Source organism: Erythrolamprus reginae, chromosome 1 (genome assembly GCF_031021105.1).
Source record: "Erythrolamprus reginae isolate rEryReg1 chromosome 1, rEryReg1.hap1, whole genome shotgun sequence".
Lineage (NCBI taxonomy): Eukaryota > Metazoa > Chordata > Lepidosauria > Squamata > Dipsadidae > Erythrolamprus > Erythrolamprus reginae.
This window is the reverse complement of record NC_091950.1, coordinates 67,533,057-67,677,235: the sequence shown is the minus strand read 5'-3', so window position 1 is coordinate 67,677,235 and position 144,179 is coordinate 67,533,057. Positions and strand designations below refer to the sequence as shown.

The 144,179-nt window shown below is 41.6% G+C and overlaps 1 protein-coding gene across 21 annotated transcripts; it reads left to right on the top strand.

Moving 5' to 3' along the window:
- Nucleotides 1-49,029: 49,029 nt before the first annotated feature.
- Nucleotides 49,030-109,102, top strand: GPATCH2L (G-patch domain containing 2 like). 21 transcript variants are annotated; one of them, XM_070754557.1, is made up of 10 exons: nucleotides 49,030-49,140; nucleotides 52,524-53,188; nucleotides 63,558-63,622; nucleotides 64,912-65,088; nucleotides 67,250-67,329; nucleotides 74,705-74,772; nucleotides 76,955-77,009; nucleotides 81,664-81,749; nucleotides 97,292-97,389; nucleotides 104,969-105,115. In XM_070754557.1, exons 2-10 carry the CDS (start codon nucleotides 52,533-52,535, stop codon nucleotides 105,028-105,030), a joined length of 1,347 nt encoding a protein of 448 aa, XP_070610658.1. In that variant the 5' UTR covers nucleotides 49,030-49,140; nucleotides 52,524-52,532; the 3' UTR covers nucleotides 105,031-105,115. The 21 variants fall into 21 exon arrangements, 20 of the variants coding, with proteins under 20 accessions (XP_070610658.1, XP_070610651.1, XP_070610606.1 ...); XM_070754452.1 differs by lacking the exons at nucleotides 49,030-49,140; nucleotides 97,292-97,389 and adding exons at nucleotides 49,404-49,481; nucleotides 106,695-106,757 and having other exon boundaries at nucleotides 104,969-105,113; XM_070754418.1 differs by lacking the exon at nucleotides 49,030-49,140 and adding an exon at nucleotides 49,404-49,481 and having other exon boundaries at nucleotides 104,972-105,115.
- Nucleotides 109,103-144,179: the final 35,077 nt, after the last annotated feature.

The following is a 144,179-nucleotide window of genomic DNA, read 5'->3' as shown; positions in this document are numbered from 1 at the left end:
GCATCAGAAAAAACTTAACTTGATGTTTGGCAGCACTACGTCTGAAGAGCTAGAGAGATTCTCTTTCCTCTTTTTATTTTTGTTGTATTTCCTCATTGTTTTGTGTGATATTCCTAATACTAAACATTTAAGCAATTAAACAAAATGCTGGATTGTGAAAAGCACAATCTAGAAATTATATTCATATTTCCTTCTCAAATCGCCACTTCCTTCAAGAACTATAATAGTTGCATAATATTAATAATTTTATTTATTTATTTATTTTATTAGATTTGTATGCCGCCCTTCTCCGAAGACTCGGGGCGGCTCACAACAACAATAAAAAACAGTATAAACAATGGAACAAATCTAATAATAAGAATTATATAAAAACCCCAACTGTTAAAAAACCATACAACACATACATACCAAACATAAAGTATAAGAAAGCCTGGGGGAGATGTCTTAGTTTCCCCATGCCTGGCTATATAGGTGGGTCTTGAGTAACTTGCGAAAGACAAAGAGGGTGGGGGCTGTTCTAATCTCCGGGGGGAGTTGATTCCAGAGGGCCAGGGCCACCACAGAGAAGGCTCTTCCCCTGGGGCCCGCCAAACAACATTGTTTGGTTGACGGGACCCGGAGAAGGCCAACTCTGTGGGACCTTATCGGCCGCTGGGATTCGTGCAGTAGAAGGCTGTTCCGGAGGTATTCTGGTCCAATGCCATGAAGGGCTTTAAAGGTCATTACCAACACTTTGAATTGTGACCGGAAACCGATCGGCAGCCAGTGCAGGCCACGGAGTGTAATAAACAACATTTTCAAAGATTAAATTTATTTTTAACCCCCATACAGTTTAGAAGTTTAGATTTTCTGTGCAATCGTTGAATTAATGTTATTATTAATAGTTTTGTCTTCCCATTTTCTCTGCTTGCACTTGGTGTGCAAAAATATTCATTCTTATTGCTAAAACAAACAAATAGATAAAATGCCTTGTCTATTACTGTCATGCAAATACCAAGTGAGCAAAAAAGAAGCATTTAAATGAAAAAAGGAAACAGGAGGCACAGGTCACGCGAAGGAATTAAATTAAACGCAAACTATGCTTGAAAGATAGTGAATCTGACTTAGATCTACTCCTAAGATCCACGACAGATCAACGGTGCCATTCATAAATAATGGGGACTCGTGCTCCTGCGTTAATCTCCATGTTTGCTTCCTGTTTGTCCTGTTATGTGCCTGTCTTTCAATACAAGGTGCCGACTTGCTTATTCTACCAGTCTGGAGCAATCAATGCCATCACGAACCGCGGTACAGAAGGTGAGCTGCTCTGTTGTGGTAGTAATTATGGCAGATAAACGGCTCTGCTTGAGAGCTGCAGGCCCCCGTAGACTGCAAGACAGGCAGTCCAGGACGGCTGCGGGAGTCTATTCATTTTAATAAGAGGGACACCCTGTGTTATTAAGAAGAGTGTTTATTACTGTCGCTGTGTGGTGACAGCAACTTCCATCATCGTTAAATGGCAGGCGTGGGAGGGAGGCCAGGCTGTTCTGTTCTCTGAAAGGCTGGGCCCCTCTCGTGGGTCAGGGTTGAGAGCTGAGTAAGAGGACCGATGGAGGCGCAGGGGCCTCACCTCGCTGTAAAAGGAATCAAGCTGAAGGAGGATGCAGGGTTACCTTCTGCAGGTCTGAAGGGCTGTCCTACACAGGGTCCAATTTAAAAGAAAGGAGAGCTGGGACATCTGAAATTACCTATGAGTTCTGGTTTATCAGAAAGACAGATAGATTATCTTGTTATGGTCTTCCTCACTAGGGTAAGATAAATGATTTCAGTCAAAACAGTTGTTTCTAAATTTGGATTTATACATATACTGTACATTAGCACACACAAATCTTGAAGCTACTTTCCTTCGTTCCTTCCTTCCTGCTTGCTTGCCTTTCCTCCCTCCCTCCCTTCCCTCCCTCCTTCCTTCCTACCTTTCCTCCCTCCTTCCCCCTTTCATTTGTTTCTTTGTTTCTTCATTCCTTCGTTCCTTCCTGCCTGCCTGCCTTTCCTCCTTCCTTCCCTCCCTCCCTCTTTCCTTCATTCCTTTGTTCCTTCTTGCCTTTCTCTCTACCTCCCTCCCTCTTTCCTTCCTTCCTCCCTTCCTTTTCTCTCTACTTCCCTTCCTCCCTCCCTTGCTGCCTTTTCTCTCTACCTACCACCCTCCCTCCTTCTTTCTTTCCTTCCTTCCTTCCTGCCTTTTCTCTCTACTTCCCTCCCTCCCTCCCTTTCTTTCCTTCCTTCCTGCCTTTTCTCTCTCCCTCCCTCCCTCTTTCCTTCCTTCCCTCTCTCCTTCCCTCCCTCCCTCCCTCCCTCTCCTTCCTTCCTTCCTCCCTCCCTTCCACTTTCTGATAGCTGATGGATGCAAAAAGTGGTCCTTCACCTTAATATTGGGTGTTGAACTCAAATAATCTCTGTGCTGATTAATGTACCTCTATGTATTCACTTGCTGTAATTACCAGCCAGCACAACATCCCTATTATTAGTTTCAGGACCAAATGAACAGCAGGTATTGTCATTTGGGGGTTCAGTTGTTTCTTTTCATTGGTAATTGCGAGAAGAAGAGATTTGAGAAAGATTTAGTGCTGAGGGAAACATCTACATTGCGCTGAATTTGAACCCATGTTCTGGTGACTACCAAATCACCAACCACACCTTTTACATATCTACTTAAATAGATATATAATCGATGGGTATATAGCATCCGTCCCATGTATTCATGTATTAACCCTTCAAAAGGCCTCACAGAGGAGGAAAAGGAAACAATTGAACCAGAAGTCACTTAAATGCTCTGAGTTACCTTAACATTCAATTGCAAAACTAGATTGGTTTGGTATCCATTGCATTTGAGCTGAAGAACTTGCTGATGATATAAGGTCTGATGCCTTGGGCAGTGGGTTATGCTAGGAGACCTCTAAGGTCCCTTCTAACCTTATGATTCTGCTCTGCTCGAGAATAACAGAGTTGGAAGGGACCTGGGAGGGTTTCTAGTCTAACCCCCTGCTCACATAGGAAATACCATTTCAGACAAGTTATTGTCCAAACTTTTCTTAAAAACCTCCAATGTTGGAGTATCCACAACTTCTGGATATAAGATATCCCACTGATCAATTGTCCTCTGTCAGGAAATTTCTTTTAGTTCTAGGTTGGTTCTCTTCTTGATTAGTTTCCATCCATTGCTTCTTGTCCTGCCCTCGGGTGCTTTAGAGCAGTGTTTCCCAACTTTGGCAACTTATTTATTTATTTATTAATCAGATTTGTATGCCGCCCCTCTCCGCAGACTCGGGGCGGCTCACAGCAATAATAGTACAATGTAAACAAATCTAATATTTAAGTTTAAGTTAATTTAAAACCCCAATTTAAAAACCAATCATGCATACTAGCATACCATGCATAATTTTTATAAGCCTAGGGGGAGGGAAAGTATCAATTCCCCCATGCCTGACGACAGAGGTGGGTTTTAAGGAGCTTACGAAAGGCTAGGAGGGTGGGGGCAACTCTGATATCTGGGGGAAGTTGGTTCCAAAGGGTCAGGGCCGCCACAGAGAAGGCTCTTCCCCTGGGTCCCGCCAAACAACATTGTTTAGTTGACGGGACCCGGAGAAGGCCAACTCTGTGGGACCTAACTGGTCGCTGGGATTCGTGCGGCAGAAGGCGGTACCGGAGATATTCTGGTCCGGTGCCATGAAGGGCTTTATAGGTCATAACCAACACTTTGAATTGTGACCGGAAACTGATCGGCAACCAATGCAGACTGCGGAGTGTTGGTGTGACATGGGCGTATTTAGGAAAGCCCATGATAGCTCTCGCAGCGGCATTCTGCACAATCTGAAGTTTCCAAACACTTTTCAAGGGTAGCCCCATGTAGAGAGCATTACAGTAGTCGAGCCTCGAGGTGATGAGGGCATGAGTGACTGTGAGCAGTGACTCCCGGTCCAAATAGGGCCGCAACTGGTGCACCAGGCGAACCTGGGCAAAGGCCTCCCTTGCCACAGCTGAAAGATGTTTCTCTAATGTGAGCTGTGGATCGAGGAGGGCGCCTAAGTTGCGGACCCTCTCTGAGGGGGTTAGTGATCCCCCCCCCAGGGTAATGGACGGACAGATGGAATTGTCCTTGGGAAGCAAAACCCACAGCCACTCCGTCTTATCAGGGTTGAGTTTGAGTCTGTTGACACCCATCCAGACCCCAACAGCCTCCAGGCACCGGCACATCACTTCCACTGGCTGGGGAATTCTGGGAGTTGAAGTCCAAATATCTTCAAGTTGCCAAGATTGGGAAACACTGCTTTAGAGAATATTGTAGTTTGATTTCCTCATCTTTATAGCACATTCCTTAGATATTGGAATACTGCTATCATGCCACCTCTAGTCCTCTTTTCATTAAACTAGACATACTCAGTTCCAAAAACCATTCTTTAGCCTCCAGTCCCCTAATCATCTTTGTTGCTCTTCTTTGTTCTCTTCGTGAAGTATCAACATCTTTCTTTACATTATGGCAAAAAAACCTGTTCTGTTCTGTTCCGTTGCGTTGCATTCCGTTCCGTTCCGTTCTGTTCTGTCCTACCCCACCCACCCACCCCACCCCACTCTACCCTACCCAACCCTACCCTACCCTACTCTACTGTATTCTGTTCTTAACTCGGTTCTGATATTTGCCCTGTCTAAGACACATATTCAACTTTATAAAATGATTCAGAAAATTGAATGAACTAAATCTGGATTTCTGAATTAATTCAGAAATTGCATTTGTACATGCTATGGGGCAATCAACTTGGGCTTGCTGTCAATATTTTGGAAAAGCATCTGCAGCCAGGCAAACAATGTTATCTCTATGTATATTACAAATACATGCTTGACAAAATAAATAAATAAAATAAATAAATAATTAAAAAATAAAAACAATTCCCACCCCATTTCCCTAAAGCTAAGCTCATGCTTTCTTTCAGAGGGCTATAAACGTTTACAGCCCCAGAAACCTGTGAGGAGATAGGCTTATTTGTTCAGTCCTGCATCCATTCATTCCTCCTCTCATAGTTACATGCATCCATGCAGGCTTACAGGTGGTTTGTCTAATTGAAACACAGGGATGTATCAATGTACCAGTGCAGAAATGGCTTCGTGACCAGAGCAAGGAGTGGTACTAACAGGGCATACATGCCCTTGTGTCTCGCTGAAGGAAGGCCATAGAACACGAAGGAGATTACGTGAAAAAATAGGGAGTGTAGAAGAAATATAATTCTTTCTTGTGTGTAAGCTTCATTGTGTTCAATAAATAATTGTTGAAGAAGAAAAATATGGTGCATTACTTTCTGGGCGACCCTCATAGGTACAGTACCTTCACAGATATGCCATAGAGAGCTCCTCTGAGTTTCATTCTGGTGAAATGACCACTCTGCTGCCCAGAAGCAATTCTCCAAAAGCTCCTGGACTTTTATTTCCTGCGTCAATGCTTTTGGTTCTAAAGATCTTCATGCATCATGCCTTGGAAATGGGATTCAAGTTGGCTCAAGGTTTTATGCCTTCCACGGCAACCATGGGGTTGTCTCAAATAATCACACTCTTGAAAGTAGAGAAATGATGAATCTGTTGGTTTTTTATTATTTCAGAGCAGGAGGTTTGGGATTTCACTTGCTACTGTGTGAGACTAGGGGGTGTCTCCACTTCCCGGGGCCCCCATGCCCAAGTTTGGGAAAGAGAATGTGCCGGGGGGGGGGAAGCCATTTGGGAGATCCCAGGCCCTTTGTTGGATGCACTTAGGCACCTGAACTTTCACCTTCGGATCGGGCTGCAATTGCACTTCTTGATGGCCTCCACTCAGGGTTAATTGCCCATGAAGCCCGCATTTGGGCTCAACACTCTTGGTGCAAAGAGAGGCTGCCCCTCCCCGGATCATGGAAGGCCTGCTCCTTGTGGGAAAGGGATTCTGGGGCTGGTTGTTTCCGTCTAGCACCTAGTTGCTCCTCTTCTGTAGCCTCCAATCCAGCCATTGCCTCCAGAGAAGAAGGATCAAGGATTCCAGTGCCTTCCACAGCTGGTTCCTCAGCTTATTCTTTTTTTCTCCATTACACCTGAGTCTCCCCACCGCCTGATACCAAGAATGATGGTTGGGGTTCAGGACCTCGAACAGCACCCCAACTGGATGAAGAAGAAAGTTGGGCAGTATCAGATTAATGTCAGCGTTCCAATTAGCATCCAAGAAATAAATCAGAGTCCAACCATTGCCCTTCTTCCAAATTCCAATTTATTAACAGACCCATGTTGATTCCAAACTGTAGTCAACCTGATACTAATTTTTCCTACAGTTTTCCACCCAGGTCAAGGTTCACCCCTCGTCCCCACATCCACAAGTTCATCATATAGACCACTCTGGTTCTCTCAACGTCCATGATCCTCCCCTGTACTTCTGGCTGGTGCTGAACAAAGGATGACCTTGAATCTTTGGAAAGAATTAATTAATGAATGAATTACTTAATTAACGAATTACTGAATGAATGAATGAATGAATTAATTAATTAATTAATTAGAGTTGAAAGGGACCTTGCAAGTCATCAAGTTCAACCCCCTGCTCAAGCAGTAAATCCTACACTACCCCAGCAGTCCAATTTCCTTTTGAATGTGTCAAGTGATGGGGCATTCACTACCTCCGCTGGCAGGCCGTTCCACTGGCTGATTGCTCTCACCATCAGAAGGTTCTTCCTTATTTCCAGGCTGAATTTCTCCTTGGTCAGTTTCCATCAATTTGTTGTGGCGAGTACTTTTCCCTCTTGTGCAACCACCCTTCCCCAATTCCCCCAGTATTTTTCTACTTGTGGCAGGTCAGAGTCTTCGGCCTAATATCGGCCTGATATCTGGCTTCAGCCTGACCCTTGCCATGTTTATTTTTCAGACCTCTTGATGGAAAACTCTTATATGACCTGCCTTTGGGTTTTTGCTTTTTGTTTTGGTCCTAAAGCCACTGTGGTTCTTTCTACTGGCTCCAACCCTTCCTTCCTGGGGCCCTTGGCAGCCATGCATGATATTAAGCCAAGACTTTGTAGGATGTGCAAGGTTGACGGGGGCCCGTGCACGTCACTCTGGTCCACTTCCTCATCATCATAACTCTAAGGGGAATAACAAGGAGCTGAGAATCTGCTAACGCAGGCCCTGCCACAGCACCCGCTCGCTTTCTTTTATTTGCCCCCGAGATTTATGCTGCCTATCTGCCTTCCCTTTGTCCACTGGCCAAGCCCTATAAGTCATGTCCCCAGCCTGACAGGTCACATGGACTGTGCGGCTGCTCTGTCAGAGTGAGTGATGCCCAGGAGTGATTAAAAGAGAAGGGGGTGAGAGGTCAGCGGCAGACGGCATGATGGGAGTGTGGAATGTAATTATCAGCCCTGTGACATACTGCTGGGCCTTTAATGGATCAGCACACATTGGCCGGGGGTGGGGAAGGAGGTTCGGATGGAGGAAACAGGGCAAGGAAACGGTCCCCCCACTTTCCCACCAGCAAACATGGGGATTAACAGAAGATACAGTGGAAACTCTACTTGAAAACTTAATTTGTTTCGTAACCAGGTTCTTAAGTAGAAAAGTTTGTAAGTAGAAACCATTTTTCCCATACGAATCAATGTAAAAGCAAATAATGCGTGCAAACCCATTAGGAAAGAAATAAAAGCTCGGAATTTGGGTGGGAGGAGGAAGAGGAAGAAGAGGAGGAGGACAGTCACTGCCCAGAGGTTTATTCCCTCTCCAAGTGCCCAGAGAAAGGAAAATGCTTCGTTCACTCTGGACTGCCAAAACCTCCTTAAGCGCCACTGAAAGGCTCTTCTAGCAGCCCAGAAAAGTCCAAGATGGCTGGGATTAAAGGGGGAATGGCAGGAAACTGCCCGGGCCTTCGTGCCGCTCTCAAATTTCCTTGGAAATATTTCCGGGCTCGGGTTCTTAAGTAGAAAATGGTTCTTAAGAAGAGGCAAAAAAAAGTAGAGGTGCCACTGTACTTCCAAGTGTACACTTGTCTCAGGTGTTTTGCATGGGTGCTATAAAATATAAGTTTTTAAGCATTATTAGTATTAGTATTTATTAGATTTGTATGCCGCCCCTCTCCGAAGACTCAAGAGAGTGTTTCTTTAAGTGGCCATCAAGATCAACTGCAACATCCAGGAAGTTTTCTATTACCTTGGATCACTCATGTCTTGGTAGCCCAAAGCTAATTTTTAAACCGATCTAGCTTGAAATCAAGTGATCACTGCAGTTTGTCTAACGATTGCATTTCTCACAATAGCCTTGTGTTCAAAGTTCCATCATCTGTCACCGGAACCTTTTCAACTTGTTCAAAGAAGCCAAAGAAAAGACAGATCCTCCCCCCCCCCTCCTGATCAGGCTGCTAAGAACATGAATGTGGTTCAATGCTGTTAGAAAATGAGACTGAAATGTGAGCGTTGTATGATGTTAATAATGCTTTATACTACAGTGCTATGCCCTTCTATACACTGCACACCAGTGCACAGTTCTGTACCCTATGTCTGCAAGAAGTGACCTCCCTAGGCTAAGCAGGTTTTCTGAATCACAGCTCCTCTGGATGTGTTGGTACCATAACGCAAAATTTTCAACCCATGTATTACTCAGTATATCTCACCTGAAATATACCAAAGTAACAGCCGCTGAGTAATTTGCACTTTGGCTTTAATGAAGTATTGAAACATCCAAATATGTTGTAAGCCGCCCCTAGTCTTCGGAGAGGGGAGGCATAGAAATCCAATCAATCAATCAATCAATCAATCAATCAATCAATCAATCAATCAATGAACAAACTAACAAACAAACAAACAAACAAACAAACAAATAAATGAATTGTTAGACAAAGCAAGCAGTTTAGAAAACAAAAGAGGCACCCAAGCACATAGTGGGATGATATCTAGCCACAATAATATATAGTTCTATTAAAATGATGCATTTGGTACCTTGAAATTTTACATGCTGCAACGTGAGTTTATCCTGGGATGGGAATTCCAAATGCCAAGCTTCATCACTGAAGAATATTATCTCTCTCTCTCTCTCTCTCTTCTCCCCTTCCCTCCCTCCCTCCCTCCCAATATAATTCAGGAAATGGAATATAAACCAAGAAATTCTGTTCAGGAAATAATTTATTGTAATTTCCCCCAAAGATAATATATTTGATGGTTATAAACGGATGTCTAGTGATAAATGCCCTTTGTGAGTTGACATATCATGTAGTGTGCTTGTGACAAACTAAGGATGACAGTGGAGTTGGCCTAATACAGCTGAAGGCTATCAGATCGTAGAAAGAATTTATGGAGAAAAGACGTTAAAGATGCAGAGCAGAGCAATCCTTTGGGAACAGAGAAAGCAACTGAGATAGAACAACAAAATGCAAAGCCTTGCTATGGTCATGCTAATGAGGTAGAAATGAGGGCCTGTTTTGGGGGAAGTGTTTTTCTTGGCTAATATATGTAGTTGCAGCTTCAGTCCAGATCTTCTGTCATGATTTATAACAGGGAAACTTAAATGTGGTGTTCATAAGAATCAATGTATTGCATTTAGGTACGTCCATTGGTACCTGGTGCATAACTACACTGCACATCCTTTTAAAAATGGAATATAAATTAATTGTAAAAAGCTACAATATCATCTATTACTCTATATACTTTACTTAAAAATAAAAGTGCTGTGCAATGTAACCCAATGTTTGATTTACAGTTATGGACATATTCAGACAGCCACCAGGACCCAGCTTAGTAATCGTTTCCTGAACACATATCTATACACCATGACCTATATCTGTTTTCCCTCCACAGTCAGATGATTTGAGGTGCGATGCTCTGGAATTGGAGTTTTCCACTAATCCTGCAGTGGCCTGAAATGACCTGTTCCATGTTGGCAATCTTGTAGCTTTAATTGATCCCCCTGGTTTCCTTTGAGACACCTCCCGCCCCCATTCCAATCTGATGCTTAACCACTTTCATCTTGCATATCTCCTCTTTCGATTGCAAAGGAAACTGTAATGCTGATAAGTAGTGTTGGGTGAACCGAACTTGCAAAGTTCGGGTTTGTGCCGAACTTTGCAGTGTTCAGCATACTGAACCCGAACCCGAACTTTTTAAAAAGTTCGGGTAAAGTTCGGGTTTGGTGTTCACCTGAACACTGCAAAACGCCGCCACCCGCGAGGAAAGTGGGGAATCCCATCATGGGATTCTCCACCTCCTTTTGCTTGCAGCGCCACAAGCAAAAGGAGGTGGGAAATCCCACGATAGGATTCCGGGGGCGGGGCTTTGACATCATGGAGGCTCCTTCCTCCTGTTTCAGCCGGCCAGGAAGGAATCTCTGCGACGTCAAAGCCCCGCCCTCAGAATCCCATCGTGGGATTCCCCACCTACTTCTGCTTGCAGCGCTGCTGCGGCATTCTTTTCTGTAAAAATAAAAGGAAGCGAAAGGAGGTGGGGAATTCCCCACCTCATTTATTTTTACAGAAAAGGACGCCACAGCGGCTTGCTGCCGTTCAGGTTCGGGTTTGGGTTCAGCGAACTCATCCAAACTTCACAGCAAAGTTTGGGTGAGTTCGCCGAACCCGAACTTCGTTGGGTTTGCCCAACACTATTGATAAGAGCTTCAACGAATAATATTCTAAGGCAGAGGTCTTCAAACTTGGCAATTTTAAGACTTGTGGACTTCAACTCCCAGAATTCTCCAGCCAGTATAGCTGGCTAGAGAATTCTGGGAGTTGAAGTCCAGAAGTCTTAAACTTGCCAAGTTTGGGAACCCCTGTTCTAAGGGTTGAGACTTGTGATTCACTTGGCTAAAGATTCAGCCCCAGCCTATTATGTACCTCAACTCTGATACCATGTCCCCTCTCAGTCATCTCTTTTCCATACTGACCCAGCCCAAGTTCCTAATTTTGAAACATTGCTATCTATCTATCTATCTATCTATCTATCTATCTATCTATCTATCTATCTATCTATCTATCTATCTATCTATCTATCTTATTTTCTTTCTTTCTTATTTATTTTGTCAAACAAGTATAGGGTTGTAGTCCGTATAAGCATAACATAAGTAGTAAATAATGATAAAAGAAGGCAATAAGACAGTAGGACAGGGATAGTAGGCACAATAGTGCGCTTATGTACACCCCTTATTACTCCAGGACAGGGCTTTTCTTATCTAGAAGATAAATTATTTTGCAATACTACTTGTTACTCTTTACTTTATTTCTCTTTAACAGTTATTCATATTCAGTATATGCCATGGGGTGTATGGGGTGTTGAGGGAGGGGTAGCACCTCTGGTGTAGGGGCATATAGTGTCCTTTTATGGCAGCTCATTTGAGGGCAGCTTCAAAGGTAGTTTGCTCACCTTCAGTCCCCACCTGTCACTCAGCTCTCATCTATGGCTCCCAGTAGCACAGTGACCACAGCCCGGTCAAAAGCTCTGACAGGCTGGCCAAACCAGGCAGAGAGTAGTCATTGGGTCATTGACCTTTGGTGAGATAGGGACTTGTCTATCCCGAGCATATGAAGAAAGATTCCGTCGCACTGAGCGGATGAAATCTACTAGCATAAGACAACAGTCATGAAGGTGGTCTCTGCAAGCGATGTGGTTCACTAGGAGTACGGCAAGACACAAAAGATGCCTTGGTCAACCTCTGCGCCCAGACTATCTCCAACTGTCTTGACTCTTGTCCTGCTATGGGAGCAAGATGGAATCTGGGAACAGAGAGTGAGGCTGACTATGCGCATCTCTCCCTCACTTTAATCCAATCCACACACAAGTCTACCGCACGAATCCCAGTGGCCGATAAGGTCCCACAGAGTTGGCCTTCTCCCGGTCCCGTCGACCAAACAATGTCGTTTGGTGGGCCCCAGGGGAAAAGCCTTCTCTGTGGCGGCCCCGGCCCTCTGGAATCAACTCCCCCCAGATTAGAACGGCCCTACCCTCCTTGTCTTTCGCAAATTACTCAAGACCCACCTTTGTCGCCAGGCATGGGGGAGTTAGGATATTCCTTCCCCTAGGCCATTACAAATTATGTATGGTATGTTTGTGGGTATGTTTGGTTTTTATAATAAGGGGTTTTAGTTGTTTTATTAAATTGGATTGTTACATGTTGTTTTTTATCATTGTTAGCCGCCCCGAGTCTGCGGAGAGGAGCGGCATACAAATCCAATAAATAAATAAAATAAATAAATAAGTCTTGATGTCCCTCCCAAGATGTCAAGGTCTTCTTGAAAACAATGGACGAATTACAAAGGAAATGGTGGTATTAGTCAAAAGGAATGAGATGGGAGAATTTAGAGAAATAAAAGAAGCAGCGATAGAAAGCGCTCAGGCAGTAATAGTCCTAGGCTGGAAGGATGCGACAAAATGGACTATACAAAATTTGTATCAGTACATGGTGGATCATATTCAGTTTGAGATTTTGGATAAGAAGATGAATTCGGCCAATGAAACCAATCTGCAGGAACTGATGGGACGATGGGACAAGGTGAGAGGATAAGTGGTTAATAGAATTTGAGACCAAGATATAAAGAATAAATTAAAATTATTTTATAATATGTAAATATAGTAGATATATTGCTCTTAAGTTAAAATAGTAACATAGAAACATAGAAGACTGACGGCAGAAAAAGACCTCATGGTCCATCTAGTCTGCCCTTATACTATTTTCTGTATTTTATCTTAGGATGGATATATGTTTATCCCAGGCATGTTTAAATTCAGTTAGTATATAGAAAATATGCCCCCATTTTGGTGGAAGGGTATGAACGTTGTTTGGTGGTGGGCACTTTGAGCATTAAGCACATGGTTATGTATTGTGTGAATGTTTTATGATTATTATAAAAAAATTTAAAAAAGAAAACAATGGACGAGCATCATCAGATATATGCCTCACAAAAAAACTATACAGACATACAGTATATTCTTACTGCTCCTGCTACTATTGGCTATCATTGTGTGTATTTATAATAGTAACATATTAATGCAGCAAAAGTATCAAACCTCCTGTCCAAAGGCCCATATGTGTTGCCATTTTGGCAATAATCACATACAATTATCTTAACTTGGAGAATTGTAGTTCAACTCATGTTGTGGGTAACATACCATAAATGTTGCCCATAATTATGTAATGGTGTCAATCAGATTGACTAATAGGCAGCACTTTTGTTGAAGGTTAACTACAGATATTCTTAAATTAAACTAGAAAATAATTAAAATATCATTGAAACCAAATTTATATGTGTGTTTGTGAGAGGTTCTTTACCTAGAGAAAGTATGGACCTTGTGAATCTGTCCAGGATTTCTCCTGTTTTTACATTTCAAAGCCAGAAAAGGTTTAATTTCTCTTTTGCGCCATGCAAGGCTAACAATGCAAGAGGCATTCAGCTAAAGCATACAAACTGATCTCCTGCTTCTAGCATCAGAACAGAGTGAAATGTGACAAATTGATTTATAGCCTAATTGCTTTACTCTGCTGAGGTTAACTATCTCCCTGCCAGCAATAATAATAATACTTCTGCTACTGTGTCAATGTGTCTGTTTTAACCTATTGCCAAGTATGTAGTTATTAGTAAATTACCAGGTTAAGGGATTTGGTTCAAACTTAAGCTTTTCATGGCAGGCCCCCCGAAACTTGGCATCTTTAAGACTTGTGGAGTCAATTCCCAGAATTCTCCAGCCAGCAATGGACAATTCTAGGAGTTGAAGTTCACAAGTCTTAAAGTTGACAAGTTTGAAGACCTTTGGCTTTGAACCAGTGACGGGCTGCAAAAAATTTTACTACCATACTGTGGACGTGACTTATTGTGTGGGTGTGGCTTGACAATCCGCCCTGAGTCTCCGGACAGGGGCGGCATACAAATCCAATGAATGAATGAATGAATGAATGAATGAATGAATGAATGAATGAATAAATAAATAAATAAATAAAGTGACCAGGTGGGAGTGGCTTGACAATCATGTGATGGCTTAAAGGTCATGTGACTGGGTGGGAGTGGCTTACTGACCAAAATAAGTTTTCAGTTGATTAAGTCACATTATTTGAATAGCCACAAAAAGGACAAATGACAGACAGCATTGTTTGTTGAGAAGCACAGTAACATTTTAAGGTTTTGTACTGAACCCACAAGATTCAGAATGATAACAGGTTAGGCAAGTATCTCAATTTTCTTTAATTGCTATAAAAGTTCAGTTCTAGATAATGATTAAAATGATTAAGGTGTTTATGACATTGCTTGACTGACGGGATCCAGAGAAGGGCGGCTCTGTGCGACATAATCAGTCGCTGGGACACGTGAGGCAGAAGACAATCCCGCAAATAATCTGGTCCTAAGCCATTTCTGGCTTTATAGGTAATAACGAACGCCTAGAATTGTGTTTGGAGACCAAGGGGAAGCCAGTGCAGCTTGCGGAGTGTTGGACTGATGTGGGTGTATCAAGGTACACCCATCACGGCTCATGCGGCTGTATGCTGGACTAGTTGCACTCTCCAAACGTTCTTCAAGGATAGCCCCAAGTAGAGTACGTTGAAGTAATCGAACCTCTTAAGCTTTCCTATCATAACCCTGGCCCTTTGGAACCAGCTCCCCCTGGAGATTAGGATTGCCCCCACCCTCCTTGCCTTTTGTAAACTCCTTAAAACCTACCTCTACTGTCAGGCAAGGGGGAACTGAGATACCTCCCCTTGCCTATGTAGTTTTATGTATGGTACGTTTGTGTGTATGCTTTTTAAATAATGGGTTTTTAGACTTTTAATATTAGAGTCGTTATTTTAGACTTTTAATATTAGATTTGTTACTGTATATTGTTTTATTACTGCTGTGAGCCGCCCTGAGTCTGTGGAGAGGGGCGGCATACAAATCTAATAAATAAATAAATAAATGAATGAATGAATAAACAAACAAACAAACAAACAACACAGCAACAAGTGTTTTTTCACTGACAATATGGTAACACTAAATTTCTGAGCTTGGAAACATTCACCATCGTGATACAGAAAATAGGGTATATTTTTTATACTGTCCTCTACTCTTCAACCATTAGAGGCTGTTTTTCAGTGAGAATTTTTCCACATGTTATCAAATTCATATGACTTCAAACATCTCTTCTGAAATATAGGTCTCGCCTTCCCTCCTCCTGCGACGTCTTCATACAAACATAGTTGCACATGATTAAATCACTTTTAATTAAGAAGAAAAACAATTATGGGAAGTGAAATAGTCCCTTTTTTGCAAGATGACTATTTTCAGGAATAAATACTTATTCATGCTTTTTTGTTTTGTTTTTCTTTAAAAAAAATCAGAAATAAAATAAGTGGTAATCCATGAAATTGTACATGGGAAGTCTTTGCTTCTCTTTTCTAAGGTTTCCAAAGGTAGTCCAAATATTTTAAAAATAATTAATGTTTGTGTATCAGTTCTTTTCTCCTTGCAGTGATATTTATTGATTTATTAATTCTTTATGCTTCCCAAATACTCTGGACAACTAACAGATGGGTTAGTGGGGCTTGCAGAGCTACTGAAAACTTTGCACTTTGACAAATGTCATAATGAATGGATCCAAGAGTTTAAAGTGGATCAGTGGTGGACCAGTGCGGTAGGGTGCGCTGCTCTGGTAGCATCCTGCAGATTGTGCAATTCGTGTACGACAGCTCCGGTGCCGTCTTCATCAGTCCGTTGCATGGCACCATCTTTTTAAAAAAATTTGGGGCTTTTTTAACTTCCTGCACATGTGCAGAAGCAAATTCTCTTGAGGGACGCTTGTGTGCATGGCATTTTGGTGATTGTTTTGCTTCTGTGTATGTGGGCAAGCAAAATCGTGCCCATGTGTGTAGCGAGCGGGCTTGCAGCAAATTGTGATGATGCACACACAGCACTGGTAGGCAGGGAAGAGGAGCCCCCTCCCTGAAGTGAATGGTGTGTTGGTGATGGAGGACCCGAGCAACCTGATGATAGACATATAGGATTGCCATCACATGCAGATGTTGGAATGGTCGGGGTGTTTCATAGGCCATTAAATACAGGGAATCTGCCTATTCTTGCAGGCCCCTTCTCAGTCAGCATCTCATCTTTGCCAGTGCGAAGGCCAAACTGTCATATTTTTTGGCTTCAGGTTGCTTTTGGTCAATTCCAGCTGGGGGTGTGTTTTATCCTGCCATGGATTTTTTTCACTAATTCTGTGTCTGTGGACGTACTGTGCTGTGACAGAAAAGGAACCATCTTCTCACCTTCTATTATTAAATGTTTGGGGTTTTGGGAGCCAACACAATGGGGAGTAGATAAAATATCCATTCATCTCCTCAGAGATATCCAAGCCACTCCCCTTGCATCCTGGACACAAACTGTTTCAACTCCTACCCTCAAAACGTCGCTACAGAGCACTGCACACCAAGACAACTAGACACAAGAACAGTTTTTTCCTGAACGCCATCACTTTACTAAACAAATAATTCCCTCAACACTGTCAGACTTTTTACTAAATCTGCACTTCTATTCTACTAGTTTTTTTCATAATTCCTATCATTCTTTTCCTCCCACTTAGGACTGTATGACTGTAACTTGTTGCTTGTATCCTAAGATTTTTATTAATGTTGATTGTTTCTTCATTGCTTATTTGACCTCTATAACAATCATTAAGTGTTGTACCACATGATTCTTGACAAATGTATCTTTTTCTTTTATGTATGTTGAGAGCATATACACCAAGACAAATTCCTTGTGTGTCCAATCACACTTGGCAATAAAATTCTATTCTATTCTATTATTTATTTTTTATTTGTTTGTTTTGTCTAGTACATCATGTAGGTTTGTGAAGATATAATCATATTAATATACATGAATAAAAGATTAGAGAAATACAGTATTAGAAATGATAGTATTCATATACAGGATGCTAGTAAAACATAAAGAGACAATAGGACAGGGGACGGAAGGCACGCTGGTGTATGTATGCACACCTAATACAGATGTTAGTTAGTCTGGTAACATCTTGTCTGCAAGTAAACAGCTAAGCTTGGAGGGTACCAAGGACTCCACATATTTTCATTTATTGGAACAACTTTTTAAGACCAGATTTCAGGTCAATCCTGTAATCTCAGACTGAGCATCTATTTATTTCCAAGTTTCAGAAATCCAATTAAAATCCCTTCCAATTAAAAACACCATGACAGCCTGGGCAAAAAACGTTGGTTATACGATAGAACCAGCAAAATGGCAGCAATTATGGAATAGAAATTACAAACTAACAATGTCAACTGTGTACAAAGAGAATTTGTTTAATATGTTCAATAGATGGCATTTGCCAGCGGCAAGATTGGCAAAGATATTTACAGATAAATCAGCTAAATGTTGGACATGTCATTAGACACCTGGCTCATATTATCATGTGTGGTGGACATGTGTAGAAGCTAAAAATATTGGGTAAAAGGATGCACATGGTTGGAAAAGATGATACAACAACATATTGACTTGAAAACTAAAATATTTCTGTTGGGGATCTTACCAGAAACTTAACAGTAAAGAAAATGTATATTTGATCATGTTATAACCAAATCCAGTCTTGAATAGCTACCCCTGAACATGTGAACTAAATCCTAAAACAATATCTATAATATTGTCTCTCACCAGTGTGATGATTGAACAGCTGCCTCTTGCAGAATTTGCTTATAGCAGTATATTCCTTCATAACTTCATTATCTCCATTTCAGGTGGTTTAGGATCACCACTTCCATATTTTGCCCTCCAGAACCCCTGCATATGCAGTTCCTCATACCTCAAAGTTCTTGCATGAAAGGCAAGCTGCTCAATGCCTCTTAAAGTAGCAGCTATATTTGACAAGGGCTATGTTAAGTGGGCCACAGATGCACACAGACAAAGGGGGGGGGGGGTCATAATAGAAGAGATAGATTTAGTGTGGCTTTCAATGAAGTTTTTATCTTTTGCCCTTCCCTTCAAAAAGCTGGACTCAACATATTTTGGCTCCTTCCCAGTGGAGCAGCAAATCAATCTGGTGGCCTTTCATCTTCAATTGTCTACAGCAATAATGATTCATTTTGTTTTCATCAATCCCTGCTTGTCCGGAGGCACTCACCTGTAGCTTATGTTCTAGAATAACTTCATTACACACACACACACACACACAGGGAGGGAGGGAGAGAGAGAGAGAGAGAGAGAGACTTTGGGAAGCACAGTATGAAGTAGTGCTATTGCAGAGTCTACATGCTGTATCTAACCATGGTATTTGGAAATACTATTTCTGTAAAATCTGAAGAAGTACAAAAACTCTTCTATGGTATGTATTGTTAAGGAGTGTGCAGGACCTTTGAGTTATCAAGGATATGCACAGAGGAAAATGTGGGATTCCAGCAGATATCCAGGAGATACGAGTAATTGTTCAGTCATACAAGATATTATTTTATACATTAAAGTGTATAAAATAGTGTTTACTCAAGTTAAACAGTCTGGTCATACACATTCAAATCAGTCAATATCTCTCAATACAATAATAATACTACATGTTTGTCTTTGTCTTACATATCAGACATACATTACAGCTTACAAATACATCAAACTACCATCGAACACACAGAGCTTACTACATCAGTCACAGTGAATCAGCAGAAAGAACAGAGAGAGCAGAGAGAGAGAATTATGCTTTCTGGCTCCCTCTTATGTCAATTTGCAACACTACCTCTTAAAGCAATAGTATTTCAATACATACAAGCATTCATTGTTATCTTGTTTATATATTGCAAACTCAACTGTTTTGTACATAGTACCAGTATTGGGCTGCTCCTGGTATGCCTGGGATCACCGATTCAGTAACAGAAATGGTGATGTGTGAGCATCTATGAATCCCCACCATGTGCCCATGTACCTCCCCGCACAAGATTTTGCTTCCGCGCATGCACAAAAGCAAAGAAATTGGCAAAAATCATCCAAATCTTGCGCAAGGACGTTCGCACGCATGAAATTTCAGTGATTTCTTTGCTTCCGGGCATGCCAAAAAGAAAGCCAAAAATCGCCGAAATCTTGCATGTGCGAGAGTCCTCACATGAGATTTCAGTGATTTTAGCCAATTTCTTTGCTTTTGCACATGCAGGGAAGCAAAATCTCGTGCGGAGATGCACAAGCCCACCACTGCCTCTGCGGGTGCCTTTGCCGCCCTCTGGGACCAAGGTAGAGAAAGATAAATGTGGCCCTTCACTGAATAATATTAATAGCTATGCTGCCATCTCTGTGATAGAATAGAATAGAATAGAATTTTATTGGCCAAGTGTGATTGGACACACAAGGAATTTGTCTTGGTGCATATGCTCTCAACGTACATAAAATGGAAGCAATATCCAGGTCCAGTTCTAAGGCTGGAGAAAGGCACTGGAGACAAAGTGGAGGATGATTGGAAAGAGGATCCATTTATTGATGAAGCAGAACCACCAACCACATGTGATTCTGGGTAGCTGACCACATAGAATTGAGAGTGGGAGGTATTTCTATCTTCTCTTGGGCGTTGCAGTTGAGCTTCCTGTTCCTATGAAACAGCATGTATACTATTGGCTGTTGTCAGACTCCCATGGTACCATGTACAAATCTTAAGGGTTTGCTGAGCTAAGCTTGGCTGAAGTTTGGCTGGTGCAATGAAGAGACTAGTTGGGCAATTCCTACTGTGGCTGAGGGCTAGCAATACCTTTGTTCCAACCTTGCTGCAGGGACTAATGGATCACCTAATCTGTATTTCCAAAAGCTAGTCTCAACTTAGCCTCTGTTTGCAGTCAAGGAGCTGGTGCTCTGAGTTTCAGTCTCCCTTAGGATTTTTATTTTTCTTCTAGAGGAAATATTTTATCATGCCGTTTTAATACTTCTCAAAATATTTCATTCTTCCAGGAGAGGGGTGAATGCTAACTTTTTCCATGTGAGTTACGTATCTCTTTTGGGCATCCAGGCACGGGGTGTGAGGATGAATTCTTAAGGCAGTAAATATCTGATAGAGGGAGAAAATAGCCCTGTGTTTCTTTTTCCTTTTTTTAAAAAAAGAAGAAGTAGTGAAGAAGGAATCTTTCAATTCTGCAGGCTGTTTTCTCTTTGGAGGGAAGACAATTGAGAATGTGGTATAATAATATAATATAATATAATATAATACAATATAACATAACATAACATAATAATATAATAGAATATAGGAATAAAATAGAATATAGGAATAGAATAGAGTAGAGAAGAGTAGAGTAGAGTAGAGTAGAATAGAATAGAATTTTATTGCTCAAGTGTGACTGGATGCACAAGAAATTTGTCTTTGGTGCATATGCTCTAAGTATACATTTAAAAAAGATAAATTCATCAAGAATCATAAGGTACAACACTTAATGATAATCCAGGTACATATAAGCAACCAAATTGTTTTAGAAACCAGTCAATATAAATTTATTTATTTGTTTATTTGTTTATTTATATATTTATATTATATTTATATTTATATGTATGTATGTTTGTTTGTTTGTTTGTTTGTTTATTTATTTATTTATTTATTTATTAGATTTGTATGCCACCCCTCTCCGTAGACTCGGGGCGGCTAACAAAAATAATAAAAACAGCATATAACAAATCTAATATTTAAAATAACTAAATTGTAAGCAACAATATAAATTGTAAGGATACAAGTAACAATGTTACAGCCATACAATCATTTGTGGAAGGAGATGGGTGATGGGAACGATGACAAGATTAATAGTAGTGCAGACTTAGTAAATAGTTTGACAGTGTTGAGGGAATTATTTGTTTAGCAGAGTGATGGCATTTAGGAAAAAAACTGTTCTTGTGTCTAGTTGTTCTGGTGTGCAGTGTTCTATAGAGTCATTTTGAGGGTAGGAGTTGAAGCAGTTTGTGTGCAGGAGGTGAGGTGTCTGTAAATATTTTCATGGCCCTCTTTTTGACTCATGCAGTATACAGGTCCATATATATACAGGACATGGGGTGAGGTATCATCAATATGCCGATGATACCCAGCTTTACATCTCCACCCCATGCCCAGTCAACGAAGCGGTGGAAGTGATGTGCCGGTGCCTGGAGGCTGTTGGGGCCTGGATGGGTGTCAACAGACTCAAGCTCAACCCGGATAAGACGGAGTGGCTGTGGGTTTTGCCTCCCAAGGACAATCCCATCTGTCCGTCCATTACCCTGGGGGGGGAATTACTGACCCCCTCAGAGAGGGTCCGCAACTTGGGCGTCCTCCTCGATCCACAGCTCACATTAGAACATCTCTCAGCTGTGGCGAGGGGGGCGTTTGCCCAGGTTCGCCTGGTGCACCAGTTGCGGCCCTATCTGGACCGGGACTCATTGCTCACAGTCACTCATGCCCACATCACCTCGAGGTTCGACTACTGTAATGCTCTCTACATGGGGCTACCTTTGAAAAGTGTTCGGAAACTTCAGATCGTGCAGAATGCAGCTGCGAGAGCAGTCATGGGCTTACCTAGGTATGCCCATATTTCACCATCACTCCGCAGTCTGCATTGGCTGCCGATCGGTTTCCGGTCACAATTCAAAGTGTTGGTTATGACCTTTAAAGCCCTTCATGGCATTGGACCAGAATATCTCCGAGACCGCCTCCTGCCGCACGAATCCCAGCGACCGATTAGGTCCCACAGAGTGGGCCTTCTCCGGGTCCCGTCAACTAAACAATGTTGGTTGGCGGGCCCCAGGGGAAGAGCCTTCTCTGTGGCGGCACCGGCCCTCTGGAACCAACTCCCCCCGGAGATTAGGACTGCCCCTACTCTTCCTGCCTTCCGTAAACTCCTTAAAACCCACCTTTGCCATCAGGCATGGGGGAACTGGAACATCTCCCCCCTGGCATTTTTAATTTATGCATGGTATGTCTGTGTGTGCGTCTGTTAGTATATGGGGTTTTTTAAATATTTAATATTTTTAAATTTGTCTGTTTACTTATGATTTGTTTCTACATGTTGTGAGCCGCCCCGAGTCTTCGGAGAGGGGCGGCATACAAATCTAAGTAATAAATAAATAAATAAATGTATGTTAATTCTAGAAGACATGAATTATTTGGATCACTTTCAGTTGTGTTACATTCCTGGGTATGGAACATAAAAAAACCCTTTCATTGCTTTGGCGGGTGACTTTAGTTCAAACCCGAATGCGTGCATTGCTTCCCCTTGTCCTACTGGCCCTCTCAGCAACATTGACTGTGACTTCCTTCTCTGCCACTTACAATGACCTGGGGCTGAGAATTCTCTTCTTTCATGGTTTCACTCTAACATGCATAATTCCCATCAGTAATTGTTTGTGTATTGTGGGGGTGGGGGTGATTGAGTCCATGGTTACTCTAAAGTGGGGTTGTGCACAGGGCTTTGATCTCTCATGCATGATGTTTAACGTTTATATGGAATTGTTGGGAGAGGAGACAGGTCAATTTGGGATGATGTGTGCTCACTCTAAAAATGATACTCAATTACACATCACAGTTGCAGATCAGGCTGAGATACTGTAGGTATCTTGAATTGCTGCCTGGAGACTGTCAGGAAGTTGATGGGGAGAAACAATCTCCAATTCAATTCTTGCAAGACTGAGTTTAGTTTATTTATTGATCTAATCTATATAGCTGCCTATCTCAGGTAGGTGACTGGGTGGTGTATAAATTTAAACAGAACAATTAAAAGCAACAATTTAAACCGGAGGAAAGTGCTGGTTGCCTGTTTAAATATTCTGATATTTTAAAAACATCATGCTGAATATTGCTCTTTTCAGAACTGGGTCCCATTTGTGGACCTAGTCTATGGTTTCAGGGAATTCCTGGGCTTATGGCCCTTACTTGAAAAGCAAGAGGATGGGGGCAATGGCCAATGCTTACCTATCTTTAGTTGATGTACCAGCTACCTAGACTAGCTTGCCTTGTAATACCAGTACATACATACATACATACATACATACATACATACATACATACATACATACAAACAAACAAACAAACAAACAAACAAACAAACATACTGTACACACATGGACAATAATAAGTAAAACAACTTTAAGTCCCATGAGATGTGTATTAATCTAATATAATATCGGGTATTACTAAGTGGCAAAAGCAAGTTTATTTCAGGAGTTGCATCTTAACAGATTAAAAACGGGGGGGGGGGGGGGAGAGAAAAATATAGATTATACAGATTAGACCCAGAGATAAAGTTCTGATGTACAAAGTTACATTAATGAATTTATGGGCTATCATTGGTAAGACTATTAATTAAAATGATGTAATTTGAAAACCCTTTACAATAAGCGGGCTGTACCTGCACATTTTTGATATTTGTACTTAATTGCTCATTATATAGCAAATTAAAGGCAAAATATATAATGTCATGTAACTGATGCAAGATCATTCATATGATGCATCTCCAATCTTCAGGTTCAATGGGGAGTTTCTCAACTGCACATAGGCCTTAACTGACTAAAATTGGACGGATTTTAGCATAACATATGAACAATGCATGAAAATATCTATGAGTCTGTATGTAAGCTGTTTGGCTTAAATCTGGGAGAGAACATGAACCAAACAGGTTGTTCCTAATCATGGCAAGATGGATATTTTTAGGATGACCACAGACCCAGAAAATGTTGATATGGATGGAATGCAGACGGGGGGGAGGGAAATTGAGAGGACAAATCAAGAAAGGGACTAAAGCCAACACAGTTCTAGCCTACATTAACAGAGGGATAGAATCAAGGTCATGTGAAGTGTTAATACCACTTTATAAGGCCTTGGAAAGGCCGCACTTGGAATGCTGCATTCAGTTTTGGTCGCCATGATGCAAAAAGGATGTTGAGACTCTAGAAAAAGTGCAGAGAAGAGCGACAAAGATGATTAGGGAACTGGAGGCTAAAACATATGAAGAACGGTTGCAGGAACTGGGCATGGCTAGTTTAATGAAAAGAAGGACCAGGGGAGACACGACAGCAGTTCCAATATCTCAGGGGTTGCCACAAAGAAGGAGTTAACTATTATCCAACTATTAACCTGAGGGTAGAACAAGAAGCAATGGGTGGAAACTAAACAAGGAGAGAAATAACTTAGAACTAAGGAGAAATTTCCTGACAGTTAGAAAAATTAATTAATGAAACAGCTTGCCTCTAGAAGTTGTGAATGCTCCAACACTGAAAGTTTTTAAGATGTTGGATAACCATCTGTCTAAAGTAGTGTAGGGTTTCCTGTCTAAGGAGGGGGTTGGACTAGAAGACCTTCAAAGTCCCTTTCAACTCTGTTGTTGTTGTTGTTGTTATTATTATTATTATTATTATTATTATTATTATTATTATTATTACCTAAGAGAAGAGGCCTATGGAAAAGGCATGGGAGCTACTGAGAAAATGCGGAGGGGGAGGGGATAAGGCTTGAAAAGATGGAGGTGTAAGACTCCAGGTGAAGGGAAGACAGCGTGACTGTGTCTGATCTACACTGACGAGTACCAATGTTACCTGTCAACTCTCATCTCTAAACTAAATCACACTTGGAATTGGACGCAGCGAGGAACCAATAGTCAGCCTCTGCAAGATGAGAAGTCAATCAGAGCAGAGATGCGTGGAGAGACACCAGTTTTATAAGGCTCAGCATGTTCATTCATCCTGGGATTTACACCTGTCAGTTCCCCTGAAAGGGGGCGTGACAGCACTCATTCCAGCACCACTTAATGTGGAGACAACAGCTACAAGCCCAGGGCCTGTTTTTGCATTTGCCCTTTTGCCTACATGTTCAGGCTTTACATCCTGAAAACCTCTGTCCTCCAAGCCGCCTGCCCCAAGCAGATTTAGGCGTGCAGGAATATTATCTGATTTATATTTATTTATATCTTTATACTCCTGGAATCATTATGACACACACTCAATTATTTGATTTGCAGATAGGGTTTCAGGTCCCAAAACATACCTTTGGGGGATGCTCTTTTTCCCAACCCACCAACCCTTCACTATATTGTTTTCCTCTCTCCATTCACTGGATTTCATCCTTCATCCTTCAAAAACACTAGTACTCTTTGGCTAGGTTTGTGCCTGCACTTGAATGCTCTTGGTTGGTCTTTAAATAGTACATAAATCTCTAAGGGTTGTTGACTAGAAATAAATAAAGAATAAAACTGAAAGAAATGTAAAAAGATGGTTTTATTACATCTGCTCTGAAACCTTTACATAATGTTTGATTTCTTAAAGTTAAGTGTATTCTTTTTTTAGAGAGAGACAGAGACAGACAGAGAGAGAGTCAGTCAGACAGACAGAGAGAAAGAGGAAGGAAGGAAGGAAGGAAGGAAGGAAGGAAGGAAGGAAGGAAGGAAGGAAGGAAGGAAGGAAGGAAGGAAGCAAGCAAGCAAGCAAGCAAGCAAGCAAGCAAGCAAGCAAGCAAGCAAGCAAGCAAGCAAGCAAGCAAGCAAGCAAGCAAGCAAGCAAGCAAGCAAGCAAGCAAGCAAGCAAGCAAGCAAGCAAGCAAGCAAGCAAGCAAGCAAGCATTTCCTAAAGGGAATTTCCTCAATTCCAGTGTATGAAGATGAGAACTTGATGATGTTCTTATTGTCCATATGTAAATCAAGTTTTGAAACTTAATTTCTTTCAAATGTTTTGGAATCACAATTTCAGATTCCCAGCTAGCATGTGGCTTGGAACTGCTGAGCATTGTAGGCCCCACACCTCTAGATAGCACTATGTTGGGGAAAGTTGAGTGACAGTTAATAGAAAAGACCGCTGCTTCTGAAAACAGTCACCATAAACCTAATACTATGCTTTTGTATAAGCACAGTCCTACCAGGAGTTGTTGGTATTTATTAAAAGAGAAAAATCAAAAGCAACCACTATTTCCCCAAATTCTCCAGTGTTACAAATCTTCTCCCTTTTGTTAAAGCCATCACCAGATCAGGGTGTTGTTCCCTGCTGGCTAAATCCTGGTACCAAAGCTAGTGTAACAAGCTTTGAACAGCCTGATCTCTTAATCCAGCTGTGTTCATTCATTTGAAACCCAAAGCAGCTCTTTTTTTATGTCTCCATTTCTCGGCATTAACTTCTCTTTGAAGTGATTCTCGCTTCCGATGCTTTTTCCCTTCATGGGGAAGATTAGTGTGAAATTGGCCGGCTCCTCCAGAGACCGTAGTGCTAAACCTCTAATTCTTTAACCAAAGTGAGGTGATAGTGGGCCAGGTGAGGCGATTGGCTCCTGCATTTAGCTTTCAGCCTATTTGGTGAAGTGTTTCATAGAAGAAACTGGCTGCAATAATGCTGCAAAAATTTCATTATTTTGTAAATAAGATCAGCAATCCAAAAGTCATATATACTGTTAAAAAAAATAAAGGGAATACTGAAATAACTCATCGTAGATTGGATGAATGAAATATTCTCATTGAATACTTTGTTCTGTACAAAGTTGAATGTGCACAACAGCATGTGAAATTGATTGTCAATCAGTGTTGCTTCCTAAGTGGACAGTTTGATTTCACAGAAGTACTGCCCATGCCTGGATGGATCTGCTTTTGGAGATCTGTCTAAATTCTGCTAGACACTACCTGGGCTCTCTAAGCTTGGATTCAAAATGCATTCTGCACATGCTCAGGGGGACAGTCTCCCCTTTTCCCCACACCTAAGAACTGCCTTTTAGCATTTTAAATCCCACCACCGGCTCAAGGTTGACTCAGCCTTCCCATCCTTCCGAGGTGGATAAAATTTGGGCCCAGATTGATGGGGGGCAATAGGCTGATTCTGTAAATCGCTTAGAGAGGGCTCTAAAAGCACTACAAAGTGGTATATAAGTCTAAATACTATTGCTATTACTTTCTCTTTCTAGTGCCTGCCTGCCTGCTTTCCACGGGGCCTCCCAAGGTCATCTATCAGCCCCCAGGTCCAGCAAGACACTGTGGCACACGCCTTGCGGGTCCCAATGACATTGATTCCTCCAGGGGGACTTCTGTTCTCTTGCCTTATTTATTTATTTTATTTGTTTGTTTTGTTAAATATGTATTGGTGGTATACAAAAATATAACAATGTTTATATACATAATGCTAATAAGAAACATTAGGACAGGAGACAGAAGGCACTCTGGTGCACTTATGCACACCCCTTACTGACCTCTTAGGAATCAGGAGAGGTCAACAGTGGATAGTCTAAGGGTAAAGTTTTGGGGGTTAAGTGATGATACTACAGAATCAGGTAGTGAGTTCCATGCATCAACTACTCGGTTACTAAAGTCATATTTCCTGCAGTCGAGTTTAGAAAGGTTTACTTTAAGTTTCTATCTGCTGTGTGCTCGTGTGTTGTTGTGGTTGAAGCTGAAGTAGTCATTGGCAGGAAGGAAATTGTAGCAGATAATTTTATGGGCTATGCTTAGGTCCAAGCTTTCTAAACCTAGGATTGTAAGTCTAATTGCATGGGATATTCTGTTGCGAATGGAGGAGGGCTCTTCTAGAAAAGTATCTCTGGCCATTTTCTAGGGCAGTGATGGCGAACCTATGGAATGGGGGCCACAGGTGGCACACGGAGCCATATCTGCTGGCACATGAGCTGTTGCTCTAGCTTAGCTCCAACATGCATGTGTGTGCCGGCCAGCTGATTTTTGGCTCACAGAAAGGCTCTGGAGGGCATTTCTAGCTTCCAGAGTCTCCAAGAGGATGGGAGAGGACATTTTACCCTCCCCAGCTCCAGGGAAGCCTTTGGAGCCTGGGGAGAGTGAAACACGAGCCTACTGGGCCCCCCAGAAGTTGGGAAACAGGCTGTTTCAAGTCTCCAGAGGACCTCTGGGGGGGGGCAGTTTTCACTCTCCCCAGGCATTAAATTATGGGTGTGGGCATTTGGTCAGGTGCAATAGCGCGTGTCCGTGATCTTTCAGCACCCAAGGAAGGCTCGCCATCACTGTTCTAGAACAGTGATGGCAAACCTTTTTTCCCTCGAGTGCCAAAAGCGTGTGTGTGTGTGTGCTTGCCCACACTCATAATTCAATGTCTGGGATGGCGAATATGCCCCCCCCCCACCCCAACTGGAGGCCCTCTGGAGACTTGAAACAGCCCATTTCCCAAAATCTGGTGGTCCTGGTAGGCCCATTTTTCTGCCCTCCCCAGGTTTCAGAGGCAAAAATGCCCTCCCCATCCACCCAGAGATTCTCCAGAAGCCGAAAATGCCTTCCTAGAACCTCCGAAAATCAGCTGGCCGGAACACACATGCAGTTTGGAGGTGAGCTAGGGCAGTGTTTCCCAACCTTGGCAACTTGAAGATATTTGGACTTCAACTCCCAGAATTCTCTGGCTGGGGAATTCTGGGAATTGAAGTCCAAATATCTTCAAGTTGCCAAGGCTGGTAAACACTGAGCTAGGGTAATAGCTCACGTGCCAGGAGATATGGCTCCGTGTGCCACCTGTGGCACCTGTGCCATAGCTTCACCATCACTGTTCTAGAGTGTTTATGTCTGAAAGGAGGTGTGGGTTCCAGACAGCTGAACTGTATTCAAGGATTGGTTTGGCGGAAGTTTTGTATGTGCTGGTTAGTAATGTGAGATTTACCGGAGCAAAAGCTATCTAGGATTTATTTATTTTTAATTTATTTGTTTGTTTTGTCTAGTACATAATGTAGATATGTGAAGATATAATAATAATAATAATAATAATAATAATAATAATAATAATAATAATAATAATAATACATGAATGAAAGATTAGAAAAACATTACAAATACATGTACTGTAATAGTATTCATATACATGATGCTAGTAAAACATAGACATTAGGACAGGGGACAGAAGGCACGCTGGTGCACTTATGCACGCCCCTTACTGACCTCTTAGGAATCTGGAGAGGTCAACAGTGGACAGTCTAAGGGTAAAATTTTGGGGGCTAGGAGATGACACTACAGAGTCAGGTAGTGAGTTCCAAGCTTCCTTCACTCGATTACTAAAGTCGTACTTTTTGCAGTCGAGTTTGGAGCGGTTTACAGTACATTAAGTTTGTATCTGTTGTGTGCTCGTGCGTTGTTGAGGTTGAAGCTGAAGTAATCATTGACAGGAAGGATTAAGTGAACAAAAGCTTTTTTGGCGATGTTGTCGCAGTATTGCCTTGCCCGGGGCGCCATTGTCTCCGCGCGCGGCTAAGTGGCTCAGCACTCCACACACACACACCCGGCCTTCGCCTCAGCCTTGGGCTTCTCCCGCTCCCGTTGGCGTTTCGGCTTCCTCCCCCCCCCCCCCCCGCAGGGTCGGCAAATCACTCCTTCCCGTGTCAGCCGGCAAATTGGTTTATCCTCCCCCCAATCTCGGCTTTCATTACCTTGCCGAAATGAAGCGATAGCTCCTCGGCGGAGGCTTCCCGTCGCCGCAGCCGGTACCCAAATCATGAGGTGGCATAATAAATGAAGACAAAGTGCCGGCGCGGCCGGGGCCCATCTCACCCAGCTCCACCGCCAGCCGCTGCCGGCTTCATTATTCGCTTAAGTTGCCGGAGAAAATTACTTAACCCTGACCCGTGTATTAGGGCCCCCTCTGTATTAATGCGGCGACAGGCGCCTCTTACAGCAAAGGACAATTTATTAGGGGCTGAAACAGGCTGCTTTTCTCTGTCATTTTTCCAATCTGAGCTTTGAACACACATCATTAAACTTGTCGGACTCTCTCCCCTTCTCCATCATTCCTTTTTTATTTCTATTTTTTCCCCTCAGCGAAAGTGCCGCGGAGAATAGAGGCCGCTAAACCAAGCGCCTGACTCCCAGCCACCTCCTCACTCCTCCCGTCCCGCCCATAACGGCCGTTCCCATCATACCGGCTTCTGCCTCTCCCGCCCTTAATCTTCCATCTCCCTGCAATTGGACTCGTTCTGCGCTTTTCTTTCTTTCTTTTTTTTGGCGTTTGTTTTGCAAATCGCGCCTTCTGCGGCGGAGGATTTCACGGACGCGAGCCGAAGGGCGACATTCTCCGCCGCCTTCCTTTCAATCTACAGCAGTTCCGATCCAACTGGATGCCTCCCCCCCACGCAATTTACACTGAAGTCGTTTCCCTCGAGTGAATTTGAGGGTTAACGGAGGATTATGATTTCCATAGTTTTAGGAGGAGTTAAATGTTTCTGTCACAGGACTCTGTGGCAAGGGTTACAATCTAAATAATTCTGATATGGCCAGGCTCCCCAAATCATAAAGGCACAATTTTACAGAATTTAAAAGAGCAAAATTAAAAACAGAAAACATGTACACTGAGAGCATGTGCACCACAACAAATTCCTTGTGTCTCCAATCACATTTGGCCAATAAAGAATTCAGTTCAATTTAATTCTACTCTACTGTACTCTACTCCTCCCACTTAGGACTGTATGACTTTAACTTGTTGCTTGTTGCTTGTATTCTTCAGATTTTTATTAATATTGATTGTTTCCTGATTGCTTATTTGACCCCTATGTCAATCATTAAGTGTTGTACCTCAGGATTCTTGACAAATGTATCTTTTCTTTTATGTACACTGAGAGCATATGCACCAAGACAAATTCCTTGTGAGCCCAATGCTGGCCAGTTGCCAAAATGTGGCCACTGGTGGGGGAGAACAGCTGTTGTAAACTTTGGAAAATAAATTGAATCTATCCTCTTTGTGGCAGTCCCTCAAATACTGGAATATTGCTCTCATATCACCCCTAGACCTTTTTTTCCTCTATTCTGGTCATACCCAATTCTTGCAACCATTCTTCATATGTTTTTGTCTCCAGGCCCTTAATCATTCTTCTTTGCCCTTTTCCAAAGTTTCAACATCTCTTTTGTAATGTGGTGACCAAAATTGAATGCAGTATTCCAGGTGTGGTCTTACTAAAGCTTTATAAATTGGTACTAGTACTTCACATGATTTTGATTCTATGCCTCTATCCACCAAGGATTTTATTACCTTTTTAAGCTGTTGCCTCATGCTTAAATGATTATCCACTAGGACTCCAAGGTCCTTCTCACAGTTAGTGTTTTTGAGCCAGGTTTCACCTAATCTGTACTTGTACCTTTGATTTGTCCTGCCTAGGCGTAAAACCTTGCTTCACATTAAATTGTTGTTGAATAGGAATAATTCAAGTCCGTTAAGATATTTTTGGATCCTGAGCTTGTCTTCTGGGGTGTTGGCTGTCCCTGCCAGCTTAGTGTCATCTGCAAATTTGATGAGTTCCTCTTCTATTCCCTTATTTAGGTCATTTATGAAGATATTGAAGAGTTCTGAGCCTAAGACGGAAACTTGTGGTACCTAAGGACTGCTAGTTGAGTATGGTTTTTCACCCAGTTACAAAATCCATCTGGTGGTAATGCTGTCTATCCTACATTTTCTAGTTTACCAAGAAATAGGTTGTGGTCTTCTTTGTCAAATGTCTTGCTGAAGTCTTTTATAGTTACATATGTTTGGTAGGTTGAACTATAGTTTCTTTTTATGTGAAAACTGATGCAAAGAATGAGTTAAGTAGTTCTGCTTTCTCTCTACTGCTTGTTATTTCTTTGCCATCTTCTTTCTTTAGTGGACCAACTGTTTCCTTAACTTTTTTCTTGTTATTTATAAGTTGAAAGAGTTTTTTGTATTATTATCTTTGACTGTTGTTGAAAGTTTTTGTTATTCTGAGTCTTTACTTTCCAGACTTCATCTTTGCAGATTCAGGCACTTTGCTGATATTATGCCTTAATTATGTGTCCCTATTTCCATTTTTGTACTTATCTTTTTTGTATTTCAGTTTATCAGAGATATCTTTGTGCAGTCTTTTGTGCAACCAGATCTTGGCTGGTTTCTTCTTAGATTTCTTGTTTTTCTTTTTTAGTAGTATTATGTTGGACTTTTATGATCATATTTCAGAGTTTTCCATCTTCTTGAAGTTATTTTCCCCTTTATAATTTTTATCCATTAATTTTTTTCCTAGGCTTTCTCTGAGATTGTTAAAATTAGATCTTTTATTTAACACACTAGTTGGATTATATATTATATTGCTTGTGTTTGCATTATATTGAATTCCAACATGATGTGGTCACTCTCACCTAAGATTCTGGCAACATCAACTCCCCTCTATCATTTCTTCTCTATTAGTAAGAATTAGGTCCAGTATAACTTATTTTGGGTGATAAATTTGTCAGATAAATTGGTTAGAAATCTCTTTGATCTCCCACTTGTTGCAGACATTATCTCCCAGTTGATTCCATGGTAGTTAAAGTCTCCCATTACTACTGTGGTGTCTTTCCTACATACATTTATTCATTTATTTATTAGCAAAGACTTCATCTATTTCTTCTGCTTGGTTGGGTGGCCTGTAGTATAAACCTGTAGCAATGTCATATCCCCACCCCCTTTTATATTAACCCATATGGATTCTAGGAGGTTTTCATCCTCAGTTTTGTGTTTTTCTATAAAGATGTAGTGATCTTTTATTTATAATACAACTCCTCTTTTGTTAGGTCTATTTCTTTTGAACAGTTTGTATCATGATTGGGCTGTTAGCTGGAGCACTAAATTGGGCTCACCACGGGGGCTCATGAATACCAGCGGGGCCAGTGCGATTTTGCTTCTGCACCTGTGTAGGTAGCAAAATTGGGCATGGAGCCGCAGGTGCGCCCGTGCTTTGGTATGCGTGGAAGTAAAAAAACCCTCACCAAAACACGGGAGCACCTGTGGCTCAATGCGCCATTTTGCTACCTACACGGGTGCAGAAGCAAAATTGTGCTGGGCTCGCTAGCAGTCACGATCCGTGGCGGTGAGCCCAATTTAGCTTTCCGGCTAGCAGCCCACCCCTGGTTTTTATCCTTCCATCAGTACATTGCATTCAGGTGTTTCATCCTACCAAGTCTCAGTAATGACAACTATATCATATCTTCCTTCATGTACTAATGATTCATGTTCACTGTTTGTTCCCTAAACTTTGAGTCCTTTATGGGTCTTGGTATGTTTTTTATATCTCCTATGTTATAATTGGGATTTCCATCCTTTCCATCACCCTCTACTTTATTTTAAAATATTTCTTCTTTTTCTTTACTCCATGCATTCTTATGTGATTGGTTATCTAGTGGTTTTTGCTTGAAATTAGTTTCTAAAAGTCATGAAGTTTGATCCCCTTCCCTCTCAATTTTAGTTTAATTATCAAATTTGGTTTAGTTGTCAAATTTTTGATAAGATGAGCCAGTTGTTTTCTGAATGTATTCTTTCCAGTTCTTGTGAGGTGCAGTCCATCCGTTGCCAATAGCCTTTCATGTAGGTAATGCAGACCATGGTCTAGGAAGCCAAAGTTCTGTTGATAACACCAGTTTTTAAACCAGTGATTGGTTACTAAAATTCTTTCCCCCCTCATTGGATGTTGTCCTTTTGTTGGAAGTATAGATGAAAACACCACTTGTGCTCCTAATTCTTTAACTTTCTTCCCTAGCTGTTTGTAATCACTTGTTTTTGTTTTCAGATTCATTGTTGTGTCATTGGTCCCCACATATAGGAGAAGAAAGGGTTAGTAATCCGTGGGAATGATTATTTTAGTAAGGAACTCAAATACATTTTTCATTTTTGCTCCATGGAGACTATATACCTCCCTAGATTGACTGTCTAGTTTGTAGACTATAATTACTGTTCTCCTAAAAATTGAATCTCCTATCACCAATAGGAAGATACTTTTCTTCCTGTCACAGGAATGCTGGGTTGTGCCTCCTTTTTAGAAACTGAATGCTCTTTTGTGAGTGTAAGATGGGGCAAAATTCACTTAACAACTGCCTCAGCAACAGATATTTTGGATCAATTGTCATAAATTGAGAACTATATGTCTTTACTTCATTTTTTGGTAATTCTGTGTTTTATACAAAAAATAAACTTACGGCTAGGTAGGTTGTGAAATGCCTAGGGATGTTGGGGTCACCTGTAAGTGGAAATGTGGTAGGCTAAAAAAAAATCTAGCAGTTTCAAGTTGAAAGCACATTTCTCTATCTTAGCAAAGAGGTGATTTTCCTTCCGTCAATTCAGAGCTACCCAACACCGTGATTGTGCTGAGAGTCATCTTCAGAATAGATCAAGATGTCATTCAGAAAAAAAGCACTACAAATTTAGCAATGACATCAGAAAAAGAAATGATTCATAAATCTGGAAAACACTGCTCCATAGCTGACCAATCCATACAGAATTAACAGTATACTCAAACGTGCCATACCTGGTATCAAATGCAGTTACGTACTCAAAGAATTCCTTGATTCTGATGAGATTGTATGTACTATGAAGATTCAACTAGGGAAAAATGCATGCAATTTGTAATCTGTATAGACGGTGTCTCACAGTCACAGATTTGAGAATCTTAAAGTTGTGTACACATGGAAACCTCCCTGCTTGAGTTTGCACTGTGTGGGTCTTGCTTTTTGGGGACAAAAATAGTTATTGCTGAGGTTCAACGGTCTAATAAAGCCCTTGTATGAGTCCAAATATTGATTTAAAAGTGCTATTTCCTTAGCTGATACGACCAACTGGAACATGACATATTTCGCACCTCAGTTTTTAAGCTGTCCTGCTTCCAGAGGAGTGTGTCCATCACAGTAGTATCAGCTGCTGCTCCAACCTGTGGGTCCAATGCTATCTGTGTTTTGGGAATTGACTAAATTAGTGTCAGGCACAAACAGTGGCGGGCAGCAGCTGGTGCATCCAAGTGTGTTGCTCCGATAGGAAAATCTGAGCTGTATGTGAAGCTGTGCACCCTCCATGTGCCCCCATAGATCTTGGCTTCTGCGCATATGCAGCAAGCCAAATCTCATGCAAGGATGTGCGTGAGAGAGAGATTTCGATGATTTTCGCCAATATTTTTGCTTCCACACATGCGCAAAAGCAAAAAACCCACTGAAAATCACCAAAATCTCGCTCTCGCATGCATCCTCATGTGAGATTTGGCTTGCCGCACATGCGGAGAAGCCAAATCTCACGCCGATGGGCGTGCATGTGACCAATGGGTGCGCGCCTGCCTGCGACGGCCTCCGAGTGAGCTCCATTAGAAGGTAAGAGGAGCGGCCCTTCACTGGGCACAAAGGATGAGGACCACATGTTAAATTGCAATTCAGAAGTACAGTGATACCTCGTATTACGAACTTAACTCATTCTGTGACAAGGTTCGTAAGTAGAAAAGTTCATAAGACGAAGCAATTTCCCCCCCTAGGAATCAATGCAAAAGCAAATAATGTGTGCAATCCCATCCCAAAAGTCACCCATTTCACCTTGCGCCGCTGGGAATCCCTGCCTCCGGACTTCCATTACCAGCCGAAGCGCTAGGATTCCCCTGAGCCTCCCCTCGCTGGGAAACCCCACCTGGGGACTTCCGTTGCCAGCTGAAGCCCCTGTTCTTGCATTGCTAGGATTTCCCTGAGCCTCCCCTCACTGGGATTCAAAGCAGCGCCGGCAAAAATGAAGGGAATCCCAGCGAGGGGAGGCTCAGGGAAATCCCAGCAATGCAAGAATGAGTGCTTTGGCTGGCAACGGAAATCCCTAGGTGGGGTTTCCCAGTGAAGGGACACTCAGGAAAATCCCAGCAATGCAAGAATGGGCGCTTCGGCTGGCAACGGAAGTCCGGAGGCCGGGATTCCCAGCGAGGGGAGGCTCAGGGGAATCCCAGTGCTTCGGCTGGCAATGGAAGTCCGGAGGCGGGGCATCCCAGTGGAGGCGACTTGGGTTCATACGGTGAAAATAGTTCAGAAGAAGAGGCAAAAAAATCTTAAACACTGGGTTCGTATCACGAAAAGTCTGTATGAAGAGGGGTCCGTAAGACGAGGTACCACTATTTATTACTCAAGCCTATAGACAAGAATCTAGTCAATTAAGTTTGAAATCTGAATCAGTACGAGATAAGGGTCAATGGAATTTATGGGGGACGGTTGGACTTGTTTAACTCCCTCCCTCCCAGCTCTATCTGCTCTTCTTTGAAGGACAGGTCTGCAATTAGAAGATTAAAATAGCCTTTTGAAGATTACAAATCTCCTGTTGAGGTGGATACTGACACTTACTTTTGTATTCTTTTTCTTTTGGTATTAGTTTCATCCCTTTGGTCTCCAATGAGTTTGAAGTAGTTGGGGGAAAAACCCATCACCAAATATCTGTGAATTAGATGACAACTCTTAATAATTACAAATTTTATTTTTTTATTATATTTTTATACTACATACATTGTTTTAAATTAGAAATAAACATAGAGCTGGGGAAATTTACCACCTATCAGTTTCATATTCGTAAACAAAATAATCCTCATTCCCATTCCCAAGGTCATGAGGGGAAAAAAAAAGAATTTAGAAATGAAGCCATAACAGCTATAAGTGATGATTGACAGACTTCCTCACATGATTGAAAAATTAATAGATGAAAAGCTAGAAGATTAAAAATGCGGTTCAGATAGAATTCATTGATTCACAAGTAACATAAACATAGAGAGAAAGGTTGAAATGATGCCATGCTTCAACCTTTTCCCCCCTCAGGTCCCAAAAGCCCATGCGCGCACACTTTCACACATGTATGAGTGCCCACACCATTTATTCAATGTCTGGGTAGAGAAAACATTTTCCCCCTGCCTCCCATGGAGGCCGTCTGGAGGTCCTCTGGAGGCCGGAAATGGGCCAATTCCTGACTCCCAGTGGATCTAATAGGCCCGATTTTCACCCTCCCGAGGTTCCAGAGGCTCCCCCATAGGCTGGAGAGAACAAAAATGCCTTCCCCGTCCCCCGGAGGCCCTACGAAAGCTGAAAACACCCTCACAGAGCCTCCACATGAGCCAAAAATCAGCTGGACAGAACGCACATCCGTGCTGGAGTGAAGCTAGGGCAAAGGGGCGCATGCCGGCAGATATGGCTCTGCATTCCGACTGTGGCATGCATGTCATAGGGTCGCCATCACTTCTATATGGCATGTATTAGGTTTTAGAATCTAATATAGGCACACTATAGGTGTCTGTTTTAGGACACAGGCTCATTAGGGTTTTATGTGGTACATGTGAAAAAAAAGGAACTGGACTGAACCCAGCACATTCAACCCTTTAGTTTGAAGTAGTGGGTTGGAATATGGTATTTGTAATCCTGGGAACTCCAAGCCTATCCAGCTAGGTAAGTTGATTTAAAAAAAAACATGAATGAGAAACAATTTTCCGCTTTTATACTAAAAATATTTTTTATTGAAATATACATTAAAGCAGTGTTTCCCAACCTTGGCAACTTGAAGATATTTGGACTTCAACTCCCTGAATTCTGGGAGTTGAAGTCCAAATATCTTCAAGTTGCCAAGGTTGGGAAACACTGCATTAAAGTATATAGAAAAAAACATAAACACAACATACAAACGCATAAACACACACACACACACACACACACACACACACACACAGAGACAGATATTCAAGTTAAAATATTCTCGTCCATTAAACACATTATATCCATAGTCATTTTTATGGCTATTACAGATGGCAATACAGAAAAAGAAAAATTAGTTCTGGTTATTTAATTTATATACCTGTTTGTTCTGTTTTTACCGCCTTGTGTCAATCAATATTACAATATCTCAGTTAATACAAATCAAATAGTTTATTATCGATCTTTAAAAAGTTATTATTTGAATAACATTATCCTTCTTACTTTTATATCTTATTTTTTGCTTCTAAGGGCACTTTTCTCCAGTAGTCTGAGATTTCTTTAAGGAACAGTATTTATCCTTACAATAATTATAGGTCTATAAGGCTTTCAAAGCCAGAAGTGAGCTATAACTTCCAAGTAATCCTGTACTTCTGGTGGTCAGCTGGAGTAAGGATAGGAGAAATCAGCTATGAGGTGAAATAGCTGGTCGTCCCCAGATTCCTCAGCATTCTGCTGCTCAGCCTGATAGCTCCTTCAAGTTCTTTAATCACCTTCCTGCTGTAATGAGTCTCTCATCTTGCTGATGGAAATCAGGGTATTTGGTTATGAAAGGGACACTGTTAATAACACGATCTCCCTCCTTCTCTACCCCTCCCTCTTTTTTTTTCTCCACACAATTCTCTCAATTAACGATAGGCAGAAATTAATTTTTCCCTGGGACTGGAACAATTGCTGAGCGGAGGATTGTCAGTGCCGATCCAGATAGGAACCTTTCCCAGCAGAGTCTAGAGAAAAGAAGAGAGACCGAGGCGATAAGTGGGGGCCCTATCAGCAACCACAGGACACCGTAATACAAATGTTATCCTTAGAAATGTATTTAAAGAGGATATGTTTATAATTCGGAAGAGATTGTCAAACTCCTCTCTGCCCCTCCCAGCGGCAACTCTGTCCTGCTGCAGCTCAGCTCTTTCTTCTTCCTTGCAGCAGCTTTTTCCAGCCTTTGTGGAGCTTGGCCATGGCACAGGCCAATAGATAGGTCCCTTTGACCTACCCTACATGGAAAGGATGAATAGCATACGCCTAAAAGGGCACAGAGTCAGCTCAATTCCTTTCTGCTTACAAATCCTGATAATGCCGCACGAATCCCAGCGACCAGTTAGGTCCCACAGAGTTGGCCTTCTCCGGGTCACGTCGACGAAACAATGTCATCTGGCGGGACCCAGGGAAAGAGCTTTCTCTGTGGCGGCCCCGACCCTCTGGAATCAACTCCCCCGGGAGATTAGGATTGCCCCCACCCTCCTTGCCTTTCGCACACTCCTTAAAACCCACTTCTGTCGTCAGGCATGGGGAAATTGATTCCCCTTGGCCGCTTCCGTTTTATGTATGGTTTGTATAAGATGTATGATTGTTTTTATATTAAGGGTTTTAAATTGTTTTAATCATTGGATTTGTACTGTTTTTTTGTTGTGAGCCGCCCCGAGTCTTCCAAGAGGGGCGGCATACAAATCTAATAAATAATAATAATAATAATAATAATAATAATAATAATAATAATAATAATAATAATAATAATGCTGCACGAATCCCAGCAACCAGTTAGGTCCCACAGAGTGGGTCTTCTCCGTGTCCTGTCAACCAAACAATGTCGTTTGGCGAGACCCAGGGGAAAAGCCTTCTCTGTGGCAGCCCCAGCCCTCTGAAACCAACTCCCCCCAGAGATTAGAATTGCCCCCACCCTCCTTGCCTTTCGTAAGCTGCTTAAAACCCATCTCTGCCGCCAGGCATGGGGGAATTGAGATACACTTTCCCCCTAGGCCTTTAAAATTTTATGCATGGTATGTCTGTATGTATGATTGGTTTTTTATATACAATAGGTTTTAACTGTTTTTAGTATTGGATTATACTGTTTTGTTACTGTTGTTAGCCGCCCCGAGTCTGCGGAGAGGGGTGGCATACAAATCCAATAAATAATAATAATAATAATAATAATAATAATAATAATAATAATAAGCTGAGGAAGAAGCTACCCAGATAACCTCACAATGGAGCCAAGAGGGGTTCCCCTGTAGATGGTCCTTGTAGAGTTTTAAACAGAAGTGGCATCAAAAGGTTGACGAGAGACATTTTTGAGAAATTGAGTCTGGCAACATTAAAAGTTGGTAGTGTGGAGAAATCCTTACTCTTGGTTGCGTTCCAGTTGCTTCTCACAGGTAGCAAAGTAGCTACTCTGGATGTTAGTACTCAATCCCCGCCAGGGAGGGAGGGAGGGAAGAAGTCGCCTATATGTTGTGCCATGCTTGTGAAGGTGTTGCAAAGCTGTTTGATGAGGGAGAATAACAACTGGCTTTAATGCGGAGATAGCAGCTGGCTTTGCTCAGCTTGTGCTTCAGGGGTCGGTTTCAATCTACCTGGAGAGTTTGCCAGAGCTTTTCTGGTGCTGGCTGAATATGAATTCTCTCCCATGCCCTCTCCTCCTATTCCTTCACATGACACCTTTCTCCTCAGGAGCCATCCATGGCTGAAGAGGTTGAAGTCTATAAATGTATCACTAAGCCTCAGAGCTGCCTTAAGAGGTTTGGACCCTCCAAATTCCAAAGTTTCATCTTGACCCTTCTTCAGGGAGCTGAGGAAGGGTACAATTGTTAACTTGCCCAATGCCTTCTCCTTCCTTCCTTCCTTCCTTCCTTCCTTCCTTCCTTCCTTCCTTCCTTCCTTCCTTCCTTCCTTCCTCTGTCCTTCTCAATACCAAGGAAAGATTAACTCTTCTCCTGTACCAGAGAAAGTTATTATCATTAATGAAGAATTAAAAGAGAGTGATTAATAAAAGGGCCTTATCTGGTAACGAGGAGGAGTCTGGACAATGGGAGGAAGATGGAGAAAATGAAAAACAATAAATATGGAGTGTAAAAGGAGGCGAGTGCTGCTCCCGCTCGCTACTCCTTAGATCCCAGCTGCATCTCCTGAGGGGGGAAGGCTCCAAATTGCTAATTACTGCCTCTGAAAAGACCTCGCTCTGATATGTTTGCTGCTGAAAGGCTCCTATTAATGAAGCAGCAATGATGCTGTTTCCCTTTGACTTGCCTTCAATTCCCTCTCGGAGCTTCCTCCCAAGCCAGGAACAATGAGGCCCGAGGAGCTGGTGGCTCCCACAGGCCTTGCAGAGAGCAGGCCGGGGGCAGCCGAGAGAGAAGAGCTGAGCCGGTTGTGAAATATGGAGGGGGGAGATAAGGCAAAGACAGAGGAAAGAGGCTCACTCCCAGGAGCCCAGGGAAAATTTGCAGTTATTATGAAGGAGATGAGACAGATTAAAAGCCCTTGTGTTCTGCACTGCCCTTTTATTTAGTAGCTTCATCTCTGAGATGAAAGAAGTTGGAAATGACTTTCTCTGCATTTTGCTGGAAGAAGCTTCACGGCACATTTTTTGACTTTATTCCTCTCTTTGTCTCTTGTCCCGTCTATCTTCTTCTTTAACCCCTGAAAGGGTTAGTGCAGAAGCAGCAGGCCTCTTTCCAGAGTGATAGTTGAGGGAGAGCAAAACATCCCTAATAAAAGTTGGGCCATAGCTGAGGAAAACCAAGAAGATGGTATATTCTTGGGAATTATCCCCTTCATTTTATTTATATGGCAACTTGCATACACCAAATGAAAATAAAAAATGGCTTCCAATTCGGCACAAACACAAATTATTATCACAGGGTCCAATCCAAGTCAGTCACTAGAACCGAAGACTTGTCTTCTAAGCTTTTGGAGTCATGTTGGATCCAATCCAAATTATTATTATTACAATTATATGCTGTCTTTATTACTATTGTTAGCTGCCCCGATTCTACAGAGAGGGGCGGCATACAAATCCAATAAGTAAGTAAGTAAGTAAGTAAATAAGTAAGTAAGTAAGTAAGTAAGTAAGTAAGTAAGTAAGTAAGTAAGTAAGTAAGTAAGTAAGTAAGTAAGTAAATACATCAAAGAGTTAGCCAGATATTTAGACTGAATTTGACATTTTTATCCACTTATTGAATTCTTTCCAAAGACCTGAATCCTTTCCAAAGATCTGGGATAGGCAGATATTGTTGTTTGACGGTGTTAATAGGATATTTGGAGCATGTAAGCTGTTCAAAGTAAATGTTTGCAATTGATTGATGATTATTTTGTCAATAGTGATGGTGTTCAAGTAGTGTTCCAAGTATTTTGGGATTGACCTAAAGGTGTGCCTATTGTTAGTAGTAGTGCTCTTGCTTTTCTTTGCAACTGACATTATATTTCTATTTGTGGGTCTTTGCATTTGATTATGTTCTCCAGTTCTTTCTCTTGTATTCTAATGTTTCCAAGAATTGCCATGTCCACTATCTAGACTTTTTTTTTTGTCTTTCTTATCTAAAGTTGTTTATTGTAGGAGGTGGCAGGTCAGGTTGCCCTTTTATCAAAAGGCAACTGGACTTTGTTTTTCCTTGAAGTCATTCTGCTTCTTATCCAAGAAGCTACCGTAATTCAGTTATCAACTGAACTGAAATAAAGTCCAGTTGTCTTTTGATAAAACACATTTGGTATAGTAGAAAGTTGCCTTATTAAGAATTATCTGTGACAGTGATGGTGCATATCTATGCATGTAGGAAATGTAAAGGTAAATAACACTGAGGGTATATTTTATCTAATTCTCAACAGAGCTACAGGAAAAGTAGTTAATTTAACACTATTAATATTAATTAATTACTTAGCTAATATAATAAATATTAAAAGTTGAGTTATGAATAAATTAATAAATAATAAATTACACACAGACACATACATATATACATACACATACATAAGTGTGTGTGTGTAAATTTTGGTGTGTTTGGTTTTTTCCCAATGTATGATTGAGACTGTTTTTGTGACTTTTCAGTGTGATTTTAAATGTACAATTTCTTGTAAGCTGTAACTCACAAGTGATCTTTTTACAGAAAGATGGAATATATCAAAATCAATAATTGTGGGTGCAAGTATCCTAGCTACTTTGGAGAGATCCTTAATGAAAATAATTTAAAAAATTAAATGCAAAGTACAATGCTACTATTTGGATTTATCCTGAATCAAGACTTCATTTTCAAATTCATCACTTTGTGGAAAGTTTAATAATGCATCCTTTCATATTTATCTGATGAAGAATACACTGTGAAAGATTGAAACATCATCTTTGAAATGTTATTCAACCATTAAAACAACCTCTAGGCATTTCTATTCTTATGAAACACACAATCTTTGTGTAAACCTGAATACTGTACATTGTGTATTAACATGTGAAGCCAAGCTATGAGTAGAAGACCAATGGAATATATGCAGTATATTAAGAGTAAAAAGTTGATACAAATACTGTACAGCTCTGAAACCCTAATGTGGATTTTTAAACAAAACTTGTTAAATCAATTTGTTTATTTTCTTTGACTAATACTCCCAAATTAGTAGATGAATGAAAAGCTGTGTTTTAATATTTAACACCTAAAAACAAATTTATCAAATGCCTCATATATATTGTGAAACAGCCTCCACTCTTAACATGAATTGATACTGCATGCTACTGTTACGTGGATTAAAAGTTAACAGAAGGGTCATAAAGGAGAATGCTAAAGCACATACTTTTAAAATTTATTGCAATTTGTATGGCCACCCATCATACTGTTTGAGTGACTAGAATGTTGAACTGTAATGAATAAAGCAGAAGTGGATGCACAAAATCAGGAGTGAAATTCAGCAGGTTCTGACAAGTTCTGGATAACTCACAGTGGAAAATTTGAGTATGGAGAACAGGCAAACACCACCCCTGGCTGGCCCCAGAGTGGGGTGGGAAATGAGATTTTGCAGTATACTTCCCCTGTCACGCCTACCAAGCCACACCCACAGAACTGGTAGGGAAAATTTTTGAATTTAACTCTTGCACAAAACTCATTTTATTTGACATTTCAGATAACCTGAATGGATTAGATCAAATAAATGTATAGATAAAATTGAAAGATGGAGTTGCAAGTATAGTTGTCCAACAAGAAAGCATAGCCAGACATAAGAGCAGAAAAAAAAATACAAGTACAGTATAGTTATATTACGCAGGCATGGTGGCCAAATGGTTAAGATGCTGTGGTTGTTGAGCAGAAGGTTAGTAGTTCAAGATTTAAGTACTGCATGACAGAGTGAGTTTCATCACTTGTTCCTGCTCCTACCAACCTAGCAAAAGCATGTAAATAGAAGGATATAAATGGGTACCACTTTGGTGGGATGTTAACAGCTTTCCATGCACCTTCTGCATATAGTCCTGCCAGCCACACGACCACAAAAGCATCTTCAGTCAACATTGGTTCTATGGCTGTGAATAAGTGCTTATTAAATGTGATGAGCACTGCCTTGTAGAGTCGGACATGACTGGCAGGGGAAACCTTTACCTTTAAATTTATAAGAGAAACAGAAGTTTGTGGAAAAGCTATCTTAAATGAGATATTAATCATGAAATTGTAACATAGGAACGCTACCACTGACTGCATTCAATCAAATGTACTTAATATGCTGAAAAATGAGCTTTGAAAAAAAAAACCCTTCAAATTTCAATTATAAGTTAGTATTCCACAGCCCAAAGACATCACTAAGGATCTTTATTTAGGAGTAATTTTACACTTTTACAAATTCCCTATTTTACAATTAACTCGATTCATTAATGATATATGCATGATTTCATGTGACACTTCAAGCAATTAAAATTAGGCAAACAGCCTGAAGCAGGAGGAAGGATTGGTGGCTAAATGCTCATTTAGTTTCCTTGTATGCACTTTGGATATAATTGGATTTCCTGAAAGCCACTGCCTTATTTATATTTATTTATTAGTGGAACTGTATGACTGCCCAGTGCACTACAAAAACACTGAATGGCTCGCAGTATATAAAAATATTAACCAAATAAATAATAAAGACTAGGATGTGCAATCCCAGATTCATAACACATATCTAAATAGACATTTTCTGAACATGACTTTTTAAATTTAACACTATTTCCTTCCTGGTAGACTCATACCCATTATAGACAAAATTAGCCCTGTTGATGTAAGAGAGATTCTTTCTTGTGAGTGCCAAAATAAACACAAACATATGCAGAGTAGCAACTCAAAACAAAAACAACACATATAAGTCACATGAATCTTAGTCAATGATAAAGAAGGCAACAGCTTTCATGAGTAACTTGCCAGGAATGAAAGGTAAATTCCAATAGAAAGTATAAATTTTAAGTGAATCAATACATGCATGACATAATTTCAATATGGAGAAATGTTACTTAATTTATATAAAGGCTGGAGGTTAGTGAACTTCTCACTGGTAATTTTATAAATAAGAATTTCATATCCCGAAGCAAGTGAATGTATACAACAATAGATCAGGTAGGTGATAGGAAGTTTAGGAGCATAGTAATCTTTTGCCAAGAGTCAGGCAGTGGCCAGGTGCCAGACAATTGGTTCTTTGAGGATTCAGAGACAATGAAACCAGTGAGTCAGAAGAATGGAAACTTTATTAATAATGTTAGTAGGCAGATTTTAACAGGAATATAAAACATAGCATACCGAGCAAGTTTCTCTCCCTTCAGCTGTTGAGAGTTCCCTTTGACAACAGTAGGATGCACAGCTCGAATGCTCAAGCTTAATTAGTGTAATGTAATTAATATCAAAATGTTCCCTCAATTTTCACGGGGGATGCGTTCCGAGACCGCCCGCGAAAGTCGAATTTCCGCGAAGTAGAGATGTGGAAGTAAATACACTATTTTTGGTTATGAACGTTATCAAAAGCCTTCCCTTAACACTTGAAACCCCTAAATTGCAATTTCCCATTCCCTTAGCAACCATTTAGATTATTACTCACCATGTTTATTTATTAAAATTTATTTAAAAAAATATTTATTAAAGGCGGATGAAAGTTTGGTGATGACATATGATGTCATTGGGCAGGAAAAACCGTGATATAAGGAAAGAAACCGCAAAGTATTTTTTAATTAATATTTTTGAAAAACCGTGGTATAGACTTTTTGCGAAGTTCGAACCCGCGAAAATTGAGGAAACACTGTAGTCCCTCTTCATGCCAATGATAGGGTTGCATTGTCCTTTACCATCACTACAAATCTTTGTAACTCTTTATCCAAAATGCCTTGGACTCTTTAGGAAAGGCCATTGAATTGCCTTTTTTTTTCATGAACATATTATAACAGTGATGGCCAACAGTGGGCTACGAGCAAGAACCACTAAACTGTGCTCGCCACCGTGGCTCTTAAGTTCTTGTGGGACCAGCGCGATTTTGCTGCTGCACCTGTGGAGGAAGCAAAATCGTGCATGGAACCACAGGTGCGCCTATGTTTCGGTGAGGTTTTTTGCTTCTGGCATGCTGAAACACGGGCGCACCTGTGGTTCCGTGCGCGATTTTGCTTCCTTCACAGGTGGAGCAGCAAAACCGAGCTGGTCCAGCAAGAACCTACGAGCCACAGTGGCGAGCGCAATTTAGCATTCTGGCTCGTAGCCCACCGCTGGTGATGGCTAACCTTGTTGTTGTGTGCTGAAAGTGCCCAACAGCACTCGCGTGTGCCAGTACCCATATTGAAACGCACCCCCTCACATGCACGCATGACCCCCATGTCCTCCTGGGCATACACACATGACCCTCACCCAATTTTGGGCCTGGTAGGTCTCCCTACATCCTCCTGGGATGAAAAACAGGTCATGGGGGGCCCACTGCAACCTTCCCGTCCCAATTTGGGCCTAGTAGGCCAACTTGCAGCCTAGTGGAACCAAGAACGAGCTGCCCCACATACCCACACATATGCTCGTGACCCCCCCCATCCGTGCTCATACGACTTCTGTGCATGCTCACACCCCACACATGCGCGCATGTCTCCAGCATGCACCTTGTCCCCCCGTGCATCCCAAAAATCAGCTGGGTGGTGCACGCAAGGTGGTGCTAAGCTGGGCGACGACTCACATGCCCGCAGAGGGCTCTGCGTGCCAGCTGTGGCACGCATGCCATAGGTATGCCATCACGGTCTTATAACCTTAATAATCTTCAGAAATATATATTCATTTAGATGTCAACAAAAGATTTTTAGAAGGTATGTGAATATCTACTCCAAAGAAGTGTAACATCAGATTAATTATCTGTATGGAAATCAGATCACTCTAGGAAATAATGGGCTGATTTTATTTATTAAATTTATATGCCATCTCACCCATAAGGCGACCCTAATGAAACCTTGTTAAAGAATTAAAAGTAGCAAACTATGTACTATCTCATAGTGGCTGTATTTGTAGGACAGAATGAATCATGATTATTAAACCGCATTTTATCTTACAATGTTGTGTGGCCTTAGCCTGATTCATTGTTTTGTACAAGCTCAGACCCAGACTGAGTAAATCATAGTAAAAATAATTGGATGAATATTTCAAATGAACATGGCCAGAAGTTCAGGGAGTCTGAACACTTAATTATGGACAAAAATGTTAATGCAACTTTGTAAATAAGTCCATAAAACCTTAAATATGTGCTGACTAAAATGGCAAGGACAGAACATAGTAATTTTTTTCAGACACCAGACAATAATAATTAATCATAACTAAAACATTGTGAAATTATGACATTTTGTATTATTTTGGCAATTTTATCCTCAATATCTCAGGTTCTTACACAATATTAAGGTCAACCAAAACAAAGATTCTGCAGGATGTCAGACGTTTTCAATTGAAATCTCTGTATTTATATCTGAATATTAAACCTATGAGATGTTGTCTTTAATGATAAAACAGGCTACTGGGAATATGTGGAAATAAATACTTTTCCTCCCCCAAAACCATGTTTAGAGGGGTACTCCTACTTGTATTCTGGATTAATTCAGACTCCTAGGATTTATGTGTGATCTAAAATCAACATTTCAAATTTCAATTTATCAAGAGAGAGTGGCAAAAAAGACTGAGAGCTAGTCTATGGTCACCCAGTCAATGATGTAGTAATTTCATTACAGTATCACAACAGTTTCATCTATGGTTTAAGCAATCTATTTGAAAGGTCCTTTTTTCTGATTGGGGAAAAAAACCACCAAGTGAAATGTGTACACAGTACCTAAAATGTTGAGTGTTACTTAAAATAAATACCCCAAAATAGTGATAGGACTTAATTTAAGTCCTATAAAAAAGAGCATCCTGTCTGAATATATTCCACTGGTGAATGATCCATCTGTAAGAGATAAAAAAGTAAATACTGGAAGAATGATTGAATTCATGAAGACTTCCAAGGCCAAATGCATCCAACATGGTGCTTTTTTGTTGTTTTTCACAGTCTTAGATAAGTGATTTACTGCTGCATACTCCTAGGGTATTTACAGTGGGATACAGTAAAACAACTCAGGAGTAAAGCAACCAGGATGATAAGGGGACTGGAAACTAAAACATACAAAAAGTGGTTACAGTGGGTATGGCTAGTCTAGCAAAGAGAAGGACCAGGGGAGACATGATACCAGTGTTCCAATACCTGAGGGCAGTGAAGGGCTGCAAAATTTTTTACTACCACACTGTGGGCATGGCTTATTGTGTGGGTGTGGCTTGATAGTTATGTGACAATCATATGATGGGGTGGTGGCTTAAAGGTCATGTGACTGAGTAGGAGTGGCTTACCGACCAAGATAAGTTTTCAAATAGGTGCTTGGATTCTTTTTCAGTTGATTTAAGTCACATTATTTGAATGATAGACACCATTATTTGTTGAGGAGTACAGTAAGATTTTAAGGTTTTGTACTGAACCCACAAGGTTCAGTATAACAGATTAGACAAGAAGCTCAATTTGTTTAATTGCTAAAAGTTCAGTTCTAGATAATGATTAAAATGATTGTTTATGGGTAAAAACATAGTTTAATTATTTCCTATTTTAAAAGTAATTAAGGATCCTACTAAGGCACTAGAGAAGGAAGTCCAATAAAAAACCAAAAAATAGTGCATAAACTTACTACCCCCACTACCCCCTTCCAGGCAGCAGCCCATTACTGCCTGAGGGGCCACCACAGAGAGGAGGGGTTGTTTTCTGAAGCACCAGAGGGCCAGACAAGGAATAACAGGTGGAGGCTGACCCAAAGAGAGATTCTGGAAATAAGGAGGAACTTTCTGACAGTGAGAGCAATCAACCAGTGGAACCGCTTGCCTGCAGAGTGCTTCGACACTTGGGACCTTCAAGGGGAGATTGGACTGCCATTTTTCAGAAGTAATGAATAGAATAGAATAATTTATTGGACAAGTGTGATTGGACACACAAGGAATTTGTCTTGGTGCATACGCTCTCTGTGTACATAAAAGAAAATATAGATTTGTATGGACTCCTGCTTGGGCAGGAGGTTGGACTAGATGACCTACAAGGATCCTTCCAACAGAAACAAACAAAGCCATCATTACTTAAAAGAGAAAGGTGGTGGTGGGGTAAACCAGAGATTGCTCTGTTAGAGAAGGGCTGACACGAGTCTGCAGGGGCAGAAACACAACGTGAAGACGAGCGACTTTTGTCCTTGCAAACGCCCTTCAGGTTGAGGCAGGGCCACTTCTCAGCACAAACACACGTGTCACTTCAATAACCGTGAAAGGGGCGCCGCTGTTTTAACGCAATCGGACAGCATGGAATATTGTCAGGGGCAGCAAAGGCGGGCTGTTCTTCAGAAACGACTGTAGCGCGCCGGTCCTTGGGAGAGACCCTCTTTCACGGGACGCGAATGCCAGGGTTTCTTCGGCTCGTCTTCCGAGCGTTGGTCTCACATTTGAGAAACGGACTCACGCGCGTTTCTCAAATGTAAATCCCGCTGGTTTCAGCAGTTCCCCCGCGGTGAGTTTAACCCGGAGTAGCGGAGCGACCAAACGAGAGTCCTCCCACAACTGGGGAAAAAGTCACCGGGGCGGCAGATCAGCCTCACCCCCCCCCCCCTCCCTCATGCAGCCTCGTTCCAAGCGCCGGCACGAGAGACCCCGCAAAACCCTCCCGGCCGTTGGTACCGAGGCCAGGAGTGACGTCATTATTTCAGGAAGTGGAGGACATGCCTCCCCCATCCCAGGACCGGAAGCGGTGGTGGTTTTTTTTTTTTTGGAGCTGCCCTCCGCGCCGAGACGGGAAGGCCTAGAGCGGCTGTTTGCGGCGAAGGAGTTGGGAAGGTTGCGGCGGGGAGCCGAGTGAGTTAGCCGATGCGCGAAGGTTGCGGGGGGGGGGGGGCGATCAGGGAGAGGAGGGAAGAGCGTCCGATGCCGAGCGTCGGTTGGCCTAGCCGCGGAAACGAAAGGTACGGGAGAACTGCCGAGGTGTGGATCGAGGAGGCCTTTCGCCCTCCTGGGGGAGCGGGTGGGGAGACCCGTGTTTTGGGAGGGTCGCCGGGGGCAGATTTGTACGAGAGAGTCGGGGGGCGGAGTAGAAACAGGCGCCCCCGCTGGATCGGACGAAACCCTCATCGTCCGGTGGCAGAAGAGACCGCTCGATGCTCTCCGGCAGTAGCAGGTGACCATCCGAGCCTCCCCCCCTGTTGTCGGGGGAGGAGATGGCGGGTGGAAGGAACTAGATCGCCGGTTGTTTACCCTCTCGGCGCTTCCTAGAACCGGTTTCCCCCAGTTTCGGCCAAGGTCGCTTGTGTCCCCCCCTCCCCCTCCAACAGCCTCTGGCGGTCTAATAAATAGAATTGGGAGAATCACTTTTAATCACAGCGACGATCTTTTTTATAAGGTAGCCAATCCGGACACCAATTACCTTATAATCATTTGATTAGATGAAAGGAAACAACCTGTGCCGTTTCCTTACAACAATTCCTTTCTCTCCCAATTTGGCCAGGCAAGGTGTCAGTTGACTGGAATGAATATGCACTGCTCAAAAAAATAAAGGGGAACACATCCTAGATCTGAATGAATGAAATATTCTCGTTGTTCTGTATAAAGTTGAATGTGGACAACAGCATGTGAAATTGATTGTCAATCAGTGTTGCTTCCTAAGTGGACAGTTTGATTCCACAGAAGTTTGATTTACTTGGAGTTATATTGCGTTGCTGTTGTTATTATTATTATTATTATTATTTATTATTATTATTAATTAGATTTGTATGCCGCCCCTCTCCGAAGACTCCGAGCGGCTTGCAACAAGTAATACACGAGATACAAATCCAATATTAAAAACAATTTTAAAAACCCTTATAAAAAACAGTCATACAATCTGTGTGTTGTTTAAGTGTTCCCTTTATTTTTTTGAGCAGTATAGAACATGGAGATGCTTGTTCTTAAAGAGAAAGTAGATGCTATTGTATTAAATTAGGCACTCCGCCCTTGTAATATAACTCTTTCTTATTTATCTATGTTGCCTGTTTTCCACAGGGTCCCCTCTGTTATTGTTTTCTTCCCATGATTACATCATGGATTTTAGGCCAATGCATAAGGTCTTTCTTTTTTAATTCTGTAAAATAGTTTAGCCTGAGAGATGTTTATAAGTAGATAGGTGTTACTGTTACTGTTGTATATTACAGCTAAGTGACTTTCTTCAGAAATGGAACACACAGGAGTTTGGGTTATTACGTGTGCCGCCTCAAAAAGACTAACAGGGTATCCAGCAAACTTGGAAAACAGGGGAATTATCAGGGAAATTGGTGGCTTGGGAAATATCAGGGAATTTGTGAAAAAAATGGAATAAATCAGGGGAAAAAACAAACTATTAAAATGTTTAAAAGTCAGAGAAAGGTCATGTAAAAAAACCAGATCACGGTGCAGAGTCAAGCAAAAATGAGCATAACTGTGGCAACAACTTGCTTCCTCAGCTACCGATATTTCTCCACAGTTTAGCTGTTTGGTATGATGTCATCTACGACCATGCCTTAACTGGATTGCAGGTTACAGGGAAATGTCAGGGAAATATCAGGGAATTTCAAAATGCTTTCCCCCTGGACACCCTGACTAAGCAGAAGACCTTAAGGATCAGCATTTGTTTTTCTTTTAAGTTTATTTTCTCTATAAAATAAGGAATTGAAGTATATGGTACAGAGGCCATATTAATACCTGTATTAACTAGTAAGATAGTACTGTAAATAGTGATGATGTTCGTCCATTGTATTCCAAGAGGACCTTGACATCTAATGGTTTGTGGGCTGCATGCGATGTGTCCGCAGGTAAGGCCTATACGGGCATGAAATTGTTCTGCCACATGTTGGGCAGACATGTGTGGGCACCATTGTCGCAGCTCTGGCTTTGTGGAATGCTCGCTTCTCTTCTGCTATGAATGTTCTTCTGGCCTCTGATGTCTGGCAGCCTTGGGGGATCAGCATGCACCATTTTGGTCGATCTTGTGCCAGGGTTTCCCAGGAGGTGGTGGCGATATCGAGGGACTCGAAGGAGGCTTTCAACGTGTCTTTCTATCACTTCCTTTGTCCCCCCATGCAATCTCTTTCCTTTAAACAGCTCACCATAGAGCAGTGTTTCCCAACCTTGGCAACTTGACGATATCTGGACTTCAACCTGGGGAATTCTGGGAGTTGAAGTCCAGATATCTTCAAGTTGCCAAGGTTGGGAAACACTGCCATAGAGGACCATCAATCATCACTGTAAATAGTAACACAATACAGATTAAATAGATTAAATAGAGAATGCAGCTGCGAGAGCAATCATGGGCTTTCCCAAAAATGCCCATGTAACACCAACACTCCGCAGTCTGCATTCGTTGCTGATCAGTTTCCGGTCACAATTCAAAGTGTTTGTTATGACCTATAAAGCCCTTCATGTCACTGGACCAGATTATTTCAGGGACCGCCTTCTGCTGCACGAATCCCAGCGACCAGTTAGGTCCCACAGAGTTGGCCTTCTCCGGGTCCCGTCAACTAAACAATGTTGTTTGGCGGGGCCCAGGGGAAGAGCCTTCTCTGGTGGCCCCGGCCCTCTGGAACCAACTCCCCCCGGAGATTAGAATTGTCCCCACCCTCCTTGCCTTTCGTAAGCTCCTTAAAACCCACCTCTGCCGTCAGACATGGGGGAACTGAGATATTCTTTCCCCCTAGGCCTTTACAATTTATGCATGGTATGTTTGTTTGTATGTATGGTTGGTTTTACAATAAGGGTTTTTTAGTTGTTTTAGTATTGGATTTACATGCTGTTTTTATTGCTGTTGTTAGCCGCCCCGACTCTACGGAGAGGGGCGGCATACAAATCCAATAAATAAATAAATAATAAATAAATATATCTTCTTCCTTTTAGACATTGCTGATGGATGAGCTAGTGCATGATTTGGCCTCGGCTCTTGAGCAGACCTCTGAACAGAACAAACTGGATGAATTCTGGGAAGAAATGACTCTGAGCCCAAGGCAGCAGCGTCGGCAGCTTCGTAAGAGACGGGGACGCAAGCGGCGTTCAGACCTTACACACCAAGCGGAACATGCTTGCTGCTATAGTGGGGCCTCAGAATCCAGCCTAGAAGAAGTTGTGGAGGACTGCCGGGAAGTGCTAACTGCTTACTTTAGTGACTCCGATGACATGGCAGTAGCCAAACATCCAACCCTTAGCACAGCTCTCAAGAATAAACAGCACTCGTGGCATGAATCAGACTCCTTCACTGAGAATGCGCCGTGTCGACCCTTAAGGCGCCGTCGAAAAGTTAAGCGTGTGACATCAGAAGTGGCAGCTAGCCTTCAGCAGAAACTCCGAGTATCCGAATGGACTTATGAGAAGGGCTGCAGATTCAAATCGGCTAAAAAGCAGCGCCTGTCCCGTTGGAAGGAGAATGCTCCCTGGACATCAAGTGGCCGGGGACTCTGTGAGTCAGCAGAGACCAGGGCCTTCCTCACCAAAGGGGGAAGGAATGAAAGGATGGAGTGTGAAGCAGATGAGCAGAAACAGGGTTCTGATGAAAACATGTCAGAATGGTGAGATGTCTAGGCCTTATCCAAGGCTCTAATATTTTACTTTGCTTCTTCACAAGTAGTGTCTCTTTTCTTTAGGTCAGTGTTTCTCAACCTTGGTCGTTTGAAGATGTGTGGACTTCAACTCCCAGAATTCCCCAGCCAACAACACTGGCTGGGGAATTCTGGGAGTTGAAGTCCACACATCTTCAAACGGCCAAGGTTGAGAAACACTGCTTTAGGTACTGTATTTTTCAGAGTATAAGACGCACCAGAGTATAAGACGCAAGAGCTTGCAAGCCAGTAAGGGCTGGGAACATTGTTAGAACCTGGTTAGAGCTGGAAAGAAAAATTCTCAGCAAGTAGAGCAATGAAAAAAAAAACCTACAAAGACTTAGGGCTTGGAAAACATTCTTATCAGAGAGTAACAATGAGAGCTTGCAAATGTAAGAGCTGGGAACATTGTTAGCACCTGGTTAGGGCTGGAAAGAAACTTACTTGGAGCAAGTTAGAGTAATGAAAAAAACTATGCAAAGACTTAGAGCTTGGAAAACATTCTTTGCAGACAGTAACAATGAAAGAACCTGCAAGATAAGAGCTGGGAAGATCATTAGCACCTAGTTAGGGCTGGGGAAAAAGGCTTTGAAAAAAGCTGCATTCAGAGTATAAGACACACCTGAATTTTCATCCTCTTAGGGAGGAAAATGTGCGTCTTATACTCAGAAAAATATGGTAGTTCCCCTTTTCACTAGACTAGCTGGATCCAGTCTTCTCAGATAATTTATGGAAAAGCTGTTTTGCAGGGAGTACTTGTATAGACCAGTATTTTGTTTGAGACTAATTTCCAGGGTTTGTTTAGAAAAAAAAAGTGTGATTGTTTAGTCTTTAGTCAGCATTGTTTTAAGTGTTATTTATTTTCTGAAGATAAGTGGATGTTGTTGAAATGGAGATGTTACAAGAGGAATGCTACTATTTTCATTTTTGTGAAACAAGTATCAGTTGAAGTGGTATAATTCATGCTAATGATTGAGTAGAACACTAAGCACCACAGCCTAATTAAAGGATGTTGAATGAGAATATATAATGCTCTCCATTGCTGGTAATTCTCTAGGCATATAACTTACACCGTCACTTTAGATGAATTGCATTTGGTTCTGAATAATAGGTTCTAGATCAGGGGTGTCAAACTCGCGGCCCACAGGCAGGATGTGTCACATGCTGGCCATGCCCATACCTGGTTTAGTAAAGGGTAAAAAAAAATGCTATACATCACATGACAAATCCTTGAAAAAGTGAGTTTGACTCCTGTGTTCTAGATGGAGTTTAGCAACTTGTGATATTAATTCAAGGTTCATGTAATTGTTAGCCTATTTCAAGCATCCTTGCAAGTGAAATTTCTTCACTTGTAGGAAGAGTGAGAGAAGAAATGGTCCTGCATGCACTCCCTGAAACCATTTACCTCCAAGGATGTGCTGTTTTAATTGAATAGTTTCTTGTCATCAGTTATAAAAGATGTGAGCAATTGATTGAGACTTAGAATGGAACAAATTTGTTTAGAAGAAGAGGCCCAAGTGGTTGTTGCATTATGTCCTTAATTCATAAGGTCTTGAAAGATTATTGTGGATGAGTAAAATACCTTTCTTAATTATACATTTGATATTTAAATAACGGAAGAATTTTTGATAGAACTAAAACCAAGGTAGTCATTAGGATACTGAGGAGTAGAAGTGTTTTCCATGGCTTTAGGATGAATTTTGAATTACTTGATAGAACTCTACAAAAGGATTGTCACCTTTTATGGAGGAGTTAATCTTTGAATTGATTTTAATGATTGGTTTTCAATATTTATTAGAAATAGTAATTTAGGAAAAGCATACTACAGTGATCTCTCGGTTAGCGCGGGGGTTACGTTCCAAGACCTCCCGCGCTAACCGATTTCCGCGTTATACTGGATGCGGAAGTAAAAACCACCATCTGCGCATGTGCGCCATTTTTTTCATGGCCGCACATGCGCAGATGGTGGAGTTTGCGTGTGGGCGGCGGGGAAGACCAAGGGAAGATTCCTTCAGCCGCCCAACAGCTGATCTGCTCCGCAGCGCGGAAGCAGCGAGGAGCCGAAGATGGGGTAAAGGCAAAGGGGAAACCCCATCTTCGGCTCCTCGCTGCTGCCGCGCTGCGGAGCGGATCAGGTGTTGGGCGGCTGAAGGAACCTTCCCTTGGTCTTCCCGCCGCCCAGGCAAAGGGGAAAGATCGCTTGCCGCTTTGCAGCTTGGAGCCTTGCTTCGCCTCCTTCGCTGCAATAGGCAAGCGGCAAGCGATCTTGAGAAAGAGAGAGAAAGGAGGGCGACTTGCCAGTCCACGCCCCCCTGGATGAACAGCCTCGCATGGCCCCAGCGCCGGGCTCCGCTGTTGCCTCCGCCCCCATTCGGCTCTGCAGCTGAGAGGCCTTCCCGGCAGAGCCCTCCCCAACAGCTCCCGCTGCCGGCGCAAAAAAGAAAAGAAAAAGAAATCCCCAAAAGAGGCAGGCACAAAGCGGGGGCACAAGGGGAGCTGCCCGGCAGAGGTTGCTTTTTTTCTTCTCGTGGGCAAGTGGAGGGGGGGAGAGAGAAGGGAGGAAGAGAGTGTGAGAGAGGAAGAAAGAGAGAGAGAAATGATAGAAAAAAGGGGAGAAAAAAGAGAAATGAGAAAATGATTGAAGCATAGTGACAGGAAAGAAAGAGAAAGAGACAGAGAAGTGACTCTTGGTGATGACGTATGACGTCATCGGGTGGGAAAAACCGTGGTATAGCAAAAAAACCGTGGAGTATTTTTTAATTAATATTTTTTGAAAAACCGCGTTGCAGCGTTTCGCACTAATCGAGACCGTGCTAATCGAGGGATCACTGTACTACCATATTTAAATAGCTTCTGGATAAAGAGAATAATCTACTAATCATTACATCCCGTAAAGCAGGGTTCTCCAACGTGCTACGTGGCTACGTGAAGACTTGTGGACTTCAACTCCCAGAATTCCTCAGCCAGCAAAGCTGCGTGAGGAATTCTGGGAGTTGAAATCCACAGTCTTCAAATGGCCAAGGTTGGAGACCCCTGCTGTAAAGGAACTTTAAATTCACTGCTAATCCTTAATACACATAAACAGTGCAAGAATTACTTTATATTTTTCTTCATCATCTTAACTTTAATTAAAATCATATCATCTAACCATCTTTTCTCTTATGTGCTTTTCATTTTTAATCCCCCCCCCCAATGTATGGATTATAGTGTGTGTTTTTCTCTCCTGTTCAGGGAACTATTAGGAAATCAGAAGGTTTCAATTCTTTTCTGACAGTAAGAGGTCAAATAAGGTGGACAGCACTGGTTGGGCAGTACAGTATACGTAATGATTCAGTCATGAATTACATGCTGGTCTTTTCTATATTCAGAAGAATGCTAGATTTAGTAACTAGTAAGCAGTCAGGAAGAGATTAGTTGAAGTAAGGCTTTTTTCTGAATTCTCTTAAATGAGCAAAGCTCTCCTTCCTAATTCCTCCGTGCCCTTAATCAAAATTAGTAAGTCCACAGCATTCAAGAAGTGTCATCCTATAGTGCTTTAGTGAAATAGGCACGGAGTCTAAAACAGTTCTTCTTATAAATTTATAAAGTTGTCAGTTACACTTTAGAAGGACCAGTAGGAAAAGTATATCCAAGATTATGAATACTGTGTTTCCCAGAAAATACGACCTACTCAGAAATTAAGTCCTAGCTTGATTTTTACATGTGTGCCCAATATAAGCCCTACCCCTAAAATAAACTCTAATTAAGACCCTGTGTACTGGTAAAAATTAAACTAGTGTGGGGATAGGGCGGTGGAGTTGCCCTACTACTTACCTTCGGATAGTTACAGCCAGGCATCGTACACTTTGGCCCATTTCTTCTGCAGCCAGCAAGGCCTTGAGCCAATAACAGAGCTCCAGATACATAACCATGCTCTGTTATTGGCCTCAGATGCCTTCAGAAAACCTTGCTGGATGTAGAAGAAAATGGGTCGAGGTGTGCAAGGCCTGGCTGCAACTATGCGAAGCCGAAGAAGTTCCTGAAGGCCTCTGACAGTGAAAAGGAGGCTGGAGGCATCGTGAGCAAGTGATGACATCCCTTCTCCCCAAAATAAGACCTGGTGCCTTTTTGGGTGGAAAAAAATATATAAGACAGGGTCTTATTTTCAGGGAAACATGGTAGTATTTTGTTGAATAGAATAGAACGGGTGCCTACAATGCAGCCCATGAGCTGGATTTGTGGGTGCAGGCCACACCCTCCACAGTTCCACAAAGAGGAGAAATGCCACGTGATGGCAATGTGACGATGCGAGTTTGACACCTGTGGAATAGAATAATAACTTTATTGTCACTTTGAATGTACACTAACCGGCATAAATTAAAATATACACTAACCGGCATACATTAAAATGAAATTTTGTTGCATACAGCTCTCAAATGGTCACCACTCCCAATATACATTACATAACCAAGACTAAATAATTAAATACAACTAACTAATTAACTATTTAACTAACTAACTAACTAACTAAGTAAGTAACTAACTACAAAATTATGCATATACCCACATATATGACACCTAGGAATAACAGTCTAGTTTGGATGTATACATGTACATTATTCCTATGGATTTATATGTTTTGTAGTGTGTGAAATAATTTAATTTAATTTATTAAGTGTATAAGCCGCCCAATACCTTATGGACTCTGGGCGGTGATGTGAGACTTAAACCATTAGCTTGTATCTTGGGTTTTTTTAAAGTTTATTTTGTTTTTCCTCAGATGCGAAGAGTATAAGCTGAAGTGGCTAGTTTAGAACTTGGGTAAAGAGGTATGAATGCTTGTCTGTTTGGTGACAGAGCAAGTGACAGAGATGGAGTGTTTAGCCTCCCGCTCCTTCTTCAGCCCAGCCTGACCTTCTGCACCCCCTCTGTGCCTCTTGTTTTCTTATTTTTATAGAAAATCAATACCCTTCTTGACACAAACAATAGCTCAGAACCATAACTGAATGGGGGAGAGCTGAGCTCTGTCCATCACCTCTCACTTTAACTGTTCTGAACTATTTAATTACCGGCGTGCCTTGGTCCAGGTGTTGGCAATTGTGCAATTGCTAAATGAAGACCGTTTTAACCAAAGATTGGGTGATCAATAACTCTATAGCAGTAGCTTGTTGGATCAATAGCATTCATTATTTTCTGGTTAAGGCAAGTGGCCTGCTTTGTAACTGGAGGTCATTAATCAGTGCTTACTGGACTGTATGGCCTGTACTAAGGAACTCTGAACTTTCCAGTAAGAATTTAATGTAAAAATAATGTCATTTGTATGATCATTTGGGTGAGAAAAGTGAGAAATGAGGCTTAGTCACGTTATTTTTGTTTCATTCCATTTGAAGATTTGGTAGTACTTCCAAAACAAATACAGTAATACCTCGTCTTACGAACCTAATTGGTTCCGGAAGTAGGTTCGTATGGCGAAACGTTCATAAGGTGAAACATTCGTAAGACGAAACATTGTTTCCCATAGGAAACAATGTAAAAGCGATTAATCCGTGCCCCCCCCCTAAAAAAAAAATCCCAAAATGGCGCTTTGCTGGGTGCCGCCGCCCGGCTGCCACCTTCTGAAAGAGCCGGGGGGCTTCTTGGCGTTCTCCCGAACGCCGAACCCGGAAGTTCGGGTTTGGGTTCCAGAGGCCGCCGAGAAGTGCCGCCGCCTGGCTGTCACCTTCTGAAACAGCTGGGGGGCTTCTCGGCATTTTCCCAAACACCGAACCAGGAAGTTCGGGTTCCGGAGGCCGCCGAGAAGCGCCCGGCTGTTTCAGAAGGTGACAGCCAGGTGCCGCCGCTCGGCGGAGTGCCGTTTTTGCGATCGGCGGTGGCGTTTTCGACCAATCTGGAGGCTAGAAAGGAGGTGGGGAATCCCAATAGGGAATTCCATAGGCGGAGCTTTGACGTCACAAAGACGTCCGACCTAGAGAACGCCGAGAAGCCCCCCGGCTGTTTCAGAAGGTGACAGCCGGGCGGTGGCGCTTCTCGGCTTCGGGTTCGGGAGAACCCCCGAGAAGCCCCCCGGCTGTTTTAAAAGGTGACAGCCGGGCGGCGGTGCCCAGCGGAGTGTCATTTTGCGATCTGCGGTGGGTTCGTAAGCCAAAAAAAGTTCGCAAGAAGAGGCAAAAATTTTCCGAACCCCGGGTTCATATCACGAGGTGTTCGTATCATGAGGTACCACTGTACATGTCAAAACCACAGACCCTTAAACCTTAAATTTGATTATCTATTACCTAACACCGTCTTGTCTTGCTAACTTCTATCTACTTAAAACTTGTAAGTAGATGTGTGATAGAATTTATAAGAGAACATATTACCATTTTGTTTTGCTCACATCTTTTATTTAGAAATGACAACAATAATCACTGCGAGTTTACATTTAACACTGAAGTAATTGTGCAAATTAAGATAAGGCAGATAAAATAAGATAACTTGATTGTAATTTTTTTTTACTGTGAGCACACTGGCCCATTCTGTTGCCTGCTCTCAAGAGAGTATATATCTACCCAAACACATACATAATACACATGCTATATACTGTACATAAATATATACCTACTCCTATAAAGATTACAGATTAACAGAGTTGGAAGGGACCTTGTAGGTCATCTAGTCCAACCGCCCGTCCAAGTAGGAGTTCCAACATCACCCACCCACACACACATCATCATCATCACTGTCCATTTTGAATACATAGTGGAAAGAGGAAACTTGAGAGTTCACAAGGTTGATTCTATATGGGACAAAACTGGCTGGGGAATTCTGGGAGTTGAAGTCCACACATCTTCAAACTGCCAAGGTTGAGAAACACTGATCTAGATGTTCTGTTTTGGATACCACAAAGCCTTCTTCCAGAAGGTAACAAGGAAAACAAGTTATGAAGAGGATGTATAGAGCATCCCAGACAATCCTGCAGACTCTGCTCAAGCAGCGCTTATATGCCATGTCCCCTGGATAGAAGGACATGAACCTCCAATAAACTTTTCTACCATCCTCGACACTCGTCTGTACCACCTTCCCTTCTGAAGCAGCAATGCTTCCAAGCCAGACAGTAACGCAATATGACAGGATGCTCTCGGGTGTCCCTCTATACAAAGTGGTAAGGACAGCGGAACGAAGATGAACTTTTTTCATGCGACGCAGAACATTCTATGTTATAATATTACTGTTTCATTGCTGTCCCTCAGTCATTTTTACATAGCCTTATTCCTCTTTATAGTGCTGTGCCTGATGTGCAATTTAAAGACATAGGTGATCCTTACAACTTCAACTCTGCTACCAAGTTGTGCAGCCCTGATGTTAACAAACGAGAAATGCATGTTTGAAGCAAATTGATCTTGGCCAAGAAGCTACTCTTGTCTGCTGCTATACACAGTCCTCGATTTATGGCCACAGGGGAACCCAAAATTTCTGTTGTTAAGTGAGACTTTTGTTAAGTGAGTTTTGCCCCATTTTATGACCTTTCATGCCATAGTTGTTAAGTGAATCAGTGCAGTTGATAAGTTAGTAACCCAGTTGTTAAGTGAATCCAGTTTCCCCATTGACTTTGCTTCTCAGAAAGTCATAAAATGTGATTCCATGTGATAAATTTAGGCTGTGTGTGGGCTTCAATTGGCTGGAGAATTATGGGAGTTGAAGGTCACACATCTTAAATATTGCCAAAGTTCAGAAAAATTGAAGCAGTTTAATTAATAAAGGTAACAAAATACAGTGGTACCTCAAGATACGAACCCCTCGTCTTACGAACAACTCGTGATACGAACCTGGGGTTCAGAAAAAATTTGCCTCTTCTTATGAACGTTTTTCGAGTTACGAACGCCAAACCCGAACTTCCGGGTTCGGCGTTCGGAGGCTCCTGGGAAGCCGCCCGGCTGTTTTAAAAGGTGACCGCCGGGCTGGGGGGCTTCCCAGCACCCCCGAACCCGGATGTTCGGCAAAAGTTCGGGGTTCGGGGGGGTGCTGGGAAGCCCCCCAGCCCGACTGTCACCTTTTAAAATAGCCGCGCGGCTTTCTAGGAGCCTCCCAAAGCCGAATGCGGAAGTTCGGGTTTGGCGTTCGGCTGCGGGAGGCTCCTGGAAAGCCGCCCGGCTGTTTTAAAAGGTGACAGCCGGGCTGGGGGGCTTCCCAGCACCCCCCCGAACCCCAAACCTGGAAGTTCGGCAAAAATTCGGGGTTCGGGGGGGTGCTGGGAAGCCCACCAGCCCGGCTGTGAAATGCCTCTCGTAGCAGCTTCTAGAGCCGCCGGCATTTCACCTTCCCTCCCAGGCAAAAAGAAGCCGCGGAGAGGGGCACGCCTTCCGCCTGGGAAGTCCGGCCCCATCATCCCAGAATGCAGGCCTTTTTGCCTGGGAGGGAAAGTGAAATGCCGCTCGTAGCAGCTGCTAGAGCCGCCGGCATTTCACCTTCCCTCCCAGGCAAAAAGATGCCGGGGAGAGGGGCACACCTTCCGCCTGGGAAGTCCGGCCCCATCATCCCAGAATGCCGGCCTTTTTGCCTGGGAGGGAAAGTGAATTGCCGGCAGCTCTAGCAGCTGCTACGAGCGGCATTTCACTTTCCCTCCCTTGCAAAAAGGCCGGCATTCTGGGATGATGGGGCCGGACTTCCCAGGCGGAAGGCGTGCCCCTCTCCGCGGCATCTTTTTGCCTGGGAGGGAAGGTGAAATGCCGGCGGCTCTAGCAGCTGCTACGAGCGGCATTTCACCTTCTCTCCCAGGCAAAAAGATGCCGGGGAGAGGGGCACGCCTTCCGTCTGGGAAGTCCGGCCCCATCATCCCAGAATGCCGGCCTTTTTGCAAGGGAGGGAAAGTGAAATGCCGGCGGCTCTAGCAGCTGCTATGAGCGGCATTTCACTTACCCTCTCAGGCAAAAAGATGCCGGGGAGAGGGGCACGCCTTCCGCCTGGGAAGTCCGGCCCCATCATCCCAGAATGCCGGCCTTTTTGCAAGGGAGGGAAAGTGAAATGCCGCTCGTAGCAGCTGCTAGAGCCGCCGGCATTTCACCTTCCCTCCCAGGCAAAAAGAAGCCGCGGAGAGGGGCACGCCAGCCGCCTCCATCCGAACATAAACATCCCCCTCACAATCCCTCCAACTATCAGTGACAGGAAGAGTGGAGGCACAGGGAACGCTCGCTGACCAATCACCTTCTAGGATTCATCCTGACCACTAGCGATGAACCAATAGCAGGTCGCCTCTCATCCACACCCAGGAAGGTCCCCGCTCGGGCTGCCGCGCACTTGTCATTGTGTGGCTGCGGCGAGTAGTTGAAGCTGCTACTCCTCCCCATGGTCCCGATTTCTAATCCTGGTCAGGACTGGAGATAAATGTTGCCACCACTAGATGAAGCCTCAGCCTCAGCTGGTTATGTCTATCCTGATGGTGTATAATATGTACTGTGTTAGAGTGTCATTTTGTCTCATTTTGGTTGGTGGTGTGTTCCAGGATTTTGTAAATGTAAAAAATGCCGCGGCTCAAAAAAGGTTGATAATCACTGCCTTAGTGAAAGAAGTTAGTTTCCCAGTTCTGGTCATACGTAAAGTACTATGTGTAAGAACCAATGACATTGATTCATGTATTTTTTTTCCTTAGTCCCTTTTTTAATAGTACTGCATATTTTCCTAACTTATTTTTCATTCCATATGTTTTATATTTACCCATCCAGTTTTTTGGGGTGCCCTTGTCAGGATTAGTCAAATTGTTGAGAGGAATAAAGCAATATCACTATTATTTGTTGTGCTGAAAATTTGTGAGAAGTTTCCTTGCAGTGAAGGATTTATTCATAGCAAAAAAGTACCATATTTTTCAGAGTATAAGATGCACCTTAGTTTTGGGGGAGGAAAATAGGGAAAAAATAATTTGCCAGCCAGGTAATTCACCTGGCTAGTCTTTAGTCTGCTCCGATTCAGCACATTAGTTTGTTGGTTTTGAGCCCCTTGGTTGGGGATAAAAAACAGTTTCTAAAACAATTCACTTCTCTCCCTCTTCAGAGAGAAACAATGAGAATGCCAGGTAAAGGGAATATTGCTTGCTAGCAAAGCATGGAAGATTGCTTCACTGTTAGCACCTCATTAGGGCTGAAAAAAAAGGCTCAGCAGATTGTTGGAGGGAGCAACAATGAAAGAAGCAGGCAAAGAGAAAATCTCTTAGCTAGCAAAGCGCTCTTTAGGGCTAAAACAAAGCTTCGTAAAAGCTACACTCGGAATATAAGATGCACCCAAATTTTCAGCCTTTTTTAGGGGGGGGCGGGAAAGGTGCATCTTACACGCCGAAAAAAATGGTTTATATGTATGCATATATACTTAATTCTTTGTTTTCCCTTTCCAGTGAAACCAGCAGTGTATGCAGCAGCAGTGACACTGGCCTCTTCACCAATGACGAAGGTCGCCAAGGTAAGAACAGGTCATTCCCCTTTTCTTCTATTATTTAGTGTTTTGAATGATAATTCAGACTTAGATTTAAAATAACTTTATTGTTGCTTTAAATGTACACCAATTGGCTTACATTAAATTAAATTGATACCAGGCACAGGTAATCAATCTATATAGGAGAAGAAGAAAAAAAATAAAAAAAATGAAGTATTATTTTGAGGCTGAATTCTGATTCTTCCTTGAGTTGTTAACAAGTCATTCCTTCGTAATTGCTCTGCAGACTTTGGAGGGTTATTTTGTTTTTTGCTTGCTGCAATTCTTTTGCAGTTCTAGCGGTTGCATACCTGCAAGATGGTATACAATTCTGTTTTTTGGTCTGTGTTGTGGTGCTAAAGCATAGCATTATGCCTTAAAATATAATGCAGATTTCAGCGATCACTTGTGCAAGGCTATCTCCATTTTACATCCCACACCATTTATTACAGCAAAGAAAAACATTTTGTGGCCATTCATAGTTTGCTGAACTGTGAAGCTCAACAGACCCAACTAAAATGACAAGGGTCGCTGTGAGTTGCACTTCCGTAATATTGGGGTGGGGACTTGTAGCTTTACCATTCTTGTAATAATATTACTGAATATGTTGTATCTTCTAAGAAGGGCAAGGAGTTATTGTAAGGATACTCATGGGTTCAATTGAGTGGGAGATGGAAATGTCTACAGATAACTAAAGAGACATCAGTAGATGCAATACATATTATAATTTAAAACTTTGTTGTCATGTATGGATTTAGGGATAGATTTATCTTAGAAGAATGGTTCTCAATCTTTGTGATAAACCAGTCCTCTAAAACGATTAGTGAATTTGTGGAATCTTCTATGAATAAATCTAATGATTTCATTGATGTCAAGTCTGGGTAAGAAATACATTTAGTGTTTTTAACAGCTACACTTTAATTGATATATCGCAAAAGATGTCAACAATTGTGAAATGCAACTGTAGGCGAAAGAGCAAAGGCCAGGATACGTTTTGACAGCCCTCCAGCTTTGCCTCTTTATATTAAAAGAAGTCAAAGGTGTTTCCAGATTGTCTGGGGATACTGCAGCTGGTAGACCCCTGAGTGAGTTTTGACAGTGCTCCTACTTTGCCTGTCCAAGCTTGTAAGATTTAAAAAAAAAATGGTTGTGACTACTTTTAGATTGTCCTCTACTCACAGCTTCGTAACTTTGCCTGTTTGGTGGTTCTGATTTTTTAGTTTATAGGGAGATTCACAGTAAGAATATATTTGAATAGCTTTTTATTCCCTTCCTAGGTGATGATGAACAGAGTGATTGGTTCTATGAGGGCGAATGTGTCTCAGGATTCACAGTCCCCAACCTTTTGCCCAAGTGGGGACCTGAACCCCCGTCTGATATGGAACGAATGGACTCGACCCTTGAAAAAATCTCAGAGCCAACATTCCTTCTGCCCTCTCGGCCTGTTACAAGAGGTAAGATTCTTTATGTGAATAGTTGCGTACTGTGGATGAACTGTAGCCCAGATCAGATATGTGATAGGCACATGCAACTTTCAGAGTAAAGTGATACTTTGTCTTACGAACTTAATCAGTTCCGGGACAGGTTCGTAAGATGAAAAGTTTGTAAGATTAAACAATGGAATCAATGGAAAAGCGATTAATGTGTGCAAGCCAAAAACTCACCCCTTTTGCCAGCCAAAGCGCCCGTTTTTGCGCTGCTGGGATTCCCCTGAGGCTCCCCTCCATGGGAAACCCCACCTCTGGACTTCCGTATTTTTGCGATGCTGCAGGGGAATCCCAGCAGGGGAATCCTAGCAGTGCAAAAACGGGCGCTTAGCTGGCAACGGAAGTCCGGAGGTGGGGCATCCCAGCGGCGGCGGCTTGGGTTTGTAAGGTGAAAATAGTTCGGAAGAAGAGGCAAAAAAATCTTAAACCCCGGGTTCGTATCTCAAAAAGTTCATATGACGAGGGCTTCGTAACACGAGGTATCACTGTATAGGTGAGAATAAAATGGTAGCTTGGATTATAGTCTAATGCAAAAATTAAGGATCATAGATCATAGAAACCAATTGAATTTGCATACATATGAATTGATGTAATAGCGATATGTTCTGATTCTGTTTTGTATGCCTGAATTAATTTCAGTTCTTTGACTGTAAGGAATTTGCTTGCTTAACCATGAAATAGACCCTATACTACGAGTGTCAAACTCGTAACATCACATTGCCGTCATGTGACGTATATTGATGTTTTCCTTTTTCGTGGAAATATGGTAGGCTTGGCATGCATGTGACTCATCCAGCCTGTGGGCCGCCAGTTTGACACCCCTGCCCTATACTCTATAACAGTGTTTCCCAACCTTGGCAACTTGAAGATATCTCGACTTCAACTCCCAGAATTCCCCAGTCTGCATTTGCTGGCTGGGGAATTCTGGGAATTGAAGTCCAACTATCTTCAAGTTGCCAAGGTTGAGAAACACTGCTCTATAACAATGATGGCGAACTTTTTCTTCCTCAAGTGCTATCGCACACACACATGTACCCATACCCATAATTCAATGGCCCTATGCACCCCACTCCCATTATTGTACTCACGCCCCCCCGCCCCCGCACATGCGTGCACGCCACGCTCCCTCACTTCCAGTAGCCCCAATAGACCTGTTTTTTGCCCTCCAGAGGCTTGGGAGCCTTAGGAGGGCAAAAATGCCCCTTAGAGGCCCTCTGGAAGCCAAAAACTCCCACCCAGAGCCTCTACACGAGCCAAAAATAATCTGGTCAGTGTACACATGAACGGTGGAGCTGAGCTAGGGCAATGGCTTATGTGCCAGCAGATATGGCTCCATGTGCCACCTGTGGCACACATGCAATAGGTTCACCATCACAGCTCTATAACACACATAGAAACATAGAAACATAGAAGATTGACAGCAGAAAAAGACCTTTTCACTCTTGTGAAAAGAAGGCACAGCAATATACAGTGGCACCTCGTCTTACGAATGCCTCTTCTAACGAACTTTTCGAGATACGAACCCGGTAAGATTTTTTTGCCTCTTCTTCCAAACTATTTTCACCTTACCAACGCAAGCCACTGCTGCTGGGATGAAGGGATTTCTTTTTTTTTCTTTTTTGAACAATGAAAAGGGAGGGGCGGCTTGGAGAGGGAAACAGTTTGCACTAACAAAGCTAGGAGAACGGAGTGCTTGCAGAGGCACTGAAAGGGTGTCTTTTGAAGAAAGAAAAGGGAGGGGCGCCCCCTTACCTTTCTTCCTTCCCACTCAGCCTTTAGCCCAGCCTTGCTTCTTCCACCCGCCCCCTTTCGCTGCTCCTCTCTGCCCTAGGTTCACCTCCCTTCTGAAGTTTGGGATTTTCCTGAAGGATTTGCACGCATTATTTGCTTTTACATTGATTCCTATGGGAAACATTGTTTCGTCTTACGAACCTTTCACCTTACCAACCTTGTCCTGGAATCAATTAAGTTTGTAAGACAAGGTATTACTGTATAGTGCATTTGTACCCTAGTTTGTAAGATGAGTAAGCTTCATAGAACAGAACCTGGAAATCAGAAGATTCCTGTTCTTTATTCCAGCTGATTCTGTTTGTATTTTTTTTCTCATTATACTCTTCTTTCTTTTCAGGATTTCACCCTCGCTTGAACCGCCTTCCCAGTGTTGCTCCCCGCTGTCTTAGGAAGGGCCGTAGAAGGCTGGTTAGCAAGGTATTGCTTTAGAGGGGATGATAATTTGTTTAGTCCATAAGGTCAAGAAATATACCAATTGGTGAAATGTGCCATGTGATTCATTCTAACAGTTTCAACTTTGTATTCATATACAAACACTAGTTATGTATAAATGTCTTGATAATATTTTTAAAATGGCAATAATGTTCTGCCAGAAAATAATACGTTGTTATGAAAAGGAGGCTGACTAAATATGAATGTGTGTAATATATATATATAAAATCTGCAAATAGAAGAATGTTGGTACCAAGCAGAGGTATCTCTGATGAGGAAAGCTGTTTTGATAGTTGGGATGGAGGAAATAAATATTGATTGACATATTAGTGTGGTTCTTTTATTACAATAGATTTAAATCCCGAGAGTTGTGCCTGTCATTTGCAAATCATTTCATTCTTTATGGAATATATATATCCAAGCATTTCTTACCATCCTTGGAATCCTTTTGTGTATGAAGCTGGAATTGTGCAATCTCACCTATGAAGCATATTTGTTTTGTGTGGAGCATGTGTAAAGGTAGTTAGACTCTATGTGCAGTTTGTTTAAGAGCCATGGTAGCGCAATAGTTGGAGTGCAATATTGCAGGCTAATTCTGCTGCCAGCTGCCCGCAGTTCGAATTTCATCAGCTGAAGGTTGACTCAGCCTTCCATCCTTCCAAGATCAGTGAAATGAAGACCCAGATTGTTGGGAGCAACATACTGACTCTGAAAACCACTTAGAATGGGCTGTAAAGCACCATGAAGTGGCAAACAAATCTAAGTGCTATTGCTATTTTAGGAATTTCATTTGAGCCTAGAAAGAAAAATCTTATGTGTTAAAAAAGTTTGACTCATCAGTTAATTGGCTTAATATGTGAATGGCTGCTGCCTTATTTTAATGTGATTCTTCAACAAATTCTTTAAGCCCTTTCTCTCTACTTACCTTATCAAGTTAAAGAGTCGAAATATGTTTTCAGTTACAGTGAATATTATGTCTTGGACAAGGACTGTTAGGCCACTGGTAAAAGCCTAGGGTCCTAAGCTTTTTAAAGGTTCCTCTAATGAGAAAAATAATATTTACTTGTTTAATTCATCTTCATCACCTTAAAGGGATCTATGTCATTCGCAGTGGATGGAGGTCACTGCTTCCCCTCCTCTCTTCTCTTCTAAATTGTAATAATAAATAATGAGTTTCATTCTGAGCTCCCTGCCAGCAAGCTGCTAATTACCCAAAGTATCACTTGTAATTTACACAGTAATAAACTGTAAATTTAAACATTACGGCAGTTTAAGTTAATAATTTCTCTACTGTAACAAATAGCTCATCTTTCATCCCGGCTGTTGCCTTCACACAAGCCTTTCATTTGATCGCATTTTTTGTGTTTCTGGACACCAACTCACATTTTTATTGATAATCTTAGTTTTCAGGTAGTTTATTTATATAGAACCCATATGAATACATACAATGATACACACTACAGTATATCAATATGAATATGAATGTTACTTTATTTTCTTGCACAATGGTTCTGAAATAGTTTGACCCAATTTCCCCCTTTCCAGGTCTTGACTAATGTCATTGTCCCCACAAAAATGTAAACTATAGTTTTACATGAGAGTTTTGGCAGTGGCAGTTCTAAAGATCCTAGATTCAAAGAAGCAATTACAAATTGCTCCATTATTTCCATGATATGCACAAACTACCACTTTGGGAATAATTAACCCCAGTTTTAAGAACTATAGCTGTAAGTATGGTATTACGTATCTGTAAGGCCAATTCAGTTGAAAGAAAAACTTATATGGAACTGTTGGTTGTAAGAAATTGTTGAAAGTAGAATAGCTTTGCCACAAAAATGGTTGATAATTGTCTAGGAATCATGTTCCAATTAAAGGAGATTATTTGTTTCAGTAACTTAGTTTCTTAGACCAGGACCTAGTCTTTTGATACAGTACTGTATGCCATGTAATAGTATACCATTAAGAATAAGCTAATGAGCTTTCATATGAGAATTTTGCAGTTAACGCAAAGTACTTAATTGAAATTAAGAAGATTAGTGTCTGAATCACCATGTTTGTGCACCTTTAAAAATAAATGCAAACAAAGCTCTTCAACTTTCATCATTTCCTTGGGGGAATAATATGATGCTAAATACGTCATTAGAATCTATCTCAGTTTTTTTATTTGATAACATGTTCTAATGGATGCTTTCTCTAAGGCTGATACACGCTGGGTACTTTTCACTGGAACATGACTAAAGAAGGAAAGGTTTAATTTTCCTCTAACACTAGGTCTAAAATTAGAAAGAAGATTTTACCATTTTAAATGATGTGTTCAATTTTTGTGCACTTTCATAATATGATAAATAGAAATTATCGGTATATAGTTGATGGCAACTTTCTCCCCCTAACTTTCATATAATCCATAGCACAATAATTGTCGTAAATGTTCCCATCTTGATTCCTTGAATGGAATAGAAAATATAGGTAGTCCTTTCTTATTATCTCCCACACTCAGTGATAATTCAGAATTAGGATTGGGATACGTTAGATGCTGAAAAAGATAACTTTATGTGATCAACATCTGCATTTATGACCTTCGCAACATTACTCAGTCATTTGATTGCAGTCAGTTACCCATCAGTTAAACATCCTTAGTTTTTCTGTTGCTTTTACAAGAAAGTAAGCAGGCCTAAAGTGGAGAATACACATTGAAAGAAATGCTGTGATGTCAGCATCCCTAAATGTTCTCAGAGCTGGGAGTTGTGAACATGGAAACTGAGGTGTATTCCTCATTGTGTGTCTGTCCAATTTGCATCAGGTTGGAAATCAGGAGCCTGCGAGTCCTACGTTAGATGTGGAAGCAAATTGGGTGACTTTGAGCCAGTCACTCTCAACCCTACTCACCGTACAGGGATGTTATTGTAGGGAAAAGAAGAAAAGGGAGGCGTATTAAGTATGTTTACTGCTTTGAGTTTCAGTGGTACCTATACCTAAGAATGCCTCTACTTTCAAACTTTTCTAGATAAGAACTGGGTATTCAAGAGTTTTTTGCCTCTTCTCAAGAATCATTTTCCAATTACAAAACCGAATCTCCGAAACTGTAGCTGGAAAAGGCAGGGAGAAACCTCCGTGGGGCCTCCCTAGGAATCTCCTGGGAGGAAACAAGGCCGGAAAAGGCGGGAAGTAGCCTCTGTGGGGCCTCTCTAGGAGTCTCCTGAGAGGAAACAGGGCCGGAAAAGGCGAGGAGTAGCGTCTGTGGGGCCTCTGTAGGAGTCTCCTGAGAGGAAACAAGGCCAGAAAAGGCGAGGAGTAGCCTCTGTGGGGCTTCTCTAGGAATCTCCTGGGAGGAAATAAGGCCAGAAAAGGCGGGGAGTAGCCTCTGTGGGGCCTCTCTAGGAATCTCCTGGGAGGAAACAAGGCTAGAAAAGGCGGGGAGTAGCCTCTGTGGGGCCTCTCTAGGAATCTCCTGGGAGGAAATAAGGCCAGAAAAGTAGCCTCTGTGGGGCCTCTCTAGGAATCTCCTGGGAGGAAACAAGACTAGAAAAGGCGGGGAGTAGCCTCTGTGAGGCCTCTCTAGGAATCTCCTGGGAGGAAACAAGGCTAGAAAAGGCGGGGAGTAGCCTCTGTGGGAATCTCCTGGGAGGAAACAAGGCCGGAAAAGGTGGGGAGTAGCCTCTGTGGGGCCTCTCTAGGAATCTCCTGGCAGGAAACAGGGCTGTGGTTTCCCTAATCACATGCATTATTTGCTTTTACATTGATTCCTATGGGAAAAATTGCTTCTTCCTCTTACAAACATTTCTACTTAAGAACCTGGTCATGGAACGAATTAAGTTCGTAAGTAGATGTACCATTGTATTTATAAAAATGACACAAGCACAATAAAAAAAAAAATTAAAAACCTTTTCTTGTGAGAGGGAGAAAGAAAAAAAAGGGTCATGCACAGGAAGGTTTGCTTATTATTCCCTCTCCCCACAATAAAATGGGGAGCTTTGAGAGGAAGGAATTACAAGAGATTACACTGTGCAGTTGTATGGGGGGGGCACAGTGGGTGCATGACGGTACCGTGTGGGTCAGGGATGAGATGAGGGTGTGAGTTTAGAGCCATGGGTCAGGGAGGGCGTGAGGGAGTGCATAAGAGGTGCAGTGCATACAGTGTATGTTTAGTTTAGTTTATTAGATTTGTATGCCGCCCCTCTCCGAAGACTCGGAGTATGTGAGGGGGTACAGCGTGAGACTGTGGAGGTGTGGTGCATATTGGGAAGGGGGCGTGAGGATATGAAATTGGCCAGTGAAGCTCAACCTCGGAGGGGCTGGAGGAAAGTTTATGGGTGGCAGAGGCTTATCCTAATGACCTGCGACCTTCCCTTGATTTTCAGAGGAAGCTGTCAGGGAAGGCCACAAATAGCAATGGCAGGGGTCTGGGACTGCCAGTGCTATGAGGGCTGGTTCTCATCACCATTCATTCAGCATCATGGATGGACTAGAACAGTGTTTCCCAACCTTGGCAACTTGAAGATATTTGGACTTCAACTCCCAGAATTCCCCAGACAGCGAATGCTGTCTGGGGAATTCTGGGAGTTGAAGTCCAGATATCTTCAAGTTGCCAAGGTTGGGAAACACTGGACTAGAAGACCAAGGCCACTTTCAGCTTTGGTGCTCTGTTATCATCATAAATTTGAACAGTTGCTGAATGGATGGTGTAGCTCAAGGATTACTTCCTTCTTCTCCAGCAGAGGTGGGTTTGACTCGGTTTGGACCAGTTTGCCTGAACCAGTAGTGACCCGCTGGTGATGTCACAGTGACGTCAACAACCAGATTGGACAGTGCCGGTTCATGGGCACTGCCATCTTGTTGTTGTAAGCCGCTCCGAGTCTCCGGAGAGGGGCGGCATACAAATCAAATCAAATCAGTCAATCAATCAATCAATCAATCAATCAATAAATAATCTTTTAATGAAATTTTTTTGCACGTTTTTGAAATTTTGGAGGGTTTTAAAAAAAAATTTTTTTTTTCTTCTGCACATGCACAGAAACAGAGTTTCCAGCTCTGAGCATGCATCACCATTTTGTTTTTAGTTTTTTTAAAAAAATTGATTTTTTTTTTTGCACTGCACATGTGTGCACGTGTGGCGTGGGAGGAAGCAAACCAGCAGAGAGGTAAGTTGGAATCCACCCCTGCTCTCTGGTGAATATAAACACAAAGAATAACTCATCTTATTCATTAAGGGGGGGGGGAATTAGGAGGCAAACAAAGCCAGAAGGTGTGAAACAGCACAGGAGTGAACATTTCAAAGGGAAGTGGGTTGAAAAGAGGAAATTCCTGATCCTGATTTCTTATTTAGTGACTGCATTGTTTAATAACAGAAGTAGAATGTGGGAAAAAATGTATGATTTACAGCCTGTCAGACTTTCAGCTATAGTTAAATACTGCACAGATGAATTGTCACCGAGATTTAAACTTAGCTTGGAACACAGGACAAGGAGCCTGACAAACATGGCAGAATGTGGCTCATTTTATTTGAAATACATAGAATAAGCATAGTTTTTATGCCAACCTCAGTAGAAGTGAATTACAATTCAGACATTCTAAAATGCTTGCCGTTTCATTCTGGTTTTTTTGTTTTTTGTTTTTTTTAGCAAAGTTTGAAACGGAAGTCCCTGTAGGGAATAATATCCTTGCAATCTGGATAATTGCTCAGGGCCAGACTAATAATGGTTCAGGCCCAGACTATCTCTGGGACCGCCTCTGGCCACACACCTCCCAGAGACCAATAAGAACACACAAAGTTGGCCTCCTCCAGGGCCAATCGACTAAGCAATGCAGGTTGGTGGAACCACGGGGAAGGGCCTTCTCTGTGGCTGCCCTGGCTCTATGGAACCAACTACCCCCCGACATTCGTACTACTCCCACCCTACTGACCTTTCGCAAGGTCATGAAGACCTGGCTCTTCCGGCAGGCCTGGGGGCCATGAATTGTACACCCTTCATGGCCAAGTGTATGAATTTATTATAAAAAGACATGTTTATGTCTTTTTATAATAAATGGTTTTTTAATGAGGTTAGTTTAGATATTATATTCAACTTTGCTTATTACTTTGTATCTTTTGTATTTGTATTCAAACAAACAAACAAACAAACAAACAAACAAACAAACAAACAACACTGTAATACAATTTTTCAAGTAAGTGCCATTGAACTCAATGGTACAAACTTCTAGGAGAAAGTTCATAGACTGTGTTTTTCAACCGGGTTGCGGTTGAGCTTTTTGTGTGGTCTTGAGATTGCCTATTCTTAAACCTCTCAAAGTCAATTAGATTCAAGCTGAGGCATTATTATTATTATATTGGGACTATTACCTTTAATCAGAATAATATTAGCCAAGACACCATTGAGTTCAGCTGGAATCTTGATGGCTGTATAGATGTGCTTACATAATTTTCTTGGCAGACTATAGAAGTAGGTTTACCTTGCCTTCTGCTTTTTCCCATCTTCCCAGTTAACCTTCAGTCCTGGGATTTGCTGTCTAAATCTCTCATTCTAAATACTAATCAGGATTCAATCAACTTAATTTTTTGTTATCACTAAAGTGTTGCTCCTTGATCCAACTTAAACAAAGCAGTGATTGTGTTGTTGGTGATGTTTTTTATTTGTTTTTGTTGTTGTAGTTTATCTACAATTTTCTTGGCAACATTTTTTAGCTTTGCCATTGCCACCTTCTTCCCAAGAAAGAATTATTAGCCCAAAGTCACCTATCTGGCTTCAAGCTAAAGCAGGGCTAGAAGTCACGATGATCTGGTTTCTAGCCTAGTACCTTAATCACTACATCAAACCAGCTCTCTCCGTATGTTTTAGGTTAGGGGTCTCCAACCTTGACAACTTTAAGACTTGTGGACTTCAACTCCCAGAGCAAAGCTGGCTGAGGAACTCTGGGAGTTGGAGTCCACAAGTCTTAAAGCTGCCACGGTTGGAGACACCTGTTTTAGGTAAAATGATTCCATTAAGCATGAAAGTTGACCTGTAAGATTGTTTCACTATATTCTTTAATTTCTTAATTTCACAACTTAAAGTTGCCAAGTTTGGGGACCCCAGTTTTATATCATGAACACCACTTTTGTGACAGTCATTTTGAAACTCTGCTCTAATACCGAAAAAGCTGAAAATGGTTTCTTATCCCACAAAAGATTATACTAAAATACACACTTTTCCTTCGTCTGTCCTTTTCGTCTTCCACTGTCCAAGTAGTCTTGCATGATCCTTTTGGATCCAAACAACTCTTCTACCTCACTCTATTTGTAGTTAGTTGAGGCTGACTTAGATTTCAGTAAATGAGTCAGTGTAGTTTTAGCCTTAGTCTTTCCCCCTCTTACTTTGTGTTTCAGGAGACCATCATGAATGCAATGGGTACTGAGAGGATTAGCCACATCATTGGTGATTCCTGCCAAAAAGAGTAAGCATCTGGGCACAGTAGATAAAGATCTAGAACTTTGGGGTTGGGCAGGAAGCAAATATTCATTAGTTTAAGTTTACTATAATGTATGTCATAGATCAACCATGAAAGTCTGTCCATGGAGGCATCCATAGGGAGTGTTGGAGAAGGGGGGAAAATGATGCATGCTGCAAGCTCCAACCCTTTATTTGTATATCATAGCATTGCCTGAATATGGGAAAGCATCAGATCCTATGGGTGCTGCTTCTCATAATAAATAATTAGATTTTTTTTCCACTTTGTAGGATTGATGAAGGAAATTGTTTCAGCATATTTTGGCAAACAGTGCCTGTATTTGTTTGACTACCCACCCACCCCTCTTCATCAAAGAAGGTGGCAACTGTGGCCAAGAAGGCCTTTACATAGGTTCTTCCAGGAAGCCCTTCAGGCAGCAACTCATATATTGTTTACTCTTGATTGGTCCACTCACTGTAATGTGGTACATGGGTCTGTCCTGGAAAACCTCTCAGAAGCTAAAATGACCCAGATTGGAGGGCAGTGGAATATAGTATAATGTGTGTTGCAGTCCAAACACGTGTCCCTGTTGCTTTTGAGCTGCATGGCTGTCAGTGGGCAATTCAAGATGTTGGTTGTTGCCCCCTCTTCATGTCATATGGCCTGGCTCCTTGAGGGACCACTTGTCTCCTGCCTGTTCAGTGAGATCAGCTAGTGAGGCTACACTCCGAGTCCTATTGATTAAGCAGTGTCATGTTTCAGGACCTAGGAAGCATGTCTTCTTGACGATAGATCCTGTTATCCTACAGTGACACCCCCCCCCCTTTAAATTATCTCTACTATTCTAACTGTTTAGCTTTTCTGCAGGTTCTTAAAGACCTGATTATCTCCCCAAACCTTGGATTAAGATGTGGTTGAGTCCTTTTGGTTTTTGATTCTTCCTTCTAATCAGTTGGATTCTTTTTCCTTAGATAGAGGCCAGTGATGGTGAACCTTTTCGCCCTCAGGTGCCAAAAGACATGTGCGTATGCTATCGCGCATGCGCGAGTGCCCACACCCATAATTCAATGCCTGGGTATGGCAAAAATGGCCTCCCCCACTCCCTGGAGGCCCTCTGAAGGCCTGAAACCTATTTCCCAATTTCTTTTGGGTTCAGAAGGCCTGTTTTTCACCCTCCCCAGGCTCTATTAGCTTTCCTGGAGCCTGGGGTGGGCAAAAATGCCCTCCATTCCCCCAGGAGCCTCTCCGGAAGCTGAAAATGCCCTCCAAGAGCCTCTGGGCGACCCGAAAATCCGCTGGCCGGCATGCACATGCACCTTGGAGCTGAGCTAGGGTAACAGCTTGCATGTCAGCAGATATGGCTCCATGTGCCACCTGTGGCACTTGTGCCATAGGTTTGCCATCACTGATTATAGGCTGTTTTCTTTTCATTGGTAAGCTACCCAGAATAGTTGTGAAATCAGGAGATCTCGAAATTTAAACAAATAATTGGGAGCTGCATTTTGAAGAATTGATCATGTATTTGCTCTTATTTCCTCCCCCACTCCTTTTAATAATGGCCATTGGACTACTTCCCATTAGTTGAATCATATGCTTTAGCCCCTTTAAATGTGCACATATAAATAACACAAAATCCCAACACAAACAAACAAAAGAGATGTCAGTGCTAAATGGTGTAACCACTTAGTTGTAATAGAAAGGATATCCTAGTAGTAAAAAAATTCAGCATTTTTGAAATTAGATTTTCCTGGCTTCAGATCATTCTAATCATATTTTTGATAGGCGATATACTGAAATTTCTCTTTCTGAAAGGAAATTAGGGTATTTGTAATATCCTAATGCCCTCATCTTGGGTGAGTGTTAAAGATAACGTGGCTTCCTGTGGGTGTGCTCCATTGGATTGAATTTTCTGTCTTCCATTAATATTTAGATTAATTCCTATTGTCTTATAACTAACTTTAGCAAATCTGCCTAACAAGGATGTTTAATCTTTTTTCTCTTCTTCTTTATGCATCATTTTTTTCTTTCTTTCTTCATTTCTTCCAACTCTATTTTCCTGCTCTGTTCAACTTCATCTCTCCTACCATCTCTCTCTAGTTTCTGGTTGCCAGCAATGGGAATGAGAGATCGCAGCCAGGTAAGCTGGATCTACTTCGTATTTTCTCTCATTTGATTTCTATCTCTCTAGAAAGAACAAAGTGCTGGCTTCCAATTTCTTCCACATTGCAGCCTGGGTCCAAGAGGTAAGGCAGCCCCATTGTTTGGGTCCAGCAGATCACTATGGCTCCTTGTACCAAACAGAACCCCAGAATGTTAGCTTTCTACAATTTTCTTTGTAGCTGCAAATATTATTTGCATGTTTCTGTCAATTCTTCTGTATTTATGACTTTTCAGTCTCTATTCAGTCTCCTAATTTTTCTCTCTCTTACCATATTTTGTAGCTATATTTTCAATCATGCTAATATCTACTTACATACAATTGTGAAGCAGAGAAACAGGGATTTTAGTTATGCCATTGTTTTATAACCATACACCATGCTTACATTGATGCCCACTGATGTTGACATCTCAACAAAATTATGTCTGGGTAAATGTTTAATTTGTAAGTGGGTAGATTAGCTCAGGTACCACTCATGTAATTTCTAAGTGTGTAGATTAGCTCATGTACCACCACCTGTAAAATGAAATCATACTTCATTTTTTAAAACAGCTCTCATTTTCAGTTTTGAATCAACAGTGTTTGCCCCTGTTCAGAACCAACCTACAGACCTATTAGTCTGACTTCAATACCTGGAAAAATACTGCAGAAAATAATAAAAAAACAGCTTTGCCACTACCTGGAAACAAACAGGATAATATCCAACAGCCAACACGGGTTTGTCAGAAACAAATCATGCCAAACCAATCTCATATCCTTTTTCAACACCATTACCAAATCAGTAGACCAGCGCAACATAGTGGACCTCATATACTTAGACTTCAGCAAAGCTTTCGATAAAGTTGACCACAATCTCCTAATCAACAAATTAGAAAAAAGTGGGGTGGATTACAACACATGCAGATGGATTAGCAGTTGTCGTCAGCGGTTCCAAATCCACATGGAAGAAAGTAGGCAGCGGGGTACCACAGGGTTCTGTCCTGGGCCCTGTGCTCTTCATCATTTTCATCAATGACCTGGACGAGGGAATAGAAGGGCAACTAATCAAATTCGCAGACGACACCAAGCTGGCGGGGGTAGCCAACACCCTTGAAGACAGGCTCAAATTACAGAAAGACCTGGACAGACTAACACAGTGGGACAACACCAACAAAATGATGTTCAACATCGACAAGAGCAAAGTCCTTCACCTAGGTAAAAAAAAAACCTGGACACACATACAGTCTGGGAGAAACCCCTCTTAGCGGTAGTGACGGTGAAAGAGATCTCGGAGTGTTGGTGGATTATCAACTAAACATGAGCCAACAATGTGCAGCAGCAGCCAAAAAAGCCAATACAATCCTAAGATGCATCAACAGGGGAATACACTCCAAGACCAGGGAAATCTTAATACCACTCTACTACACCCTGGTCAGACCACACCTGGAGTGCTGTGTTCAGTTCTGGTCACCACACTTCAAAAAAGACATTGAAACTCTGGAGAAGGTGCAGAAAAGAGCAACCAAAATGATCAGGGGTCTAGAAACCAAGACTTACAAAGAGAGACTGTGGGAACTGGGCATGGATAGCCTAGAGAAAAGGAGGGCCAGAGCGGACATGACAGCAGTCTACAGGTATACGACGGGTTGCCACAGAGAGGAGGGGATCACTTTATTCTCCAGGGCACCGGAGGGCCGGACGAGGATCAACGGCTGGAAGCTGACCAAGGAGAGATTCAACCTGGAAATAAGGAAGAACTTCCTGACGGTCAGAACAATCAACCAGTGGAACAACCTACCAGCGGACGTTGTGAACTCCAATACTCGGACATTTTAAAGAGGAAATTGGACTGCCATTTGGCTAGGATGCTATAGGGTTCCTGGTTAGGCAGGAGGTTGGACTTGATGACCCCCATGGTCCCTTCCAACTCAAACAATAAATAAAAAATAAATAAAAAACCTCGGTTTTGTTTCACTCTAAATAATATTAAAATTTCACCAACCCCTCTTTTTTCAAAATCACTTTTGTTTTGCATACCTGGGACTGTTGAAAGTCAGCTACTACTATCAGACCCTTTTTGGGTGAATTTGTACTTTCTAGGCAGAAAGACAGTTGCAAATGTAAGGAGAGTTATTTATGAATCTGAGCGAACTATCCTCTTTACCATATATTTGGATATTAGAATCTGTGACCAAATAATCTAATTTAATGGGATTGTTTAATTATAGTAGGCTTGAGTATTTAGTTTTGTAGTTGTTTTTTGTTACAATTTATGCTTCCTTGATAGAAAGATCTTGTAATAATTGAAGAATGTTGTCCTCAAAGTTAAAAGAAGGTGTTTTTTTAAAAAAAATAAAAGTTAACTGTTGACATAGTTAATTAGGAAAGAGAAAAAGGCGTTAACATTAAAATTTGCAGGACTAATGAAGATGGAGTTCGTAATATGATCTTATTCTATTGCAGTTTATGTTTTTCATCGCGGTCTTTTGTCAGAAAGCATTTCTGAAGATTGAGTTGATCTAAAAACTAAGCAGGGCATTTGGGAATTGAACATTTGAATGATTTCCCATCTTGAAATCTCCAAATGAATATTCAAATTTGACTAATCAAATAGAAATATCTAAGGTAACCTGCTTCTAATATACACACAGAGAAAAGTTTTTAACATACAAGAATATGCTACTCTATTCACTCTTCTCTAAGGAGGGCTGTGCCACTTACCTTACTTTATGTTTGAACAGCTGACATCTTTTAAAAGAACTTCAATCACTGCTTGTGTTCGAGAAGAAAATCTATCTGTGAATAAGTTTTGATATTCCAATAGCTCGTGTACAATAAATGAATAATAAATAGATTATGCCTTTTTAATTGTTTCTGATAAATGATTTTTTTTCTGCTGGTAAAGCTAATACATTCTGTTCCTTATGTTATTCTTAATAACAGCTTCTGCTGTTATGTCATGTCACTATGTCAGTTATCTGTTTGTATTATTAAAGAGGCATTTATGACAGTTTCCAAGCTGTCAGGGTTCATGACAAGTTTGTTAACTGATACATAAGAAAACATGTACAAATGAGAATAGGCTTGATAGCCGAATAAATAATATTTCCCAATACTTTGAAGATATCTTAGAGATCTGGTTTGTGAAGATAAGTCCCAATTCCTGATGTATCTTAAAACAGGAGAAAAAAATATTTGGTTATCAACTGGTTCTCAATTTGTGCTGGTTGTACAATTGATAGATATGAGATTGGCTCAGAGTTACCTATACTGGATGATACCATAAATGGTCATAGGCTGTGTAGGATTGAATTCAAGCATCTTTTTTCAGATAATATACTGTACTTTTCAGAGTGTAAAATGGATCCCCTCCCTTAAAAGTGGGTGACAATTGTGGTGCGTCTTATACACTGAATTCTGCTGACGCCCCCCCAGCCCCCCCGTCCTTTGGCCATATTCAGCCTCTGTATGTCACATTTTTGGCCTCCACAAGCTCCATTTTAGACCCATTTTAGGCTACAGGAATTGCCACAGCACATTAGTGCCTCCGCTTGTTGCATTTTCAGCCTCCCTATGTTGACTTTTGGCCTCTGCAAGCCCCATTTTTGGCCTCTACGCATTGCATTTTTGGCCAGTTCCAGGTGGTGTGAATCCCTGTTGCCAATCCCCACCACTTGGAACCAACTGAAGATGTTACGTGTGGAGGCCAAAAACGGTCCGTGCAGAGGCCGAAAATGCAACAAAATGCAGCTGCGAGAGCAATCATGGGCTTTCCCAAATATGCCCATGTTACACCAACACTCCCTAGTCTGCATTGGTTGCCGATCAGTTTCCGGGCACAATTCAAAGTGTTGGTTATGACCAATAAAGCCCTTCATGGCACCGGACCAGATTACCTCAGGGACCGCCTTCTGCTGCACGAATCCCAGCGACCAGTTAGGTCCCACAGAGTGGATCTTCTCCGGGTCCCGTCAACTAAGCAATGTCGCCTGGCGGGACCCAGGGGAAGAGCCTTCTCTGTGGCGGCCCCGGCCCTCTGGAACCAACTCCCCCCAGAGATTAGAACTGCCCCCACCCTCCTTGCCTTTCGTAGACAACTTAAAGCCCACCTCTGCCGCCAGGCATGGGGGAATTGAGATCCTCTTTCCCCCTAGGCCTTTACAATTCTATGCATGGTATGTATGTATGTATGTTTGGTTTTTATATTAATTGATTTTTAATCATCAATACCAAATTACTATTGTACACTGTTTTATTGTCGCTGTTAGCCGCCCCGAGTCTCTGGACAGGGGCGGCATACAAATCCAGTAAATAAATAAATAATAAATAAACATGTGGAAGGATCGATTGGCAGCGATGTGCTGTGGCAATCCCTGCAGCTTGGGACAGGTCCAAAACAGGGCATGCAGTGCCAAAAACGCAACACACGGAGACCAAAAATGAGACGCATGTAGGAGGTGTTGGGCTGCGGCGATCCCTGTAGCCTGGAACAGGTGATTGGTGGTATTCTGGAAGGCCAGCCCAACCACCAATCAGCTACTCATGCTGAATCAGGCTATAATAACGTGCTGAAGCTGACCAGGCTGTTTGCTGCAAGGAGGTTAGCCAGATGAATACTGATGGATGCTGATAGGCAGAGGCAGATTATTTTTTCTTGTTTTTCTCCCCCAAAATTAATACTTATACTCTGGAGCATCTTATACTCTGAAAGAAACAAGTAACTTGGCATGTTATTAACTGCCCATGTTTTAAATTTATAGTTCAGTCCATTATCTCCACTGTATTCCCTGGATGTTCTTGCTGATGCTTCACACCGAAGATGCTCACCAGCACGCTGCTCAGCCAGGTAATCAAATGCTTTGTTTTCACATCACATAAAATGATACTTTGTTGTTGTTGTTGTTGTTGTTGTTGTTGTTGTTGTTGTTGTTGTTGATTTTGGAACATATAAGTCTGTATGAAAACATACAGTATATTTGTCCAAAATTTCATTTCTACCATTTCTAAAGATAATCTTGGATGGATATCCAAGATGATTAATGATCATGAAAGTTTATTAACAAGTAACCTTAAGAAGAATTTTATAAAAGTAAAAAAGCTTTGTATAAGAAAGCATTAAAAGTACTCACCATAATGAAACACAATCATATTCATAGCCATTACTGTATGGCAGTGGTGTCAAACACAATCCCATTGTGGGCATATCAGGATTTAGTTTGCTCAGAGGGGTGGGGTCGCATGGACTGGATAGGCAAAGGTATGCTGCGATCACCGTTCCCTCTAAGGTGCGCAGGTGCACGCTGGCGCACTTAGCAATGGCCTGCCACGCAGGGTTTTTCAACCCTGCGCAGGAGCCGATCGCCTAACTTTTGCAAAAGCAGATTGTCTACCTTTTGCAAAAGTGACACCGGATCTTCCACCAGCACCTTGTAAATGGGCTCAGGCAGCGGGGCGGTGGAAGAGGAGGTGGTGAAGGTGAGGGGCTTGCAAGCGCCCCCCCCACGGCACAAGGCGAGCACAGCGGTCGGGGGGTTGCTGTCGGGGCAGCAGGGGGCCACTGACGTCAAGCCTGGCGGCGGTGAGCAAAGCCGGCTGCCCGGGGAAGCGGCGCGTTTGAAAACAAGCTGGTCCCTTAGCATCTCTGGGATAGTCCCGTAGGACAACTCTCGGCCTATCACAGACCTATTTGGCCTGCGGGTCACGTGTTTGACACCCCTGCTCTATAGGGAGAAAAAACCTTTATTAGGACCAAGCAAATATTTTATAATATTGATTTGATCAAAATGCATACAGTTTTAAAGAACAGTTCCGTTGACAAGAGGTTACAAAAAACAAGGGATAGGGAAGAAGCAATAAGATTCTGGATTTAGTTTAGCTGTTTTCATTTATAAGGTCTGTAATATGATAGAAACATAGAAGACTGACGGCAGAAAAAGACCTCATGGTCCATCTAGTCTGCCCTTATACTATTTCTTGTATTTTATCTTACAATGGATATATGTTTATCCCAGGCATGTTTAAATTCAGTTACTGTGGATTTACCAACCACGTCTGCTGGAAGTTTGTTCCAAGGATCTACTACTCTTTCAGTGAAATAATATTTTCTCATGTTGCCTTTGATAATTCCCCCAACTAACTTCAGATTGTGTCCCCTTGTTCTTGTGTTCACTTTCCTATTAAAACCACTTCCCTCCTGAACCTTATTTAACCCTTTAACATATTTAAATGTTTCGATCATGCCCCCCCTTTTCCTTCTGATTAATATGATTTATTGGGAAGAAATGCCAGAAAAAAATGGCTCTGTGAAAAGTGGAGCTGACGACCATATGGAATGAAAAGTCAGCAAAGAGTCTTCATCATTCTTTTCAGACTAGGAGAAAATTTGAGATCATCTAGAAGTACTCCAGACAGTTACTGCTCATGAGGAGACTACAAAACAGCAATGCCCAGCCAGTTTAGAGATCTGTGAGATGAGGAAAGAGCCATCTTGTTCAAAACACAGTTGACACCGTTAAAAAGACACTAGTTTTGTATCTCTCCTTTTCTAATCACTTTTAGAAATTAATTGTTAACTGCTTTTCACTTATTAAGAACCTTTGGATTGACCAGCTTTCCAGTACTGGGTGTGTTTCCTTCAGTCCTTAGGGAAATGGAGTTTTAAATATATGGAGATATATATTACATATATATATATATATTTAATTTAAATTTAAATATAAGGTTTTTTAAATCTGAATTTTCAATTAAAAGTACAAATTATTCAATTTCCCCCCCAAATAAGACTATAGTCTTTCTCGGTTAAATTAAATAAACGATTTTCCACTTTCACCAAAATGAAAGAAACATGAATAAATAATTTTTAGAAACCACAGTTAGTTTTGCTTGCAGTTATTTATCCCACTATTTTACTAATTGGTTTCCCTATTTTTTTTAGACTGGCATTTAAATTTTTATTTTTTTTTGCTGTCTGCCTTTGCAGATGTATTACACTACTGGAAGTACTGCTGTCAAGCAGATCCTGGAGGGAGGGAGCCTTGTACTATAGCTCATATTTTCTTTGCCTCTCAAATGGTTTATGATTCAGTTTATTTTGGTAGCGTAGTGATTACCTGGTAACCCACTGCTTCATTTAAACAGAGCCGCCAGCTAGATTGTTGCATATGAGGCCACAAGTGTGCAAGGAGGAGCTCTTTCGTGTCAAGGAGATGGCTTTGTTGAGGTTTCCTTGGAAGATTCAGTTAAAAGACTGTATAAATTGTACTATAGCAAGATTTCTTTTTCTAGATTTCTGTCTGTGATGTGTTGAGACTTCTCTCAAAGCATTAGAAGCAGCACTGGGAATTCCACACCCATCATTAGAAGTACTCGGCGTCTCTGTGTTTGGTGGCTGTTATCATTAGTAGTATAATTTTATTTTCCAATGCGAAGAGATTTTTCTGCATTTTTTTTTGTCCCTTTCCCAGGAGATGGTTGGTATATTAATTTGCTGTATTGCCTCCTGGCTGTTCCCAGGCTGTTTTTGATTCTACATCATGGAATTTTAATGGCCTGCTGCCTCTCGGGAGGCATGTGACGGAGAGCATCTCAGGGGCTTCTTTTCCTTCTCTTCACATGCCTGTAATTGCTGCTCTTTAAGGGCACAAAGCATTTACTAATCATGCTTGCCTATCATAACTTCTGTTTTGACTGCGCTCTGGAATAGAAAACATGGAAGAAGTTGGCACTCAGCGCTTTTCTCTGCATTATTTTTTTTTGTTTCGAAATCTATGAACCGCATTGGGACAGCAGACTTGATTTCTTTCCCCCGCCCCGTGATATTGAGTATTGTCTAATTATTATTATTATTATTATTATTATTATTATTATTATTATTATTATTATGTCAGTACAACACAGCAAACGAGATCACTATGCTGGATTTCGACACAGCAAATGAGATCACTATGCTGATTATTATTATTATTTATTATTATTATTATTATTATTATTATTATTAATAATTAAATTTGTATGCTGCCCCTCTCTGGAGACTCGGAGCAGCTTACAACAACAAAACAATACAAATACAGTAGTTAAAAACAATTTAAAAACCCTTAATATAAAAAAACATCTCATACAGACCATACATAAAGCGGAGAGGGCCCAGGGGAATCAATTTCCCCATGCCTGACGACAGAGGTGGGTTTTAAGGAGTTTGCAAAAGGCAAGGAGGATGGGGGCAATCCTAATCTTCGGGGGGAGTTGGTTCCAGAGGGTCGGGGCCGCCACAGAGAAGGCTCTTCCCCTGCGTCCTGCCAGATGACATTGTTTTGTAGACGGGACCTGGAGAAGGCCAACTCTGTGGGACCTGACAGATCGCTGGGATTCGTGCAGCAGAAGGCGGTCTCGGAGATAATAATAATGATGATGATGATGATGATGATGGAATGCCTCCTTTTGAGGGTGATTGCAGCTTTTCCTTACACAAGTAGTGTGCTAAAGAGTGCCCCCCCAACCTTTGGGCACCAGGGACCGGTTCCACGGAGAGGTTTTTCTGTGGATTGGAGGGAGCGTGGTTTTACATCAGGGGTGAAATGCTCCCAGTTCACTCGTACCTGTCAGTCATCAGAGAGCCGGTAGTGAAGGGAGCGCGAGGCTCTGGAACCTGCCATTTAGATTCTTTTACCGTCTGTGCATTTATTTATTTATTTATTTATTTATTTATTTATTGGATTTGTATGCCGCCCCTCTCCGGAGACTCGGGGTGGCTAACAGCAATACCAAGACAGCGTACAATAATAATCCAATACTAAAAACTATTAAAACCCCTTTTATATAAAAACCAAACATACATACAGACATACCATGCATAAAATTGTAAAGGCCTAGGGGGAAAGAGTATCTCAATTCCCCCATGCCTGGCGGCAGAGGTGGGTTTTAAGTAGCTTACGAAAGGCAAGGCATTGCGTGCATGTGCAGAGGGTAAAAGAACCCAAATGACGGCATCCAGGCAGGTGAGTGGAGCCTCGTGTTCCCTTCACGACTGACAGGCACGAGCGGACCGGGAGCATTTCACCCGTTTTACATGCTGCCTGCGTCCCACAGATAAGGCTTTGCTTGTTTGCACCGCCCTGTTTCTGGCATGCTGCGGACCATTGGCGGTCCTCGAACTGGGAGTTGGGGAGACCTCTGTGCTAGAGCTCTAATGAGCTAACACGAGAAATGAAGTTAGCGCCATCCCTATTAATGATCAGGAAATCCCTTAAGACCTGGCTACGGGAATCCCAAAGGACCAGTGAAATGTTTCGATGGCTCCTTCACTGAGGCTGATATTCACTCCCTTCTGGGCCATGTGGTTTTTAAATTGAAATATAATTTTATATTGAAAAAATGAGTGTTTTGTCATTTTAATAATCATCTTTTTAAAAAATACAGTGTTTTAATAAATTGTTGCATGTCATCCAGAGTAATTTTTTGTGAGATAAATGGCCATATAAATGTAACAAATAAATAAATTGGCAACACTCGCTGCCAATTGGTTTCCGGACTGAATTCAAAGTGTTGGTTATGACCTATAAAGCCCTACATGGCATCAGACTAGATTACTTGCGGGATCACCTCCTGCCACATGAATCCCAGTGACCGGTTAGGTCCCACAGAGTCGTCCTTCTCCAGGTTCTGTCAACTAGACAATATCATTTGGTGGGACTTAGGGGAAGAGCCTTCTCTGTGGGGGCCCTGACCCTCTGGAATCAGCTTCTCCCAGAGTACTGCCCCCCCCCTCCTCACCTTTCATAGGAGTCTTAAGACTCATGTCACCAGGCTTGGGTCAATTAGACCTTAGCCCCTGGCCAACAAATGATTGCATGGTTGCTGTACAAATTGGGTGATTGATTTTAATATAACTAGGGATTTTAGATAGTTATGTAATTTTAATTTAATTGGATTTAATCTTATTGTTACCTACTGTTTTTTATATGTTGTAAGCCACCCCGAGTCTTCTGAGAGGGGTGGCATAGGAATTAAATGAATGAATGAATGAATTAATGAATACGTACATACATACATACATTCATACATACATACATACATACATACATACATACATACATACATACATACATACATACTGTACTTTTTGGTGTATAAGATGCACCTTTTTCCTCCCTAAAATAGGCTGATAATTAGGGTGCGGCTTATACACTGAATGTAGCTTTCCCCCCCAAGCCCTAACTACCGTGTTTCCCCGATAGTAAGACACCCCCGATTGTAAGACGTATCGGGGGTTTCAGGGGGGTCGGCTAATATAAGCCGTACCCCGAAAGTAAGACATGTCTTACTTTCGGGGAAACACGGGGGTATTGCCGCCTCCTGCCCACTTCCGCGCCGCCCCCCCTCCATACATCACCGCCGCCTCCGTCTGATCCAAATGTTGCTGTTCCTGCTGCTCCCGCTGCTCCCGCCGGCGTCTCGAGCGGATGCCGTGTTGCCCGTCCCGACTAAGCCGGCCGGACGTTGTCCGTCGTCGGGGAACAAGCAGCGAAGCAGCCCGGCGAAGGCTTCTCCTGCCGAAAGGTGCCCGCCAGAGACCGGTAAGCTTCGGAGACGCCGGGTGGGCGGACAAGTGTCAATGCCGACGTGTGCACCAGCCGCGGCTGCCACGTCATGGCGGGGCCCGGACGGGGCGGGCAGGTGGGGATGCGGATGTGTCTCTGTTTGTTTGTGTGTGGGGGGAGGGTGCTTCGGGCTCTCTGTCCCCCCCGGTGGGTAAAAATGAAGACCCAGATTTTTCAAGAAGATTTTTTAAAATACTACTTTTTACTGGACACGGGTGTTGCGGGTTCGGGTAGGTGGGTTGGCCGGGTGGGTCTTATTTTTTCCAATCTAAGACATACCCCGAAAGTAAGACATAGTGGGGCTTTTGGGGATAAAAAGAAAGTAAGACACTGTCTTACTTTCGGGGAAACACGGTAGCTGCTAACTATCTTCCCAGCTCTTACCTTGCAGCCTCTTTCATTGTTTCTCTCTGTGAAGAATGTTTTCCAAGCCCTAAGTCTTTGCAGGGTTGGTTTCATTACTTGCTCTGAGTAAGTTTCCTTCTAGTCCTAATCAGGTGCTAAAGATGTTCCTATCTCTTACCACTTGCAAGCTCTTTCATTGTTAATCTCTGCCAAGAATGTATTCCAAACCCTGCCTTTGATTTTTTTTTTTCATTCTTCATTTGCTTCAAATGTTTCTTTCTAGCCCTAGCCAGGTGCTAATGATGTTCCCAGCTTTTACAGCTTGCAAGCTCTTTCATTGTTAATCTCTGCCAAGAATGTATTCCAACACCTGTCTTTATAGGGGGTTTTTTCTTCATTGCTTTACTTGCTCCAGATATTTCCTTCTAGCCCTAACCAGGTGCTATTAATGTACCCAAGCTCTTTCATTGTTACTCTCTGTGAAGAATGTTTTCAAGCCCTAAGTCTTTGCAGGGTTTGTTTCATTACTGTAACTTGCTCTGAGTAAGTTTCTTTCAGCTCTTTCACTGTTACTCTCTGCAAAGAAGAATGTTTTCTAAGCCCTAAGTCTTTGCTGGGTTTCCCCCAGTGCTCTACTTGCAATGTAAGGAAGATCTGAGGAAGTTACGCACCTTGGATCGGCTGGGGTGTGAATTCAGATGGGTGGGGTGGGGGCTAGCTTTCCACCAGGTTCTCTTTAAAAAGAGAGAGAGAGAAAAAAAAGGGGGGCAGGCAAATAACAAGCTTCTCTAGAAATGTGTATCTCCCATCAATTGCAATAGAAAGACAGAAAGAAAGACAGAATTACATTGCAATTGATGGGAGATACACATTTCTTTCTCTAGAGAAGATGGTTATTCACCCGCAAGGGAGTGCAAGGGTCTTCAAGCCTGGCAAGATTAAGGCTTGTGGACTTCAACTCTCATTTCTGAGCTAGCATGACTGGTGGAGGAATTCTGGGAATTGAAGTCCACAAGTCTTGAAGCTGTCAAGTTTGACGTTTGTAAAAGGTGTAGATGGTTTTAAAAAGTATACACGGTTGTAAAAAGTATTCTGCGACACTGGAATTTTATTAAACAATATAATACTACACCATTTGGTTCAGAATGTTTTTTTCCTTGTTTTCCTCCTCTAAAATCTAGGTGCGTCTTATACACCGATGCATCTTATACACCGAAAAATACGGTACATACATACTGTTCTGTCTGGGTTCCCCCAGACCTCAACACCAACTGGAAAAAACAGCCAGACACTCTGGTAAAAGCCAAAAGTAGTTTATAACTGGAAAAAATAAGCACAGAGGAAAACCTGTTCTTCCCAACAGACAGGATATAATACGGTACAGCAGGGTCCTGATGTCCAGACAATACAGCAAGCTTCTTGCTGGCACCCCCCCCCCCCCCCAAGGTTTCAATAGTCAAAGGCACAAACCAGGATTCCAAGACGCCAAAGTTCACAGTCAGGTCCCACGACTCTCAAAGATAAAACTCCACAAGCCAGGAAGTGTGGGTCTGCCTTTTAGCCTTTCCCAAGAGCACCACACCCAAACCCAGCTGCTGCCACTTTAATGCTGAAAGTATTTAGCCAATTGACTCCGTCTCTGATTAGCTCTTCGTTGTCGCAGATCAATTATGGCTTGTGCACTTTCCTCTAAGGAATCCAGGCTGCTTGCTGAGGAGAGCTCCCCCTGGTGGGACTCTGGCTGTCCTCCCTCTTCTTCAGCCTGGGATTCCTCCTCGTCTGTCTGCACCTCCTGTTCCTCAGCCTCTCCCTCTGAGCTGGAAACCGACAGAAGGTCAGCCGTTCCCGGAGGGGCCTCAGACGGAACCACAACACATACCGTGCTTGGTAAAGGCCAAATTCCTAAGCAGAGTCAGTGCCTGTTGAGATTCTTTGCCTAAAAAACAGAAAAGTAAAATTTTGGACTCATTGGATGGTCAGTTGAATGCACAATAGGTGAAGATAATATGAACATATGGCTATGTGAGTGTAGGCAATGAAGTGAATCCCTGGGACAATTACCTTTGTACTGAGTCAAATATTAAGTATTTTTCAGTACTCCAGAAAATGTCTCTGGTCTAAAGGAAGATATTAATTGTTTCGCCACTCAGAAAAATTCTTCACTTGTCCCTGCAAGTAGGTCTTTTAGATGGTAATACTATGATACATGCTGGAAAGGTGGAAGAGATTAAATTGCATGGGTAATTGTTAATTAATTACCCATACATTTTGATTATTAGCTTTATATGGCTGAGTTAAGGGCAGGAGGAAAAAAGTGGAATTTTTGTTTCACCAAGGCATTTTATTTGCCATTCTGGAGTAGACAAGCTTTTGAATTACCGGTAGATGCAATTTTACACCTGGACACATGTCCAAGCTGTATAATGAGCTATTTCCTCCATACAGATATGTGATTATTGAATTGATTGGATGAACACTGGTTTCTATGCGCAGTGTGCAGATTAGACATGGCTGTTCAGCTATCTGGTGTCATTTCAAAGAGGCAGAAGAGCTCTGTTCTCACTATTAACTTTGACCTTTGAAGGCATCAGAAATAGCCCCAGGTGGTACCTCAAGGCTTAGAAAAGGTATCTTTTATGCTGCCTGCTGTGGATGCAGTGTGTACAACAGCAATAGCTGAGCTGAATACTGTCAATCCAATATACTTGATAGGAAGCATTTCTTCTTAATGGTTTGTTTCCATGAAGATAGCTGAATAAGTTGTTTAAAAGACAACCGGTTATCCTGTATTACACCTTTTTGTAGTGCAATTCCATTACTACAGTTCAATTAAAAATATTTCAGTTCTGCTTTGGGTGCTTTACAGTAGAAAATTAAGGTAGAATTATTTTTGTAATGTCTAACACTATGCTTTTTGTTTGTGAGTTAATTATAGACCCTTCATTTCTGCATTTGTATGTATGTAGATTTGTCTGTCTGTCTGTCTGTCTGTCTGTCTGTCTGTCTGTCTGTCTGTCTGTCTATTCTATCTATCTATCTATCTCTATCAAAAATCTCTCTCTCTCTATCTCTATCGATCGATCTGATCTGATTTGATTTGATTTGATTTGCCGCCCTTCTCCGAAGACCCGGGACGGCTAATTTAATTTAAAGGGTGAATATCTTGGATCTTTTGAAAAGTTTTTTATGGTTATTTACATTTATTTCTATACATCTTTATTTCTGCATTCTAATTAATTATGCCACTTATTCCACACCTCATAAAATTATGTTTCTTCCTTGCCTTTCAGTTCTAATGCGAGCTTATGCATCTCTGCACATTCCAGTATCTTATCTACACTGCTCAAAAAAATAAAAGGAACACTTAAAAAACAGAATATAACTTCAAGTAAATCAAACTTTTGTGAAATCAAACTGTCCACTTAGGAAGCAACACTGATTGACAGTCAATTTCACATGCTGTTGTGCAAATGGAATAGTTGTACAAACGAAATATTCAATGAGAATATTTCATTCATTCAGATCTAGGATGTGTTATTTGAGTGTTCCCTTTATTTTTTTGAGCAGTATATAATCCTTTCATTGCTTGGTATATTTTCAAGTTTCCAACTTTGAGCGTATACAATTCTTGCTGCAGTTACTATGTGTAAAATTATGCATTGGAGTTGTTTCTTTATCTTTTGGTTAATTATTCCCAATAAAAATAGTTCAGGTTTAAATTCTATTTGTTCTCCTATGATCTTCTGTAGCTGTCTCCTTATCTGTTCCCAATATTTCTTCACTTTGGGGCATTGCCACCACATGTGATAAAAAGTTCCATCCTTGCTTTTTATATTTCTAGCAATCCAGTTTCATATTTGTATACATTTTTGCCAATCTTGCCGGTGTTAAATGCTATTTCTAAAGCATTTTATATTGATTTTCTTTCAATGCAGTCAATAACGTTAATTTACAATTCTTGTTCTATATTCTTTCCCATTCCTCTAAATTTACATTATGGCTTATACCCTGTTCTTTTAGTTCTTGATTGGATTTAAGTTTCCCCTGGCTCTCTAATAATTACTTATATCTTATCATCTTTTTTTAATCTAATGTATTCTGATATATCATTGTCTCCATTGGCAAAACACAATTTGGCAATTTTGTATAATGTTTCTTTTTAACTTTTCCCCATCTGCATATTGGTGCTTTTCTTATTTGGTGTTGATAGAAGTACGAATGTGTCTTTTTATGCTTGTCCTATAAAAAGGCATGCCAGCCTGGCTGTAAATCATCTCCTTCAATCGTTAGCATGCTTTTATTATTTAATTTTATCCATTCCCTATGGTACTAATCTACACTAGCCCCACCGCTTGATGATAAAGTTGCCATTTTGGAAATCCAAAGCTACCTCTGCTTTTAATATCTTGTAATGTCTTCATATTTATCCGGGCTTTCTTACCCTGCCACATAACCTTTTTTGTTATTTTATTTAGTTCGTCAAAAAATTTCCTGTCTACTTTTATTGGGTCTGTTTGAAATAAATATAATAATTTTGGCAGTATATTCATTTTAATCACTATTATGCTACCTAATAATGATAACTGTAATTTCCCCCAAATCTCTCTTTCATCATTTGTTGTATCAGTTTTTTATAATTATCATCTTTTGTTGAGAAACATCTTACAGTAAGCCAAATTCTTAAATATTTAATCTTTGCCTATTTTTTTTGCTAGATAAGCTATTGCTATGCCCCTCAAGTATGCTTAACCATATCCCATAAAATTTGTAGTGATGTTTGTTGCTTTGTATTTTCTTCAAAGAATAATTCCATTTCTTTTCTAATTCTTAAGATAAATTCTTTTTCTTTCCAAAATTTTTGGGTTTAGTTTCTACCTTCTCCTAACTTTTTTCTGTCCTTGGATCTTTTAAAAACTTATTTTTGTTCAGGATCAATATTTTATTATGAAACAACTTTTATTGCTTCCAATGGAACACTTCATACAGTACAGTATCATTCTGAGTACTGTATTTGCAACTAAACATAATTTCTATATGATTCTTATTGTTTAGAGATGTTGATATTCTGGCTCAATGCTAGGGCTTTATTTGTTTTTCCTGCAAATGGCAGTGTTCTAATTCTCTAGAGTAGCATAAGCATAATGCTAGGGAAGAGCCTAATGCTAGGAACAATTGAGGGCAAAAGAAGAGGGGGATGGCAGAAAATGAGATGTCTGGATGGAGTCACTGAAGCAGTAAGTGTGAGCTTAAATGGACTCCAGGGGATGGCAGAGGACAGAAAGGCCTGGAGGAATGTTGTCCATAGGGTCGCGATAGGTCGGACACGACTTCACAACTAACAACAAACACAAAAATACAGTTAATTATCAGAAGAGTGAATATGTTTATTGGTGGATATCTCAATTTCTCTTTGGCCCATCTATTAATAGAACAAATATGCTTAAATATAATAGAAATATTATTGTCAAAGTTCCAGCCAATACGTCCAAGCAAATCACAACTCCAAAACTCAGATCTATCTCAAATAACTTCTTTATTGGACACATCATATTGGCACGATTAAATATAAAACCAACTCTGAATATTTCCCAGTCTTTCAGTATAGTTAAAATAGTAAATGATACCCTCCCCAAGTGTCACTGGTTCACATTGTTCAATTAGCTTCATTGGTGGGTTCCCTAGGCAATCCTCTTCATTCTTATCTGACTCCTGTGGAGATGACCTTGGGTCTCACGAGATAGAGCAGTGTTGTGCCTGGCAGTGCATTCCTGCCTCTCCCCGCCCTCACAAAATACTGTGTGGCAACCAATAATGGCTTCTGCCAGGTTCAGTTTGAAGTTGACAGCTTTCTTATATTCTTCCTCTGCTAAACATCTAGGTTCCTTCCTTACAGTTGAAAGCAGGGCATCTGAATTGAGACTATACTTGTTGTCAATAGCCATTGCTACTGTTATTATTTTGAGGATAGCAAAAGTAGGCGAGAGAGCACAATGTACATTAATTTTCCGCACTGTAAACCTGAGATACAATCTGTCATACGGAGGACACTTGGGATGCAGGCCAGAAATGGAATAAACCTTGTGCTTCTCTGTGTAGTGCAATGCAGGCTTGATATAAACACTGAACATGTTGTTAGTCCAAGCCAGAGATCAATAGACCCTTGATTTATTATCCAGAAAAGAAAGCAATCAATGAATAAATAGCTACAAAATTTATAACCTTCTATATCTTCACAGGTTACTTTTTTTGTTTCAGCAAAGTATTTTTAGCATCTAACCACATTTATACTTTCCTTTCTTTGTTGATAGTTGTTATAATCTATAAAAGGAGGCAAAACACTGTACATTGAATGACTGTATTTAAAATAGATTACCTGAATTTATGATTATTTTTCTCATTGCTTTTAATAGGACTACTGTAAATCTATAAGTTGCATCAAAATCAATGTCTGGTTTAAGAGGGATATACATGTCTATCACTCATAGTCTTATTTTTTGATGCCAGGACTAAGCCAGGCATGAATAATAATTATCTGGTCTATCAATGAAAATATATAGGGCTGATGCTTGTATATTACCACAAAGGAGCATAATTAAATACTTCAGCACACGGCCTTTTGTATCACAAAATTTAATATGTGGAGTAAGGGAGCCACTTGTGAAACAAATTGATTTCTATCTATCTGTTTCATTTGCACTCTCAATATACATTGAGTATAATGTGCTTAAAAAGGAGAGCACAGCTGTAACACAAGGCAATGGGTACTTCAATCTCTTGAAGTAAAAGACTTGAATGTGCTGCTTTATTATTGTGCCATACATGTACAAAATTTTAAATCTACATTTGTTGTGGATTAGTCTATGATGTTGCCCTATAGCAGTTCCTTTTGGTCAGGCAATTGCACCAGGAAAAGGTCTGGTCTTTTCTAACACTTTGTAATTCTGTCAATCATTTACTTATTATTTGATCTTAGTAGATAGATTAGTGAAAGCTATTATTCTTTCCTTTCTGAAGCCCTTGTCCTAGCCCTTTATCTCTAGTTAAACACATGTAACTCTTCTGCAGTCGTTGAGTTTATGCATTTCCCCCCTTAAGTTACCTTTAGCATAAATGTGGAAGAATGTTTTCCAAGCCAGATAATTTAACTATAAATATTCAAATAATAATAATAACAACAACAACAACAACAATGACAACAACAACAATAAACAAAGCATTGCATGGCCAGTTCTTGGAGAAGATTGAAGGCAAAGTGGATAAAGAAAAGACCTGGTCATGGCTTACAAGTGGAACACTCAAAAAGGAGACAGAAGGACTAATACTGGCGGCACAAGAACAGGCCATTAGAACAAATGATGTCAAAGCCAGAATTGAAAAATCAACAGACAATCCAAAATTGCAGACTCTGTAAAGAAACAGATGAAACAACCGATCACATACTCAGCTGCTGCAAAAAGATCGCCCAGACTGACTACAATGCTGTGGCACAGATGATCCACTGGAACTTGTGCCGGAACTACCATTTACCAGTGGCAAAGAACTGGTGGGATTATAAGCCCGAAAAAGTGGTCGAAAATGAGCAAGCAAAACTACTGTGGGACTTCCGACTTCAGACTGACCGAATTCTGAAGCATAACACACCAGACATTGTGATCGTGGAGAAAAAGAAAGTATGGATCATCAACATCGCAATCCCAGGAGACAGCAGAATTGAGGAGAAGCAGCTAGAGAAATTAGTGAAATACGAAGATCTAAAAATCGAGCTGCAACGACTCTGGCATAAGCCCGTGAAAGTGGTCCCAGTGGTACTTGGCACGCTGGGCCCAGTGCAAAAGGATCTCAGCGGACATTTGAAAACCATTGGAATTGACAAAATCTCCATCTGTCAATTGCAAAAGGCCGCTTTACTGGGATCGACGAACATAATTCGCCGCTACATCACGCACTCCTAGGTGCTTGGGAAGTGCCTGACTGGTGATGAAATACGAAATCCAGCATAGTGATCTCATTTGCTGTGTTGTACTGACATAATAATAATAATAATAATAATAATAATAATAATAATAATAATAATAATTTATTATATTTGTATGCCGCCCCTTTCTGAAGACTGGGGGCGGCTCACAACACAATACACAATGTACAAATCCAATATTAAAAAACAGATTAAAACCCTTATCATAAAAATTAATCACACAACCCAAGCAAACCATACATAAATCATACTAGCTACGGAGAATATCAACTTCCCCAAGCCTGGCAACATAGGTGGGTTTTTAGGAGCTTGTGAAAGGCAACTCCAGGGGGAGTTGATTCTAGAGGGCTGGGGCTGCCACAGAGAAGGCTCTTCCCCTTGGTCCCGCCAGATGGTATTGCTTAGTCGACGGGACACGGAAAAGGCCAACTTTGTGGGACCTAACCGGTATTTTTCTTTTCTAACAAAATTCATTAACTGTTTCTTTATAAAATAGGAAATGTACAATATCTCTGCCCTTTGGAAGAGTGCAATGGATAACGCTCCCTCTGAGGTTGCTTTTGGTTCCTGCTCCCTCAGTAATGTAGAATATCAGTCAAGTCCCTTTAATTTTGCAGGGTTTGACTATTGTACACTAGTGATTGGCAACCTTTTTTTGCTCGGGTACCAAAAGGGTGTATGTGTGCATAAGAGTGTGTACATGTGCCCACATCCATAATGCAATGCCGTCTCCTATGCGTATGCGCACCACTCCCCCCCACACTGCCCCCCCCTGCGTATGCCGCATGGGCCTCACTGAAGCCTCTAGACTTCCGGTAGGCCCGTTGGGCAGTTTTTCGCTCTCCCCAGGGTTCAGGAAAGCCTCCTTGAAGCCTGAGGAGAGTGAAAAATGGCTAAATGGAAGTTCAGAAACAAACTTCTGGTTGGCCCATTAGGGTGTTTTTTGCTGTCCCCAAGGTTCAGGAGGCTCTCCTAAATCCCGAGGAGAGTGAAAATGGCTGAAAAGAAGGCCGAAAAGCAGCTGGAGCTGACATAGGGCAACGCCTCGTGTGCCCTCAGATATCACTGGTGTATCTTGTTAGCATTATTAGATTGTTACCCCAAAAGTGTTTTTTCAGGAGGCAACTGAACTTTCTTATTTTTCTTTGAAGATGTTTCGCTTCTCATCCAGGAAGCTTCTTCAGCTCTGAGAGCTGAATGACTTGGATGACTAAGAATCTCCATACTTTCATCTATGTTTTTGATTTAAAAAAAAAAACTTTTCAAACTTTGTTCGCTGCATTCCCTGCTCAGGAGAGAACCAGGGTATAAATCAAATCCATCAATAAAAAGAATTGTTCTTGTATTATAAAAATAGTGCATGGCAAATGCCACTTAAAAATTATCTGGCTGACACATTTCCTATTAAAAAACCCATCAGTGTGATACTTGTCAGCTTCTTTTTCTAATTGTTATAGTTTATTCATTCTTTAGGCAGACTAATATACATCTGGGACCACCGTGTTCAAGGGACATCAAGAGAAAACGCAAACCAATCATGGCAACAGCCTCCCTTTCCAGCCCCAACTCAGGTAAAACGTTCTTCAGTAGTTAGTGATATGGACTGTGACAGTTTTGGAGGAGAAATTATTTGAAATTCATGAGAAGATCCATGGTTTAAGAGATCTGCCTTTTCAAACTGTTTTTGACCATATTAAAAAGCAGGCATCTTATGGCGATACATGAAGTTTTCATGTGTTGTACACAAATGCCAAGGGGGGGGCATGATCAAAACATTTAAATATGTTAAAGGATTAAATAAGGTCCAGGAGGGAAGTGTTTTTAATAGGAAAGTGAACACACGAACAAGGGGACACAATCTGAAGTTAGTTGGGGGAAAGATCAAAAACAACGTGAGAAAATATTATTTTGCTGAAAGAGTAGTAGATCCTTGGAACAAACTTCCAGCAGACGTGGTTGGTAAATCCACAGTAACTGAATTTAAACATGCCTGGGATAAACATCTATCCATCCTAAGATAAAATACAGAAAATTGTATAAGGGCAGACTAGACGGACCATGAGGTCTTTTTCTGCCGTCAGTCTTCTATGTTTCCATGTTTCTATGTTTAATATTGGAAACTGCCATTTTGGTAGTAACTGTCGGTTTGCAAATGTTTGAGAAGTGCCTGATGAAAATGCAGATATCAGCAATAACTGGAGCCTTCCCAACATGTTGTAGCTCACAGAAGCAAATTATTTTGTATGGTAGAAGATGTGTAAGTTGTATGTATGCAAACCTGACTCATTTTACATAATTCAGCCAGACTGCCCAATGTGGTATTGTTTCCCAAAAAATTTGTTTTCCTTTAAGATTGCATTATTGACCTGTTCGGACACCAGTTGTGGTTCCTTAGAAAGATTTTGATTTAGAAAAATAGGAATATTTATGGCTTTTTTAGGTCCATACCTGGACACTTTGACTGAAGAGCATCATACTGAGTAGGCAAAATTATATTGTGTTTGAAAGTACAGTGCTAGTTCTTACGTGCTTGTAACAGGAAGCATGATGTTATCCCAAGGGAATCTAGACAAATCTTTCCTAATCTGGGGTCCTCCACATATTTTAGACTCCTGCAGTTTATTTTGCATGGTGCCTATTTTCTTTTTTTTTAAAGACCCAATTTAATTAGGTTATTTTATATTATGAAATATATTACCATCAATGAGCACATATTTTGAAAGAACTGAGTTAAAAAATAACATACCAGTATCTGAAAAATGCTGCTGAAGTTCCTTTGTGTGACACTACCAAGGATTCTACATTGTTAGCTGCAGAATTTGTTAATGTCCTTATTCTGTTTAGGAGAAGCTTAAATTTAAAATACTCAGGGTTAGGGGTACCCTAAATATATTGTGCATTGCCATCCCCATGACTTGGATAGGTTGGAAAAAATTAATAACTAATCATGTACATAATGCAGAGATCTGTTTCCAGTGTAGATATACTTTTTTAGTACTTGTTTAATATAGGGGTACTTAAATTTTTATTGGATTTCCTGCTCAAAAAACATACCATTCATGCCAAAAAAAAATCTGTGCCAGGTTTACACATTGTATGCAGTTACTGTATGTGATCTATTTCATGTTCTATGTTGTGCAATGCCAGCCATTGTGATTTATCAATCATGGATTCTATTAATAGCATCACGTGATTTTAGATGATATCAGAACACAACCAGAACAGCCTACAGAAAATTTCCCCAAAGTCTCAAAATGTAATCATGTGATTGCAGGATGCTGCAATAAGTCATAAATGCAAGGTGATTGCCAATTGCCTGAAGTATAATTACATGATTATGGGTAGTATGGCTGGGATGAGTCATAAGTATTTTTTTCCAAACTGTCATAATTCGAATGGCATTAAGTGATTTATCATAAGTTGAGGGTTATCAGTAGAATGGTGTTGAATTGGACAAGGGACTGAGAAAGAGCAACTGATCCAAAGTTACTGAGTCAGTTTACATGGCTGAGGATAGACTTAAACCTCATATGTATTTATGCTATATCCAATTTTATAATTCTGCTGGTGAAATTGAAACCACCATCAAAACCAGCTGAGGAATGGACAAAGGGAGAGAGTCTGAAAGAATCCAAGAGAAGTACAGATGCCTAACATTTAATGTGAATTGAAGATTTCTGCTTTTAGGGCAAAACATGAGGATACAGAAGCTATTATATTTTGATCATGCCAAGCTATCTCTAAAGAGTATAGCTTACGTGAAAGGAAGACATTATGGGGAGGTGAACTAAAACCTTTCCTGCTGCAGTTTGTTTGATTCATAACGTAGATTTATATCACTCAATCACAATGACTCAGATGGCTTACAGTATCATGCATAACATAAAATCCAAATATCCTGTCACTCCCCATAAAACCAGAACCTCATAAATCATATCTACCCCAACCACAATGAAAACCCTCCCCAATAAAAAAGCAATCTGTCATCATCATTAGTGCCCAAATTCCTGTCAAGACAGACATCTTTGTATAACTTTCTAAAGCTACAGCAAAGAGTAGGCCAAATAAGCCAAAAATGATAGCTGTAGCAATAGAACCTAGACTTGTATATTTGTATACAAGTATTTATTTATTTATTTGTTTGTTTATTGATTGATTGATTGATTGTTAGAGTTGAAAGGGACCATGCAGGTCATCAAGCCCAACCCCCTGCCTGAACAGGAATCCTAAAGCACTCCAGCCAAATGGCAGTCCAATCTCCTCTTCAAAGTGTCCAGAGTTGGGGAGTTCATAACCTCCGCAGGCAGGTTGTTCCACTGATTGATCGCTCTGACCGTCAGGAAGTTCTTCCTTACTTCTAGGTTGAATCTCTCCTTGGTCAGCTTCCAGCCATTGTTCCTCGTCCGGCCCTCTGGTGCTCTGGAGAATAGAGTGGCTCCCTCCTCTCTGTGGCAACCCCTCATATACCTGTATACAGCTATCATGTCCCCTCTGCCCCTCCTTTTCTCTAGGCTATCCATGCCCAGTTCCCGCAATCTCTCTTCGTAAGTCTTGGTTTCAAGTCCCCTAATCATTTTGGTTGCTCTTTTCTGCACCTTCTCCAGAGTTTCAATGACTCTTTTGAAGTGTGGTGACCAGAACTGGATGCAGTACTCCAGATGTGGTCTGACCAGGGCGTAGTAGAGTGGTATTAATACTTCCCTATATATATATATAGAGAGAGACTTGTATATTTGTATACTTGTATATTGTTCTATAGTGCTTTTCAGCAGTGTATCTCCCAGTTTGGCTGCAGAAATTTGTCATGTGCATCCAAGATAGAATAGAGGTGTAATTTTCAGAGATAAACAATAAAATACCAGTAATGCTCAATTAAAAATAGCAAAAATCCATGGACATTTTAATCTTAGTCTAGTAGCACAAATTAAGGGTTCTAGACAAAAATCAAAAGGGAAAGTGGACATCCTAACATAGTGCCTTCATAGTCGGAAAAATAGATTAAAAACATTTGTGTGTGTGTGTGTGGGTGTGTGTAACATTTTTGCTGATAATGAAAATGAAGATTAGTCTAGATATATATGAGATAGAGATACAGATAGAGAGAGAGAGAGAGAGAGATACAGAGAGAGAGAGAGAGAGAGAGATACAGAGAGAGAGAATGAATCACAACTTTTAGTAATCCCCCAATATGGTAAATCGCTTTGATGTGCAAGCTCTGCTTTTTGTTTTGTTTTGTTTTTACAATACCCACTATTGGTTAGTAGTGTATATCAATAAGAGAGAGCGATGGATGGTAAATTTGACTATAATGCTCATGTTTAGTTTGCTCTTCCAAAAGCATGTAATGACAAGATTCAAACAGCATTAAATCCCTGCAAAGAGATCTGGTTACAGATCACTGGAGCAGAGTGCAAGGCAAGAAAGATAGACAAGATAGAATGTATCTTGAATGTATCTTCCTCTGTCATAGGCTATTTCCCTCCCCCTTCTATGGCAAGTTTTTGCTGAATTTTGACTGAATTTAGATAGTAATAGAATGAAAAACTAACTTGGGGATCTCTTTTGTTTCTGATTTAGGGGGGGGGCATTTTCTATGGTCATAAGTGAATCCCTTTTTTTTTAAAAAAAAGTATAATTGAATGCTTTGTTATTTCAAGAAGGCAAAATACATTTCTGTAGTTTGTGTGATGAGCATAGTTATTGGACAATCCTTTCTTTTTTCCTCTCTGTCTTTCTCTCTGTGTTTCTCTGTCTCTCTCTCTCCCCCTCCCCCAGCTTGGTTTCAATCAGCATTCATTGAATAGTTGCTCCGATTAGTTATGAATGGCAACTTTCTTTTGACAGATTCTTGTGTCTTCTGTAAAAGATGGCCACAAATCAGAATTCAGGCCCAGGTTTCAGTTCAGGGAGTCTATGCAGGCAAGGATGTTGCTTCAGCACAGGTCTCCGTCGGAGCTCGATTGCTCTCCACTCACTTGTTGACCAGGTCCTGCTTGAGTGAACTCCTTTATGCAACCGGAGTGCCCCACAGAGGTGAAGGACACAGCCTGAGCTGGCTCCATCAGTCAGCAGAACAAATGGGCTTGCTCTGCCTAACATCAGGCCATCTCGGATTCCACCTCTTTTATAGAGATGAGTGATGAAGAGAAGCTCGTTCCGCTTTGCTGCTGTATTAATACACATCAGGGGCCAGCTCCCGGCACTAAATCATGCGACTGCATACATCTGTTATCAGACTCCTCACCAACGTGATGAACAAGACTGCAGATAGAGGCTTCCTCGTGTCATTCTTTATAGGATTTTCCTAAAAGAATAAATAGCTCAAATCTCTGCCAACACTCTGCCCTGTCATGGTGATGAATTTAGCTTCTTTCTTAAACATGCAGCAACAAATCTTCCTCTGTCATAGGCCATTTCCCTCCCACCATCTATGGAAAGTTTTGGCTGAATTTTGACTGAATTTAGATAGTAATAATCAGTCTACTGAAGATGCTGCCCTCATTCTATGGCGGAAGAGAAAGCATCAGTCTACAATTCTCTCTCTTTTTAAACCTTAATGAAATGTAATGGTTGGACCTGTCTAGTTCCCCCCCCCCTTTTTTAATGCCTCAGGTAAAGTGACCAATTAGGGCCACACGGTTGGCCTTAGAAACACAGAAACATAGAAGATTGACAGCAGAAAAAGACCTCATGGTCCATCAAGTCTGCCATTATACTATTTCCTGTATTTTATCTTAGGATGGATATATGTTTATCCCAGGCATGTTTACATTCAGTTATTGTGGATTTACCAACTTCTGCTGGAAGTTTGTTCCAAGCATCTTCTACTCTCAGTCAAATAATATTTTCTCACGTTGTTTCTGATCTTCCCCCCAACTAACCTCAGATTGTGCCCCCTTGTTCTTGTGTCCCCTTCCCTCCTGAACCTTATTTATTCCGCTGCACGAATCCCAGCGACCAGTTAGGTCCCACAGAGTGGGTCTTCTCCGGGTCCCGTCAACCAAACAATGTCGCTTGGCGGGACCCGGAGGAAGAGCCTTCTCTGTGGCGGCCCCGGCCCTCTGGAACCAACTCCCCCCACAGATTAGAATTGCCCCCACCCTTCTTGCCTTTCGAAAGCTGCTTAAAACCCACCTCTGCCGCCAGGCATGGGGGAACTGAGATACACTTCCCCCTAGGCCTTTACAATTTTATGCATGATATGTCTGTATGTATGATTGGTGTTTATATAATGGGTTTTTAACTGTTTTTAGTATTGGATTTTGTTATATACTGTTTTATTGCTGTTGTTAACCGCCCCGAGTCTGCGGAGAGGGGCGGCATACAAATCCAATAAAATAAAATAAAATAAATAAATAAATAAATAAATAAATAAATATTTAACCCTTTAACAAGCCTTCTCCGGATCCTGCCCTGGATATATTAATATCAAGCACAGCCCTATATATATTTGTTCTGCTGGTGTGTTTCAACTGCCCGTAATTATAGAGTAATTAGTCCAGGAAGACACACACCACACGATAAAAGGAAAAGCCAAAAGTTTTTATAAACAGAAAAACAGAAACAGCTCCCTTTTTAAATGTCAAAGGGATTTTCTGGTACACACAAGGCACAGGTTAAATGCAATCCAATTGCTCACCCAATAACTGGGAAATTGAGTCCAATTCTAAAGTCCAGAGAGTCCACACACAATCTTGAACAGCACAAAAACCACGATCTTGACGAAACAATGAATCAGATAAACTGCCATGAGGCTAAAACACCAGGCTGCCTCATTTTCTCTTGTAATAATCCTTCAGTTGTTGTCTCCTATGCATCACTCTACGCATGCGTGGATGTGTCATTAATTCTTGTTCAGAATCCAGGGATGATACAGATGATTGATCTCCTCCTGGGCTGTCTGCCAAACTCCCCTCTTCCCTGTCGCTCACGCTTCCTTGGTCAGAGGAGGCTTCGTCGGCAGATTCCATCGGGAGCAAAACAGGCCTGCGGCATGTGGATGTTTCCCCCACATCCACCTCCACATTCCTTGGGGCAGGAGCTGGACCAGAGCTAACCACAACAATATTAATACCTAAAACAAGAAAGAACAGATTGTCTAAAAGCCTGTAGAGATTCTCAGTCTGTCATCCAGGTCATTGTTGTCCCACAGGTGCTTTTTCAGGAGGCAACTGGACTTTCTTTGTTTTTTCTTCGAAGACATTTCCCTTCTCATCCAAGAGCGTTTTCAGCCTTGACTGGATGGTGGGGAATGGAAGGATTTGTATTCCTTACAAACAGCTGGTCATTTGCATCCTTTTAGGGGGTTGTTGAAGCACTTTATCTGTGTCCTCGGGTTCACCTGAGTAGTGCTCCTGGTTCCCTTAGTCCAGTGTTTCCCAACCTTGGCAACTTGAGGACATCCAGACTTCAACTCCCAGAATGCAGGCTGGGGTCTTCTGGGAGTTGAAGTCCAGATTATCTTCAAGTTGCCAAGGTTGGGAAACACTGCCTTAGTTTGCAATTTTACTCTGGAAATCCATCATTCAAAAGGTCTTCCTCCCGAATTATATAGCTAAAAGCCTGAGTGGTGTATTTCGCTACCACAATGTATAATAACAGGAAGACTTGCTGTAACTTATCAGAGCTCTCTCGTGTGAGTTCAGAAGTGATTTTCAAAAGCTCTAGAACAGTGTTTCCCAACTCTGCAAGTTTAAAATGTTCAGAGTTCTTCTGGCAGCATGCAGAGGTTGAGAAACGCTATTCTAGAGTGAGTTAATTCATAGGAACAGTGAATGGTTTGATTCCTTCTTCTTGCCTTCTGCAGCCTGGCAAAATGATGTTTTACTGATGTTTGTGTAGTGACTGACTGGACAGAATATATTGATGAGAGAGCAAAACATATATCAGTGAAGTGTGGCTTACAAGTACATCTTTTTTTTAAAAAAATCAAGCAGGCAATGAAATATTGTTACAGAAACTATTTTAGTAGTTTGCCTCATCCTGGTTGAAAAAAAATTAATGCTTGAAAGGAAATTAATTAGTAATAACAGGAATGAATAAATGGTGAGGGTGGCGCATAAATCTTGATATTAAAAATGGTAGATTTTAAAAATCTGTTTGGCATAACTTTTCACTGTATTTTTTTCACTCTTTATTGTTGTGTTCTAGCAGCTTTATCTATCCACATAGATGCACCGACCCCCGATCCACCTGTGACCCACCAGAACTGACTCTGGAGCCAGAATCGATTCACCATCTGAAAGAATCACCATGGTCACTCCCAACAGCTTTTTAAAATACACCATATGAGACGGTACTAAAAGCAGGGCATTCTTCTATTGGCAACTAGTTCTGTTTTTTAATCTGTTGGACTCCAGAGTGCATCACAATTTTTATCCATTGCCTTGACTGGCAATAAATGTCTCTCAGTATTATTATGTGACCTGTCAATATTATTTAATTACTCAATATATCTTTCAAATCATGTTTATATAAAAATGTAAATGTAATCTGTGTTGAGATTTCTATGCTAGTAATGTTTCTATTGGTGTGCAAAATTGTTATTGCGCACCCTTGCTTCTTTGTTCTCAAAGCAAATAATTATTGTGGATATGTGCAAAATGTTTATTGAAAATGCTTACTTTTGTTACCGACCTCTTCGTATTTGGAAGTATCCATTGTACTAGAATTTCAGTATCAAACAGGGAAACGTTCTAATGGCAGTACTTTAAAGCAGTGATTTTCAACCTTTTTTGAGCCACGGCACATTTTTTACATTTACAAAATCCTGGGGCACACCACCAACCAAAGTGACACCCTAAGACACTCTCCTCTCTTTTTCCATCCCTGTCCCCCCCCCCCTTGTGTGTGTGTGTACACATTCTGGAACCCTTTCCAAAAACAGGTGAGGGCTGGGGGTTTTTTCTCTCTTATTCTTTGGGTGCTTTTTATCATATGTTTTAAATCAAGAGTCACTTCTCTTTTGTTTCTCTCTCTTTCCTCTCATTCTCTGTCTCAATCATTTTCTCATTTCTCTTTTTTCCCCTCCCCTTTTTGCTCATTTCTCTCTCTCTCTCTCTCTCCCTTCCTCTCCTTTTCTCTCTTTCTCTCTCTCTTGCTTTCTTTCTCTCTCACTTTTGCTTTCTCTCTCTTTCTCTCTTTTCTCTCTCTCTCTCGCTTTCTCACTCTCTCTTTCTCTCTCTCTCTTTCTCTCTCTCTTGCTTACTTTCTCTCTCTCTCTCTCTCTCTCTCAGCAAAAAGTTGCAAAACCGAAACCTGAGCTTCCTTCTTCGCGGCACACCTGACCATGTCTCGCGGCACACTAGTGTGCCACGGCACACTGGTTGAAAAACACTGCTTTAAAGAAGCGGACCATTTCACTCCAGCATGGATGATTTGAATGGAGTGAATACACCAGATGTTTGGTATGGATTGGGTAACTTGAATGCTACAGAGGGATCGTGTTCCCAACCGTTACTTGTTGGGGGTGGATGGGGGGAAGAAGCACAATAGAAAAAATCTTCCATTTACATCCCTTCATTCCGTGATCATTCAGTGCTCGGGCGGCACAGAAAAGATGAAAATGCGATTAGTTCTCAAGATGTTTTGGCCATTGTACCACCCTTGTCACATGATTTGTGATCTGAGCTTCTGGGTTTCTGGCTTGTGATACAATATCACTGGGAACTGTGTTATGGAATTTCTATTTGCAACCTACCAGCAGACAAGGTTGCCAGTTGCTCCAGTAAATCGAGCCTGCTCTTTCACCATCTTGCAACGCCGCCTATACAATCCCAATTGCCATCATAACCCAAAGACTACCTCTATGCTGGTTAAATCCCATTTTAGTTGTTCTTTATGTAGAATGATCTTTCTGATTTTCTTTTTCTTCCAGAATCACTGAAATGTCCTAAACTTGACTTAAATGAGATGCACTTCCCCTTTGAGCTATTTTCCCTGTCAACAACCAACAGAATGATAATTTCTGGACTGAATTTTTATGTCAGGAAACTTTGAAATATATATAGTATTTTGAAGTGATTGATAATGAAAATGGACGACCAGCAGAATAAAACAACAGAGTTGGAAGGGAGCTTGGAGGTCTTCTAGTCCAACCCCCTGCTTAGGCAGGAAATGCTATACCACTTCAGATAAATGGTTATCCAACATCTTCTTAAAAACTTTAAGAAATCAGGATATTTCAAGAGACATCTGCTGTATTACCCTGATGTATGTTGCTGTATTGCAGCCTTTTAAATATAATAGTTTGGATCCCTCAACTTCTGAAAGCTCATGCACACAACTGTTAAATAAAAAGTATGGTAGCTAGGATGTATTTGAGTCATTGTGGAACGTAGTAGCTACGTTTGCCCTAAACCCCATTGCCAACTAACCAATTTCCATCTGTATTTCCGGCTTCTAGAGCCTTTTCACAGGGGTTGAGCCATTGCTGCACTGGTCTCCCTGTCCCGCTTGATTTCTTCCCGTCTGGCTCCTTCATGGTCCTCACTTAGAGTTTTTATCTTGATGACTATGGCTTTTCATCTTTTGCAATCTCTGTCCAGCATAGAACATAAAAAGCAGCTTAGACTATCACTCCTCTTGACATTCTCCTAAGCCCAGCTGCATAAATATTGCTTGGCTTCCTAGACACAGATAAAAAAAAACTAACATCAACAAACATCAAAACTATCCTAAGTTGAGATTTCCACCTTTTATAAATATTCCATATTTTGGTCTCAACTTTTGTTGTAGTTCTCAGAAGGATGTTCATTTAAACTAAATATCTGTTGGTACATGTGATAGCACAGATATAAAAGGTTAGAAGGAATGGCTTCCCACTATTCTGAAGTAGCACGCAATACAGTTGCAATATTTTCCAGATAAGCTTAATATGGGAGAGGTTTTTAAATTTTATCTTTTGTGAATCATTTGTATATGAGTGTTGTATATACAGTTATGTATGTGAATGCCTTTTTTTTGGAAGCAGAGTTTAATTTTTTAATTTTGTATGTTTTTCCTCGTTACCCCTGTCATGATAAAGAATATATGAGTAGGGCTGCAAAATAGTCCACATTTCAGGTATCAGAATTCATATTTAGGAGCCTGACAACTAGCAGTCCATATAATCAATCCAGCACGCTTTGCTACGCTATATTATATGCCTTTTGGTGCTTTCTTAAATCATCTGCCCTTCTCTGTTAGAAATCTGCTGCATTTAATGTTGACAAGTTGAAAATGATTGAGTGTTGAATAGGACACCACAATAATATGTTTGATTTGTACCCAATATATTAGGGTACAAAAATCAGAGTGAATGGGGCTGCAGGCTTGAGTGGATCTCAAAATGCAAGTAGGCAGGAGTTTTCCCTTGTGGCATTTTGTGTATTCACCTAGCAGTTGAAATGCTGAAGAACAGAGAAAGGATTGGTATTTTTCATATGCTTTTGTAATGTGTTATGTCAATTGGTAATATTAAAGAATTACATAAAGAAATAACAAATGTATTAATTCTATATAAATATTTAAATGCAAACAGGCATTGGTTTTATTGATAGATTTTGCAAGATGTGGTAATATCGGTTTATCCGGTAACATGCTGCAGTTCATGCATGCCTTACTAAAATAGTTAGTGATGCTATCCCTGCGCCCAAGCCATTAATGCTAACCATGTTTCCCAGGCAAAGACTCAGATCTTCATTAGTAGCCTCCTTATATTCTCTTAATACACTCTGAAATTGATTGTCAAGAAAAGCCCCTTTTAATCATATATAAAGAATGCACAAGTCAATTTATTCGAATGCTTTGTGAAGATTTGAGCAGCCTTGGGGAAATCACTATCATAACTGTTGTTTCCAGATTAGTCATTTTATTGTCTCCTGTATAAATTCTCATAGAACTGAATGGAAGCTCCACTATACCTCGGATCCTATGCTGCATAATATACACTACACATTTAGACATGCTGAAGATCTTGTAAAACTCCATGTTTTCAGATTTAGAGCTGAAATTTGTCAAAGAAAGTTAGATTGGGATTTATAATATACTGTATATACTTCAATATAGTTTGATACAAGGGCACTGTTTGCTGTTTCATTAGTTTCTTATCACGATTGCCCTGTTCTTTCAAACAGTAAATCAACTTTGTTTTGCATGTTAGTTGTAAAAAAAAAAGAGACAAAACGTTTGGATCTGACATTCAAAGGATATAGAAATAAGCATAGATCTATAGATCTATTGATTTGTTTAGTATACTTTAACTAATTTTACTTAAAAATTTAATAAAAGTATTATTTCCATTCATCTTTGGAAAAATGGTTTTCCATAAGAATGTTTGATATTTACACTGCAACTATATTTGTAGTCAGATAATTATTTAGTATAGCACTATATAAATAGGGCCCTATGAATTCCATGCAGAATATTTGAAATCTTGGATATGAAAGATACGTACATTTTTTTAACAAGAAAAAGACTATCCAAGTCTTTGGTGAGGGGCGGCATACAAGTCTAATAAATTATTATTATTATTACTGGAATAAAAATGAACTGTGAGATTTTACTTTTGTTTAAAGTATTATGGAATTCTTTATAATACATAAAGTGATACACAGTAGAACAAAGAAAACAGTGGATCCTTGAACACCTATTATCATATGAGTGCAGATCTCCTATGACCCTTATACTTGCAAATTTTAAATGTTCTGTATTAAGCTGTGGCTGCATTCTGATGTCATATTTACTGATCTTTCAAGTTAGAGTTTCTGTATCTATTTCAGTGCTTTTTATTTTAATGTTATAAAAATATTGTGATCCAAAAACCTTATCCTCTGTAGAGCACTGCTGCTTATTAGGTTGTTGGGAGTTGGGTGGCTTACAAATTTAATTTAATAACAACAATAAATAATACACTTAAGTGATGGAATAAATGAGTTTTAAACCAGACCTTGTGCCAAATCTAATTATTAGTAATTACAGTATCAGAGAACTCCCATTAAAAGAAGTGTGCAACAACTTAATTAAGGCCTGGTTATAGATAATGAACAGGGGAATCTTTCCAGGACCACCTTGTGCAAAGAGGATACTATAAACAGATGTCTCTTTCTAGATTAAGGTACTAGAATTTTAACACAAATGATATATTTCATGATAGAGATTTACAAAATTACTCCTGGTGGAAAACATAACACAAGGTCATCCCAAAACACAGGGAAATATATAAAAGGAACTAACTTCTTAACATATTACACAATTTATGGGATTTGCTGCCAGATGATACGGTAATACAGTGCTGACCATTAACTTAGTTGGCTTCAATTTGTTACTGGTACTATTTGCACCCAAATTTACTCTACGGAGCCTTCAGCTACAGCTAAAAAGTGCAAGATACACTGAATATTTCTGATACTTTTCTCTTACATTCTGAGAAAGCCATTTTGCTTATAAAACACCCAACTGGCTATTGTGGGGAATGAACAAATCATTAGATGCATTAAAGCCTTTCTTTGTCACTCCCGGTACATAGGGGAAAAAAGTGAGAAAAATTATGAAAATCAGATTGGTTCTCAATAGAACAACATAACACATTAAAATTGCTCAAAACTGCATGTAAACGACTGATCTGTGAGTACCGCGTTTACTTGCTAAGGCATTGGCTTTCACCGTATGGCCTATTTTAGTTGCCCTAATTATATCCTGATGGCACATAAACAAGCCCACATGGAAAATCATCACCTATGAAATAGCCCGTTCCCCGAGCAGAACCATGTGGATGTGATTTAAAGTGACTCACCTTGAAAAGAAATAGCTCAGAAGCTGTTTCTACTGTTTTCTAACCCCGAAGGATGCAGCTTGGTATTGCAGATGCACGCGGATTATTTCCAATTGGAACGACGGACCCCTTTTTTTTTTCTCCTGGAGAAATGTTCAGAAATTTGCAATGCAGGCTGTTGATGCTGAAACCCTTGTTGCCTCCGTATACGAATTGCCTCTACAGAATATCTCTGGGGTGTTCAGAGCATTAGGATTAGATGCACTGGACGTTTCTGCTGATTATCCTAATAATCTCCATGCAAATCTCGGTTGAGGCTTCTTGCTTTTGTTCCATCCTCTGCATGAATAATGCTGTCAAATGTTTTGTAAATAGTGTTCTACCCAGGAGAGAGACTCAAATGAGTAACATTATTGGATAGAGAAGCATACAGAAGACAGAGGGAGCCCTTTCTTGATACATTGTTCCTTTTTAAAAAAAAAGCTGAACAGTTTAATTTGCTGCCCATCTATTTTTCTTGTCTGCCTCTCACAGCAGAATACCATTTTTCCTTGGAAAATATGACCTACCCTGAAAATAAGCCCTAGCCTGTTTTTTCCGTATGCACTTAATACAAGCCCTATCCCAAAAATAAGCCCTGGTGAAGGGATGGATGTAGCCAGCATAAGTAGCGAGTGCATGCAGGCTGACACTAGCTGGCAGCAGCAACAATCTGGGCAATACAGGTGTGTTGAGTACCTGTGCAAGCAGCAGCCACAAGCAGAGGCAGGGGTGGGGAGGAAGGAGATCCAGACATGCCATGAAAGCTGTAGGGAAGCCGAGCAGCGGTTCACCATGCGTGGCAGGCTCATATTTGTGTCGTTTGGCTTACCTGCAGGCCGCATGCCGTGTCAGGATCGCTGGCCTTTTGCTCCGTGCCTTCAGCTCTGTGCAGCCTCAGAGTGCAGTGACCAAGGGACTGGCGGGCTGTAACTGCTACCAGATACCATCTGTCCACGCAAGGTTGCAGGCTCTTTTGTGTACACTGAAGGGTGGGGGCTCCCAGTCAGGCTGATCATCCTGAAATTGTGCTTCTCCCCTTGAAAAAACCCCTAGTGTTTATTTCGGGAAAACATGGTATTAATGACTTACGTCCAAGGAAAGGCTGCTGGTGACCGGCGTGGGAACTTGTGTGTCCTGTATGCACCTGCACGTGTGTTGGCACGAGATTCAACTGTGCATGCACAAAAAGCAAAATCTCACATGTGTGAATGTTGGGGAGGTGCAGCTACCTGGGCATCGCGATTTTCGCTACCATACTATAGAGTGGTTCATACCGGGTGCAGCCCACTACTGCTTACATTTATTTTGCTTAGGCAAATGAATTCTGTTAAGGTGTGTGCAGAACCCTTTGAGTTATCGAGGACCTGCACAGAAGAAAAACTGGGATTCCAGCAGATATCCAGGAGATATGAGTATTCAGTCATACAAGACAGATACATTAAAGTATATAAAATAGTGTTTACTTTTAGCACAAATTAAACAGTTTGGTCATAGATATTCAAATCAGTCAAAATCTCTCAATACAATAAACTACAAACCTGTCTTTGTCTTATATATCAGACGTACATTACAGCTTACAAATACATCAACTAACACAGAGCTTACTACATCAGCCACTGTGAATCAACAGAAAGAAGAGAGAGAGCAGAGAGAAAGAGAATCATGCTTTCTGGCTCCCTCTTATGGCAATTTGCAACACTACCTCTTAAAGCTCTAGTATTTTATAGGTACTGTTTTGTACCTAGTATTAACAGATTCATGGTGCCAAAATACCTTTTCTCATGAGAACTGGTCTGCAGGTACTATGGTCACGTTTTGTGATTTTTACGATTCATTTGAATATTTTATTCATTCGTGTTTACAGATAAATCGTCGATTTATTATCACAATTGAGCCCAAAATTTGTCTTGTTAAGTGAGACATTTGTTAAACGAATTTTGCCTTGTTTTATGATATTTCTTGCCATCCTTGCAATAAACTAATATCAACTTTAGATTTAAGTAGAACAAGGCTCAAAACATTTTTGATTCCTCAACAATCAACCAAGATAAAACAACCCTTCTTATGTAAATTTACAGTTCAGACATTGGAATTTTAGCTATATTAGAACTAGCGAGATCTGTTCATAACTCCCTCTTGATGTTTCCTGGATTGCTGCATAACAGTTTCCTACAATTTAGTAATTAGAAAGTCAAACCATTAAAGCCAGACCTTGCAATGTAGTTACATAATCGGGATATTAATTTGGTTATCAAATTGCAAAACTTTGCCTCCAAGTGAACATTGGAGAAAGGAAGAAATTGTAGGAAGTGGCTCATGTGTGAATTGAGTTTCTGATTGCCCTTTAAAAATTCAGGGCACGCTTCTGTTTCCCAGACCAGTGTATGTTAATCATTTGAGAGCCTTCTCATGTATGATAGGCATAAAAAGACAGGAAGGTTCATATAGGTTTTGCTCCATAGTAATACTCTACTACAGATAATTAATTATTGTTAATTTATTCCTCTTGAGATTATTTTGATTCATGTGTGGTAATATAACAATAAAAATATGCAAATGAGTTATATATCCTTATAGTTTGATAAAACTTCATGTCATGTTTACTCATTAAATGGATGCCTGGAGATGATAATGAAAACAATAAAAATATACAAATTAAATACATAGCAATGGATATGCAAATAAAAGTAAATAGAGGCCATCTAGTTAAATCCATCCCAATAGCTGTCATTCCTGCAAGGTAGGCCAGGTCAGGAAATAGATCACATCATGTTGGTGAGACCACATTTGGAATACTGTGTTCAGTTCTGGAGACCTCACCTACAAAAAGATATTGACAAAATTGAATGGGTCCAAAGACGGGCTACAAGAATGGTGGACGGTCTTAAGTATAAAACGTATCAGGAAAGACTTAATGAACTCAATCTGTATAGTCTGGAGGACAGAAGGAAAAGGGGGGACATGATGGAAACATTTAAATATGTTAAATTGTTAAATAAGGTCCAGGAGGGAAGTGTTTTTAATAGGAAAGTGAACACAAGAACAAGGGGGCACAATCTGAAGTTAGTTGGGGGAAAGATCAAAAGCAACGTGAGAAAATATTTTACTGAAAGAGTAGTAGATCCTTGGAACAAACTTCCAGCAGACGTGGTTGGTAAATCCACAGTAACTGAATTTAAACATGCCTGGGATAAACATAGATCCATTGTAAGATAAAATACAGAAAATAGTATAAGGGCAGACTAGATGGACCATGAGGTCTTTTTCTGCCGTCAGACTTCTATGTTTCTATGTAATATTGGAAGTCTATTAGTCTATAGTGAACATCTTGAAAGCCTGACAGTGTTTCCACTTGTCTCCCTCATACCAAAGGGAGTCAAGGTGGGACTGTGTTTACTGTATTTTTGGCGTATAAGACACACTGGAATATAAGACACACTTTAGTTTTGGAGCAGGAAAATAGGGGAGGGGGAATCTACCTACCAGTTATTAATCTGGCTAGCGTCCTTAGTCTGATCAGCTTCAGCACGTTATTTTATCCCCTAGAATTGGAGAAAAAAACTTTCATAGAGAGTAGCAGTGAAAACAAGCCTACAAAGACTTAGGGCCGGGGGGGGAGGGGAACCACCTTCAGAGTAGCAATGAAAAGAGCCTTCAAGCTGGGAAAATCATTAGCACCTCATCAGGGCTGGGGGGAAAAGCTTTGAACCCCCCCCTAAATTTGGAGTATAATTCATGGCATCGGACCAGAATATCTCTGAGACCGCCTTCTGCTGCACGAATACCAACGACCAGTTAGGTCCCACAGAGTTGGCCTTCTCCAGGTCCTGTCGATTAAACAATGTTGTTTAGCAGGACCCAGGGGAAGAGCCTTCTCTGTGGCAGCCCCGACCCTCTGGAACCAGCTCCCCCTGGAGATTAGGATTGCCCCCACCCTCCTTGCCTTTCGCAAACTTCTTAAAACTCACCTCTGCCATCAGGCATGGGGGAATTGAGACATTTCCCCCTGGCTTATATAGTTTTATGTATGGTATGCTTGCGTTGAATGGTTTTAAATTAATGGGGTTTTAGATACTTTTTAAATATTAGATTTGTTTATTATATACTGTTTTATTATTGTTGTGAGCCGCCCCGAGTCTATGGAGAGGGGCGGCATACAAATCTAATAAGTAAGTAAGTAAGTAAGTAAGTAAGTAAGTAAGTAAGTAAGTAAGTAAGTTGAACCCAAATTTCCACCTTTTTTTGAGGGGAGAAGGTATGTCTTATACTCCAAAAAATATGGTACTTTCCTCCTTGCATTTTGTTATTTTTGTGGAATAAGTTCAGGCTTTATAGTTGACACGGCATATTTTCTTCAAACTCAACTCTATTCTGTAATAAATAAATGTATGTACCATATTTTTCGGTGTATAAGATGCACTGGAGTATAAGACGCATCTTAGTTTTTGTTCTGTCTGGGTGCCCCCAGACTTCAACACCAACTGGAAAAAGCAGCCAGACACGCTGGTAAAATCAAAAGCACTTTATAGTTTGAAAAATAAACACAGAGAAAAACCTGTTCTTCCCAACAGGCAGGCTATGAGACTTCACAGCAGAGTCCTGACGGCCAGACAATACAGCAGACTTCTTGCTGGCACACCCACCACTGTAGAGAATAAGACCCACACCTTTTCCCCCCAAGGTTTCAGTATTCAAAGTCACAAACCAGAATTCCAAGACGCCAAAGATCACAGCCAGGTCCCAGGACTCCCAAAGATAATACTCCACAAGCCAGGAAGGGTGGGTCTGCCTTTTCAGCCTTTCCAGAGAGCACCACACCCAAACCCAGCTGTTGCCTCTTTAGTGCTGAAAGTACCTGGCTAATTGTCCCCTTCGTTGTGTTGCTCTTCTCTGCCGGAGATCGATGATTGCTTGTGCATTTTCATCTAAGGAATCCAGGCTGCTTGCTGGGGAGAGCTCCCCCTCGGGGGACTCTGGCTGTCCTCCCTCTCCCGCAGCCTGAGATTCCTCCTCCCCGTCTGCCTGAACCTCCTGTTCCTCATCCTCCCCCTCTGAGCAGGAAGCCGGCAGAGGATCAGCCGTTCCCTGAGGGGCCTCAGACGGAATCACAACAGTTTTGGGGGAGGAAAATAGGGAAAAGAATCTGCTTACCAGATATTCATCTGGCTAGCGTCCTTAGTCTGGTCAGCTTCAGCACATTATTTTATCCCCTGGTTAGGGCTTTAAAAAAATCTTATTCCGAAAGAGTAACAATGAAAGAGCTTGCAAGCCAGTAAGAGCTTGGAACATCGGGCAGTAGGAAAGGCAAGTAGGATGCTTGGCTGCATAGCTAGAGGTATAACAAGCAGGAAGAGGGAGATTGTGATCCCCTTATATAGAGCGCTGGTGAGACCACATTTGGAGTACTGTGTTCAGTTCTGGAGACCTCACCTACAAAAAGATATTGACAAAATTGAACGGGTCCAAAGATGGGCTACAAGAATGGTGGAAGGTCTGAAGTATAAAACGTATCAGGAAAGACTGAATGAACTCAATCTGTATAGTCTGGAAGACAGAAGGAAAAGGGGGGACATGATCGAAACATTTAAATATGTTAAAGGGTTAAATAGGGTTCAGGAGGGAAGTGTTTTTAACAGGAAAGTGAACACAAGAACAAGGGGACACAATCTGAAGTTAGTTGGGGGAAAGATCAAAGGCAACATGAGAAAGTATTATTTTACTGAAAGAGTAGTAGATCCTTGGAACAAACTTCCAGCAGACGTGGTTGGTAAATCCACAGTAACCGAATTTAAACATGCCTGGGATAAACATATATCCATTGTAAGATAAAATACAGGAAATAGTAAAAGGGCAGACTAGATGGACCATGAGGTCTTTTTCTGCCGTCAGTCTTCTATGTTTCTATGTTTCTATCATTTAGCACCTGGAATGAAACAGTCGGAGCAAGTAAAGCAATGGAAAAAACCCCTACAAAGACAAGTTTTGGAAAACATTCTTGGCAGAGAGTAACAATGAAAGAGTTTGCAAGCGGGTAAAAGCTGAGAACATTGTTAGCACCTGATTAGGGGGTAAAGAAACATTTGGAGCAAATAGAGAATGAAAAAAAAATCAGACAGGGTTTGGAAAACATTCTTCACAAAGCGTAACAATGAAAGAGCTTGCAAGCTGTAAGAGCTGGGAACATTATTAGCACCTGATTAGGGCTGGAATGAAACTTATTCAGAGCTGGAAAGATCGTTAGCAGCTAGTTAGGGCTGGAGGGGGGGGTGTTTACATTCAGAGTATAAGACGCACCCTAATTATCAGCCTCTTTTAGGGGGGAAATTATACACCAAAAATACGGTACTTAAAAAGGTATATATTACGTGTATTAATAGGCTTACATAGATTCAAGAGGGAGACATGGCAATGAGTTTGAATCCAGGTGTAAGACTGCCTTTTTTAGGGCTGTGTACACCATACTTCATTAATGAAACATCTGCAAGAAAACAAGCAAACTTGAAGAGGACCAAGGACCCTCATTTCAACCCTGAGCTACAAATATTCTTTTTAGTATCATTTACTGGAAAACAGAAGTGGTTACTTGTGACTTTGCAGCTCTGGCTAACATCAATTGTTGCTCAGGTGCTGTCCAGAGTGCTGAAACATTTCTCTTATCTTCAAGGATCCTAGCTTTGATATCAATCTGTTTTTTTCCACATTTTTCTTTTTTATATATAAAAAGCTTTTTTTAAAAAAAAAAACCATATCCATACCAATGTCAAAGCATATATCTCACAAACATATCACAAACAGTACCCTAATCCATATTCTCCATTTTTATATCCATATTTACACCTTTTTTCTTATTAATAAATCAATGGCCTGCATTCAAATCTCATTTTCTGACTCCCCTCATACACTCTCCATCTCTCGCATCTACCTTCCTTCCCCTCTCTCCAACCTTCCTTCCTTCTCTCAGCTCTCCCCCTTTAATCTTCTCTAAAAAACTATTTCCTCCTACGCCTTAACCATTTCTTGAGTGAAGAAACCTTTTTATTTGGCATATTATTAATATATTTTTAATCTATCCCCTTGTTATTTTTCCTTCTTAAACACATGTGTTATTAGTCTTTATTTTGGTACATACTTTATTACTAGTATTTACTAAAAACCTTATAATTCTAATTTTGCCATCCGAGTTAATTTATTTCTTATCTCTTCTATTCTTGCTATCTTTATTTTAATCCTGACCCTAACTATACTCAATTTCTATCCATTTATAAGATGTCATCCAAACCTTGTAATACTCAAGAGTTCTGTCTGTCCTTAAGTCTCATTGTCATTCTACTCATCTGAGCACAATACAAAATTTTTTTGATCACGTCCTCATCTGACGGAATCAAAGATTCTTTCCACTTCTGCATGAAAACGATCCATACTGCTGTCATTACATTCACTATTAAATATGAATCTTCTTTACCTAACTTTTTTCCATGTTTTTCCTTGTGCCTTTGCAGTTCCTAACACACAGCCCATAAGATCCATCTTACCAAGCTGTGTCTCGGTGGTGCAATGGTTAGAGTGCAGTATTGCAAGCTACTTCTGCTGATCACCGGCTGCCAGCATTTTGGCAGATTGAATCTCAATAGGCTCAAGATTGACTCATCTTTCTATTCTCCCAAGGTTGGTAAAATGAGGAGCCAGATTGTTGAGGGCAATATTTGTTTGTTTGTTTGATTGATTGATTTATTCAACTTCTATGCTGCCCAATCCTGAAAGACTCAGGGTGGCTTACAACAATATACAATTTACAATAAAAAGAAGTCAAATATAAATATTAATATGATAACCCCAGTTTTAGAAAAACCCGTGACTCAAACAATCCAATTGAACAAATGCCTACCATTCAATATAATTTGGCCATGAAAGATGTAATATACACATGGTCACTATCTGTAAACTGCTTATAGAGGGCTATTAAGCACTGTGAAGTGGTATATAAGTCTAAATGCTAATGCTATATTCCATTGGCTATTGAGGCAGATTATCAGCACAATTATTGAAAATAATGCAGTCAAATACTTCCATGGCTTGGACCATTTTATTTTCAACAGCCTTCTCTTCAAGTTATCATGAATATTACTTTATTGTTCAAATTGGTAAATATTTTTCAGCCAGCCCATTTACAAATGGATATTAAAATATACAGTACATAGTAATTGAAAGGGCTTGCAACTTTTAGGGTTATGTTCAAAGTAGATAACTGTCATCTTAGGCCTCTAATGGAAAAAAATAGCAAAAGTTTTTCCCCCCTTGCAGTTAAAGGGAGGGCTTATCCTGAGAAGAGATGATTTGGACAAAAGAAGAACCAAAAGCAAATGGATTTTCCTTCTTGGGTGCCAGATACTGCTCTTGTTATTCCCTTTCCCCATTTTCCTGTTATGGATTGGGGAAGCATTAACTTGGAGTAATCAATGTAACTTCCTGGAGAGCCCTTTGAGTTAAAAGCTTGTCATGTTTCTTCATTTAGTGGAACAGATGGGGGCTTGGTATCAGGAGGCTAGGTTTGGTCCCCTTACAGATGGATGTTCCAACTTAACAAAGTGCTTTCTGCAGGCTGATTGGTCACATTCTATCGGCACACCAATTTTTCTCTTTCAAGTTCTGGGATTCAGGGATAAAGCTGCTGAGAGGAATTAGTGCTGCTGTGAATGCTAAGATCCTAAAGCGGTTTCTTGAACATGTGTCCTAGAAATATTGGAGTCCACAGCACCATTTCAGTCTTCGTTCCAAGTAAAACAGATTTACTCACAAAATTTGTCTTAGACATTGGCAAAAAGAATCAGAACACAAAATACAAACTTGATGGAAATGAACTTGTAGACAACCCTCACTCTGTCAAAGATCTTGGAGTACTCATATCCAATGACCTAAGTGCCAGAGCCCACTGTAACATCATTGCCAAAAAAGCATTAAGAGTTGTTAAACTAATCTTATGTAGCTGCTTCTCCAAAAACATTGAACTGCTAACCAGAGTTTACAAAACTTGTCAGATGAGTTCTAGAATACAGTTAACCTGTATGGAACTTGCATTGCATATCAGACATAAATACAATCGAGAGAGTCCAGAAATATTTCACAAGAAGAGTCCTTCACTCCTCCTCCCGCAACAAAGCACCTACTCCACCAGGTTAGAAATACTGCAATTCCTTCCCCTGGGCCACCCTATGCCCACTATCCTCCAATTCAGGTTAAGCATTTTATTTTGGGGAAAGGGACTGTCAAAAGTCTTCAGCTCACAACCATGAAGTAGCAAGATTTTCTCAGGCTCAAATGGCTCATGTAGATTTCTTCTCTCCTTCCTTCCTTCTCTCACATTCCAATCACACCACTCCCCCTTTCCTTAGTTTCTTGTCAATTTCCGAGCAGAAAGAAGTTATTTGAGATTTACGAGTCAGCCTGGACAGCTACTAGGAGTCAGAGACTTTATTTTTTATTCAAGTATTATAATACAAATGAAGAACAATATATACCATATTAAAACAGGGTTGCTCAACAAGAGTAGCTTTAAAGTGTGTGATCTTCAAGTCATACATTTCCCTAGCCTGCATGCTGGATGGAGAATTCAAGGTCTTGAAGCCTAGACACCTTAAAATCAGGCAGGGGTTCCTTGTTGCCACTACTACTGGTGCGGTTGTGCCCACAGCTCCAAGTGACCAGCAGGTGGGCGTGCATGCCTGCATAAGATTTGGCTTTGGCACATGCGCAGGAAGCCAAATTTAGCATGAGGACATGCCTGAGATTTTGCTAATTTTGCTAATTTCGCTAAAGTGTTCTGAAACTTTAGATCGTGCAGAATGCAGCTGCGAGAGCAATCATGGGCTTCCCCAGGTATGCCCATGTTACACCAACATTCCGCAGTCTGCATTGGTTGCCGATCAATTTCCGGTCACAATTCAAAGCATTATTTATTTGTTTGTTTGTTGAGTTGAGTTGATTTGATTTGATTTGATTTGAATGCCGCCCCTCTCCATAGACCTTTATGACCTATAAAGCCCTTCATGGCATTGGACCAAAATATCTCCGGAACCGCCTTCTGCCGCATGAATCCCAGCGACTGATTAGGTCCCACAGAGTTGGCCTTCTCCGGGTCCCGTCGACTAAACAATGTCGTTTGGCAGGTCCCAGGGGAAGAGCCTTCTCTGTGGTGGCCCCGACTCTCTGGAACCAGCTCCCCCTGGAGATTAGAACTGCCCCCACCCTCCTTGCCTTTCGTAAACTCCTTAAAACCCACCTTTGCCATCAGGCATGGGGGAATTGAGATATTTTCACCGGGCCTATACAATTTATGTATGGTATGTTTGTGTGTATGTCTGTTTAATAATGGGATTTTTAAAATGTTTTAAATTAATAGATTTGTTATGAATTGTTTTATTGTTGTTGTGAGCCGCCCAGAATCTGCGGAGAGGGGCGGCATACAAATAAACTAACAAACAAACAAACAAATAAATAATTTTTGCCATTTTTTTGCAGCATGGAAGCAAAAAATGCCGAAAAATTTGCAAAAGCATCCACGTGCGAGCATCCTTGCATGAGATTTGGCTTCCTGAGCATGCGTAGAAGCCAAATCCCGTGCGGGCATCGGCACCCACCCGCCAGTCACCTGGAGCTGCATGCGCAACTCCATTTTCACAACTGGTATGATGCTGTCAAGTGCACTAGTAGGAACCCAATACTGCTTAAACGTATTGAGATTGAGAAGCAGTGTATTGCAGCAAGGATGAGTAACTGTTTTATATTAGAGAGTATATTTTGGCACATCAGAGAATCTGGAAGTGGAGTCGATAGGCAGGAATACACATGATTTTTTTCTTTTTCTTTTTGCCTCCTCTTCTGTATCATTGGCAATTAGAAGAGAGATCCCTCTTACTAGAAGACAGGTGAAGAAGACTTGCAAAATAAAATTGAAAATGGCTTGCTCTTTAATTCATTTCATCTCTAAAAATACCAGTAGTGATACCTCTACCTAAGAATGCCTCTACTTACAAACTTTTCTAGATAAGAACCGGGTGTTCAAGATTTTTTTTTGCCTCTTCTCAAGAACCATTTTCTACTTACAAACCCAAGCCTCCGAAACTGTAACCGGAAAAGGCAGGGAGAAGTCTCCGTGGGGCCTCTCTAGGAATCTCCTGGGAGGAGACAGGGCTGGAAAAGGCGGTGAGAAACCTCCATGGGGCCTCTCTAGGAATCTCCTGGGAGGAAACAGGGCCTCCACCCTCCCTGTGGTTTCCCCAATCACACGCATTATTTGCTTTTACATTGATTCCTATGGGAAAAATGGCTTCTTCTTACAAACTTTTCTACTTAAGAACCTGGTCACTGAACAAATTAAGTTCATATGTAGGGGTTCCACTGTAGTAGTAGCAGTAAGAGCAGCAGCAGTAGCAATAGTAACAGTGGGGGTTGTTGTTGAGCTTCTTCAGCTATTTGTCTTCAAAGAAAAAACCCAGAAAGTCCAGTTGCCTCTTGAGAAAGCACCTTTGGGACAACCATGACCTGGATGACTGAGAATCTCCATAGACCAAATTGACAAAGTTCTTGAACATGAGCCACTCAAGATCCTGTGGGACTTTCAAATCCAAACAGACAGACATCTGGCCCACAACGCTCCTGACATCATTTTTGTGGAAAAAGAAAAAAAAATCTTGTTCATTGATATTGCAATAACAGATGATACACAAATTGAAGAGATACAGATATTGTGATTTACAAATTGAAGTTGAGAAACTATGGAGGAGAAAATCAATAGTTGTACCAATAGTAATAGGAGCCCTTGGAGTAATACCCAAAGGGTTGCCTAGATACGTGGAATTTTTGATCTTATTAGACCTAAATATTCTGATTTTGCAAAAACCATCTTACTTGGAACTACCTATGTTCTTGGAAATTACCTTAACAGTTGTTAGAAACATAGAAACATAGAAGATTGGCGGCAGAAAAAGACCTCATGGTCCATCTAGTGTGCACTTATACTATTTCCTGTATTTTATCTTAGGATGTGTTATGCCAGGCTTCACGTTATGAGCCCCAATTAAGTCAGAAATGTAAATGCAAACACACACTGTTGTAAAGTAAACAGAGAGTCAGTTTATCAATACAGAAGTATTGTACGCACACACTTTAAACAGCCAAAGTGCTCTCCCACAAACCACAAGCCTAGAATGCTGCGAAAAGCAAAAACAAAGGCAGCTGTGAAGGCGTCACACACACACCCCTTCAAGAGTCCACAACATGTTCTTAACTGTGAAATATCCAAAAGGTCTTTGTAAATCCTGGAACAGTCCAAATCAAACAACACTCATCCTTCTCTAAACGGATAATCTCCCATGGATACTGTCAGTGATGCTGGCAATTTATCAGCAGCCCCATTAGCCTAATTGCCCCAGCCACAGGTGTCCTCCCTTATCATCTATGATACTTGCGCAGTTGTTCCCTTCTCGTCATAAACCTGTGCCTGCGAGCATCTATTAATCTCTCTTCCTCTGAGTCTGATGACTCACTAATAGGGTCATTAGCTAATTGGCTGCCTGTATCTACCTCACTGTCCGATCCTGCTTCACTCCCAGAGTCTGCCCTTGACCCAGAATCTTCACTGTCTGAAGCTGTTGGCAGTAAAACCAGTTTCTGAGAACTTGAAGATTCTCCCAAATCAACATCCATAGTCCCCAGAGCAGGAGCTGGCCCAGGGCCAACCACAACAAGGATGGATATATGTTTATCCCAGGCATGTTTAAATTCAGTTACTGTGGATTTACCAACCACGTCTGCTGGAAGTTTGTTCCAAGCATCTACTACTCTTTCAGTAAAATAATATTTTCTCATGTTACTTCTAATCTTTCCTCCAACTAACCTCAGATTGTGCCCCTTTGTTCTTGTGTTCACCTTCCTATTAAAAACACTCCCCTCCTGAACCTTATTTAACCTTTTAACGTATTTAAATGTTTTGATCATGTCCCCACCTTACCTTCTGTCCTCCAGATTATACAGATTGAGTTCATGAAGTCTTTCCTGATAGGTTTTATGCTTAAGACCTTCCACCATTTTTGTAGCCCGTCTTTGGACCCTGTTAGATCCTTGGTTAGGAACTGAACTGTTTTTACCAGTTCCAGAATGGTAAATCAAATTGAAGATTAAATCTTTAACAACAACAACAACAACAACAACAACAATAAAGGTATTTTCCCACTATCAGAATGATTAATTGCATTTTACTGATTTTCTCAAGCCAATGTGCAATGTACTGTCTTTCAATTTACTACTACAGTAGTGCTAAACAACATAATGGTTTGACATCAGTGTTGCTGCTGCACATTTGTGTGTGGCTTGATTTCCTGTTTCTCTGGCTGTGTCCATCCACCTCACAGTCTCTATGAAATCCTTGTAAATCCAACCAGAAAATTTAGATGTCAACAGATCTGAACTCCATGTTTTTATACATTAAGCCAGGGGTCACCAACCTGTGGACTGCGGCACACTAGTGGGTTGTTGGGAATTTGCAACTAGGCCATGAAAATGGCTGGCAAGCATGCACATGTATGAATGTGCACCACTTGCACGAGCAGGAGGTGAGCATGTGCATGCATGCTCCATTCGCATAATCAGCAGGTGCCTGTGCAGGGTGCTTGTGGAATTGGAGCTGTGCAACCTGCACACACACCTGCTGGTCACTTTCATAAACCAACACACACACACACACAATGGCCCACAAAGTTGGAAATGTTAGGGAACTCTGCATTAAGCCGCGCATTGCCTCAGTACTGCATATGGTTATATAGAAGTTGGGGAAGTACCTATTGTTCAGCCTCCCGAAAATTCAAGGGTAAAAAATTCACACACACACATACACACACACACACACTTGAAAATTCAAAAACAATGTTTTTTATCACAAAATTCAAAAGAAACTTTTTGTATTACAAAGAGCACTCTTCCCAAAACAAACTTGTAGGCTGTAAAAACCCCTTAAGCAGTCCTTAAGTACTTAACTAGCAGCTGTGAAGAAATGTTGCAGCCCTCCTTCTTCCACAAGTTGAAACACACACGCTTTGCTCTGCCTTGGTTTCAAAGTCTTGAAAAATCAACAAACAGAGTCCTGAAACAGCAAGTCACAGTCCAAACCAGTACGATCAGATAATCTCCACACTGCGAGGCCAGCACGCTGCCAATTTAACAGCAGCCCTAATTACTTGAACCTCACCCAACCACAGGTGGACTCAATTATTTCCTATAATACTTTTGAAGCTGTTCACTCCTATGCATAGCTCTACGCATGCATGGGTCTATCATTATTTCCTCATTCGAATCAAAGGAAGATAAGGATGGTTGACTTCTTCCTGGGCTGTCTTCCAAGCCCCCCTCCTCCATCTCACCGTCTGACTCTGTCGGCGGTAAAACAGGCCTATGACATGTTGATGTTTCCCCCACATCCACCTCCTCAGTCCTTGGGGCAGGAGCAGGGCCAGAGCTAACCACAACTCCTATAACTTTTAATTTATTAAATATTGAGTCCTAATAGAAATGACAGATGGGTAGCAGCCCACCCCTGGTAGCCTCCATTTTGGCAAGGTGCTTTGCCTCCATATAACAATATCCTCTTCCTCGCCAAAGAATTGAGGTGAAGTACTGTATATTGGTTCCAAAAGCAGCTAAGAATACCGCCCTGTGTATACCCTGCTTTCCCGAAAATAAGTCACCCCCGAAAGTAAGACATAGGAGAGGTTTTGTTTCACAGCATTTCCCAAACAGAACATATATAACTGCTGTCCATAAATTGCATCCCAAAACACTGTATCAATCAGATTTAAAACACATCCAGCACGATTACATAATGATATGGTAGTAGTAAGAAATTCTTGATAGGATTCACAGTATGTCTGGTTATGCTGGTTTGTGATGAGAACTACTGTACAGTATATAGTAAATGTTCATTTTTTTTTGTTCAGCAATAAATGTGAATTCTTCATTGAAAAAAAATAAGACATCCCCTGAAAATAAGATGTAGCACATCTTTGGGAGCAAAAATTAATATAAGACGCTGTCTTATTTTAGGGGAAACAGGGTAGGTTAATCTTAGGGTTTAAAGTTTTGGTCCCCTCTTTCCTTGTTTTAAAGACAAAAACCACTTAAAGGTTTCTTTTGAAGATTTCTTTTGTCTCAATTTTTTAAAAAAACCTTTCTTCATAGTGAGAATCAGCGATTCTTCCTTCGCCAACTTCAAATCTTTCAAAATATATGGACTGAGAATAGGTGTGAGCATAGTTCAACTTTGCACATATGCAGAAATTCACTTATACAATTCTCAACTATTCTCATGCTGGTTGGGGACTCTTGCAATGCCCAGAACATCAAAAGTCGGTAGTCATCCAGGTGTAAATATTAAGGCTGCCTCCTCCCCTCCCTTCTAACTATAAAACCTGAGAGGGAATTCTCAGGACTGAGGTCCCAATGCACCAGGCTAGGTGAGTTCATTATAAAAGAAGTAAACTTTGGGGGGACAACAGAGAAAAACTCAATCTCATAAACTAAAAAAATCAATATGAGGTATCCAGAATGAATTTCCCTTACTTTAATTTTGCTGAAAATCCTGAAGTTTTCCATGGAAAATTTTTGTTTTGTTCTGAAGTTCTGCTTTGGAGGGAGAACTCCTGCCCTGACAATTGAAAATGCTTTGTGTGACAATCCCACTTTCTTCATCTTTGATGGATTTTTTTTTTTTTAAGTAGGGAGAAAGATATAATGTAGTGAGAAAAAATTGGAAGGTCTTACGTGGAAAAAATCTGCATCTAAATTTGACAAAATCTCAAAACAATTTTTTTTAAGCAAAGGAGAAAAGTACCTTACTCCTTTTCACTGGAGTGTACCAAAACGGGAATTTTTATTTGTGACATGTGGCAGATTTTAGCATCTTCAAGCCACTACATAGCTACCAGCAAGCTGGTTTTATACAAAAACATCCGGAATCTCCCCCTTGTTTGTATCTAATCACTCTAGCAATCTTTACTTAGCTTCACCACCGTGTGTATCTACTACCAGTACTTTTACACGAAGGTGTATTTAGTGTGTCAATCCTCTGCTAGGTGCTGGGCTGTCGGATTTTCATCCTTCTCCTTCAATGTATGTTGTTGTGGGAGGAGAGAGTGTATCCCCGCAGCTGATTTGACCTTGTGCTTTGTTTTTGTTTAATTCTCTTTGCACATGTCTCTAATTGATCTTGAAAAGAAGGGACAGTTAAAGAAGACGTTAAGGTGAAATGAAGCCATAACTGTGACTGGAGACTTTTATTAAGTGTGGCAAAGTTCCCTGGGCTGCGTTGAAATTGTTTATTGATTTTGGTACGGCTGGGTGCTTCAGAGTAATCGCCCGCGGAGCCACCGGAGGTGAGTTGGGGAGGGAGCACAGAATTAAAGCACTTCACCTCCGCGGCAATTGGTCTCCGCCGACGCCTCCAAAAGGCTTCCTCCTCCTGCATATTCTCAGCATTTTCTGCTCACCTGTAAATAAGCCCCGGAGGCCACCGCTAGTTAACTCTTGGCACTGTCTCTTCACCGTTTTAAGTCTCCCATCCCTCTAGCGTAAAAAAGAGGAAAGTTTGAGAAGTATTTCAGCATGAAAAGCTTTTCTTTCAAATGCTTCTATGTGCACCTCACCAGGATTAGGGTTGGGTACGTTTATAGCCGTGTTGGTGAACCTGTGGCTCGTGTGTCACACGTGGCCAGGGCCGCCGATAGACCGGTACTACTGGGAGTGGTGTCACGGGCCCGGGGAAATTGAATAATGGTGGGGGGGCGCTTCTCCTGCTGAGCCCAGTCCTCTCCCAGTGGCTTTTGGCTCCTCCCGCCGAGGAGCTGCAAGGCTGGCCTCGGAGCCCCGCGCGGCCAGCGTTCCCTTGTGCCTGGCGGGCTCCCCTTTCCTAAACCCCCGCCAGCCCCCTCCTTCCCTTCCCGCCTTGCCCTCCTTCCCTGAGGCGTCCCTTGCCCATCATCCCCTGCCGGGCAATGGGGCAGCGGGACTGCTAGATGGGCAGCTCTTCCGGCGAGGGTGGGCAATGCGCGCCCTTCTCAGCTCTCGGCCTCCACCCATGCAGAAAGCATCCTTCCTCGCACCCAGCGCCGGCTATGGGGGCTTCCGCCGCCGCCTTCCGCAAGCCCCCCCGAGGAGCCGCGTGGGTCTCCAGCCTTCTCCTGGTGAGTCACCGCGGCAAGGATGCGGGCGAGAGAGAAAGGGAAGAACCCGGCGCCTCGGGCGCTTCCCTCTTGCGGTAGAGGGGTAGGTGGTTTGTGGGGAGCTGGGAGCGGGGGAGGGAAGGAGCCGGCATAGTCAAAATCACAATTTCTTTCGTTTCTTTTTCTTTCTTTCTCTATTTCTCTCTTGCTCTTTATCTTTCTTTCTTTCTCTTGTTTTCTCTCCTTCCTTCCCTCCTTCCATTTCTTTCATTCCCCCTCTCTCTTTTTATTTCTCTTTCATTCTCTTTCTTTCCTCTTTCTTTCTGTCTTTCGTTTCTTTTTCTTTCTTTCTCTCTTTCTCTCTTTCTCTCTTTCTCTCTTGCTCTTTCATTCTTTTTTTCTTTCTCTTGCTTTCTTTCTTCCTCTTTCTTTCTCTCCTTCCTTCCCTCCTTCCATTTCTTTCATTCCCCCTCTCTCTTTTTATTTCTCTTTCATTCTCTTTCTTTCTTTCTCTTTCTTGCTCTTTTTCTTTCTCTCTTTTACCTTCCCTTCCTCTATTTCTTCTTTTCTTTCTCCTTCCTACCTTCTTCCCTCCCTCCCTTCCTTCAGTCCTTCCTCTCTTACTTTCCCCTTTCATAAGTTTCCTTCCCTCCTTCCTCTGTTCCTGTCCCTTCCCCCTTTCTTTCTTTCTTTCTTTCTTTCTTTCCTTTCCTCCCTCCATTTCTTGATTTCCTTCTCCTTCCTCCCTTCTTTCCTCCCTCACTCCCTTCTTTCACTCCTTCCTCTCTTACTCTCCCCTTTCACACCTTTCCTTGCTTCCTTTGCACCCTTCCTCTGTTCCTGTCCCTTCCCTCTTTCCTTCCTTCCTTCCCACCCTCCGTCCATTCATTCACCCATTCCTCTCTTGATCGCCCCTTTTACCATTCCTTCCTTCCTTCCATCCTTCCTTCCTTCCTTCCTTCCTTCCTAGCTCGCCCTCGCCTTTCTTCCCTTCCTTCCACATGGGAGTGCCCCCTTAAGACACCGTCTGACTGCTGGTACCCTGCTTTTTCTCCCCCCTCGTCCTTTCCAGCTCCTCTCCGCTGGCTGCCGGGTGTGGGATCCCCCTCCCCTCGCTAGAAAGCACATGGTTTTGTCAACAAGAAGGGAGAAGTGCCAAGGAGCCATAAATAAGCCTCGCTCCGCCTGACCGATGCCAGGATCTTTCTTTCCCTTGTCACTCCTGCTTCTTTCTTTCTCCTGGACGAGTCCACACAATCGGCTTAACCCAGTTCCTGAAATAGCCTATGGCAGTGCTTCCCAACCTTGACAACTTGAAGATATCTGGACTTCAACTCCCAGAATTCCCCAGCCAGCATTCGCTGGCTGGGGAATTCTGGGAGTTAAAGTCCAGATATCTTCAAGTTGCCAAGGTTGGGAAACACTGGCCTATGGGACCGCCTCGCTTGGCGTGAAGCGGGAAATGATCCCCGGGGGATGGAGTGGCTTGGCGACTTAAAATAGTTTTAAAATGGTGGGGGGGGGCAGACACTTAGGCTGTATGGGCCCCCAAAATTCCTGATGGTGGCCCTGCACGTGGCACATGGAGTCATATTGGAAGGCACGTGAGGTGTTACCCTATGTCAGCTCCAGAGCATAGGCACATGCTGACCAGCTGATTTTCAGCCTTGGAGAAGGCCGTTTTTGCCCTCTGCAGACTTTGGAGTCTTCCCTGAAGCTGCCAGAGGGTGAAAAATGGTCCAACGGGCCAACAGGAAGTTCGGAAAGTCTTTCACCCTACCCAGTCTTTGGGGGGCAGCGTGGGGGGGGCTTGTACGTGTATGCATAGGGGAAGGAAGGGCATTGTATTATGGGTGTGGGCCAGTGAAGGGCTACCAAAACTTTTACTACCACTCTGTGGGTGTGGCTTATGCAGGATGCCCTGCATTTTCTTTTAACAACTTTCAGTGGAAATTGGGTCCTCTGGGGTGGAGCTCCATTTTCACTACCCCACTGTGTTGCACCCCATCCGGGCAGTAGCCCACCCCTGGTGTGGACACACATGTATGCAGTATCACACGCACATGTGCCCTTTTGGCACCCAAGCAAAAAAAAAAAGGTTTGCCATCACTGGTTTGTAGCAAGGCTTAAAAGTGTTATGGTAGGCTTGGAAGCAATGCAAAAAAGAGCAAACAATATTCTCAAGGGGGCTGGAGTTTCTCCTCTGTGAGTAAAGGACATGAAATTAGGAGATGTTTAGAATAAAAGTGAGCAAAAGAGGGAGGGATATGATAGAATCAATGCCTGGAACTCACTACCTGACTCTGTTGTTTCTTCCCCTAACCCCAAGATCTTCAACCTTAAATTATCTACTGTTGACCTCTCCCCTTTTCTAAGAGGTCTGTAAGGGGCCTGCATAAGTGCACTATTGTGCCTATCCTCCCTGTCCTTCTGCCCTATTATCCTTTTTATCACTTCTTTACACTTTGTTATGTTACTACAAACTGTAATTCCATGCTTGTATGACAAATATATAATAAATAAAATAAATAAAGAATGACCGCTATGTTGGAAGTGGCCATTTCTATGAAGCCAGCTAACTATGGTTGCAGTGGCCCCATTTCAGGCTGACACACTAATAAAGACGCCATTGCTATTCCTGAAGGCAAAAAGCAGACCTAAAAGAATACGGGTAGTCCTTACTTAGTGACTGTGAAACAATGTCATTTGGCAGGACCCAGGGGAAGAGCCTTCTCTGTGGCAGCCCCAGCCCTCTGGAACCAAGTCCCCCCAGAGATTAGAATTGCCCCCACCCTCCTCGCCTTTCATAAGCTCATTAAAACCCAGCTCTGCCGTCAGGCATGGGGGAACTGAGATATTCTTTCCCCCTAGGCCTCTACAATTTATGCATGGTATGTTTGTATGTATGTTTGGCTTTATAAATAATAGTCTTTTAGTTGTTTTAGTATTGGATTGTTACATGCTGTTTTTATTACTGTTGTTAGCCACCCCGAGTCCATGGAGATGGGCGGCATACAAATCAAATCGAATCGAGTCAAATCAAATCGAATGAATGAATGAATAAATAAATGAATAAATAAATGAATGAATGAATGAATGAATGAATAAATGAATAAATGAATAAATAAATAAATGACTTGGTTGTAAAGTGAACCATATCACAGTGAGCGATGCTATGAAGATTGCTGGCTGCTGCAGGTAAAATTATCTCATCCAGTGTCCTGTGTCTAATACATTTTGTTTTCCCTTTTTGACCGCTTGCAGGGTGGAGAGACCCCTTTAAAGGAGCAATCTCTTCCCGAGCTGCTATTCTCTGCATGCCAGTGGGTCTCTTTAGTTAACAAGCTCAGCTTAATTAGTAGATTAGATCCCTCCTGCTGGCTTGCAAAAGATGCCTGAAACAGAACAGATCTTAGTCAGTTTCCTACTTCAGGTTTTTGCTGTCCTAAATGGAGGCACAATCCCTTGTAATTGCAAATGGTCACAGATTCGAGAAATCACTAAATGAGGATTAATTACATTTCTTTCCTTTTTTTTTTTTTTTGGTAATGGCAGCAAGATATCATAGCGCAAACTAGGGATTTATGTCAAGCCAATGCAGAAGTTGGTGATAAATCAACGGCTTGCCACACTATCTGTAGAAAGCCTGATGTTTAGGGGAACTTGGGGAGGGAAGTCCAAGGCCATCATATGTCCACCACCTGGGCAGAAGGGAAGAAGGAATTGCCATGCTGGCAAAACCTGAGTGGGCAACGTGACAAGTTTATGGGTGGGGGAGCAAGGCATGTGAACTTTCAACTAGGTGGGAAGCTCAAGATTCGAGTTCCCTGGTGTAGGTGCCAAGATGGCTCCGGAAATAATTGAAACTCTGAGTAATGCCTTGATTTGGGCTCTGATTTAAATTTGGATGTTACCTGGAACCTCGACAACTTATTCATCTTAATGAGCCGGGATGGTGCAACAGGTAGAGTGCTGTACTGCAGGCTACTGAAGCTGATTGTAGATCTGAAGGTCAGTGGTTCAAATCTCATCACAGGCTTAAGGTTGACTCAGCCTTCCATCCTTCTGAGGTGGGTAAAATGAGGACCCGGATTGTGGGGGCAATATGCTGGCTCTGTTAAAAAGTGCTATTGCTAACATGTTGTAAGCCGCCCTGAGTCTAAGGAGAAGGGCGGCATAAAAATCAATCAATCAATCAATCAACCAACCAACCAACCAACCAACCAACCAACCAACCAACCAACCAACCAACCAACCAATCAAATAAATAAATAAATAAATAAATAGCCTTAACAATAGCAAAACAGAGATAATCAAGGGGAAAGCCCAGTGACATTTTTTAGCAAGTAGGTGGAACAATTGATAAAAATATTGGTAAAAAGAAGAAGAATACTAAATATAAGCTTGGAGGAATTGAACTTATTGATAACCCTCAATCTGTCAAAGACCTTGGAGTACTCATATCCAATGACCTAAGTCCTAGAGCCCACTGCAACAACATTGCCAAAAAGGCTTCAAGAGTTGTTAACCTAATCCTTCGCAGCTTCTTCTCTGGTAATTTTGAACAAGAATCTGCTAACAAGAGCTTACAAAACATTTGTCAGACCAATCCTAGAATACAGCTCACTTGCATGGAACCCACATTGCATATCTGACATCAACACAATTGAGAGAGTCCAGAAATATTTCACAAGAAGAGTCCTTCACTCCTCTTCTCACAACAAAATACCTTACTCCACCAGACTTGAAATTCTTGGTTTAGACAACTTACAACTCCATCGTCTCCGTTCCGACTTAATTATAGTTCATAAAATCATGTACCAAAATGTCCTACCTGTTAACGACTACTTCACCTTCAACCGCAACAACACACGAGCACGAAATCGATTTAAACTAAATGTCAACCGCTCCAAACTTGACTGCAAAAAATACGACTTCAGCAACAGAGTAATCAACGCCTGGAATGCACTACCTGATTCTGTGGTTTCTACTCCTAACCCCAAAACCTTTAGCCTTAGACTATCTACAATTGACCTCTCCCCCTTTCTAAGAGGTCTGTAAGGGGCGTGCATAAGTGCACCACTGTGCCTACTGTCCCTGTCCTATTGTCTTCTTTTGTTACTTTTTATCATTACTTATCTAATGTTTTATTTGTACAAATTACCACTCTATAATTGTTTGACTAAATAAATAAACAAACAAACAAACAAACAAACAAACAAATAAATAAATAGTTTGAAGTGGGTTTTCTGCTAATCAAACAGATTGTTAGAAGTGGTGTGGGTCTACAGCACAATACCATCAATGTTGCATGATGAATCTTCCAACCATAAAGTCCAAGGACCTATATTAGACGGCTTGGCCTTTTGCTTATGTGGGCAGCTTTGAGAATTGCAAATAGGAATCATATTCAGTTAGTAGTAATGAGATGGGCTTTGTTGATGCTTAATTAACATTAAGTAACAAAACCAAAAGCAACATCATGAACACCATGCCCTTGGAAATGGGCTAACAACAAACAGAATTATTTCAGAAAACAAGTTATTTCATTTCTTCCCAATCTACCCACATCATTCACGACGCATAGGTGAAAACTGCAAATTCTGAATAACGTTCAAGGGCAGCCTCTTGGGTAGGATTTTACTATCTTATTTATACTGAAAGTCATAAAGATACATCATTCAAGTAATCAGTGATTCAATATTAGAAATAGTAATAAGATTTATAGATAATAAAAGTAAGATTTATAGATAAAGAGCAACAACACACCGGGCAAAATCTGACACAACACACATACTTTTCTGTGGATTGTGTTGTAATTGTAAAATTAAAAGAAATACAGGAACGCTCAATCTAGAAGTTTTGTATGTTATTCCGAATTGGGGCACTTTTTAAGAGGCAGTTTGTGTTTTTATGCCAGTCAGCTATTGACTGTTGTACAGTCTCTATGAGGTGGGGGAGGGCGGGCTAGGTGGATTTCAACATTCCTCCATTCTGACAACTCAGACTGTAAAAGTAATTTTTAATTCATCTTCACCCCTGCTTCGACAAGAATAAAATAGGAATTGGGTGGAATGTGATAGAAATCAATAGGTTATCCCAACAGATGTGATCTTTGGGGTACACTTTCCCTAGAACACTTGCTACGCTAACAAAGATAAATGGCGATTTGTTAACATTGTGATCTAGAGCCAGGGATGGCTCAGTAGATCATGCAGTGACCTTTAACATGTTGGACTTAGAGGTGTGTGTGAAAGAAAACAAGAGGGGGAGGGATAACTTTGTAATCAGATAGAAGAAGAACACAGCTGAGAGTCGTGTGTATCTTATGTACGGTTAGGTTAGGTTAGGTTTATTGGATTTATATGCCGCCCCTCTCCGCAAACTCGGGGCGGCTCACAACAACAATAAAAAACAGTACAGTACATAATACCAAATCCAATGCCCACCCATCTAGTTACAATTTAAAATTAATAATCTCATAAAAACAGTATATATAAAAAACAGGCACACAGTCAATCAATCAACAAAACAACATGGGCAAGGGGGAGGTGTTTTAGTTCCCCCATGCCTGACGGCAAAGGTGGGTCTTAAGGAGTTTACGAAAGGCAGGGAGGGTGGGGGCAATCCTAACCTCAGGGGGGAGCTGGTTCCAGAGGGTCGGGGCCCCCACAGAGAAGGCTCTTCCCCTGGGTCCCGCCAGATGACATTGTTTAGTCGATGGGACCCGGAGAAGGCCAACTCTGTGGGACCTAACCGGTCACTGGGATTCGTGTGGCAGGAGGCGGTCCCGAAGATATTCTGGTCCGGTGCCATGAAGGGCTTTATAGGTCATAACCAACACTTTGAATTGTGACCGGAAACTGATCGGCAGCCAATGCAGACTGCGGAGTGTTGGAGTGATATGGGCATTCTTGGAGAAGCCCATAATTGCTCTTGCAGCTGCATTCTGCACGATCTGAAGTTTCCGAACACTTTTCAAAGGTAGCCCCATGTAGAGAGCGTTACAGTAGTCTAGCCTCGAGGTGATGAGGGCATGAGTGACTGTGAGCAATGACTCCCGGTCCAAATAGGGCCGCAACTGGCGCACCAGGCAAACCTGGGCAAACGCCCCCCCTCGCCACAGCTGAAAGGTGTTTTTCTAATGTGAGCTGTGGATCGAGGAGGACGCCCAAGTTGCGGACCCTCTCTGAGGGGGTCAATAATTCCCCCCCCCCCAGGGTAATGGACGGACAGATAGAATTGTCCTTGGGAGGCAAAACCCACAGCTACTCCGTCTTGTCTGGGTTGAGTTTGAGTTTGTTGACACCCATCCAGGCCCCAACAGCCTCCAGGCACCGGCACATCACTTCCACTGCTTCGTTGACTGGACATGGGGTGGAGATGTACAACTGGGTATCATCGGCATATTGATGATACCTCACCCCATGCCCTTGGATGATCTCACCCAGCGGTTTCATGTAGATATTAAATAGCAGGGGGGAGAGGACCGACCCCTGAGGCACCCCACAAGGGAGAAACCTCGGGGTTGACCTCTGACCCCCCACTAACACCGACTGCGACCGACCGGAGAGGTAGGAGGAGAACCACTGAAGAACAGTGCCTCCCACTCCCAACCCCTCCAGCCGGCGCAGAAGGATACCATGGTCGATGGTATCGAAAGCCGCTGAGAGGTCAAGGAGCACCAGGACAGAGGACAAGCCCCTGTCCCGGGCCCACCAGAGATCATCCATCAACGCGACCAAAGCAGTTTTCCGTGCTGTAGCCGGGCCTGAATCCAGACTGCTGAGGACCTAGATAATCGGCTTCATCCAAGGACCGCTGGAGTTGAAGTGCCACCACCTTCTCGACAACCTTCCCCATGAAGGGAAGGTTGGAGACTGGACGGTAGTTATTAAGCATGGCTGGGTCCAGGGAAGGCTTCTTGAGGAGGGGGCGCACAACCGCCTCCTTATAAAGGGGCAGAAAGGACCCGCTCCCCAAGGAGGTGTTGACAATCTCCTGGACCCAGCTCCGTGTCACCCCTCGACTGGCCGAAACCAGCCAAGAGGGACACGGATCCAGTAAACAGGTGGCGGAACTCACAGCTCCAATGGCCTTGTCCTCAAGTCAAACTCCTCCCAGACAGATGGACAAAGACGTTTAGCCCCAGTCACCTCGACTGACTCGTTGTCAGTCGACTCTGTTTCACAATTGGAGCCGAGGTCCGCTCGGATCCGGGCGATTTTATCAGCGAAAAACATGTTAAAATCCTCGGCACTACTCTGCAAGGGCTCCCCAACTCCCCTCTGATTAAGAAGGGAGCGGGTTACCCTAAACAGAGCGGCCGGGCGGGATTCCGCTGATGCAATCAAGGCGGCATGATACGCGCATCTTGCTGCCTTGAGCGCCACTTTGTAAGTCTTAATATGAGCTCTTACAAGTGTTCGATCGGATTCGGACTTACTCTCCCTCCATCGCTTCTCCAGATATCTCTTCTGGCGCTTCAACACCCGGAGCTCCTCGTTGAACCATGGAGCTCTACGGGGTCCAGTGCCGCGGAGAGGTCGCAACGGCGCAATCCGGTCAAGAGCCTCCCCTGCAGCCTTGTTCCAGGCCTCAGCAAGAGACTCTGCCGAACTGTGGACAAGTGTATCTGGAATAACCCCAAGCGCCATCTGGAAGCCATTTGGATCCATCAGGCGTCTGGGGCGGAACCTCCTAATTGGTTCCGCCTCCCTGCGGGGAAGGATTGGAGCCAGGAAGTTAAGCCGCAGTAGGAAATGATCTGACCATGACAAAGGCAACACTTCTAAGCCCCTTAATCTCAGATCATTACTCAGTTGCTCAGAGAGGAATATCATATCGGGTGCGTGCCCACCCTCGTGAGTCGGACCCTGAACTACTTGAGTCAGGTCCATGGCTGTCATGGTGGCCATGAACTCCTGTGCCAGTCCAGAGGAACCGCCGAGCGACGGCAGATTGAAGTCCCCCAGGACGATAAGTCCAGGGAACTCCACCGCCAGCCCGGCCACCTCCTCGAGTAGCACAGGCAGGGCTGTTGACACGCAGCTGGGAGGCAGGTACGTAAGTAACAAGCCCACCTGAACCCCTAAGTCCAACTTCACCAGGAGGGACTCGCAACCCGCAATCTCTGGAGCAATGAGTCTACGCAGGCCAAGACTCTCCCTGGCTATAATAGCCGCTCCTCCCCCCCTTCCCTGGGGTCGAGGTTGGTGCCATACCCGAAACCCAGCTGGGCAAATTTCAGAGAGAGGAACTCCTCCCTCCTGGCCCAGCCAGGTTTCGGTCACACAAGCCAGGTCGGCCTCCTCATCCAGGATCAGATCCCGGATGAGGAGAGCTTTATTTACCACCGACCTGGCATTGAGTAGCAACAACTTGAGCCCAGGGCCAGAATTACACTCATCACCAGTGCCTTGAGTTAAGCTCATGGAGCCTGAAGAAGGGATCGCTACTAAGCAGCGATCCCTCCTTCCCCTGGAATGGCTAGCTCCATGGCTTCCGCCATACCTGCCTCTCCCCAGCAAGACCGGGATATTTTGACCCTCTGCCACCCCAGAGATAAGTGTCCCCTCCCCTCCTGCCCCTCCAGCGTCAGGTGTGCCAAAAATTCCATTCATGTCATATTCATTCATTCCATACATATTATAATCCCCCCACCCACTCCATTCCATCTATCACCCCCCTCCCATTCATTTTCATTCACAGTATTCCATTCATTCCAATAATTACTAAAATAGTCCCATTCATTCATGCCATCACTACCATCCTCCCATCCACTTAAAAATCCCCACAATAATTTAATTAAAAAGAGTTAATATAAAACTAACAGTTCATATTATTAAAAATATTAATTATTAAAAATATATAAATATAAGTAATAAAAATAAAAATATAGGTAGAAGATATTTCAACTAGTCAGTTAATTAATCAATTAAGCCAAGTTCATATAGATATCATCCAGTCTAAAAAGGTGAGTCCAAGGGATGTATGATGTTATTAGTAGGACAAACAGTCCTGAGTATAAACTCTGTCCTCTGTCCTCCCAGGTTTTCTCTTTGCCACTGTCGTTGTTATCAGCTTTCTCACCTCCATGACACCCCCGGTCTCTCATGGGTTGCCCCAAATGTCTACCAGTACCTCTGCTGTTATTTGAGAGGTATCTCTGTATCTCCTGGTCTTCAGTTATAGCATCCAGCAGCCACAAGGTTTTCATACTGTCAATTTCAATCTGGCAGTCTCTTTCTCACAATCTCCTTGTTCACTATAATGGCAGGCCCTCCTTCTTCCAGGCACTCCAGCACCAAGTATGTCCACCGCAAAGCCCTCTGACGTCGAGCGTGCCCACCATGTAACCACTCGGCGTCCAGCGTCTATCCGGTAGATCCTGTTGTTTTTGGGAACGTCCTGCTGTTGTGGGGGACGTTTTCCTCCATCTACTTTCCTCCTCGGCCCGTGCACAGTCCGCCCAGCATGCTCGCCCTGAACATTCGCGCGCTCGCTCGCTCCTTCTCAGTCCCTCTCCACCTCTCCTTTTCCACCTCTGTCCGTGTCGGTATGGGTCAATGTTGGGCGGCAACCCCCACTCTTCTTATCTCTGCCAGCCCCCGGGTTGAGCCTCAATGTGATTGCAACAATACAGCTCACCCCACTGAAGAATGCTCTTAAAAAGCATGGATTCAGGGCAGAATCAAGCCAGCTCGGTCACGGTCGCCATTTTCCGAGCCCCAGCTGATCAGGGCTCCCAGCTTTCTCACAGCAGGAAATAAAGAGAAAAGCACTGCCGAGACACAAGGTAACACGATCCTCCGAAACGGGGGAGTCTAATCCTTCTGAACTATCTATTGTTTTTCAAAATTAACTGAAAAATTTCCCTATATTTGATTTTAATGCCGTAGTCCAGCGGAACAGCAGTCTCTTCCCTCCCTCCTGCTACTCAACCGGAACCGGACAGTGCAACACAAATTAAAATTATTTGTCCTGGACACTTTCCAAACACAAGCAGTGAGATTCAGTCCAATTCAACTATGTGGAGTTGTGGTAAAGCCCTTCCACCCACACTTGCCATCTGCTCATCCAGGTAGGTATTGTGAATTCAAGAGCTCCAGGTTTCTCACCAGCCTTGAATGGGAAAATGAAGATCCAGCTATCTTAATATCCATAACAACTCAATCAGTGGTTGGCTGCTGCTGGTTTAAACAGGTTAGGGCAAAACGGTAGTTCTGACAGCTGGCCCCGCCTACAGGCTCCTGCCCTATCCTGTCCTATATTTCCTTCTTTCTGACTCTGCTGATTGGTGCGGTGCAGCTGATTTTCGCGCCCCCACTCTTCTACTTACCAGGGCTGCTTTAAGGTATACATATATCACGACTGCAGCCAGAATTACCTTCGCCCAATACTCAGAAAAAGCAGTAATTAATAAAATATATAATTGTTCGGAAATGGATAAAATGACGATGGAATTAAAGGGCCAAAAAGATTCTGAGTTGTTCTGCCGGTGTGTCTCAACGTCGGGTAATTAGTGCAGGAAGACACATACCACACGATAAAAGGAAAAGCCAAAAGTTTTTATAAACAGAAAAACAGAAACAGCTCCCTTTTTAAATGTCAAAGGGATTTTCTGGTACACACAAGGCACAGGTTAAATGCAATCCAATTGCTCGCCCAATAACTGGGAAATTAAGTCTAATTCTAAAGTCCAGAGAGTCCACACATAATCTTGAACAGCACAAAAACCACGATCTTGACGAAACAATGAATCAGATAAACTGCCATGAGGCTAAAACACCAAGCTGCACTTTTATCTGTAACACTAATTACAGCAGCCCCACCCAACCACAGGTGACCTCATTTTCTGTTGTAATAATCCTTCAATTGTTGTCTCCTATGCATTACTCTACGCATGCGTGGATGTGTCATTAATTCTTGTTCAGAATTCAGGGATGATACAGATGATTGATCTCCTCCTGGGCTGTCTGCCAAACTCCCCTCTTCCCTGTCACTCATGCTTCCTTGGTCAGAGGAGGCTTCGTCGGCAGATTCCATCGGGAGCAAAACAGGCCTGCGACATGTGGATGTTTCCCCCACATCCACCTGCACATTCCTTGGGGCAGGAGCTGGGCCAGAGCTAACCACAACACTGAATATTATGAAATATGGGCCCAGTGGAACAGATGGATTGAGTTAAGAAATAGAAATAAGAAGATCGCAAAAGATACATAAAGATCAGTAAAATAAAGAATATAAATATGTAAATATGAATGATTTGAATAGGGATTTTGTAATTGTATGAAACAATATGAATATTACAGTAATTAATTAATATGTATATTATTATAGGAATTATTGAAATATCCGATGTAGCAATGAAGAAATACTGAATGTTTGCTGATATTATAATTTCTTTTTTTGCTTTTGTTTTTTGTTTGTTTTTTAATTATTATTATTTTCATCGTTGTTTATTTGTCTATTTCAAAATATATTTGAAAACCAATAAAAAAAATTCAAAAAAAAAGGCAAGCAGCTGAGCTTGAAATTGCTGTGTTTTGAATGTTGCCAGTTGCCAGTTGTTACACCAGTTGCAGCACACCAGTGAAGTCAATCTTCAACTAAAATTGAGTGTTGTGGTGGGCTGCAACTGGTGTACAGATGGTCTTCACCTGTAGAGATTTCAATATATGGGCTATATATATTTTATAGATAGAACTACAGGAAAATAAACTTGGTTTTTTATTAAACTGCATTAGGAAGAAGTACAAATCCATCAACACCATCTAGGTCTAAGATTAGCTCCCAGAATCACTGTCAAATACTTTCATATGACAACCAGGAGTGGGTCGGCAAAGTTTTCATGTTTATTTTATTTATTTATTTATTTTATTTTATTTTCTCCGATACACAATACACATTGAAGAGAATAGACATGTAGTAATATATATAAAGAAAAGGGTAGAAGAAAAGATATAAAAATAGAGGAGAAGATATATGAAAGGGAGAAAAGATAAATGAGATAAGGAGAGACAATTGGACAGGGGACGGAAGGCACACTTGTGCACTTATGCACACCCCTTACTGACCTCTAAGGAACCTGGAGAGGTCAATCGTGGATAGTCTAAGAGAAAAATGTTGGGGGTTAGGGGTTGACACTACTGAGTCAGGTAATGAGTTCCACTCTTCGACAACTCGATTGCTGAAGTCATATTTTTTACAGTCAAGTTTGGAGCGGTTAATATTAAGTTTGAATCTGTTCAAACACATTTGGAATACTGTGTTCAGTTCTGGAGACCTCACCTACAAAAAGATTTTGACAAAATTGAACGGGTCCAAAGACGGGCTACAAGAATGGTGGAAGGTCTTAAGCATAAAACGTATCAGGAAAGACTTCATGAACTCAATCTGTATAGTCTGGAGGACAGAAGGGAAAGGGGGGACATGATTAAAACATTTAAATATGTCGAAGGGTTAAATAAGGTCCAGGAGGGAAGTGTTTTTAATAGGAAAGTGAACACAAGAACAAGGGGACACAATCTGAAGTTAGTCGGGGGAAAGATCAAAAGCAACATGAGAAAATATTATTTTACTGAAAGAGTAGTAGATCCTTGGAATAAACTTCCAGCAGACGTGGTAGATAAATCCACAGTAACTGAATTTAAACATGCCTGGGATAAACATATATCCATCCTAAGATAAAATACAGAAAATAGTATAAAGGCAGACTAGATGGACCATGAGGTCTTTTTCTGCCGTCAGACTTCTATGTTTCTATGTTGCGTGCTCTTGTGTTGTTGCGATTGAAGCTGAAGTAGTCAGGAATTTATTTATTTCTCTTAGTTTGTTTGCCCTACTGTAGTTCAGGAAAGAATGTTTATTAGATTCTCTCTCTCTCCTATTGTTTAGTTGCAGGTGAGCAATGACTGTTTTATGGTCCCAAATGTTGTCAGTGGCAGAAGTGAAGATGATCACAGTCAGCTTCACAACGGTATTGAAAGTGCTTTGAAACACACTTTGACTGAAATAACTTCAATTTCACAGGCATCAATGAGTCCTGGCCATCTCCAGGCATCTGAGCCCACGACTCTGTTGCGCAACTTGTCAACACCATGCTTTACAATCAACCTGCTGCTTAAGCAGAATCGCTGTAATCAAAGCTGCAGAGTTCCTCTGGATGTTGAGAGCAATCTGAGGGTACTTCCTCCTTGTAAGAAGTGTGGAGAGATAATTCCATCATTGCCTAATAAGGATGAGACAGGAGAGGGAAAAAGACAGGAGGAAGAAGAGGCTAATGGGAGACTCTTTTGTTCGAAGACTGGCCTGAGGGTAAGTCAGGTAGGTTTCCTGTGGGTGTCAGATGTTGCTTTGTTTTGTCAGTTCCATTGTCAACACTCAAGTGCTCTGGCCTCAAGCCTTGCTGCTCTGAGTAGCGGTTTTGTGCATTCTCTTTGGGAGAGTTTTGCATGGATATACATCCTTATACCCTAATTGTTTGATTCTTGGAAGGGGCTTTATTTATGAGTTGGCTAGGTTGGAGTTGCCACAACTTTGGTAAGTGCCAAAGCCCAATGCAACAATATCACCAAAATGGCTTCTAGTGTTGTTAACCTGATCCTACGCAGCTTCTGCTCTGGCAGTCTCACGCTACTCACCAGAGCCTACAAAACTTTTGCCAGACCCATCCTTGAATACAGTTCATCTGTCTGGAACCTATACCACATCTCGGACATCAACACCCTTGAAAATGTCCAAAGATACTTCACCAGAAGAGCCCTTCACTCCTCCACTACGAGACTAAACTTTCAATCCTAGGCCTAGAAAGCCTAGAACTAAGACGCCTAAAACACGATCTAAGTATTGCCCACAAGATCATATGCTGCAACGTTCTACCTGTCAATGACTACTTCAGCTTCAATCACAACAACACAAGAGCACGCAACAGATTCAAACTTAATATTAACCGCTCCAAACTTGACTGTAAAAAATATGACTTCAGCAACCGAGTTATTGAAGCGTGGAACTCATTACCTGACTCAGTAGTGTCAACCCCTAACCCCCAACATTTTTCCCTTAGACTATCCACGATTGACCTCTCCAGGTTCCTAGAGGTCAGTAAGGGGCGTGCATCAGTGTACCAGTGTGCCTTCTGTCCCCTGTCCAATTGTCTCTTCTTATCTCATTTATCTTTTCTCCCTTTCAAATATGTTCACCTATACTTTTATATCTTTTCTTCTATACTTTTCTTTACTTATATTATTACATATCTTTCTCTTCAATGTGTATTATGTATTGGACAAAATAAATAAAAAATAAATAAATTGTAGGGATAAACCTGTAAGGTTATTTCCTTTGTAAGGTCTTGCATTATGCGTTATGTTATATTATATGGGGCGAATGGGGTGTTCAGGGAGGGCTAGCACCTCTGGTGTAGGGGCATATAGTGTCCTTTTAGAGCAGCTCATTTCAGGGTAGCTTTTAGGGCAGCTCGTTCAACTTTGGTCCCCACCTGTTGCTCAGCTCTCACCTGTGGCTCCTAGTTGGTGTAGTATGCACAGTGGCTACACCCTGGGAAACAGCTTCGATTGGCCGGTCAAACCAGGCTGAGAGTAGACGTTGGGTCTTTGACCTTTGATGAGATAGGGACTTGTCTATCCTGAGGATGTGAAGACAGATTCAGGTGGACTGAGCGGATGAAATCTACTAGCATAGGACAACAGTCATGAAGGTGGTCTCTGCAAGCGATGTGATACACCAAGAGCACGGCAAGACACAAAAGACTGCCCTGGTCAACCATTGCACCCAGCCCATCTCCAGCTGTCTCGACTCTGGCCCTGCTTTTGGAGTGAGATGGAATTTGGGAAGAGAGAGTGAGGCTGACTATGCGCACCTCTCCCTCACGTTAATCCAATTCACGTGCAAGTATTGACATCCCCTCCAATGCATTATGTATACATATACAGATGTATAAGAAGTAGGTAGCCCAACAAATATTATTGGACATACCTGTAACAAACTCATATCTGATCTGCTTTGCAACTATGATGATATTTTATGAAAACAAAGACTTCAGAATGCTAGATGTTTACATCTTATTTATTTATTTATTTATTTATTTATTTATTTATTTATTTATTTATTTATTTATTTATTTATTTATTTATTTATTTATTTATTTATTTATTTATTTATTTATTTATTTATTTATTTATTTATTTATTTATTTATTTATTTATTTATTTATTTATTTGATTCGTATGCCGCCCCTCTCCGAAGACTCAGAGCGGCTCACAACAGGAACACAAAATACAAATCCAATGATTAAAAGAAGCAGAACAGTTTAAAAAACCATACATAAAACGGAGCGGCCAAG

Coding starts and splice junctions, on each gene's coding strand:
- GPATCH2L (XM_070754557.1), top strand. CDS start 52,533: ATGGATGAGCTAGTGCATGATTTGGCCTCGGCTCTTGAGCAGACCTCT. Junction 77,010..81,663: donor TTGCAGCCTGGGTCCAAGAG/GTAAGGCAGCCC, acceptor TTAAATTTATAG/TTCAGTCCATTATCTCCACT. Junction 81,750..97,291: donor CCAGCACGCTGCTCAGCCAG/GTAATCAAATGC, acceptor TTCATTCTTTAG/GCAGACTAATATACATCTGG.